The sequence below is a fragment of the Rhineura floridana genome, chromosome 10 (genome assembly GCF_030035675.1).
Source record: "Rhineura floridana isolate rRhiFlo1 chromosome 10, rRhiFlo1.hap2, whole genome shotgun sequence".
NCBI lineage: Eukaryota > Metazoa > Chordata > Lepidosauria > Squamata > Rhineuridae > Rhineura > Rhineura floridana.
In genome coordinates, this window is record NC_084489.1 from 65,201,522 (window position 1) to 65,345,700 (window position 144,179).

Consider the following 144,179-nt stretch of genomic DNA (forward strand, 5'->3'; position numbering starts at 1 on the left):
GGAGTACTGTCATCTGGCAGCATCCCTGCCTACAAAATAGATGTGAATGTATTCAGTCTGAAAACAGTGCAGGAGAGTGTGATCACCTTTCAACTACTTGAAGAGTGCTCTTGTATCACCCAAGTCTTCTCTTCTAAAGGGAACCTGGTTCTTTCAGTCTCTCCTCATGGGGCTTTGTTTCCAGTCCCTGGATCATTTTTGTTACCCTTCTCTGAACCTATTCCAGTTTGTCTGCATTCTTCTTAAAGTGTGGTGTCCAGAACTAGATGCAGGACTCAAAATGGGGCCTAACCAGTACCAAATAGAACTAGTACTTCATACAATTGGAAACTATGCTTCTGTAATGCAGACTAAAATTGCATTTGCCTTTTTTGCAGCCACATCGCACTATTGGCTCATATTCACCTTGAAATCAAGAACAATTCCAAGATCCTTCTGGCATGTAGTATTGCTGAGCCAAGTATTCCCCATCTTATAACTGTATATTTTGTTTCTTTTTCCTATGTGTAGAACTTTGCACTGATCCCTGTTAAATTTAATTCTATTTTCAGCCCAATGCTCCAGCCTATCAAGATCACTTTGAATTTCGTTTCCGTCTTTCAGGGTATTAGCTATCCCTCCCAATTTTGTGTCATCTGCAAATTTGATGAGCATTCCCTACACCTCCTCATCCAAGTCATTAATAAAAAATGTTGAAGAGCACTGGGCCCAGGACCGAGCCCTATGGTACCCCGCCTGTTACCTCTCCCCAGTGTGAGAAGGAACCATTGATAAGCACTCTTATGATTCTGTAGCCAACTATGGAGCCATCCGACAGTTGTTCCATCCAGCCCACATTTAGCTAGCTTGCAAATCAAATATAATGGGGCATTTTATCAAAAGCTTAGCTGGTCAAGATATATTACATCCACAGCATCATTAATAAATAGAAATGTTACATTTTTCAAAATAAAGGATATACCTACACTACACTGGTTTTATACAAAATATTCCAAAAGAAAATGTTTGGTGGGGATACTGAAAATTCCATTAGAGATGCTTAGTTCTCTCACTAAACTAGCTTCTGGAAGTTCTCCAATTAAAGAGAGCAACAATTAAGCCACTTTAAGATATACTGAAACTCAGAAATAAGATCCAGGATGGGCAATGACTTGTACTGCTGTCCCACACAAACAATTTATATAGGACAACAGGAAGCTGGAGAGTGGGATAGCATAGGCCAAGAGTCTGAACCATCACAGCTGCCTCTTCTGTCACTGTGAAATTAACGGTTTGCAGAGAAAGCAACAATTTATTTGGGGTCATATTCAACACCACTACTCAGACTAGATCCATTAACGTTATTGGAGATAACTAACTTAGGTTTATTAATTTCACTGAATCTACTCCGAATAGGACTTATAAACTAGAACCCAAGTGTATACTCCCCAAAATTATTTTTCCTTTCAAAATCACATTAATAGGTATGAGTATTTTTCATATGGAGGATAGCGAAGGAGAGAATTAGCACTATGCTAAGGAATAGGATTAGTTTTCTGCCCTTTTCTGACCCTTCCTCTCCATCACTACAGTAGATGTTATTTTTAAAGCGTGTTTCCCTTACTATGCATTTTGTATAATCTTCACAGTTTAGTTAAACGTGTGAATATACCAATATATTGATAGTGACAAACAAAGCAACCTAAGCAGAAGTGCTATCTTTTACTGTCTTTCCACATTATCACTACATCTATATTGGAATTGGTTTTTTTAAATTTTTGCTTTTAAGGTTTCTTTTTAGAGTTTTATCAGTTGTTGTTTGTTGCCCTGTGCACCCTTTGGGAGAAAGGGCAGGATAAAAATGTAAAATAAATTACCCAAATGAATTAAGGTCATTGATGAGGTATATTAGTACATTTCAAAAAATCAGACAGATATATAAACAAGAAAGTGTTACATAAGTGATTGTATACATCAGTGTTCACTGTTGGGGGCTATAGCTCCCATCAGTGCCAGCCAGCTTGACCAATGGCCAAAGATAATGGAAGTTTTGGGGCACAACAACTGGAGGTCACCATATTAGCAGTTGCTAGTGTACACAGTTGTGAAGTGGTTAAGTAGAAGCTTGCAACAACAAATAAGTGGACAAATTCAGAAAGATTTACCTAACTGTTGTATCCTGAATTCTGCCCACATCACCCAAAGAAACACTACTGGAATCACAAACATTTACACACCAATTCTTCCTCTCAGTTCCAGAAACAGTGGTAGATATTATGCTGTTGCTCTGACACAGCCAGTGGCATGTCAAATCTTAATTACTTTATTTGTTGATCCAGCAGCTGTTGGACTCAGCCCTTGGATTACACAGCAGTAGGATCTAACTCGTAGTGCTGGCAGCATCTACAATAATTTTAGGTTAAGCAACTAGTTTTTAAGAACTTAATTTCAACTTGTGTATTTATTGCTTCCTCAATTTCACAAAAAATACCACTGATACATAGGAAAAACGCTAATAAAATTTGAGATCAAAGGATCAAATATTTCTTGTATAACTTTTCACTAAGCCTAATGTTGGGTTTGTTGGAGCCCAAACATTTGAATGGCTCCAGTCACATTACTGTTTAGCACTACAATTTTGTCTAAATTCCCCATTTCTGTTTTCAAAACATTCAGCAGCATTCTGGAACTTTCCAAGATCTTCTCATAAGCCAACTGTGTTTCAGCAAGGAGTTCATCAAGTTTCTTCTGGGTAGCATTTTTCCATGCTAAGCTTTCACACACACAGTCCAACTGTTTTGTCAGCATTTCAACTTCATCCTGGATCTTATTCTTTTCCTCTTCTGCTTCCACTATCTGCTTGTTCAGCTCTTCCCTTTGCATACACAAGTCTTCTATACATTTCACAAGTTCATTGTTATAGCCTTGTAGGACAGCCCCCTGGTGAGTCATCCTGCTGGCTTCACCCTTTGGAGGAGGAGGAAATGCCCCTTTCTTCCACTGGCTGTTGTCACCATTGACTTCCTGTATTTTGTAATCTAAGAGAGGAAAGAAGGAAACTGCTAACTATCTTTGAGCAACTCTGTAGAACCGGGACATGCATAATGGAGACATCAATAATGGAGGTATAACATCTGTTTAAGGAAATCATTTTAAGACGTTTGCAAGAATCCTATTTTGCCATTACTTGAACTTTTCTTTCTTTCTTTCTATAGTTAGTATTTGGTTTTGTAATGAACCCACCAAGCAAATCAGTTTTCAGACTTGCAACCCGATTCTGAAACATATTATGTGCAAGTTCCATTGCAATCAGTGGCACATTTGAAATTAGTGACACTTATGCACAGGGATGCACTGTAAGCACCAATGAACTCAATGGGATTTATTCCTAAGTAAATGCACATAGGATTGCACTGCTTTAACTGCTTTTCTTAGTAGACCTAAGCTTAATAGACCTTAGTTTAACTGCTTTTCTATCCCTATATTGCAGCAGATCAACGGAAAGTTTTTGAAGGATTCCATGTATAATGCTTACAAAGCACACAGATAATAAATGAAGAGAACTGAACTCATACTCTTAAATGAATAGTCCCTATATTTTTGCGAACAAAGTCAATCTGTGATGACTGAGGACACACACTGAGAAGGCATGCACAACTGCTACAGACTCCCTACCTTTGCCAGAAAAATGGGTCTCAAGACCTCTCCCCAAACATATTATCAGCATTCCTTAACTACCATTTCTAAGCAGAGTTTTCAAGAGTGCCAATTGTAAAGGCCTTTTGGGAAAGAACAGACCAGGAGTTTCCAAACGGTGGTCTGTAAACTTCATTCAGGTGGTCCCTGGCATGTCTGTGGATTTGTGGTTGAAGACAGGAGATGGCACATCAACTGCATGAGACAGTCATATTGATTTTTAATTGGATTTTAATTGCTTCTTTTTGTTGTATTACAATTTGAATAATATGGAATACAATGACATACAGTATATACTGTATATTCTTATATAGAGTATATAAGAAATAAAAGCAATAAAAATAAAAATCATGCCGCATCTAACATGGACACTACAGTTGCTACAACAGACAGAAAAACCATTAAGTAGTCTATCAAGACCCTCAGCAATTTTCAGTAAGTCCATGGGGGAAAAAAGTTTGGGAACTAGTGGAATAGATCATACTTTGGTCTGCACCATTCCTTCCATCCAACACAATTTACAGTGACCATAACAACGTGTGCAAAAGCATATTTAAATGCTTGCATGCAAGAGAATGTGTAGATGCACAATTCCATGTATAAAGGTGCAAATTAGTGGTTTTGCCTGTCTGTTTGCCTGCATGTAAAAGTATGAGTATGTGCATGTGAGCTGTGGCCATGAGCGTGCACAGAAGTGATGTGAACGTGAAACTGTGTGAGAAGAGCACTGAAGAGGAATGGAATAGGCAAAGGGATGGGGGAAAGCTTATTCTCCCCTTTTCCCTTCCCACTTCTGTCAAGAGAGTCATATGTTTCTTTATTACTAATAACAACAACTGAAGCTTCTCTCTTCCTTTGTCCTGTGATAGGGCCATTAAGCTGCTCTGTATCTATATGCTGGCTTGGAATAGTAAATACATCCCCCAACTGTGAACCAGAGAGACCAGGGTTGATTTATTACAGTTTAAGTAAGAGGTTCCTGGGGAGATTTGTGGGTTTTAAGAGCGCTGAAAACTGTAGCACTCTTAATCTTAGGTCTGCCTAAGCATTGGCTTCCCCACCTCTAGGCCTGCTCAGTTTGTCCATTTACAAGTAATAGAAGAGAATGCACCATTAAAGCTACATGTAGTAAGAACTCAGCAGTTTAACTCCTGAATAAACATGCTTCCGCTGCAAGTCTCCAGGGCACTCTAAAGTTCTGCAATGGCTACTTTAGGAGTCCCACCATGGGACGAAAGGGGGGTTACAGAAAAGAGAGACCAGGCGGAGTTTAAGATAAGTTAGCATTATGCCTCCTGACCCAACCATTACACTGTATCTGCAGGGCTCAAGCCCGGTCACCCCAGCAAACGTCTGCATCTCACAAGGGAGGCCTCCTCAAAGCCTTCGCATCCCGCACTTTCAACACAGCAGCCCTCAAGAGAGTAGCCCTCAACCTTTCAGCTCGACTTCAGCCTCGATATGCAGCGGGGGCTCTATTACATTGGTATTATTTTGCTGTAGGGTTTCTCTACACTTGGATAGGAGGGAGTTTGGCTCTTGGCAACCGCATATGCCCGCTCTCTTCCGCGTACCGCGAAAGACAAAGGCTTTCCCCCGCCCCCTTTTTTCCTCTACTTCTCTCTGCCTGTCTCTTCTCAAAACCCTCCGCCAACTCAGCCAAAGAATCATACAGCCGACCCACCAGTTGGGGAGATGCCTCCAAGGCGAAGCGCCCTGCCTTGCCTCCGCGCCGCTGGCAGCTGTTCTTCCCCAGACCGAGAATAGACCTGCGGACGCCCACGTGCCTCCCAGAATAGCTTTGTTGTTACTATCCTCGCAAGACAGCGGCTGCCGCGGATCATTTGGAATTGGGGGCCGGGAGAAGGCGTGTCCCGAACTAGCCACTAGGCACCTTCGGGGTGGAGACGACGGAGGAGGTTCTCCACGGTGATGCCAGGCAGGCTAAGAAGGAGGCGGCTTCCACGCGGCTGCGTACTGCTAAGAGTGACGCCGCAACGCCGGCGCCCCTTCCCTCTTCTTCGTTTCTTCAAGCAAATACCCCGAGAGGACGACGGGTAGCCCCGCCCGAGCCTATCCATTCCGCGGGACATACGGCGTAGGTGCTTGGGAGTGTAAATCGCAAAGGCGTCCCTAGAGCGATTTCTCTCAAATCCTTTCGCACAAGACTGGAGCCTCTGCAGCCCGCTCACATACACATGCTCGCTCGGAAGTAAGCTCCGCTTGAGTTCAACAGACTTTACTCCCCACACAGCAGCGCAATGTTATAATTGCCTGCCTACTCAGAAGGAAATACCATTCAGTCCGATGGCGCGCACTGTCATGCAAGCGAGATAAAACTGCGCCCTAAATCGGCATAATCGGACTCTAGTCAAAGGCTGCAATTACCTGGGAACATGCCTGATTGAAATCCATGAGATTGACTTTAAGGGAGATACATAAAGCGCGCATTCTAGCACCCTTTCTTGGGCTCGCCCCACAGCACTTTCCTAAATAGCCAAACTACACTCAACACGCCAGGCGGAAATGGTTCTCCAGAGGTTTTGTTTTACATTCCCATTCATAAACGTTTTATTAGGTCCCCATCCTCATCTCTGGTTACGCACACTAATGAACCCTCGCTGCCGCAACTTTTAACGCGACTCTCTTCTCGCAGCAGGCAGCTTCAATCAGCTGCTACAGGACCGAAAGAAAAACGTCTTCAGCCAACTAGAGGCCCACTTTACGAGCTGCTTTTAGGAACGGTTACAATAACAAAAAAGTGGGAGGGGCACGGAAACAGCCGATTGTAGCGCGCTTATGCTTCTGCCTGCGGAAATAGCCGAAGTATAGCAAGCGGCTGGTGTCGTCCGAAAGCTGCAGGCCTGACGGAAACTACCGATGTTTTCCGAATGTGGAATCGCTGAACCGAGAGCGAAGAAGGGAGGGACCATAGGCTTAAAAATCCAGGTGAGGGCTTTCCGGGATCCGGCGGAAACCACCGATGTTTCCCGAAAGAGAGCGTCTCAGTATCCGGAACAGAGTAGGCGGGACATTACTCTTAAGAAAGAGGAAGATTAAAAAAATTGGATCGAATGGGAGGAGCTTTGACGGAAAGAGCCGACAACAGCCGACGTTAAGCGAAGGCGGCGGCGTCCGAGTTTCCCGGATGTAGTCGGACGGCGGTAGTGTTGGGAGCAGAGGCTGAGGGTGGGGGGGGCAGGCGGCAGCTGTGGGCGAGTGAAAACGGACAGTGGCAGCAGCAGAGGGAACGTTGTCGTCGTTTTCTTCCTTCGCGCTTCCCTGTGTTCGTTTTGCGGGGGCGTCTCTCCTTCTCGCTGGTGCGGAGAGGAGATGGGCCCGTGAGCGTTGCTTCCCCTCACAGCCGAGCTGCCTGAGCCGCCCCTCCTCCTCCCTCCCTCCCTTCCCTTCCTCCTCCCTGTCCCCGGTCGGGGCGCTGCTTCCCCCTCCCCCCTCGGCGGCGCCCGTGGCCCGGCCGCGCCCTCCTGGTCCCCTCAGTCTCTCACACACAGGCCGGGCATTGATGGTAATGTATGCGAGGAAACAGCAAAGACTCAATGATGGGTAAATAACCCCTTTTCCCGTTCTGCCCTCCCGTCTACTCTCCCCCCTCTCTTTCCTCGTCTCTCTCTTCCACCCCCCGCCATACCAACGGCCAGTAACGGTCGCTCGCTAACGTAACGTCTTTTTCTTCTCTCTTTCCAGCTGTCACGACCGCAAGGGGGACTCGCAGCCCTACCAGGTACCGATTTCTTCGCCCGCCGCAGTCCCACAGTGATAGGCCCTGCGGCGGCAGCGGTGGTAGCAGCAGCAACTAGCGTGTGGGAGGGCGAGCAAAACTACTCGAGCGCAGGCTTCGGCCGCCGCTGTAGGCCGCGGGGGGGAAAGGGAAGCAACAGCTTCCCTTTCCTCTGCCCTGCGCACGGGGGCCCGGGGAGGGAGAAAGGAGGAGAAGTGGGTAGCGGTGGCTTCTGATTCTCCTCCCCGGCCGCGAGAACCTGAATAAGGCAGCGATAGTCGCCTGGCGGTGGTGCAAGGAAGCGAGAGGCCTAGGCCTGATATGGGCCGCGAGGAGTGGGTAGGTGGGAGGTCGGCATTGTTTTTCCGCCTAATGAAACGAGTGGAATGGTAGTGAGCAGCCCGAAGAGCCTACCCGAGTGTTGCTTATCCCCTTCTACCTTTAAGAGGAGACATAAAAGCCAGATAAGTTCTAGGCCTTGGGCTATCGTGAGTGAAGCCCAAAAGGAATTCTAGTTTCTTAAGCCCTTTCTATTGCTGAGAAAATTTTAAATTGGGATTAAGGTGAAGTACCCATGAAGATATTTGGGAAATTACTGGTATACCAAATGGGGAAAAATATTTGAGGTTTGCAGCTTTCCTTTTGTCATCTCCCTAGTGTAAACGGTTTGATAGAAAATAGTAATTTGACTACTGTAGTTCTGTACTTGAATGATCAGCTATAAAGTAAACTTTGACAACTGGAGGCTGCAGTCAGTGACAGTACTTAAGGTAAACATTCATAACATAGAGGCTTGTGTTGTGAAAACGTGCAGATGGAGTGAGCTGCTGACCAAGGTTGCTCAGAGCAGGTTGTACTTAGAGCACAAGGGGCTGTTGGTACTATATACATGAGTAGCTCTTGTAACACATGTAGATGATAATCTACTCAAACTTCTACAAAACTTACCAAACTTTTAAATCCTTTCTGTAGAAAGATATTTTTTCTTTAATTGCGTAACAGCTAGTTTTGCTTCATAAATTATTAGTACCACTGATTAAAATTGAGTTTTTTGGGGTAGATTGGGTGGGACAGGTTATTTAGGGAGGAATTAGGGAAGAGCTATAATTGAAACCAGTATCAAAGGCCTCAGATTTTGCAGTGCTGCTTATGACTTGTGTATTATAATAAATGGGAGTTTAAATTTTGTAAATAGAAGCTGCACTGTGCAAAGGAAAGAACTTAATTGCATTGCCTGTGTAGACCAAGGTGTTTCATTTCATTTTAGCATGTGTTTTTTAAATTGTTTTAAATTATTAAAATTGCGTTTTAAATTGTTTTTAAAAAGATGTGTTTTAAATTTATATATTTGTTTTTAATACTTTTAGTTACTGTAAACTGCTCAGAGAGCTTCGGCTATGGGGCGGTATACAAACACAATAAATAAATAATAAATATTTCATGCCCGCTAAAGCAGCTAGGTCTATATTTAAACTCTTATTTGAGATTAGTCTTCGTTAAACACAGTGTGATAGGCATAGAATTGTGACATAGAACACCACAAAGAAGCTTGAATTGATTGAAGATGAGCATTAGCATTGCTTCAAATAAGTGCTGAAATCAGAAATAGAATGTTCATACTAAAATGAGATTAGGGATGAAAGACCCAGAATTACTTGCGAGTAAATTTGTTAAATGGCAAGATAAAGTGAAACTAGTTCCATGACACAAGAAGATTTCTAGACTTGATATATTTTGGACAGCAGCATCTCCATACTGCGTGGTCAACTGTGTGAGCCCTGTGCATGTTTTTAAGTAGCTCTTTGAATGTCAGCCACTGCTTAGAGCAGCTTTTCCCAACCAGTGTGCCTCCAGATGTTGTTGGACCACAACTTCCATCTTTCCTGACCGTTGGCAATGCTGGCTGAGGCTGATGGGAGTTGTGGTCCAACAACATCTGGAGGCACACTGGTTGGAAAGGCTGGCTTAGAGTTTAACATATGAGTAAAAGTTTGGAGAATAGAATTGTTGGTTGTAAATTCTATCTCTGCTACTAAAACGTATCTTAGGAAATCTGTACTTGTTGTCTTGCAGGCTCTTAAATACTCATCAAAGAGTCACCCCAGTGGTGGTGATCACCGGCATGACAAGATGCGAGACACCACAGATCCTTCACCACCAAATAAAATGTTGCGGCGATCTGATAGCCCTGAAAACAAATACGGTGACAACACTGGACACAGTAAAGCTAAAAGCATGCATGCTCACAGAGTTAGAGAGAGGGATGGTGGTGAGTTAAACTTTAACTGATTTGTATCCAAAATACTGTTAGGAATTGAAATACATCTTGCACCAAAACAAAGCTGGGATGAAAGATTTACTTCAGCATTACTTCAGTCCATTCACATCACTGCCTAAAGGAAAATTATTATTATTATTATTATTTTATTATTATTTTATTATTATTATTATCTTTATTTATACCCCGCCATTTTTCCAAAACTGGAACTCTGATCATTTTTCCCCATTCTATTTTTAGTTTGCATTATAAGTAGATGCTTTGCTTTTAAAATGTTATAAATGTATGGTCTACTAAACTGATGACCAGAAGATTTAAGTGTCATGGTGCTTGCTTTGAATTCTCCTTTCTTCCATTCTTTCTTCCATTCTTTCTTTTTGTATTTAATGTCTGCTGCTTTGCATTCCATTCTGAATTCAGTAGCAGGAGATAACTGTTTCTGTGTAGTTTTTTTAAACAACTCATCAGTTAAAGCAGGATACATGGCATAGACCATTTACAAAATACATTGCTTTTTGAGGGCTGTGTGTTATTTTTTTAAAACTAGTGGAAGGTAATTCCAAAATCATTCTGGTTGCATATTCTTTTTGGGAAGTAAAAAGCTGAGATGTTAACACCTTATGCTCTCCAATCCTCCATCAATAACTTTGCTGCAAACTTCATCAGTAGGCTTTTATGCATGGAAAGCATTGCTGGTTGCCATTTTTGAGGTAAAAACACCACATCCAACACCTGTTGCACTGTATATTGTAATCCTTGCTGATTTGGATCTGATACTGATCCAATTATTTGGAAGGATAATGCTTAGGGATGGAGAAGAGACTGAATTTGACTGCCCTTCCAATTGCTCGCTGTTATTGGACAGCCTTGCTCAACTAGGTGCCCTCCAGATACTGGACTGAACACTTATCGGCTCCAGCCAGCATGATCAGCAGTCAGGAATGATGGGAATTGCACACCAAAACTTGTGGGAACACCAGGTTGTGCAGGGCTGGTGTTTTGTTATGTGCCTCCAAGTTGACTATGACTTACGGTGACCCTATGAATCAGTGATCTCCAAGAGCATCTGTCATGAACCACCCTGTTCAGATCTTGTAAGTTCAGGTCTGTGGCTTTCTTTATGGAATCAATCCATCTCTTGTTTGGCCTTTTTTTCTACTCCCTTCTGTTTCCCCCAGCATTATTACCTTTTCTAATGAATCATGTCTTCTCATTATGTGTCCAGAGTATGATAGCCTCAGTTTCATCATTTTGGCTTCTAGTGACAGTTCTGATTTAATTTGTTCTAACACCCAGTTATTGGTCTTTTTCGCAGTCCATGGTATGCGCACAGCTCTCCTCCAACACCACATTTCAAAGGAGTTGATTTTTCTCTTACCTGCTTTTTTCACTGACCATCTTTCATATCCATACATAGAAATCAGGAATTCCATGGTCTGAATGATCCTGACTTTAGTGTTCAGTGATACATCTTTCCATTTGAGGACCTTTTCTAGTTCTCTCACAGCTGCCCTCCCCAGTCCTAGCCTTCTTCTGATTTCTTGACTATTGTCTCCATTTTGGTTAATGACTGTGCCAAGGTATTGATAATCCTTGTCAAGTTCAATGTCCTCATTGTCAACTGTAAAGTTACATAAATCTTCTGTTGTCGTTACTTTAGTCTTTTTGACGTTCAGAGGGCTGGTGTAGGATGTGTGTATATATTGAATCCAGCAGCTGTATGTAAGGATTTATGAAGTGGGTGTGTGTGTCCCATTCAAGTCATATATGATGTCCAGAAGTCTGAAGATTTTCATGAATTTTTGCAGATGTTCAGAGTTGTACTTGAATCACCATTTCTTAAACACCATATTTCCTGCTTCATTATCTGTGGGACTTTATCTCGAAAGAAACCATTTTCACTTCATCTCTGTGGAGCATTTGGCTGTTAAAATACAACATACTTTGTTCCTTCAGTCAGAAAAGTGATCAAATGTTTTGAGCATATCTTTCATTTTATAATAGTATTATGATTAAGTTAAAAATAAAAAGCATTTGGCCAATCTAAAGAAGGAATTTAGCAATACACTGTCATCACAATTTGGTCAAATTTGGAAGTGGCATTTTACAACTTTTAAAGTGCTTATATCCTGGTTCAGTTCCTAATCCAAATTTTTCTGTAACATAGGACTACTGGAAAAATGCTTCTGCCACCTGTGTTTGGCAGTTGTACTCCTGAAAATGGCAGCTGTTCTCTATGTCATTATGCATTAGAGGACATGGCTATAGTTGAACACTTAATTTGAGGTCAGGTTGCAGGAACAGGTTTAAAGGAGGGCCACAAGGATGATAAGGGGACTGGAAACAAAGCCCTATAAGGAGAAACTGAAAGAACTGGGAATGTTTTGCCTTAAGAGAAGACCGGTGGAGGGGGAATATGATAGCACTCTTCAAGAACCTTAAAGGTTGTCACACAGTAGAGGGCTGGGATATCTTCTTGATCATCCCAGAGTGCAGGACATGGAATAATGGGCTCACGTTACAGAAAGCCAGATTTCAACCGAACAGGAAAAACTTCCTAATTGTTAGAGTGATACAACAGTGGAACCAATTACCTAGGGAAGTGGTGGGCTCTCCAGCTGGAGGCATTCAAGGGGCAGCCAGAGAAACACATGTTGGGTATACTTTAACTTCGATTCCTGCATTGAGCAGGGGGTTGGACTCAGTAGCCTTATAGGCCGCTTCCAACTTTACTATTCTGTGTGAGGCAGGAAGGCAATGTGGAGGAATTTTTGGATCCTCCAAGGCAGTGACTTGAACTGGTTAATTGTTCACCAAGGTAAGGTGAGTCACATTGGATGCATCCCAACTACCCTTTTTCCCCATGAAGAGGGTCCCCTCACCCCCAACAGGCCACTTTGACAGCTAGGTGGCTGATCCCCTGCTGTCACCATGCTGTAAGGTAACTCATATCCCATTTGCGACATTGCTTGAGTTTAAACTGCTGCAAAGGAAGATCGCAGTAGGACTTGTCAGTGATAGTTGTCTGATAGGTGCTGACTCCAAGCTTTGCTTTCAGCAGGGAATAGTGCCACTTGACAGCCCTAATTAGGAGCTCCTAAGTGGAAACAATCCCAGTGGGCCTTGCATGTAGCACCAAATTTTAAAAGTGCTAGATTTAAACTGCAGTTGCTAAGAAAGACCTGGGAGTGCATTTTAAGCTCCTGATAGTTTATTTACTGCTGTTTATTTACTTTACTTGTCCCTTACGTGATGCCAGCTGAGGGCTGGGTGGGCATGGCTTGGGAGGAAAACTCACAGGGCAAATTCGTATCCTTGCTGGGCCTAATTGGGCCTGAGGTTCCCCAATACTGGTGTAAATAGCTGTTTTTTCATAATAAAGAGAAAGAAGAAGAGTGGGAGAAGGATAAGGAAAAGGACGGGTGCATACTGTAAAATAATAGTGTGATCTTATACTATGGGCTAGGATTGAAGGCCTCAGGAACTTGAAGTTTTATTTAAGGGTTGTAAAAATCTTTTTCTATTGAATTTTCCTCTTGAGCATATGTATTTTTGTTATATAGTATTGCGTGTGTGGCACTTTTCAGAGAATCAGAGGACAGGTGTCTACTCTGAAGGGTTTAAAACCTATAATACACAAACCTAAAATACAACTGAGAAAGGGAATAGAAATGGAAGGAGGAATAGATAGGGAAGAATATGAAGTTACACTTTTCAGATCTTTGGACTTAGTTACAGTAGTATATACATGTGACAGAGTATACCAAAGACTTGATGCAGAAAATATCTTAACTGAAATATTTAAGTTTAACATTTGAACTTTTTTACATTTTTATAACAAGTGGTCCCAAATACTCAACACAAATTTACTTAAGCAGGACAGTGAAATAATTAGATTTGGGGTTCATTTGAACTTTTTATGTCTTTACTACACTTGGAGCGCACCATAGGCAACATAATTTAAAAGTACTGATATTTGCCCTATAAGAAGGGATAGTGAAGCAACTCCCCAATCCTATATGTTAGCACAGGAATGGGGAAGCTATAGCCATCTAGACATTGTTGGACTCAATTCTCATCAGCCCAACCAGCTTGCTCAGTGGTCAGGGATGATAGGAACTGTGGTCTAATAATGTCTGGAGGGCCACAGGTTCCATTTCCCCTGTGTTAGGGAATTTAGGGAACCTGGCTGCTTTTGTTAACCAGTCAGGAGGGCTTTGTAAATATTTTGTAGAAACTTAGTGGTATTTGCTGCCCTCCAGTGCAATCTTTCACAGTGTTACTTGAAGGAAATGAAATCATGTTGAGTCTTCTAGAAAAGGATGCCTTCAGATGTCAAATGTAAAACTACAACTTCAGACTTTCCTATAAGTACAGAGGCTCTGTAGTGTAATGAATAGACTATTGGTCTTGTACTGGAGGGATCCAGATACCCTGACTCAGTTTTGAAGCTTGCTAGGTGGTCTTGGGAAGTTACATTTTAGTCAAACCCAGCATTCAGGGCAATTATGAAGATAAGTCAGGTTTACCGTAAATGCACTGCAATGAGTTACATGTCAAAAGAATGGGATACAATTTTGACAAATCAAGTGAGCAATTGGTGAAGTAAACAACATATAAACTCCTATGGAGCGGGTTGTTGATGCAGTTCTTTTGTCTTGATTACTTGAGACTTGCAAATATTTCTATACTATAGTCTTTTCTTCATGCTAAAGCTATTATGAAACCAGCATTTATGTGTCTTGGCACAATGAGAACTTGTGTTTTGACAAATTATCATATTGGGCATACTTATTTAAATGTTCTACAAATACTTGGTTAATGCATCTGTCATATTGACTAGTTATATGCTCTAGTAAATTTGATTATTTTTATAGTAAAGGCTATGTCCGTGCAGTGTAGAAAAAACTATTTTCAGGTTCTGCAGTGTTTTATATTTTGGACTACAGTTTAAAGGTTGTGAGTGACAGCCGTAATCCTGTCATCGTCCCTTCGTCACATCTGTAGCTGTTTTGGTGAAGGGACAACTACAGTGGCATCTTGCATAACTGCTTCTCAAGAAGTCTTTCATTCCGAAAAAAGTTTCATTCTACTGCTCCACTGGAATGCCACATTAATGCTATATGAGTGGGACTGGTTTTGCAACTGTATGGGATTGTGGATACTCCGTGTCTCCACCTTCTCCCTGCCCCTCCCCCTAAGCCTGTTTTGTGTTGTTCCTGGGTTGTGTTGGGAATTTTCCCCCAGTACTGTAATAGCAGTGCTGAGGCCCTTTTTCTGGTAAAGAGAGCATCTACCTACAGGCCTGTGATGCTTTCCTGCCATACTACAGTAGAAGAACGGGTCTTTAGCACTATTCAGCAGTACTTAGTAGTTGTCACTAGAGGTATACCCCTGACATAAGATTCAACATGAATCTGTAGCTTTGGGAAGCAACCCATTTTTTTTTTTTGGAGCTGCTTTCTGTCTTTCCCATTCAACTTGTCATTTGGGACTGAATTAGATTGATAAAAATAAAAATGAAGCTCTGTTCTCGTTATAATGGGGACTCTAAAAACAGCTATAACCCCGTTTACACAAGTGGATGAAATTTGCAGGTATTGCAGCCCCTCCAGAGTGGATTAAGGCTGCCAAATTGGAGGCAGGTACATCCATGAGATTTCATGCAGGCCACTTGAAAAGTTTGTTTTTTAAAAAGGAAGAAAATCTTGTTATCTTCTGCCAGACATAGTTGCATTTTGCAGGCTTGCTTGCCTCTTCTGAAGGGATGGAAGCTGCCAAATTTCAGCTGCAGGGCATATGTTTTACTGTTTTGGGGTTGATACAATCGGAATCATAGGGGTGGGAAAGAGACCATAGGAAAGATTGGGGGGGATGTCACTCTCCTTGGGAAGGACTCTGTTACCCCTTGGGTCATTAGTTGGGAGTGGCAGGGTTCTGCCCCATCAAGGTTTTTTTTGGGATACAGACTTTTCTACCTGGGAGATGTCTCCATTGACTTTCATGGACGGGATGGTGGTGGAAAAATCAGCATAGACCAATATAAATAACAGTTTTTAAATATTTACTTCAACCTTTTAATTAAATCTAAACCTCTCCTTCAAAATGAAATATGCCATCCATCTCTTCACCTCCTCCCCATTTGAGCTCAGGGTGTTTCCCTAGTCAGCTTGCTTTTGCTTTTTTTAAAAAATACTCAATGGTCACTTTAAAAATGCAGTGCTTTGGGGGCACTTGAGACCTTAGGGAGTCCCTCATCTGACTTGAAATGGCTTAGTGGCACAGTTCGATTCAGGAATGAAAAAGGTCACATGAATTGCCCTATTTTTACTCCTAATTCAGGAGGTACACAGAGATAATGCATATTTCTATTATTTACCTTTTAAATATACCTATGTCACAGTTCCATGCTGCTCGGAATTACACATTTAAGGTTTCTATGGATTCTACATCTATAACAATCCGTAATTTGTTTGTCTTTTGTGAAGAAAGGGGTAGTAGGAATGAAATACAATATAGCATATTATATTTGCCAATATCTTAATACCTTGTCACATTGTCTGTACGTCTAAAGTGCTTATGTGATGAGCTTCATTTTTAAAAGATAAATTGTGGTATCCAGTTATAAATTTGCTAGCGTGGGTAGAATGGTGAGGGAGACCATTTTTTTGGCAAACCCCTCTAAGTTTACTCTAAAGAGTTGCAGGGACCCTTTGAAACAGCATTAGGATGATAGTCAAAAAGTGCCTCCCACCCTATTCCGCTAATGGTTTCCTTCATCAACAGATGATCACCATTGTATAGTACCGTTTTGTGAAACTGGGCTAAAATGTCATCTTGTTCCCATAGAGCATATAGAAATAAATGCAAAGCAAATGTGTACCTCTTGACCAATTTGCTTAGAAGTAAATTCAATTGTAGTAAATGTGTGCTTCTCTTTGGAAAAAATAGTGAGTAGAAAAATATAATATTAAGGGTATTTATATCTTCCAGAAAAAAACGTTGGTCTCATATGGAGTTGCTTACAGCTTAAAGTCATAAGTCATAGCCATCTCTGCTATCTTTTCGGCGCCTTTTGAAGACTTTCCTCTTTCAACAAGCCTTTTAAGTTGAGACCTATCCCAGTTTACATCTGTGTTAGAATTGCTTTTAATATGTTTTCTTTAATAATTTTTTTTAAATGTTTTTTTTAAAAATGTTTTTAAAGCTTTTAAAAAAATGTTCTTAACATTGTTTTGTTTTAATGTATTTTAAGGTCTTTTATGATGTTTTAGAGTGTTTTTAGCATTTCTGTTTGCTGCCCTGGGCTCCTGCTGGGAGGAAGGACGGGATGTACATCAAATAATAAATAAATAAATAAAATAAAGTTGCAGTTAAATGTTAGTGTGCTTAACAGGGTTGGCTGCTGTTGTTGAACCTTGTTTTGGAATTGAGGCCAGTTTGTCTCTGAAGCTCTTCCTTGGCATATCTCAAGTCTCTCACGATATGGGTATGCCTTTCCTTTGCAGTGAGCAAGCTGGTTTGGGGGTGGGGGTATCGTGAAAATGTGGGATTTGGGAAAAGATAGAAAAAGCTGTTAAAAAATTATGTTCCCACTCCAGAAGTACATTGATCCATTTTGATGTGTGATAGTACTCTTAGCTGGCTCTTTCATCTTTTAATGATTATAAATTGCCTCAGAAATGAGTGGGGGTTTTGTATGTGACTACATTGGGCATGAAAAAGCAGGACTTGGATGTGACTGCTTTGCATAGACTTTTCTGGGGTTCCTGAAAGTGCTGCATAGTATGAAAACATAAGTGGAACTAATTGAGTGACTGTCTGTGAGAATAAGGTTTGCTAGTGGATCAGGTACTATCTTTAGAGCATGGGTAGTATCAAATCCCCCAACTGGCTGTTCTAGGTGTCAATATCTTAATTGGGGGATCCTTCATGCAAGCATGACACTGGGAATTTAGATAAAGATGTTGATCTCATTTTCTTAGATCAATTTCTAAAGTTTATTATATAAACATACAAAGAAAAAATATTGTCTCCAGCTAAAAATTATTGAACATCATGAAATATTAATACAATATAATATAATCAATAAGCAAACATAGACACATGTATTCAAACTTTATAAATTCATATTAATACCACTAATATCCAATGTGCATTGACCAGACAAAATAGAAAAAGCTAATACTTGTTGGAGTATTTTTATTTGTATTATTTCTCCACGAAATAGATGAAGTAGTTGCCTTCTAGTAAATCAGATCAAATAATTCTGCTGGACAGATTTAGTTTAGTAGCTAATCTTATGTAGAGACTAAAAGTTTTGAATCGTGAAAATTGCTCTTCATTTTTAGCACTGAAAGTTAAACATTTGGAATTCAGGATTCTCAAACTCAAGATTCAGTTGAGACAGCTAATATTCTCAGCCTAGCTGTATTTCCCTTACTGAATAAATTCTTAGAGTGGAAATATTAAACTTCAATGCCTTTTTGTGCCATTGACTTAGCATTTTTGCTTAGTCTTGGAAAATACTGATACAGGCTTATTAAACTATATTTTACTTGATATCTGGCCCTAAGACTTACTTCCCTAAGGCCAGGTTCCAGACTGGCCTCAGTACTGCTCTTGGGAACTTGATAGAACTCATTTGAAGTAGTAGCCACTTGCTCCCTTAAAAAGCCCCCTCTGAAAGTCAGAGGCCAATCCCAGAGCAATAAGTCAAAGTATGAAGGACTGTTATTGGAAGATTTCCCCCCCCCCTCCCTCCATGCATGAGCTGAAGCATTTTCTGCTTGTTCCAAGGTTTGGTGTTGAATCTCATGTTTTGAAACTCTTATTTATTTATTTATTTATTTAAAATATTTATACCCCACCCTTTCTCAAAAGACTCAGGGCGGCTTACAATTAAAACATAATTAGACTAAAAAACCATCAAAACAAGAATACAATTAAACAGTTAAAAGTACATTAAATCCTAAATAGATTAAAAAATGATAAACATATTCATATATTAAAAATGCTTTGTAGCTTTGACTGTGTTAATGTAGAATACTTTTTTATAAGTAACTATGAGCAAAAATGAGCTTCTGTATGCAGACTGTTATTCGTGCTCAGGCAAAAAGATAGGGCAGATCCTGTGTTCGGCATCTGGATGATCCAGCACCTGCTTGCACTAGCTAATGATTAGAACCATTGGAGGCCATAGCTTAGTAGTAGAGCATCTGCCTTGCATGCAGAAGGTCCGAAGTTCAATCCCTAGCATCTCCAGGTAGGGCTGGGAGAGATCTGCCTGAAACTCTGGAGAACCACTGCTAGTCAGTATCAACAGTACTGAACTAGATGAACCAATGGTCTGACTCAGTATAAAGCAGCATCCTGTGTTCCTAAGTTATTGGTCACTTAAAATTTATGGAGAGAAGTGAGTAGGTGTTCTAGGTGCCACCTCCTGCCAAGCCCATCATGAGTACTTTCAGAGCTGATGCTGCTAATTACATTTTAGGTTGTATACATCAGTATAGTAGTGGATATACCGACTGGGAGCAGTATTTTCTTCCATAGGGCAAAAGAATATGAATATTGATTAAGCGTAGTGATTAAATGTCCTTAACAAAGGTTTCCCTAAAAGAAGAGATTATAATTTGTTGCTTTGGCAAAATGTTAGCCTGTACCAGTTCTTTTAACTCCATATGTTACACTGGATAGAATATGGGATGTATCACTTTAAAATAATGACAACTTCCAGAAATTAAATATGCAAAATAGAATTATAACCTACCAGCTGTATCATTAAATGCAAAGTATACAAAATGGGAATCTTGCCAGTAAGTGCTTGCTAGATTTTTTTAAAGGCTTGATTCCAGTGAGTTGCCTGAGGTTCTAAGATGAGAGGTGTCTTATTGTAAAAGGTGGTCCCCTAAGATTTGCTGGACCATCTCATATGGTTCTTCTAAGGCTCTGAACCAAACTGAGCTGAAACTTAATTGGCTTCCTGGGCTGCCCCCATATAATTGAAGTAATAGGGTCACAGCAAACCAGGGCTGTGGAGTCGGTACGCCAAACCTCCGACTCCTCTATTTTTCTACTGTCTGACCCCACCCCAAATTGCTTCGGACTCCACCACCCCAGAAAGCGCTGTAAATGTCTTTTTAAATTGGAATCTCTTGTAGGAGCATTTTTATCGCTGCCTGAATATGTGCTGATCTTGGCATCACAGCATTAGTCTTCATATGGGTCCTGTGTCATACTCTGACACACAAAATGTTTTCCATCTTCAGTTATGGTGAAATGCTCAAATACAGCTGACTTCATGGGAAGCTTCTTTGACGTTGTGAATTTATATTTTAAAAAAATTGTCAATCAAAATTTATTTTGAAGTCGGAATTGGTACATTTCTACCAACTCCAACTCCACCCAAAATTGCTTCCGACTCCACGACTCTGACTCCACAGGCCTGCAGCAAACTATAATGCATGAGGAGGTTTGGTTTATTCTGTTTCTTAGTCTAATTGGTAGTGGAAAGTTTGTGTTGGTTTGTCTGATATTTCAGAAGATGAAGATGGCTGGTTTAATTTTAATATTGAACGGTTAACTTTTCTGTGTTACAGCAATGCTTATCTGTCACTTGAATAATTGAATAATTGAATAATTGAAAATTATTTTTCACATCTCAGATGCAATATGGTTGTGGTAAAATTGTACTGAATACAAGAAATGCCAACATTTAATTAAGTGAAGAACTTTGCCATCTCACAGTTCTTTAGTTGCTGGTGGTATATTAGAAATTATTCAGTGAAATCCCCTTTGTGTCTGGTAAATCTTAGCCTCTGTTTCCAAAACTTCTTTCAGTTCATGTTGACTAACCCAGTATGTTGATATGCCCAGTAAATATTCAATATGGTTCTATTACTGCTCTATTTCTTCTAATATTCCCTTTCATTTATCAGTATGTTTTATTACTCATGGGGTTAGATATTATCTTGCAGTGATCTTTAATGTATATCTCAATATACGGTGAACATATTTAACTAAAATAAAAAGGATATAGTAGTTCATGCCCTGCAAATGGACATCAAGAACCTTTCCGAAAGGTTTGACATAATAGTATTATATTATAGATAGCTATAGAAGTATTTGTTTTGAATTTATTTATTATTTAATTTGTTAGTCACTTTTCTTCACAAAAGTGAACCCAAAGTGGCTTACAATCAATAAACTAGCTGGATAAATTCCTGTAAGACTTAATTTCTACTTGGAGGTGGAAAAGCTACCTCAACTGAAAGTTCAGGACAATATTATTTTTTAAAGCCAGTGCTAGTCAGACACAAAACAACGGGAAACGTATGTTGATAGTTTTGGTGTTGCCGAAATTCTCTGGTAAGGAAAAGAACACAGAACATGAATATATGCCTGGTACAATTACAGAGCTGAAGTGATGCTAAACAAATACACTGCCTCTTTTTTGTTTTGTTTTTTAATAGGGATTTATATAAACTTTTTTTATAAAGCACACTTTGTTTAGTCTTTCTTTGTAATGGTTATAATTTTTTTAACAGCTCAAAATGTGTTCCATATAAAGAAATGGCAAGTTATATAGCTATCAAGATTTTACATGCAAGTTTTCTTACTTTTTTTGTACAACTGCATAAACATGTAAAACCTGTCATTGTTAACAAAACAATAACAGACTTAAGAAACTACTAAAATCTTCAGTATAGTACCACCACCCTTCACAAAAATATAGATTTATTTTCATGTAAACTCTTAGTCTAATCCTTTTGTCATATGAATATTATAAAAACTATGTGGGTACTGGTTGTAAAACACACCTTGTTAACACCTTGTTTTTGGTCATCACAGTCACTGAGATTTCCATTGCTCATCCCAAGTCATCTGCCGTGTGGAAGAGGCTGCCTACATTGTGGCTTCTTGTACTTGGGAAAGAATTGTTGAGCTGTTCCATGACCTCTTTTAACCCTGTGCTTGTGTCTTGGGAGGGACTGAGCAGATCATCCTCACCCATAGGTTCTTAAGGCTGACTGCCAACTACACAGAGAAGCATTGGCTGATTACTGTCTGACCTCTGTAATGAGGTAGGAGAAGACTGAGTTGTGTACCATTCATCAATTCCAGCTGTTTGTTGTGATCCTCCAGGATTTGCATCCTGGCTTCTAGACAGCCTTTCTGCTGACAAAGTAGTTTGGCCTCTGCAATGAGTTCAGCATCTTGTGGACTCTGAGGGGAAATGGGCATCATCTCAGGTAGTGGGAATAGCAGTGGAGACAGTGCTTTATCTACCGACTCCGGTTGCTGCTTCAACCAGTCATATTTTGCCTGAAGGTTTCTGTTTTCTTCCTCCAAGTCTGCTAGGATTCTCTCCAGTTCACCTCTTTCTTCACTTTACAAAGAAATTAGAATATGTGCATGGCTTCGAGGTTGACTGAGTGGGGATTCTTGGTTCAGTAGTGCTGGAATCGTATATTGAACAATAACTTTTCAAAACTTTAAAGGTTTGCCTATTCAGTTTATCCAGTTAAAAATACTTGTGTAATAGGAATCTAGTGCTTCAAATGCTGAACAGCTGTAAAGCAGAATGTTTATGAATTAAATTAACCCAGGTATGACAAGGTGGCGGCGATCATGGGTTTTTGCAATCTTAGTTAGAATGTTCAGCCTGTTCTTGACAGAGCTGCACTCCATCTGAAGCAGAAAGTGCAGATTTGGAATATTCCTTAACCTGGTCCTTTCCTTGGATACACAGTACCAAGACATTGGTTATCAAGGCTTCTTTGGCTAGCTGCAGCTTGTTCACCGGCTGAATTTCCCAAGGAAGACCAGCCTGGTATCAGTTATCCATGCTCTGGTTACATCCAGAGTAGTTTACTGTAATACTCTCTATGTGGGGCTGCCTTTGAAAACAGGAAACATCACTTGGAACAAAAGAATGCTGCCAGACTCTTGTTTAGCATCCAGAGATTGGTGTGTATAACCCTGATCTTGTCTGCATTGGCTGACCATTCATTTCTTGGCTCAAAATGTTGGTGCTCCTTAACATGGGTTCATGAATGGTATTTGACACCACTCAGGCTGGCCCAGATACAAGCTTAGGGAATAATAATCACTGGAGAGGTTGTGAACAGCAAGGCATTTATATTCAGATGGTCTGACAAAGTGGAAAGGTATATAAATATTGGGAGATTTTTTTTTTAGAAATGAGAAAAATAACAAAACGGTATTATGTCCCCTGTATTGGCATTGTTAAATATTTGGGAGTAAAAAATGGTGGGGGTTTTCAACAGGCCTTTGATTGGTTTCATGTTGGCAGGTGCCAGGATAGAGATTGCGAAGAATTGAAAACAGGCTGGTCATTTAACAACAGAAAATTGGGTCACCTGCCTCTGGCATATTGCAATGGCTGAAAAACTGGCTTATAAATTGCAAGTAACAAAGGGAAGATAATCAGCAGTGAACTTTTCTGCCGCATGGGACATGTTTGTATGTAGCATAGACCTGTGACAGGGATCAGTAGGGGCATTCCTCAGGCTCTGGGATAACTAGAATGGGAGACAGAATTGTTGCAGAACTGGAAAATCTGGTTTGCAGGAATTAGTAATGCTGTATATTTTGTTTGTACTTGTAATGCTGTATATTGTTTGTACTTGTCTATATTAATATGTATAGTGCAATCCTATTGTTTTTTAAAATACTTTTTTAAATGAAAAAAAAGTTGGTATTTACCTTTAAAATTTTAAATGGCTTATGATCAGGTCACCTCAGAAATACTTCTTTCAATATAAACCTACCCAGCCTTTTAAGATTGTCATCAGAAACCTTGCAGACCTGTTCTGTCCTTTGTGTGTGATCAGATGGATGGGCAAGGTTATACATTCTTCAAAATACGATAGGCTCCCCCTCCTTCCATTTTTAGGTAGTTGGTGAAGACTATCGCAGCTAGCTTTTAATAGTTCCCTAAGTTGTGGAACTCCCACTCCACAGAGATGCATCTGGCAACTTCACTATACAGTTTTTGGCAAATACGGAAGGCGCACCTTGTTATCCTGGCCTTTGACACCCGAGATAATATGTTTTTATGACCCACCCTACTGTAAGTTGTTTTTAAATTGTTTTTAAGTACAAATTTTAAACTGGGACTTTGGGGTGAAGGGGGGGTAATAAATGATACGATAAGAGTAATAATGTGTGATATTTGAAATAAATAATTTTCCCCTGCTTGCTGCTTCAAAAAAATCTGTAAATTTAAAATATTTTAACTGCTATCTTATTTGTTTCAGTGCTGCCATTTTATTGTTTAGTATCTTGTATTTCCTTGCTTTTTTTAAAAAAAACTGATGTATTTTCATTTATATATAATGTAAAAATGTTATTACTATTTGGAGGAGTGGCAAGCAGGAAGAAGGTGCTTAACACTTTTTTTATCATGTTAGAGCAAATGGTAAGAGGAAGAAGGTTATATGGGAAAGCAATGAGTGAGGGAAGGGTTAAATTCGTACCTGTTGCTTCTCACTTACATGCCAGCAACAAGTAGCTTTTTCAGTCTAAGTTAGAATCCACCAAACTAGATAATGATGCTTTGTGAGGCTTGAAGCCTGATTCCATGGAGAGGTATATACACAAATTTGTATCAAATTTGACATATTGATTTCAGTGGTCTTAGGAATTCTCTGTAGGAATGGACTGTTAGTGCAACAGGTGGCACAGGCTGTTAGTAATGTGTGCATTCGTTTTGGATCAGGAGGGAGAGGGAGATCGTACGCTGTGCTTAACCCAGCAATGACAGCAGGAAACAGACCATTTGCAGCTCACACATTGAATTTGGGGGTAGCAAGGTGGTGCCTGGAATTTAACTGGACAGCAGCAGCAAGAGATAGGATCTCAAAATAAAGACCTGTTTTGGACATAATGCTAAGTCATTATTCAACTTGGCTTCCTGGGCTGCCCCCATATAATTAAAGTAATAGGGTCATAGCGGACTATAACATATGAGGAGGTTATACATGAACTAACCAAAGCAAATTGAGGGCTCACAAATTCTTCCCTCTTCTAACATGGGTGTGCGAAGGAGATTGGAAGCATCTGTTTCCTGTTCTAAACTAAAGGATTAACTCTTTTGTTGTGAACCAGGATCATAAACCACAGTTTGATACTCATATTCCCTTGTTTCAACAAACGATTGTTCAGTGTTGTGTCCAAAACAAGTCACTGTATGTCAATAGCACCTACAGAAATTGTGATGTGCCAACCCCTCCCATCATTCCATCAGAAGCATGTCCCACCGCATGGAGCTGTGGGCTTTCTTGGGTGTTTGGCTGGGAATTGGGGGAATAAAATTTCCAGGAAATCTACAGAGTTGCTGTGCCCTAAATTTGCTTAATTTTCCATTTGAACAAATGAGGTGATGATTAAAATCCCAGGGGCTTTTTTTTTTTGGCTTAGGTTCTGTCCTTCTGCCTTCTTTTCATGTTTGTTTACTGAGAAATAAAACCTGCTGAGTTCAGTGGAATCTACTATCATGTAAATATGCATAGGAGTGCAGATTTAACAGTACAGTGCTGTGTATGTTTATTCTGAAGTAAACCCCACTATTTTGAATGGGCTAACCCATAGGTAAATATGCATGGGATTGATCCTTTGATAGTAGAACAATTGGATATTCTCAATAAAGAGATGAAGAGCTGTATAGATCTATCATGTTTGTCTGGGAGAACTTTTAAAGTAAGTGCCTTTTGTGCTTGGGAAGCTAGAACAGGGATGAGCAAAAGATTTTGGGCAAGGACCTGAGGATGGTTTCCTTGTTATGGAGATAGCTTCTGCAGATTGGCCTGCTCCAGGAGGTTGTTGGATCGGGTTTGTTTCCTGACATCTCTTGGGGTTTTCCTGATGACATGGTCAGTGTTGCTGTTGCTATCCTGGTTGATCTCTGGAATATGGAGAATATTGCTCCTAGATGTCCTCTTTTGTTGTTGTAAAGACAATTCATCTTAATATTCTGAGGATTTGAATGTGAAGAAATGAGCATGATGGCTAGAGTACAAATGATAGAGAGCTCAACAATCTGTTAGACCCTGTTTTAGAATCTAATAAGTGACAGAGAGGGCAAGTGCATGCTATTTTCTCTGCCACCATTGTCTGCTTAATGTTGTCCAGTGGAGCTGTTCTGTGTGATAAATGGTCTGTTGCAATCTTGCCAGCCGGGTTCTGGATGTGACCAGTTTGGAAGAAACTTTACAAATAAATTGGTCATGTCCACTTTGACTTGGATGCTGTGATTATTTCAGAATTGGTGGTCAGAAGGGGGTTCTCTTGTTCTTAGATACTTTTCAGTTTGTGCAACCTGAAGATATGAACAGGTTATCACACATGCTCTGGATCCTTACCCTTCCTAGCTTATTAAATCTGCCAGGCAGCTGGCTCACAGAAGATAATAAATGATGTATTGCAGAAAGAGGAAATTCCAGTGACCATTGTTTGGCAAGGATTTCTGACTCCCACTAGTCTTATCTACTTCAAATCGCCTGCAGATCTACCAGTAGATTCCTATTTACCTTCTGCCCACCCACTATTAAATTTTCTTTATCTGGTTAAGGTAATGGAACAAGGAAACCTTGCACAAAACTGATTATTGGAATCTTTTCCAATATGGTTTCAAGGTGTAGTTTTGAAAATGATACTGCTTGGTTGTCTTATTATTTATTAAACTTTTGTCCTGCCCTTTCTCCTAGAAGGAGCCCAGAGCAGCAAACAAAGAACAAAACACTAAAAGCGTCTTAAAACATCACAGATATTTTAAAAATAAAGCATCTTTTTAAAACATCTTTAAAAAAATCTTAAAAAGCCATTCCAAAACAGATGCAAACTGGGATTAGTTCCCTACTTAAAAGGCTTGTTGAAAGAGGAAGATGTTCAGTAGGCGCCAAAAAGATAACAAGAGATGGCGCCGGTCTAGTATTTAAGGGCAGGGAATTCCAAAGGGTAGGTGCCACTACACTAAAGGTCCGCTTCCTATGTTGTGCGGAATGGATCTTCTGATATGATGGCTTCTGCAGGAGGCCCTCACTTGCAGACTGCATGCTCAATTGGGTATATAGGATAAGACAATCTTTCAAGCATCCTGGTCCCAAGCTGTATAGGGTTTAGTACACCAAAACCAGCACGTTGAACGTGGCCTGGCAGCTTGCAGGCAGCCAGAACAATTCTTTCAGCAGCAGGGTTATGTGTTGGTGATATCCTGCCCTAGTGAACAGTCACGCGGCTGCATTTTGCACCAGCTGCAGTTTCTGGGTCAACCTCAAGGGCAGCCCCACACAGAGCACATTACAGTAATCCAGCCTGAAGTTTACCAGTGCATGGACAACAGTTGTCTATCCCGGTTCAGAAATGACCAAAGCTTATAACAGATACTCTTAGCTACTGAGGTCACCCGGGCCTCTAGTGACAAAGGTGGATCCAGGATTACCCCTAGACTATAAACCTGCTATTTCAGAGGGAGTACAACCCCATCCAAAGCAAGCAGTTGACCAATTATCACTCAGGAACCACCTACCGACAGCATCTCCATCTTGCTAAGATTCAGAGTCAATTTATTGCCCTCATCCAGCCCATCACCAGGTACTGCTTCAGGCCGGTGCGCAGCCTCTCCTGATTCAGATGTTACAGAGAAATAGAGTTGAGTATCATCAGCATGCTACTGGCACTTCACCCCAAATCTCCTGATGACTCCTCCCAAGGGCTTCATATTGATGTTAAACAGCACTGAGGACAAGATAGTACTGTGGCGCCCCAAAGCAGAACTGCCAGGGGGCCAAAAGAGAATCACCCAATGCTGTTCTCTGAAACTGACCCTGCAGATAGGATCAGAACCACTGTAAAACCATCTGCCTTGATGGTGGAGGATGTTTGCTGGGTGAGTGCCGCACTGTTAACTCACCTGGTCCTTTCAATAGTGTTTGACACCATCAACCATGGTATCCTGGATTTTTTCTCCAGGGGAGTACTGTTTGTTTAAGACATTTATAGACCACTTAATTAACATTTCTACTGTTCTGAAATGACTCTGGTTGTACGGGGTGTGTGTGTTCAAGCACATGATGTTTGGAGACTGCTGCCCTACTCTGTAGCCATTAGCACAGGGAAGCTATGGAAGTTCTGGATTTGAGTCGGGCAGTTGCTTTGGACTTGATGAAGGTGAATAAGTTGAAGATTAATCTAGACAAGATGAAAGTATTGTTGGTTGGGGTACTGATCCTGGATTAGGTATTGTATCTGTTCTGGAGGTGGTTGCACTCTCACTGAAGTATCAGGCGTGTCGTTCTAGGAATTATCTTGGACTCAAATCTCCGGCTGGAGACTCCTGCTGGGAGGAAAGGCAGGAGATATATATATATCATTTTCTGGAAAAATCAGACTTGGCCTCAGGCATTCATGCTCTTGACATTGTCAAGTTGGAATACTACAATGCGTTTTACATGGAGCGACCATTGAGCAGTCTGGAAGCCAGAGCTGATTCAGAACATGGCTGCCAGGATTCTGACAAGCTGCCCATTGAGCTCATATTACACCAATCCTCCATCAGTTTCATTGGTTACCAGTTTGCTTCTAGGGTCAATTTAAGGTACTGGCTTTGTTAAATCCCTTTGTAGTTTGGGGCCAGAATATATTGAGAATTGCATCCTTCCATACAAGCCTGCTTGGGACTTTCATCTCATGTGGGTCCTGCTGTTGTTTGAAATAGGCGCATCAGGATCTAGGAGAATGTGGTGTTCTGGATTTGAAAAAACAACCTCACTAGTTCTCTTTCAGTGGGCGATGGAAATTATTTTAAGGGTGGTTGTTTTAGTAAGATTATGAATTTCTCATGTGTTCTGCTGTTTTTTTAACTGCTTGACTGTGGTTTTGCTATAATTTGTTTTGGCTGTCAGTGGTTATATTTTTTATTATGTTGATATCTTTAAACCTTGTATACGTTGGTTAAAAAAAAAGGCAGTGGAGTGTATGACTCAATAATAAGGAATCTCCTGCTTGCTGAAATTCTTGCAAGAAATGCTGTCCTAGGTGTATGTTAATGAAGTCCAGCAAGGCATTTCTTATGCTCTTAATCGTGCATACTCAAGGCATAACTATTGCATGTCTACTGATTCTAACTGTTGGAGCTTCTGAACATGCTTTCCTGCTTTATAAATTTTGGGGCTTTCTCTCCTGCTTTATAAATTTAGCACACATCAGTGAACTATAGGATGACGGTGTTAAAAAGTTAGTGAAGTCATCCCATTCCTGAATTAGAAATTATATAATTTTCTTCTGTTAAGATGAAATACTTAAGCAGATGCTTGAAAGTCGGAACCTGTGATTTGTAATGCTGAAAACCTCTTATTTTTCTGCTTAAACCAGATGTAGCGCTTGGGAATGAAACTTGGACTGCTTGTATTCTTCCATTCTTGTTTTTTAATCTTTAGCTAGAAGGTTCCTGGTAAAATTTCTAGACTTTGCTGTTTTGATTTTGTATGGATCTGTACTGAACATGTTTCTCTTACATTTCAGTGATATTTTGTCTTGCCTGTTGTGTTCAAGCTGACCCCTGGCCATCATCTGCTTCCTATAAGCATGTGTATGTGCACAGGCAGAGGGCAGAACAAGCCCATGCTGCAGTTAGGTGCATTCTTTTTCATCCAGAAAAGCATTACAATGGTAGGGGAGGAACTGCAGCAGCACAACTCTCTCTCATGCTAATTATGATAGCTTTTAAGAGTTTGTGCTCTGACTTCTTCCCATGCTAGTGTCAACTCTTGGGAAACTTGGTTACGGGGGTGGGGAAGAGACCTGCATGTTGTACGACCCAGTAGTGCAGGAAGGCATGGCACTACGGTAGCTCTCACATTACTGGAGCACTGCAAGTACTGAGCCATACAAGTATGACAGAACTGCTGTCGTCATTTGTGGGGATGCTTATTATTATGCTAAGTAACAAAGTATGTGCTATGTTTTATGTTTTGGTTGTTAATGTATGTGAAATATGTAACATATTTGAAAGGAAGCTGAATTTGGTGTCCAACAAGTTTGGAGGGAATGTTCTTATTCGTTTCCCTAGTTCTTGGCATTGACTTCTTGCAAGAAGTAGTCAAGATGCTTTCGTTCTTTTAAACAGAGAGCAAGTGCTTTATAGTGTAAATGCACTTCTACATACAACATAGCATGCTGGGTAAAAATAAAATTAGACTTTTGGATAACATAATGTAGGGGTGGAGAATCTCTGTCCTGCAGGCTTAATTAGGTCCAGCAAAAAAGGGGTGACCCCAGTCAGTGAGTGGGAGTGAGCAGGAAGCAAGGGGTAGAAGAAAAAGTTTAATGTCCAATGTGTTTCAGATGTTTCCGAAAAAATATTTTTACTAGGCCTACCAGGTCTCTCCTGTTGGCCCACTAGGCCATTCTGGCCAAACCACATCTGTCTGCCTTACAACTTATGGCATAAGCGATGCCAGATGTGGGACCCAGTAACAACCTGGCTCAGCCAAAAGAAGGGTTGAAGATGCCTCCTAATCAGCTGATTGGTGGTGCGGACAAAGCCCTGTACAAAGCACTCCACAAAACCTTTGAGCTGATTGTTGGCTCTTGTGAAGCCACTTGCAAGCTCTTCAAGACCCATGTGGGCAAAAAATGGTTGCCTGTGGACATTGTGATATCAGGTGATTGACAGGCAGGCAGCTTTGACTTCCTATCATACTTGGCCCATGAGGGGCTGGTGAAATAACAGTTTCACCCACCAGCCAGATTCAGTTCTCCACCTGTCTTAATTATTGGGGGGCGGGGGTTAGACTGACTGATTTAATAGAGATGTGTCTTGATATGATTACGAGACTACTTTAGTTATTTGAGTAAAAATTATAATGTGATGCAAGTTATGTAGGAGCACAGAGTACATAAAATGCAGATAAGACCTGTGTTCAGTTAATACTCAAGAGCTGAGTGATGATCATGCCTTAGAAGTGTTCTTGCTTTGACTCAACATCAGTTCAGTAACAGTGCTTCAGATCTATCTGCAGTATGATTTTGGTAAATATGTCACTTGTTCTGTTCCTAATTGTGCTGTGATATTTCTTAGCAGGTTCAATATTCACCATGATTATTTTTTAGGTAATTATTGGACACGAATAAGAGCCTACCTATTTGAATTTTTTTTGTTCAGTTTTTGAACATGCTTTAAGCTGTTTAGAGATGCTTGGAGATTTTTAAATACTCAGCAGTTTAGAAATTATTGTAAATATATTTAAAAAATAGCCTTATAAATGTGGCTTGAACCCATCTGATGTATTACTGACCTAGAATATGTGATCCTAAACCAAAAGATTTTGGTAATGCTTGTACCTTTTTCTTGACGTTAGTGGAAATAAAGTTAGATAATAGATCTTATGCTTTCTAAACGTCTGTCTAGTGTTGTCTCCTCTAGTTGCTTCCTTGTTTCATAAAACCATTTTTATTCCTAAATACAAAAGTTGGCACACAAACCTTTTAAGGCAATTTTTAAATAGTTTTTCATGTTTAATTGTTTACATATTGTTGTACATACAGACTTTTTTGAGATGGTGGTGTATAAATACTTTTATAATTCTTTTCACACTTAAGGATAAGGTCATTCAACACAGTTGGATTTACTTCTGAGTAAATATGTATAGGCTTGTGCTGAGAGGCTTCGTTTCTTCATATGAATATTACTCAGAACACCTTATAATTATAGAAACCCTGGTATAGTTCTTCACTGTTGAAAGAAAAAAGTAATTGCACTTAAAATAACTGAACATTCCATCATAGCATCTGTGGTTGAGGGTTTAAATTACAGTAAGAGCTGTGAGAGACAAAAAAAGAGAAAAGAAAGGGAGATTTCCCATTTTTTCCCCAGAGCCTTTTTGTTTTTGTTTCCTGGAAAATTGGGGAAACATTAGAGTATGACATGCGAAAGAGTATAGAAACTTGTTTCAATCCTGGCAATCATTCAGTTTTTTGAGAAGTCCATAATAAATATGATAAGTTGTTATGTGCCTTCAAGTCGATTAAGACTTAATGGTGACCCTATAAATCAGTGACCTCCATTAGCATCTGTTATAAACAACCCTGTTCAGGTCTTGTGAGTTCAGGTCTGTGGCTTCCTTTATGGAATCAATCCATCTCATTACGTGTCCAAAGTATGATAACCTCAGTTTCATCATTTTAGCTTCTAGTGATAGTTCTGGTTTAATTTGTTCTAACACCCAATTATTTGTCTTTTTCACAGTCCATGGTATCCGCAAAACTCTCCTCCAACACATTTCAAATAAGTTGAGTTTTCTCATCCACTTTTTTCACTGTCTAGCTTTCACATCCATACATAGAGATCTGGAAAATACAAAGAAGCAAAAAAAGGATAGGATAGTTCAGAAGATTAGAGAAATCAGATTTCATGTAGTATTGGTTGAGTGTTGGTTCCCCCCTCTTTTTCTCAGCTCTTTTTATGTAAATGAGTGTTTCATGTCTGCTTAACATTGAGGAGGACTGAAAGAGACATAGCTTTTGTTTTTTACTATAATGTTGATGGTTTCTGCTGTTCTTACTGTTTTTTGCCTGCTCCTCATGAACTGACAAAACAAGAGATGCCAGGTTCCTTGCAGTTTGGGAACTTAGCTCCATTTGTAACAAATTTAAAAATGTAAAAAAGTAAACTCTATTTGTAATTATTGTCTGAATAAACTATATTTTTAATATACTAAACATGATAATTTAATGGCAAACTAAATTATACATTATACATTTTATGTTCCTAAAGTGACTTTTGATTTGTAAAGGTGGCTAAAAAAGTACTGTATATTTTTGCAAACTTTTCCTTATTTTTTCTGGGGGTGGGGCAGGGGAATGGGGAGAGGGAATCCCTGCTGTTTTTGCATGGTTTCAAAATTTCCAGAATTTACCTCTCTACTCCTGTTCTGCAGTTGGATTTATTTTAATTATTGGTGTACCCTGCCCTGAAAACTTTGGATAGAGGAAGTACTGTTTACCCATTATTTGTTGTAAACCATGACCTGTAGCACATACTTAATGCTAAGTCAACTTTCTTTGAAAGTGAAAGTACTAAGTTTGCAGAAGATCTCCTTGCAGTCATGCCTGGGTTTGTGGAAGTTTATGTATGCAGTGCTAAACCATGGTTTGGCATCATGCGAACTGGGCCTATATTTTGAATCGGGAGAACCTCAACTTCATAAAAGTCCTTCCCTTTTAAAGTGCTTTTTCTGGACTTACAGTGCTTTTTAGCATTTCTTTTTCAAGCAGTGTTGAATAACTGCCTCAGTTTTAGGAGAGATGAATGCATAATGTATGAATAGAAAAACTGGTTAGGGTTTCTAACAGGAGTTTCTGCCTGAGTAGTGTCTTTAAAATAACTAAGGCTGCAGTCCTATACACACTTGCTAAATTCCACTTGGATATAATGGGATTTTTTCATGCATAGGATTGTGCTGTAATTTCGAGAGTAGAGGGCAGCCAAATATCAGGATACTGTTAACTAGTGCTTTAAAACAACTTTATCAAATGTCTTCAGTTGTGTAACTATATGCAAATTTATCTGACTGCATTTTGACTTCAGAAACAGGCAAATATACAAAGCATTAAAGCCCATGTGGCTCAGCTTTTAAAATATCTGTAGTAGTGAGTTGTATCCCATCCAGTATTTCTTTAAAACGTTATTTGACATAGTTAAAATGTCTGTAAGGGAGTTAAAGGACTAAAGTGTTTTCTTGCCCTCCTTTTTTCAGAGGTAGATAATTTAATAGAGATGGGATTGCACAGTAAAATAAAAGATAAGAAAGAGGAAATGGCAACTTGGGGTTTTTATGTTTTGATTGAGAGTAAAACTGAGTGCAATCCTATACGTCTCAGCCCCAATGAGTTAGGTGGGACTTATGCCAGGTTAATGTACATAGGAGTGTGCCAGACTAGATGAAATAAAAACCTTTCAGCTCTTATTCTCTGTTTGTTTTGATACAAGTTAATGATAATTTGGCTTGGACTGTGGCTTTCCTTCTAAAAGACAAATAGAAAACTGTAGCCTAAATTCAACCCACTAGTTCAGAAAGCACTAATTTACAGAGCAATCCAACTCATGGGAAGCTGGCATAAGTTGTGCTGGAGCAAGAGAAGCCAGCATAAAGTTCCACCGCATCCAGTTGCCATTCAGGAGCCTCTGGCTTGACTGAACACCAGCTCAGAAAGTAAAAAGTCTGCTCTCTCAAATACCTCTACCAGGGAGTAAGCTCTCCATTGACTCCTATTGCAATTATTTTCTTAGACTAACCTTTTTCCTGGTGTAACTTTTGCCTGGATTGGGATCTCCAGGAGTGCTCCAAACATGCAGATGTGGTCTAAGTCCTCTCACCTTGGCCATGACACGCCCCTTTTCCCAGCCTTATGCTGGCTCCACTTGTGCTGGTCTCAGCTAAGGCTAGCTGAGTTACTTACTCTGGTGTAGCATGGCTGAGCTGGGACCCAGCTGGTTCAGCTGAAGATCCACCATATCTAACTCCCCTCAGCCTTGCATAAATGCAAGTTGGATTGCGTCCTTACTTGTAGTTAGGTCCCAAAATGGATTTTTTAAATTATATATTTAAAAATAAGCATATACAGAAACATCTTATAAATAACTAAAAAATTGATAATGCATTTAGAATATTGTTAAATATATATAATAATATTAAACAAATATGTTATGATTTTTCTGATTAACCTGGATTTCCTTTTCTCTCTATTTTATAAATATTGAGAACTTTCAAATAGAAAAAAGATTAAAAAAAATTGCAGTTACTATCACATACAATTTTTTTATCTCTTTCCCTATATTAGTAATGAAACAGATGTATTACTGGTGCTTAAAAGGGGTGTGTTCCAGCTATCAAGTAAACTAGAGTAATGTGCTGGTAATGGGCAGTTAATGCCCTTGTCAGAGTAGAGTTCTGTGAGTGTACTCAAGTACACTAGGGCCCTGCTTTATGGCACTTCGATTTACGGTGCTTTGCTAATGCGGCGGTCTCAATTAGATGCAATTGCACTAAAGCCCAACTCATATGGTGCTTGTTCCGCTCTTATGGTGTTTTTTGGGCGTTGTGTGCCATTCTATTCAATGAGTTCCACTTTTTGGGTGCTGGGGCCCTGGGCAGGCTGGTGCCGACCCTGAGTAGGTAGCTGTAGCTATTCTTAATGCACAAAGAAGCACTGACTTAAATGGATTTTAAGTATCTTAGTAAAAATTTAAGTTGAGTAATAAGTTCTTGCTTGAATCCTTTGTAGAAGTTTGAAGCTTATTACTTTCTTTTCATTGGTTATATATATCAACTTCACAGACTGATCCTACTTCATTGAACTAACAGAGCCATGAATAGTTTTAAAGGCAACAGAGCAAGAATTTGTACAAAATGATACAGATCAGGATTACAATTTCCCATTGTTCTGTTACCTGCTTCATGATAAATTAAGCATATTTACTTTTCTATGAAAACTAATATGAAACTTTAACTATATTTTTTAGGGACCAGTTATTCTCCACAAGAAAATTCTCATAACCACAGTGCTCTTCATAGCTCAAATTCACACTCTTCAAATCCTAGCAATAATCCAAGTAAAACTTCTGATGCAGTAAGTATTGATGGTGAATTATGCAGCTTTGTTTAACCGTACTATATTAATCCATAGACAGTGTCTTCCCTTTTCCACAAATCAAAAGTTGAAAGTTTGGCTAATTTTGTGTTCATATAAATTAGTAGAGCATGACCATGCTGTGCTCCAAGTTTAGTATTTGAGTTCATAACACATTATGTTTGGGATACGTATACGTGTTGTTCTGAACCTTTGTTGTTTTGAATTCATTATAAGTTGGGGAAAACTAGGATTTTTTATATGTGGTATGGCAGCAGGTTCAACTTTCTGGAGAATAGGACATTCCTCAGAACCATGAGGGAAGAATAGTTAGATGCTGTTGCAAATAGTTTTAGCCATTGCAGATGTAACATTAACATGGGTTTTGGGAACGGATGTTGGGATTGCACATATGTGCATATGTCCCTTTACTTGTGTGGCTGAATGTTCAGCTCCAGTTGAAATAAACAGACTATCCCAGATTACTTTTCAGTACATTGATTCAACTCAGTTCTGAAGTGGAATTTGGATTTCCCCCAGACTGAGCTAGAATTATGTTCAGGCTTGGACCTAGAATTGATGGGGAGGTGTGCATATACTCAAGTGCTGGAATCCTAATTAGTCTTGTATTTGCACTGGCCCAAATCTCCTATGAGCACAAGTATTCCTATTACTAAATTGCTCAGTTTATAATTTTAAAGTAGTAATATGATGTTTATTTATTTATGACATTTATATGCCACCCCATAGCTGCAGATCTCTGGGCAGTTTACAGTTTTAGTTGTAGTGTGCTGCATTTTTCCTTAACATAGTATTTTCAGTGAAGTGTACATTAAAAATCAAAATGGGACAACTACGTATAATATATTGAGGTGATTCCACCTTTATTCCCCCTCCCCCAGTCCTACGATTCTGCAGATGACTGGTCTGAGCACATTAGTTCTTCTGGCAAAAAGTACTACTATAACTGCCGAACAGAGGTTTCACAGTGGGAAAAACCAAAAGAATGGCTTGAAAGGTAACTACTAATTCAATAGGTGTTATATAGTGTAGTACACTTGATATTATTTAACTGCTTGCTTTTTCTACTCCAGAGAGCAGAGACAAAAAGAAGCAACCAAAATGTCTGTCAACAGCTTTCCAAAAGACAGAGATTACAGGAGAGAGGTGATGCAGGGGACTGCTAGTAGTGGATTTGCTAGTGGAAGTATGTATGTTTTAATACAATAATATATTTCTGTGCCTGTCAGTTTTGTATGTTTCTCCAGTACTTTCATTTTGAACACATTTTACAGGTATGCCAGGCTTTGTTTAAATGTGTTTCTGCTTCCTGATCGTGGTGTACTTACGCCTGATTCTTATATAGACACTGAAATAATTCCTGTGATCTATTTTATTAGAATGGATTGCATGAGTTGCAGCCCTCACACAAGCCTATTCTTTACATTTTCTTCATCAAAATGAGTAAAAGCTCTCGAGCACATCCAAGTCTTCTGCTTGAGTTGAGAACCAGGATTGCTTTGTGTATTTTGTTTTATTAATTTAAAAATTTGCCAGTGTAGCCATTGTTATAAATATTGCCTATTCTACTTTTTTCATAAATTTCAAGCACAATTGTAATATTGTCAGTATTAAAGTATGCCTAAGACTAAACCTTACCTTTAAAAAATTAAATACTCACATATCCATCAAGGCTGGATTCCTTGCCCCTGGTTTGGAAGCTTCAGCTGGTGAAAAATGTGGCCAGACTGCTGAGGGGGGCACATGGCCGACAATATGTAACACCACTCTTAAAACATCTGCACTGGCTGTCCCTTCACTACTGAGCCAGATTCAAGGCCCTTGTATTATATGAAGCTCAGAATAACTTAGGTCCAGGGTATCTAAGGGACTGCCTGAGCCCTTATATCCTAGCTTGATCACTGAGGGCATTTGCAGGAGCAGCATTGGTCATCTCCCGAGTTGGTGAGGCACATTTAACATCCACATAAAATTGAGCCTTCAGTGTCATCAACACAGTTCTCTGGAATGCCCTGCCAAAAGAGATTCAGCAGGTGCCTTCTGTTTTAGCCTTTAAATGCCTCCTGAAAACCTTTCTGTTCTGCCAGGTGTATGCAGGTAAATAAGATGTCTTTTTACAATAGTTGAGCTTGGTTTTTTGTACTGTATTTTTCATGTTTTGTACTGTATGGTTTTTTATTTGTTGTAAATCGCTTTGATGTTTTTAAAAAAATGAAAAAATGCGGTATACAAATATTTATAAATATTTTGTCCATAGTAGTGATGCAGTACTTTAGGTTTGAATACAAAAGCTACTGATTTTCCAAAGTTGAAGTACTTAATTTTGAGATCCATCATCGGTTTTAAGTGATGTTTTAAACAATAAAACTAAAACTGTAAAAAACAAAATACAGAATTCTTTTGCCAATTAACTCAGCAGTGGCAGAAATTTCCCAGAGTCTGGGAGATGCTTTTTTTTCTTAAATAGATGTTCATATTTATGGAATCTTGTACAAAACATTCAAACCTCTTTGGTGTGGTATTTGTCAATATTATATGAATGTTCAGAAAGTTCATTTTGATAAATGCATCACAGCATTAAGTACTTCATGAATTGTTTATTATTTACAATTGGAGCTAGAATAAGAATGAAGTTCCGTAAATACAGATATTGGCATATTTACTTGGTCAGTATTGGAACTCTAACTTGGTCTTTTCCATTTCCCATTGCAACATTGTGAATGATAAACAAAAGTGGAAGAGAAGCATTCCAGTGATGCCGCTAATATGCTCCCACAGAATATTTTGTCTCAGACAAGCAGACACAACGACAGAGACTACAGACTGCCAAGAACAGAGACTCACAGTAGTTCTACCCCAGTACAACATCCCATCAAAACAGTGGTTCACCCATCTTCTGCCCCAAGTTCTGTTCCTCCTAGTCCATTTTCTCTACAGTCTGACCATCAGCCAAAGAAATCGTTTGATGCAAATGGAGCATCTTCCTTATCAAAACTGCCTACACCCACCTCTTCTATCCCGTCACAGAAAACAGAGAGAAAAGGTTTGCCAGGTAAAAAAAGTTTTACATTCGCTCTTTTAGAACTGTAGACTGCCCTGTACAGAAGAGTTAAAAGTCTATATTAACTGAATTTTATACCAGTACAGTGTAATGGTTAAGGTGTTGGGCTATGACCTGGGAGACCAGGGTTCAGATCCCCACACAGCCATGAAGCCCACTGGGTGACCTTGGGCCAGTCACTACCTCTCAGCCTCATGAAAACCCTATGCATAGGGTCACCATAAGTTGGAATCGACTTGAAGGCAATACATTTACATTTACAAAATCCAGAAGTACAGCTCATGTACTATATTTTAGTGTTGCCTAATAATATTTTCTATTTGGAATTTTATTTTTCTCTTTGACATTGCATTTTCAATAAATCACTCCTTTTTTTGGATCTTAAATTATGTATAAACATGGAATTGATTTAATCTTCTTCACGGCAGCATAGGTATAACTGACTTGTTTGACATACCTGCATTTTTAGTATTCAAACATAGCATCTCTGAAGCCGCTGCGTTAAGAGGTCTTGACATCTGGTATTGAAGCTTTAGAATACTGTGAACTGTATAAGATTGGTGCTGTTGTGCAAATACATGGTCTTTTGATCCAACAGGAGGCATCTGCTAGTAAGGAAAGAGGAGTGAATTTTGTCAAGTCTGCCTTCCACCTGCAATCCCCTGTGCCCCCCTATTTGTTTTGGAGGGTTGGGGGGAACCTTCCAAAATTAAAAAATATTTTTAATTATTTAAAAGTTTTTGGAAAATCTACATCTCTGGTTTTGTACCATAATACTTCAGTCTTGAGGGGAAGTCTTTGAGCCTGTTGGACAACTTGGTGTGGCCTGTTCCTTGCTGATACCATCCAAATTATGTGTGCTTACAATACTGCACTAACCCATACATTAAGGTAAAATTTAGGAAAACCTCTTGCAGGCGCCACCACCATCAAAGTAAGGCTCACTTCTACAGGTAACAGTGGTTGTGGCTCCTTGCTTGTGGAACTGTATATTATTTATTTTCCACAGGAGTCCTGCCATCAAGCGGGTATCATAGCTCCACCCATTGTCCGAAGGCAAGAATGTTCTGAAGTCAAGACTAGGGGCATCAGGCCCCTCCCACTTTCCAGTTCATTCTTGCCTTCGTCTGAGGCAGTTGGATAGAATAGCGATAGCATTTACCTAAGTTTTCTGTGTTTGTATTTTGTGTAAAGGACTGTGTGGAGCTGAGTGTGGTCGTTTACTCCCAATCCCTTCCCTCTGTCATTGCTTGGAAGTGTGTGGGACTGATTGTTTGCCTATTTCTTTCCTTTACTGTGTTTTTATTTTGACTGGTATTTTTGAGGGAGTTGTTGCCTGTTTGGTTTCTCCCTCCTGGTTCCCTTGTTGGGGACTCTGTTCATTAGCTGGGAGACCGCGGCGGCGGCGGCTGGCCTTTTTTCTGTCAGAGGCTTGCGGCCGCAGCCTTCTGTTCAGCGCCAATGCTGCTTTTTTCCATTTTCTTGCCGCCCGTTTCAGCAGCGGTCCACCTTAGTTCCCCGGCCAGGTGCCTGGAGCTGCTCCTCCTTTGTTTCTAGCCTCTGCGGCGGCGTTTAGTTTGGTCTGAATTCAGAAGCTGGATACTGTCCAAATGCTTTAAATGTGCAAGAGATAAATATACTTGGTGACAGCACAGAAAGATTGTACAAAAGTTGCTCTTGAGTGTTGTGCAGAATCTTTCACAAGCACAAGACACCCATTGGATTTGCTGAGAATGGGGCTTCTGCTAGTGGAAAGCCTGCCATAGTTTGATATCACCCTTTGTTTTATATTGTAGTACTGTGTTTTTGTTCTGTTAACTACCTTAGGAATTTTAAAAGTTTTAAAAAACTTTAAACAGGAGAATTTGAGAACCTACCACAAAGTTTTATACTACCTTCTCTAGTTTCTAAATGTATTACTGATTGTAGGACATGTAAAAGAATGAGTGTGGTTGTGTTGGGAATGAAGGAACATAAATACCTCTGTTTCTTCAGAATCTGTGACTATGGACAAGTCTCTGTCCCACTCGTGCACAACTCCTTCCACATCGGCTTCTGGGCTAAATCCAACTTCTGCACCCACTTCATCGGCTTCTGCAGTCCCTGTTTCACCTGTCTCACAATCCCCAATTCCTCCATTACTTCAGGACCCAAACCTCCTTCGACAGTTACTACCTGCTCTTCAAGCCACCTTGCAGCTTAACAATTCTAGTGTAGATATACCCAAAATAAATGAAGGTAAGACAGAGTATTTTTAATAGCTTATCTAGGTACTATATTGCACAAAGTTACATTTCTGCATCAGGCAGACTTAAAGTGTCAGTTTAACTAAATGATTACATTATGTATTCACTTCCAGAATTCACTTCCAATAATTGCTAAGGCGATGGGCATGAAGGAAAGATTTACAGGGATGAATTAGCAAATGGGAGTGGGTTCCTTAACCCGTTACATATTTGCTGATTTCCCTGCAAATACCATATCTGCCTACTCTTACTTTCCATCTTCCCATTCTTACTACCAGTCACAGTCTGGTTGGAGAAAACATGAGTTTAAGACAGCCTGGGAGAGTGGCATTTGTAGGGGGAAATCAAGCAGGTAGTTTCTCCCTGCAGATGCCTGCCCCTGTATTAGTGTTACATGACAGATGGGGTTGGAGACCCCCACGTTGCTTTGCCCCTTGGTCTTGGATGAAACTGACTAGCTGTATTAATGAATTAGCAATTATGTTCTGTAAAATTACTATGTGTTGCTTGCGTTGAGCTTGATGGAAAGTAGGGTCATCAGATAGAACTACTTGCATTTCAGCTAATAGCTGATTAAAATTTTGAAGTTTAAGTTTGTAAAGTGCGTATTAGATTGTAGTACTGTACTCACCTAAACATAAATCCTATTGAACTCCAATGTGGTGTACATCTTAGACACTTAATAGAATTGTAGAACTACAGGTCCCTGTAGGATTCCACTGCTAATAATCCTGTAGTACAAAATAAAATACTACATGTGTGCTACAGCTCCAACTTGACAAAAAAGCTTTGCAGAATTCTAGCTAAATTGAGGGGAAGTGGTTTGGCCTGATTAAGTAGACAGAACTTCTAAAATATGGAACATTAATTTGGAAGATTAAAATTTACTGTGGGCATAAGCCAGTCTTCTCTTGCCACTATGTGGGATTACTGCACTATGGGAAATTAAGGGGTCATCCTGTTCTGAATGGAGTAGCACTCCCCTTGAAAAACCAGGTACTCCTTGATTCCAAGCTGTTCCTCAGAGCACAGGTGGCTTTGATGGTGACGGATGCATATGCCAAGCTCCAGCTAGTTTGTTTGCTGCCGCCATTTCTCAGTGATAGATGCCCTGATAACATCCTTTATAGATTACTGCAGTGCGCTCTACATAGGGCAGCCCTTGAAAATTGTATGGAGGCTGCATCTGGTATAGAATGGGGTGGCAGAGCTGTTAAATGGCCAGAGAAAAGCACATCACTCCAATTCTGAGAGCACAGCACTGGCTACTTGTGAGTTTTTGAGCTCAATTCAAGATGTTAATACTAGTTTTCAAAGCCCTAAATGACTTGGGACCAAAATGCCTTCCTCCATGAGGTCCAGTGTGCAGTTTATTATCTGGGCGGAGGCCCTTCTTGCAGTACCACTGCCATGGATGGTAAGGAAAGTGTGAATGCCAGAGGGCTTTCTCCATGACAGCACCCTGTCTTTGGAACTGCCTCCCAAAGAGATCAGGCAGTCTGCTTCCTGATACGTGTTCAGGTGGAATTCTTATTTGTCCATACCTTCAGAAGCGAATAGAAATATCCAGGCACAGTAGATTTTAAAGCTGTCATTTTTAATTTATTTGGATATGGTCTTATAGGACTTTACAATTGGTTTCCCTGGGCACCATTTAGGGGAGGAAGAGTGGGATATAAATTTCATAAATAAATAATAATGCCCATAAGAGACTGTGTTAGTGGTTGTGAGGAAAGGGACTGAAAATAAAAATCATAATGCTGTTATACAAATCTATGGTGCAACTATACTTGTAGAAATAATTTGTACAGTTCTGTTCACTGCACGTAAAAAGGTAGATCTGCAAAGGGTGCGGAAAAAAGGTAACAAAAAATGATAAAGGGACTGAAGCAACTCCCTTATGAGAAGAAGTTATAATGTTCAGTGCTTGTTAGTTTGGAAAAAAGGCAAGTAAGGGAAGGCATGATAAAGGTGAATGCAAATAAGTGTGACGTGGAGAAAGTGGATAGAGAGAAGTTTTTCTCCCTTTCTTTAATGCCAGAACCTCTGATCATCCGATGAAACTGAATGTTGGAAGATTAAGGAATCACAAAAGAAAGTAGTAGTAGTAGTAGTAGTAGTAGTAGTAGTAGTAGTAGTATACATGACACATAGTTAAACTCTGGGGGGTTAGACAAATTAATGGAGGGTAAGGCTATCAATGTTCACTAGCCATCATGTCTATGATGTCTCTGTTCTACCTCCACTGATGGAGGCAGTACACATTTGAATGCCAGTTGCAAGGGAGATAAATGGGTAGAGGGCTGTTGCTTTCATGGCCCGCTTGTGGGCTTCCCCTAGGCATCTGAGAGAACAGGGCGCTGAACTAGATGGGCCTTTGGCCTGATCCAGCATGGCGGTCTTATGAAAAGCTGCATAAGGAACTTAGTTTGGGAGAATAGTATTTTATTGGTCTTTGAGAGTTTTGGCAGTAGACGTAGACATAGTAAGGCTCCTTCAGTTGAAACCAACTACTATTTGACTCTTTCCAAAGCAGAAACTATTAGCGGTCAGCCACACTGAAGCTGGCAGTACAAGGAGAAATGAGCAGTTATATTTTGTAGTATTTGTTTCTTATTTCCTTTCAAAAATAGGTAGATACAATGTTGCTTTGGTTCAGGGAACAAAATTGATCATCTTAATTTCTGTGTTAGTTCTTACAGCTGCGGTGACACAAGCCTCTCTACAATCTATACTCCATAAAATTCTCACTGCTGGACCATCTGCTTTTAATATAACTTCCCTGATTTCTCAAGCAGCACAACTTTCCACACAAGGTATTTTAGAAGCTTCTTGTTATCTCCATGTAAAATTGCCTTGTACACTGTGAACTTGCTTTATTTTGCTATAATGAGATTAAGTTAGAAATGATTGTATCTAGTGTTTGTCCTACTCAGAGTAGGTCCATTAACAATAATTGGCTTAATTAACTTACTTGGATATAACCTTTAAAGTCAGATTCCTGGAAGCTGTTACAGTGACAATTAAAGGCTTTTGCAAACAACAATCTTGAACAACATATTTATAGGACTGCGGTGCAGAGGGGGGTAGCTTTTCATTATCTGGTGAATCAAGTCTAAATGCTTCCAGTCTAGCATAATAACTTTGCTGATTTTTTTTTACTGAAGTCAACAAAAGTGGCACTACATACATTCTGTTGGACTAAGCTGCTTGTGTGAAGATACTGTTGTTTCTCTTAACATGTTTTATTGCTCATATTCAGTTTCCAGAAGGTGATACCAAATATATTGAAATTATAATAAACCTAAGAGTAATGTAGCTAAAGTTCTGTGATGTTTACTATGAATACCTAAAATAGGATATCTAGAAAACTTATGTGCTACAGTATTTTAAGCTTAGTGGAGACATTAGAAGTTCCATTAGTTCTGTTAAAACTAATAATAATCATAAGTAGAATGTCATTCTGACTAAAATTACCTTTATTTTGATTTTTCTGATCTTCTGGGTCTATTTGGTAACAAGATGCCCTCATTGAAACAACTTGGAATTGAAATTAGAACTTCTTAAAAGGGCTTTGTGGCCATTGATAGGTGTCACAGTAGTGATTAGTACATCATCTAGAAGCTGCAGCAGTAAGTGGCTAAAAAATGTAATAATCACCAATATATATTGGAAAACAAAGTATACTTTTGCAGACATAGAGACATGTTGGCTGCCATTTGAAAGGCTTTTAGTCCCTAAATCCAAGGCTTGTTCAATGTGTGAAGTGGGAATTCTCACATCCATACATTTTATTTATTTGCCACTTGACTGTCCGGCTGCTATTTTAAAGTAAGCTTTTAGGTATATTTGCACATAATAGGCATTATGTTTTCAGACTCTTCTGGCAATATATTGGATTGTGGCCTGGTTTGCTAGTCACAGTAAACCAAACTATGGCTTATTGGGACTGTGCAGATGTGCAGGCTCCCAGAGAAGAGTTCACAACTGTTTTGCACTTCAGTCTTTTTTTTACTCCTGTGCCTGAGCTAAATGAAGGGTTAGGGTTAACATGTCAGCCAAAGGCTTGTGGTTAAGCTCTCTCTTTGCTAACCACAAACTGTAGCCAAGGTTTGTTTAGTGGCTAAACTCAATGCGGTGCAGGAATAAAAAAGAACAAGGCTAATGTGTGCTTAAATTGCATTTTTATTAGATATTGCTAGGAAGTCAGTCTGAGGCTGAAACATCTATGTATATATATAAATGATGCATATATATGAGGATAGGATTTACACTGATTATATAAATTGGTGTGCCAGACCTTTTGTAAAACCATTGCAACAGTAAAGAATTCCATACAGATATAGCTCCCTTAGCAGCTAAAGATAGTCCAAAGCTTTTAACCCCTTCAGCACCTAAGTTCTTCAGGCAATAAAGTGATATTGTCTGGAAATGACTTGTATAGTGGTGTAATTAGCTGCTGACTACTTGCCTCTTCAGTTGTAATTTTTAGTCCCTCATAAAATATCTACAGTGCCTTGCAAAATTAATCAAACCCTAACCAATGCTCAAATATTACTGAATTACAAATGGTACATTGTAATTTCGTTCTGTATGATATTTTATATTGAAACACAAACTCAAAACATCAATTATTGTAAGGTGGCATTGGTTTTTGTGTTGGGAAATGTTTGTAAGAAACATAAAAAACTGAAACATGTTGCTTGCATAAGTATTCAACCCCTGTGCTGTGGAAGCTCCCAGTTTACATAGATGAAAGAAATTGCCCTCTTGAGGACACAATCGCCTTGCCATTGGCCTCCACCTGTGAACAATTAAAGTTGCTGTGACATTGTCAGAATAAAAACCCCACTGTTGAAGGATCCTTGGTCAGGCTGTGGATCTGAAGGAAAATGAAGACCAAAGAGCATTCTACAGAAGTGAGAGACAATGTAATACTAATGCATAGATTAGGAAAAGGGTACAAAATAATATCCAAGTGTTTGGATATCCCAGTGAGCACAGTTGGATCAATAATCGGGAAGTGAAAGCTGCATCACACCACCCAGGCACTGCCAAAAAGGCCATTTTCCTCAGGTAGCCTGCCATCACTTATATCTTCGTTTAGGATAGCATTTATAGCTTTTATTGCAGCCTTGTCAGCTGCTCGTTTTTTCCGGCCGTTCGGAGTCAGTGGTGGTGCCCCCCCCGGCTCGCTACTGCGGCTGTAAGGAGGACGCGGCAGTAGCGCGTTGTTTTTTCTGGCGGCGGATTACTTTGCTTGTTTTTTTATTAAATGCAGGCGTTTTTCCTTACCTGTTCCATTGGGGTTCTCTGGCTCGTACGGCCGCCATTGCCCCTTCCTTCAGTGACCTGGCCGCCATTTTGTTTTTGAATTTTCCTGCTCTTTTTCAGCAGACGCCATTTTCTCTGTTATCTTTTCCCGTTCTTTTACTTGCTTGTAATGTTTGTGACTGGTCTCCTCTTTTCTCTCAGACCTTCACCTTTTCCTGATGTATGCTTGTCTTCTGTGAGGGAATATTTAGAGCAGAGGCTCTGAAGACAGGCTTCTGCATATTACCTACACAACAGCAGTATTGCACCTCTCCTGCATGTGTACTGCAGTGCATTTAGGGTTGTACATTCTCCCCCACCTGTGGGCATGTACTAAAAGCCTCTCCACACCGCACCCCCACCTGCATTGGGGTTGTACATTCTCCCCCACCTGTGGGTGTGTACAGAAGTGTGTGTTGGCGATATATATACTCTACATTCACCCCCACCTGTGGGCGTGTACAGAAGCGTGTGTTAGTGATATATACCACACTTCCCACCTGTGGGCGTGTATATGATGGCGGATTAACAGCCAGAGGCAGCTCATGCTACAGGGCACAACAATCGTGTAAGGCCCCAGTGCGTCACAAGTCTGCTAAGCACAAGCAACCAAGTCTTCATTCCAAGGCTGTCGCTAAAACCAAACACTTGTCTAGCCACACCGCTGCCAAGAGAGCACGATACATGTCTGTCCCGGCTTTAGAGGCTGCTGGCCAAGAGTGATTAACAGCCCTCTTTCATTCATCTGCTGGGTCGTCTGAGGACAAATTTGAGGGGTTCCCTAGCCAACCAGCTGGGAACTGTTCTTCTCAACCCATGTCATCAACTGGGGCTCATACATCTCACCAGTCTGATGAGACCCCTGCTAATTTGCCTCAACAAGGGCACCAGCCTCTGCTCCGCCAAGTGCAGTCAGTGACCTTGGATCCTCAGATTGCCGCTCTTGCCCCTCATCTGGGATTTCAGTTGTCTCCTGAGTTTCTCCCACAGTTGCAGGATTTACTGAGCTTCTTCTCACAAGCGTAGTCACGGTCACAGACCAATCCATTTCCTCAGCAAAATGCGCTAAGACAATCTGGCGCCATGAGACATTCTGGCTGCAGTGAGGTAAATCCACCACCCTCACCAGATCCATTTGATGTTGCTAGAGGCAGGATTGGCGATGAGATTACCGGTTTAGAGAATCCCTCGTATTCTTTTCAAGCCGAGGAAGATGAGTGGAGTGATGACGTAGAACAGGAGGAGGATACATCCTATCGCCTTTTTGATACGACCGACTATCTTCCCCTCGCTCGTAGAGTTCTGGACTCCTTAGGCCTCCAGCCTTTACAACCTGAATCTGCCACGTCTCCTGTGAAGGGGGCCACGGTCCTCAAGTCTCCCAGATCGGCAGATCACTGCCTTCCTGTGCCAGACCCCATCGACAAACTGGCCAAGGAAGAATGGGATCACCTGCTGCAGGCACGCCATTTCTTTAGGCTTGCCAACAGACTTTATACATTGGCCCTGGAGTTCATGAGTCGCCTGAACGTCCCAGGGATAGACGAGCCGATCTCTAGTTTGGTTTCAAGGTCCTTCCTGCCAAAACAAGGGAACTCACAGCTAAAGGATCCTTCTGAGCGATGGATGGACTACACTTTGCGTAAAAATTATGAGGCTACCGCTTTCACTATTCGGGCATCTGCTGCAGCTTCCATCTTTTCAAGAGCAGCTATGATGTGGCTGGGCGAACTTTTAGATTATCCTAATCCTGATCCAGTCAGGCTCAGGAAGGACCTGATGAAGTTGCATAAGACTGCAGCACTTGTGGCCGATGCCACCTTAGATGCAACTCAGCTGGTAGTGTGGGCCCTAGCAGCTCAGGTGGTTGCCAGGCGCACACTTTGGCTCAGACATTGGGATGCTGATTTTCCATATGAGGCCGGCCATCACTGCGGGTGTTAGCTCCACCTATCGTGCGAAGGCAAGAATGTTTTTTGAAGTCAAGACTAGGGGCGTCAGGCCCCTCCCACTCCCCAGTTCATTCTTGCCTTCGTAGCGAACAAGTTTGATATTGCAGATAGCGTAGCTTTTAGCTAAGTTTTGTGTGTCTTTTCTGTGTTTGTCTGACGGGTGGAGGTTGTTTCATGTGTATTCCACGTTCTCCCTTCCCTCTGTCTGGTATTTAATCGTTTGTCTCGTGCTTCCTGGGGAATTTTGAGAGGATCCTTCCTGGCCCTGCCCGTTCTTTTTCCCAGCTTCTGAGCCCAACGGCTCTTGTAGAGACCGCAGCTGCGGTTCTCTCTCTTCTCTGGCGGGAGCTTGCGGCTGCAGCTCCCTGCTTTACTCGCCGCTTCTTTCGTGCCTTTCCGAGTTCACGACTCGCTTGTTTTGTCCCTGGCCGTTTGGGGTTGCTCCCTTCCCGCTGCTGGGAGACCGCGGCTGCGGCTCTCCTTCCTTTGCAGGCGGCCGCAGATTTAACCTGAGAGTTTGCGGCTGCAGCTCTCTTCCTCAAGCCGCCTCTCGCCTTTTTCACGGCAGCTCCAGAGCCTGCGGCTGCAGCTCTTTCTAATTCAGTGCTCCTTTGTTTGGACTGCCCTACCTCCAAAGAGCTCTGAGAAGAGCGATCGAGGCTAGACAGCGAGCTAGATCGCTATAGCCGGGCAGGGAAAAGGCACGGAGCCGCAGCTCCCTTAGCTGCTACAGCCCCCTTAGCTGCTACGGTGCCAGACTAGTGGCCTTAAGTTCTTGCCGCGAAAGCCTCCGTAGTCGGCGGCGGCGGCTGCTGACACTACAGCTCCCTTAGCTGCTACGGTGCTCGCTATTACGAGCCGTGATTGCGCCCTTCAGAACGGCCATCACACGTTTCTTGACACTGTGTTAGGCAGTTTATTTTTTTTATTATTTTTTTCGGTCAGTTAGATGTTGCCTCAGCCCCCCCACCATTACTGCCTCTCCCTCCGCCATTTTTAGTGTTCTTTTTTCCGTCCCCTTTACGGGCGCCGTTTTGTTTGTCCCGTTTTCCCCTGCCCTTTTGGTTTCATCTGTCCTGAACTAAATAAAGGGGGCTTCTTACCTTGAGCAGGCTTGCTTGTATGTGAGTTTTCAGATAGGACTAGTTAGCCCTACAAGAGTTCCCCTCTCACTAACTCATACTGCTGCCTATTGCAACACTGGCCCTCTGCAGCCTCTGATCATACCTCAACTCGTGGCCGTCGCCCAGCCGGTTCCTACTGCACTAAAAACAACTTATTTGAACTGTACATCCTGCTCCCTCCGTGGCCGTATACCAGGGCGGTCTATACTGTACATTCTGCCCCCTCTGTGGCCGTGTACCAAGCCTGAAGTCTAGTCTGCATTACATTGATGCTGTTACCATCGTACATTCTGCCCCCTCTGTGGCCGTGTACTTAGCCATCTGCCAGTGCATTCTACCCCCTCTGTGGTCGTGTACTGTGCCTGTTCAGGTCTCTACATTCTGCCCCCGCTGTGGCTTACTGCACCCATAGTGAATATAAGATGGCGGAACAACCAGACATGTCTCAGACAGCCAAGCCACAACCAGCTAAGGCAACTAAGCCTAAGCATGCCAAAGCACTGGCTAAGACTAAACATATTTCCAGCCACAGCAAGCCCAAGCGTCCATGCTATGCCTCTGCTCCGAATCCCACTGCAGCAGCCCAGGAACAGCTAACGAATATCTTTCATTCCCCCGCTGCGTCTTCTGACGAGGAGGACTTTGCTGGTTTTCCTACTCAGCCAACACTTAGCCAGCCTCCTCCCGTGTTGCCGCCCAGGGCTTACCCTCCGACTCAGCCCACTGAGCCATCTACTCAGGCACAACCATCTGTTTCAACGGGGCTGCAGCTGTCTCATGATTTTCTTTCACAACTTCAGGGCATGCTGTCATTTTTCACTCAAATGCAGTCACCACCACAAGTCCCCGCCATACCTCAACGCACTATGGACCCACATGTTTGTCATGAGGCAAATCCTTCCTGCTCCCTAAATCCCTTTGATGTAAGCTAGAGGCAGATGTATTGAGGACGCTTCGTATGGGGAGGGCTCAACCTTTGCTGATCAGGCTGAAGGAGATGAATGGAACACGATGAATGGACTATTCGGAACACGAGGAGGATACTTCGTATCGCTTGTTTAATACTGCAGATTATCAGCCCCTAGCTCGCAGGGTCGTTAACACCCTTGGTCTCCAAGCTGCGCCCTCAATGGCTACTGCTCCAGCTATTAAAGGGGCCAGGGTTCTCAAATCCCCTGCACCAACTGAGCATTACATCCCGGTGCCGGATCCCATCGCTAAACTGGCCACCGAAGAATGGTCTCATCCATTCCAAACTCGCCACTTCAAGAACCTGTCTGACAAACTTTACTCCCTAGCTCCTGACTTTGCCAACAAGCTGGCTGTCCCTGGCATAGACGAGCCGATCGCTAGCCTAGTTTCGCGATCTCTTTTGCCTAGGGAAGGAGAATCCCAACTAAAGGATGCTACCAAGCGAAGATTAGACTTCGCTCTCCGCAAAAATCATGAGGCCACCGCCTTCTCCATGCGAGCCTCCGCATCAGCTTCCATCTTCTCCAGAGCAGCAATGATGTGGATAGATGATCTTCTAGAGGACCCTACCCCTGATCCTGTTTCTCTCAGAAGGTCATTGATAAAGTTGTGCAAGACGGCAGCGTTTGTAGCTGATGCCACTTTGGATGCCACTCAACTGGGGGCACGAGCCATGACGGCTCAGATAGTCGCTCGACGGACCCTCTGGCTGCACCACTGGCAAGCTGACTCTATGGCCAGAGTGAATCTTTCTAGGGCTCCTTACTCCGGCTCTTTGCTCTTCAGCGAGGAAGCTCTAAAGGCAGTGCTGGTTGATCCCAAAGACACTCACAAACCAGTGTTGGCCACTGTCAAGAACATCGATCATAGGCCTTTCAGGCGATTTCCCTCCTTCCGCACTAACCAGACCTTTCGAGGAACGCGGCCAGGAGGACGAGGCCGCGGCTCCCTATCCTATGACTCCAATTCCTTCAGGGGAACCTGGAACCGACGTTTCCAGGGCAGAGGTCAGTACTAAGGGCGCAGAGGTACCTCATCGTCCTCATATAGGGGAGGGTCTCGCCAGCGCAAACAGTATTAATGCACTTCCTGTTGGTGGCAGACTACTTATGTTTGGAGACCAGTGGCTGCGTCTAACCTTTTGGACATAGCGGCGATAGAGCCAGTCCCTACAACAGAGAGGTCGGAAGGGTTGTACTCTCTCCTACTTGCTGTGCCCAAACGAGATTTGTCATGGAGGGCGGTATTGGACCTCCAAGTTCATCAACCGTTTTGTAACATACCGCAGATTCAAAATGGAATCCCTCCACTCCATCACTGAAAGCCTGCAAGAAGGAGACTTCCTGGTTTCTATCGACCTAAAGGAAGCGTATCTCCATGTGCCCATTTGCATAGCCCACAGAAAGTTTCTTCGGTTTGCTTTTGGCCCCCAGCGTTTTCAATATAGAGCGATGCTGTTCGGCCTCTCCTCTGCTCCACGAGTATTTAAAAGTGCTTCTCACCTTAGTGGCTTACCTCCGGATTCAAGGGGTCCATCCCTACCCATATCTGGATGATATTTTAATACGGGCAAGCTCTGAGAAGCTGGCTCATCGTCATTTAACGCTCACCCTCAATGTTTTGCAGGCCTACGGCTGGCTTGTCATCTTCGACAAAAGCTATCTTCAACTGACCCAATGCCTACTACATCTAGGGGCAATGTTGGACACCCTGCAGGCGATGGTGTTTCTGTCTCCAGATCGCATAACTGCCATCACAAACATCGCGAGGTCCTTGATGCGACAAACTACTGCAGACGTCATGCTTCTAGCCAGGGCGCTCGGAATGTTCATCTCTACCATCCACATTGTGCCATGGGCTCGAGCCCACTCTCGCCACCTTCAGTGGGCTTTGTTGCCCTTTCAACAGGACATTGCCAATTCCAATCATCGCACAGTTCCTCTGAGCTCCGCACTGCGCCTTTCATTCCGCTGGTGGACGAGGGTCCAACATCTTTCCAGAGGCACTCCATTCAGAGAACCTTGCAGGACTGTTGTCACCACGGATGCCAGTCTCATCGGCTGGGGAGCACACTGCAACTCCCAGTATGTTCAAGGGGTTTGGTCCACAGCAGAGCAGGCTCAGAACATCAATTGGCTGGAGCTCAAGGCGGTCCACTTAGCTCTGCTTCATTTTCAGTCTGTGTTCCCTTTGGACCATGTCCTCATTCGAACGGACAACACGTGTGTAAAATCACATTTGAACAGACAAGGGGGCACCAGGTCCCGTCCTCTGCAGGACCTAGCTTTCCTCATCTTCGTCTGGGCAGAACAACAAATACAATCCCTAAAAGCAGAGCATCTCAGAGGGATTTGGAATGTGACAGCAGACTGGCTCAGCAGACAACAGGTCGTTCCGGGAGAATGGAAACTTCATCCGACCATATTCCAGCGTCGGTTCGGCGTCTTCTCGATCGACCTGTTTGCTTCCAGTCGCAATTACCAGCTTCCTAGATACTTGGCCAGACGGTCTTTTGTATGCCTTCCCTCCTATACCGCTGTTAGCCAAAACTTTGCAGAAGGCGCGGAGCAAGAGGGCACAGTTGGTTCTGATAGCACCATATTGGCCACGCTGACCGTGGTTCTCGGATCTTCTTGCAGTGTCGGTGATGGATCCTTGGACACTTCCAGTCAGGCCAGATCTTCTATCCCAGGGTCCAGTATGGCATCAGGACCCCACTTGGCTCAATCTAACAGCGTGGCTTTTGAACGGGGACATTTGAGGTCGGCTGGACTGTCTGACGCTGTTATTGATATTATCTTAGCCTCGAGATGACCATCTACCACCCGTATTTATCAACATGCTTGGGTGGCTTTCTCCAAGTGGTGCCAGTCTCACCACTGCGACCCATCCCAGGCGACTGTGCATCAGGTGCTGCAATATCTCCATAGCGGTTTCATGATGGGACTCAGACCCAACACTCTACGTCGACATGCATCCACTCTGTCATCCATCCTTTCAGTCTCCTCCACTGGTGCCGCTATTTCCTCACATCCGTTCATTAAACGCTTCCTCAGAGGCACTGCTTTACGTTCACCGGCTGTAGTACATCGTTTTCCTTCATGGAGTCTGTCCAAGGTCCTACAAGCTTTACAACGCCCTCCGTTTGAACCCCTTAGGACTGTGCCTTTACGTCTACTGTCTTTCAAGGTCTTGTTCCTGGTCGCCATCACTTCTGCCAGACGAGTTTCGGAACTGGGCGCATTGTCTTCTGCTCGCCATCTCTGTGTCTTTCACAAGGACTCTGTTGTGCTGAAAACTGACCCTTCCTTCCGTCCCAAGGTCAATTCAGTTTTCCATTGCAATCAGGACATTGTACTCCCTTCATTTTGCCCGAACCCTACTCATCCTCTAGAGAAGGCTTGGCATTCGTTGGATGTTCGGAGGGCTCTCAAGACCTACCTGTCTAGGACCCAGGAGATTCGACGAACGGAGTCTCTATTTGTATCCTTTAATCCAAGGTCTATGGGGCATAAAGTAACTAATTCTACATTATCCCGCTGGTTGCGAGCCTGTATTGCTTTAGCTTATGAAGCTCTTCAGCTCCAAGTTCCTGATAGTATCACGGCTCATTCCACCAGGTCAGCGGCTACTTCTGCTGCCTTTGCTACCAACGCCCCTGTTGCTGATATTTGCAGAGCAGTTGTTTGGTTTACTCCACACTCGTTTATAAGGCATTATAAAATAGATCGTTATGCCTCTGCCGATGCTTCTTTTGGCAGACGAGTGTTGCAACAGGTTCTTAATGATAATTAGCATATGGGTGATCCCTCCCTATTATGGGCTGCTTTGGTACATCCCGCAGTGATGGCCGGCCTCATATGGAAAATGGACCGTTGGTCTCACCTGAAGGGTGATTTTCATATGAGGATGGCCATCACGGCCCTCCCAGTTGGAGGATGTATAAATATTTTATTGAACCGTTATATATTACTGTTACGCTATTGCATTTAAAGTTACTAGTGAAGTCAAGACTGCTAGTTCTGTTATATCGCATGTTAGAGTCATGTTACTATGCATGTTGTTTTCCTGTTGGCAGGCCTGTCGGCCCTGTTTCTCTATTTTTAGATATTTTTCTATAGACTCGCTGCGAATGAACTGGAGAGTGGGAGGGGCCTGACGCCCCTAGTCTTGACTTCAAAAAACATTCTTGCCTTCGCACGATAGGTGGAGCTAACACCCGCAGTAATGGCCGTCCTCATATGAAAATCACCCTTCAGGTGAGACCAATGGTCCATTCTATGGCCAGGGTCAACTTGTCAAGGGTTCCTTTTTCAGGTTCATTACTTTTCGGAGAGGAAGCTCTCAAAGCGGTCTTGGTGGACCCCAAAGATAGTCGAAGGTCAGTATTGGCCACATCCAAGAGGGATGACCATAGGCCATTCAGACGCTTCACTCCATACCGCTCCTTTCAGCCCTTTTGAGGAGCGCGGCCTGGGAGATGGGGCCGCAATTATTGATCTACCGAATTCCATTCCTCCAGGGGATCATAGAACAAACAACGTTTTCAAGGCAGAGTCCAGAGTCAGTGAAGTCAAGGGGCCTCAACTTCCTCATATGGCAGGGGAGCTCATCAGCGCAGACAGTACTGATGCTTTCCCTGTCGGGGGCAGATTGCTTCTGTTTGCAAATCACTGGCTGCGTCTGACACGGGTCACTTAGGTCAGAGACCTCTTCTCTCATGGTTACTAACTGGAGTTTTGGCTGATTCCTCCAGACAGATTTCTTCCCTCCCTTCTTCCCAGAGCACGAGACAGGTGCCGGATCATGCGGGACGCCATACTTCATCTTCTCGACATAGCTGCAATAGAACCAGTACCATTGGCAGAGAGGTCGGAAGGGCTTTACTCTCTCCAGTTTGCAGTTCCCAAGCGAGGAAAAAACGCCTGCGTTTAGTCAAAAAACAAGCGAAGTAAGTTGCTGCCAGAAAAGACAAAGCGCAGCTGCTGCGTCCTCCTTACGGCCGCAGTAGCAAGCCGGGGTGTGTGCTGCCACAGACTCCAAACGGCTGGGGGGGGGGGAAGCCGCTGACAAGGCTGCAATAAAAGCTATAAATGCTATCCTAAATGTAGATATAAGTGATGGCAGTCTACCTGAGAAAATCACCCTTCAGATGAGACCAATGGTCCATTCCTCAAAACTTAGCACTCAAACAAGAAGGAGACTTGTGAGAGAAGCCACAGAGAGGCCAACAATCACTTTGAAGGAGCTACAGAGGTGGTGGCTGGGAGTGGAGTAATGGTGCACTAGTCAACCATATCAAGAGCTCTGCGTAACACTGGCCTGTATGGTAGGGTGGCAAGAAAGAAGCTATTACTCAAAAAGTACCATCTGAAAACCCCTCTGGAGTTTGCCAGAAAGCATGAGAGTGCCTCTGCTGCAATGTGGAAAACATTTTGTGGTCAGATGAGACCAAGATAGCGAAAGTACCATGTGTGGCACTGCCCATGCCTCAGGACACACCATCCCTACAGTGAAGTGTGGTGATGGCAGCATCATGCTGTGGGAATGCTTCTCATCAGCAGGGATTGGGCATCTTGTTAAAACAAGAGCAAAATACAGGGAAATACTGCAAGAGAACCTGCTTCAGTTCACTAAAAAACAAGCTTGGGAGGAATTTCACTTTTCAGCAGGACAGCGATCCCAAGCACAAGGCCAAAGCAATGTTGGAGTGGCTCAACAACAAAAAGGTGAGTGTCCTCCAGTCGCCCAGTCAAAGTCCTGATCTCAATCCCTTTGAGAATCTGTGACGCTCTTTGAAAATTGTGGTCCATAAGAGACGTCCAGCCAACCTGAACAAAGCGGAGCGAATATGCCAAGAAGAATGGGCCAAAATCTCTCCAACACTGCATGCAAAGCTGGTACATACCTACCCCAAAAGACCTAACACTGTTATTGCAGCGAATAGTAGCTCTACCAAATATTAATGTGTGGGGATTGAATACTTATGCCAGCAACATGTTTCAGTTTTCTATGTTTATTACAAACGTTTCCCAACATAAAACCAATGTCACCTTACAATAATTGATTTTGAGTTTCAGTGTTTCAAAATAAAATATAATACAGAACAAAATTACAATGTACAATTTGTAATTCAGCAATATGAGAGCATTGGTCAGAGGGATCTTACTTTTGCAAGGCACTGTATTTAGTGCCCTTTTATCCATTTCTGAGTCTTCCAACTTCCTTCCCTAAGAATGCTATTCTTAAAACTATTCTAGATACAGTCAGTAGGATTTTACAAAACTGCCATGGTCTTATTCACAGCTCAGCCATCTAATCAGTCCCCAATGTCTTTAACATCTGATGCCTCGTCACCAAGGTCATACGTATCTCCAAGGATAAGCACGCCTCAGACAAACACAGTTCCTCTGAAACCTTTGATAAGTACACCCCCTGTATCATCACAGCCAAAGGTAAGATTTAAATGAATTGTGATGGGAAGTAAATCTCTGATACTTGTGGTTCAGACAAGACTCCAGCATTTTAAGGATTTAAATATAATTAAATAAGAGTCCAAAAGCATAAGAATCTGTGTTTAGTATTTCAACAGTTAACACTAAATGGCCTTAAACGCATGCTCTAGTTTCTGGTGGAATAAAATCAGTGTCTGTAATTATTATTTTTTAGTTTTCAACTATCATTGGTTGGACTTTTGTTACAAAATGGCTCAGAGTGAGCCAGGAATTCCCTCTACAGATCTTGCTTAGCCATGAACTTAATAAGCAGCCTTCAGCAAGCCACTCTCTTGTCTCTCACTCCTCCCTTCAACTGGGGTATAATAATACTTTAAATGGTTGTTAGAATTATTTCTCTTACAGAAGAAATTATTATTCCTTAAGAAAATTTCCCTGAACTCAAAGTGTTAAACAACTTTTAGAATATCCCCTTTTTGGGCAAGGTATTTGAGAGGGTTGTCACAGTCTAGTTTCAGGCATGCTTGGAGAAAATGGATTGCTTGGATCCCTTCCAGTTTGGCTGGAATGGCACTGAAAACTGCCTTGGTTGATGACATTTGTCAGGAAAGAGATGTGAGGGGGGGCAATGCAACCCTGCTCATTCTCCTTAATCTCTTGGTGCCACTACTGATCACAGTATCTTTCTGGAGCATTTCAGGGAGTTGGGGGCACGGTACTTCAGTGGTTCTGTTCCTATCTCCAGGGTGGTTTCCAGAAAGTAGTTATGGGAGCCTACTGTTGAGCGCCTTGGCAATTGTCCTGTGGTGTCTCTCAGGGTTCCATCTTGTCCGGCATCCTATTTAACATATATATGAAGCCACTGGGAGCTGTTGGGAGATTTGGAGTGAGAGGTTACCAGTATGCAGGTAATACCCAGTTCCATCTGAATTGGAGAGGAGTTAGATTGGTGCCTGGAAGTGATGGGCTAGATGTGGGCCAATAAATTGAAACTAAATCATGTAAAGTCAGATCTTACATATCCCAAGTTCTTGAATCCCAGAGGTGGGGACATAGCCTATGCTGGACAGGGTTGCACTCACCTGGAAGGAACAGATACGTAGCTTGGGGGTGTTCCAGGATTCAGTCTTGTCACTTGAAGCTTGGGTGGCTAGGAGTGTCCTTTTCCAGGTCTGGTTGGTCTGTCTTTCCAGGTCTGTCCTTGGGACAGAGTTGTCTTGGCCACAGTACTCTATACTCTGGTAACTTCCAGACTGAATTATTGCAAAGAACCATATATGAGGCTGCCCTTGAAGATGACTGTGACGCCCTTCCCTGGCTCTCCCTGTCAGGTTCCTACCTGCTCGTGGTTACTGCCTGTCTCTAGGCGCCACCAGGGACTCCACCAGTCCGGACTGTCCTTTTATATGGTTTCTCTCCCCGCTCTAGCACAGATCTCAACAGATCCCCCTGCTAGGCAGCACCACCAGTCACGTCCTATAACCAGTAGTCCCAGAGACTCTGCCTGAGTCTCTCTATCTGGTTACCTCTGTGACTGAGTGCTAAAGCTGTCCCAATCCCTTTGATTTACTCAGACTGCTTATAATTCTGGTTTGCTCTGAATACTTGTGGTGTTATTCTACCCTTCACCCTCTGCCACCATTTGTCACTCTTCAGCCTTGGTTATTTACCTCACCCTCCCTTCTGGTCTGTGAAACCCCAGCCAAGGATCAGGCCTTTGGTAAACCAAATAAGTATTTTATTATATAACAGAGATAACAAGATTTTTTTAAAAGGCACTTAAGCATATGGTTACATCTATTCCTGAGGTACTGGTCTTAGTATTAATCCGAACTCCACCCTCTCCTCACATCCACCAACTCTCCACACAATCTCCTCTCAAAACCCACCAAAACAACCCTCTCAAGTCTACCAACGTCCACCCACGTCCACACCACATCCACCCAGATTTACCTGACATTCTTCCTTTTATACTGTCAGCCATTTTAAACATTCAGCCAACCATCCAGCATTCTACTGCCCATTCACTCCCCCTTCCTCTTTCACTCCACTTACCATGTATCTTCTAAACAAACAGCATTTACCCTATTTACACTAATACAGGATCATCACAATGACTCAGAAACTTGAACTAGTCCAAATGCAGTGGCCAGATTACATTTAGATCTCATATAACCCCTATTTTTAAAAAGCTGCATTGGTTGTTAGTTCTAAAGTGTTTAAAGCCCTAAACAACTTGGGCTCCAGATAGCTCAAAGACCACCTTCTTACCTTCCGACCCCTCTTGAAAGTTAAGATCAACAGATGGGGGCCTCTTGGTAGTTCCTCTACCCTCAGAAGCTCAGGGAGTGGTGACCCATGAGAGGACATTATCTGTGGCAGCTTAGGTTGAAGAATATTTTCCCCACAGAAATGCACATAGCACCTTTATTATACAGTTTTTGTTGATGCTGAAAACACAACTCTTTTACCTTGCCTTTGACACTTGAGATACATATTTTCTTCTTGGATGATAGTCCATCAAGTGGGCAGTTATTGCCACCTAGTGTCCAAAGTCAGGAAATGCAAATGAAGTAGAAGTAGGCATTTCCTCTTGGCTCAACTCCAGTCTATTTCCTGTCTTTATCCCAGGCAGTTCTTCAATTTTAGCTTTTCCTATTTGTTTGTTGTTCATCTATGGTCTGGTTTACCAAATGGAGTGTGGATTGTTTCTGTTCAGGGTTCCAATGACTCCATCCCACCTCCCTCAAGATTAGTTGTCACTTCATGGCCACGGGGGGGGGGGGGCACGCTGGTGTCCACTCATTAAACACTTGTTTTTTTCCATTGATTTCTGTAGGCAGCTCTCACTTCTGTCCCTGGGGACATTTTAAAACTAGCTTTAAAATAGCCAGGAAATGACCTGTCCAAATGTATGTGTATTTATTGACTACATTTCCATACTGCCCAGAAACCAAAGTTCTCTGAGAAGTTTGAATGACAAAGCACTGACATGAAATGGTATCAGCCAGTCCCAGTGTACAACTAGCTGACCCATTTTGAACTAATTGAAGTCTGTGCAGTGTTCTCATAGGTAGACCCATGTAAAATGCATTGCAGTAATCCAGGACCCACCAACATGGTTCCTCCATCCCCCTGAAATTGAAATACGTTTTCTGTTGTATCCAATAGAATAGGCTTCTGTGTGTGAGCAGTTATGGTGTGTGTGGTGCCCACAACAGTTTCTTGGGTTTGCAAATGTGCTTACTGGCCAAAAAAAGTTGGTGATCCCGGCAGTAATTCAGCTAGGAGGAGTCCAGAGCATGGGTAACAGTAGCAGTGTTTTCTCTGTTGTTTTTATATCACTTCCTCTGTCCTCCTTTTCAAGCAGTTCCATTCCTTCTCCCACCCAGTTTTCAGGGGTTTCCTCTCAACCATCAGCCTTTCATCATTACTGAACATGTTTAGTCCTCACTGAACTGTTGCTGAGACCTCTGCCTGCTTTTTTCCCCCTAAAGATTTGTTTTGTACCACAAACATTAGGAATCATCTCAATCTGCTGATACTTTCTGTGTGTGTAGTTTTGGCTACATAAGTGCATGCACTCTTAAGTTTAAATAGAAGGGGGGAGTAACATTTATTAAATACTCTGAAGACCGAATGGTGCATATATGCTAAGTGTTGGTTCTAATCTTTTTCTTATTCCTGGCATCATGAAGTACAATACCTGAAATAAATTACAGGAAATAGCTCAGTTCTGATCCTCATCTATAGCTTTTCAGTTATTTAAGGTTGGCTGAAGTAATAAAGATATGTGATCAAATTTTGAACTTTCAGGTAACTGCTTCAGGTGTTAAGCAAGGACCAGTTTCACAGTCAGCATCTCAGCAGCCAGTGATTGCTGACAAACAACAAGGTCATGAACCTGCTTCTCCTCGAAGTCTTCAGCGTTCAAGGTATATGTTAAATTGGTTTTAACTTTTGACTTCACCATATTCTATTCGAGCAAATGTTGCTTCTTGAAGACTTGCTTCGAACTGCATGCTCTCATCTGCAAATATACCCTGTCCAGGATTCTTGCATTTGAACGGGCGAGAACACTGCAATCTCAGTGCAGTGGCAGGATAGATTATATGTACATGGTTAGTTATTAGAAGTAGTGGGCTATTATCTGTAGTGTTTAGAATTCATTTTTATGTTTGTCTTTAGTGAGCTGACATCTCTACATACTGGAATTTTGTTGCCTTAAGTTTATGCACGAAGAGCAGAACAGACTTCACAAGCTGTTTCTTCACCCCAAGTTTGTGTGTCCCGTGTCGAGACAGGATTTGAAATCATGGAACTTTTTGTGTATTGTCTATGAAGCCAGTATAAGCTGTTAATGTTAACAAAACAGATACAGATGAGGCAGTGCTTAAACACCTTCATGCTGTCAGAGAATGTAAAGATAAATTGTTAGCACCAGTATTAGTTACAACTACAAGGTGGTATGGTGACAGAATTTCTGTATTAAATTCCTAACATTGTTTTAAAACATGTATGTTACCATTTGTACTAAACAGTTTGAATATGTCTTTACCCATGGCATTTCAGAAATATGCCTACTGCTATTTAAGGTTAAATGGTTGTGGCCCTCTTGGTTATGGTAACAGCAGATAAGCTGTGAAATATAACTTGGATGTGAAGGCATACTAAATTTTGAATTAAAGGAAATATGTGTTGTTAAGCCCTCTTTTTTAAGTGTTGTATGATTTCATTGGCATGGATCTGCTCAAATATTTAAGTGTGAACATCTTAAGTCTGTTTACCTTTAAAACTGATAGTACTGAATTCTTTAGGTAGCTTTGATCTTCAAATTTGAGTAACATTTTGTCAAGGATGCATCATACCTTTAAAAAATGTTTTTAAAAAATCAAGCTTTGCCATGAAAAGTAAGAGTTCACATGACATAAAGATCATGTAAATTAAAATATGGAAGAAATTCTTATCTTTGTTGGTTAAAACTAAGGCAATTAATCTCTAAATGTGCTTTTCTTCAGAGTTGTTTGGTTTCTAGGTGGTGCATTTTTTTCAGTGGTAGGGTTGCCAAATAAATATTAGGAGCAAAACAATTTTTTTGTGTATGCCTGCTTAATCAGAACAAGGTTTTGATCAGGTCAGGAAGTGCTTAATACCTATAAAAGTGCACTCATGCACAAATACACTGACTGACAAAAATAACTAATTTATGTATATATGGATGATATACATTATATTGGTCTAGTATACCAGTTTTAAGCGCTGGTCTGAATTAAGGCTCTTTAGTTATGTGTAACATCAGCTCCTAACTTTCTACAAGTGGCTTGTCTGGATTATTTTGTACTCTTTGCATTCTTACTTTGTACTCATTTCTGTGTATTGAACCCAGCTGGGCTGTAGTTGTGTCAGATGTATTGTTTTGCCAACAAAAAGCTCTGCATAGTCCTAAGCATAGTTTTCCATATGAAGCAATCCATTTGTGCCACCTTTTTTGCAACAGTAAGAATTGTCCACTGAGCACTCGTGCCATTTTACTTTCTTTTGTATCTAAGGGAGGGCTATATCAGTCTTTTCAGATAAAGAAAATGTGATGTTTTGAACTATAATGCTCCTTTAAAAGAAAAGATGGCACTCAAACATTCTTTATTTCCTGCTATGTACAGAGGAAATCAGAACTGTAAAACCAAGATCTGAGCTCATACATTGAACCATAGTGATAGTCCCAACTTAAGTTATATAATGAATGCAGAATGGGCTTTTCAAGTCTGGACAGTTGATATTTCTTAAGAATGATAAAATAGCACTTTTAAAGTGCTGTGGGACATCTGCATGAGTGTCTGTGCTATAGTTGTCCAATGTAAAAATGCCTCTTTGTGCTATCAAACCTCATGGGGACTTGTCACAACTACTCCGTAGGGCAGATATGAAGAACCTTTGGCCCTTCAGATGTTGCTGAATTACAATTTCCGTCATCCCTGACCATTGGCCATGCTTGCTGAGGTTGATGGGAGTAGTAATTCAGCAACATCTGGAAGGCCAAAGGTTCTCCACTCGTGATATAGTGTCTCATTCTTTGTGCCAAGAAGGTGTTGGTGTTGCTTATAAACAGTTTAAGATAAAGATCTGCACAAGGAAGAACTATTCATCTATGGATTTCATAGTAGATTCTATTGCAAACAGAATTTACTTATAATTTAACAGGAGAAAATGTAGGTTTGCCCACTTACCAATAAGCACAAAGCTGCAGTGCTCAGTAGCGGCCCATGCAGAGAGGCGGAGCTACCCTCCTGATACTAGTGTTGTTGCAGCATACCTGGATTGGGGTGGGGTGGGGCAGGGCAGCAGTGAGGCTGGAAGTGTTGGTGTTACGTGCACCAGTGTGTCTGTGTAGCCCTGACTCAATGTGGCTCTGCTTCCATCCAGGTAAGGTAAACAGAAAACTGTTACAAGAATAATGTAAAGTCGGAATGAATTGTGGTGTTAAATCTGTCCTTGGCTGCTGTTTTTGTCTCTTTGGTTCAAAATGATATTTCTATGTTTTCCACTTAGGTCAGTGATTTTCTTTTGGTTGCTGCCATACACTCATTTCTGCACAAACATGCCTTATGAATTGTCATATTTTGAAAACTTAGATAAATAGTTTTGCAATCCTTGCCAGAATTTAAAGCAGAGGCTTAGTCTGCCACATCCAGCGTCTTTAATAGCTTGCCCACTTCTCACTGCACAAGTGCCATCAACAATTTCCTGCAGCTTAGACAGAATGAAACTGGTATTAGTAACTTTACTTACTTGAAATACAGCTTCTTACATGTTAACCTTAACACTAAATGACAGTATTCCTTATATGCTGTAGCAGGGCCTCTCAAATTTTCTACACTTAGGACCACTTGGGAAGGCTGAAAATTCCTGAGGCCCACCAGTCACAAAAGAGTGGTGCAGGGGCAGATCTAGGCACAGAATGGTGGCAGACTTTGGCATGACCAGCTGGCATTTGTTCGCATAATTTTCTGTTGCTATCTCATCCCTCTTTGGGGATTGCCACATTCTTTGCCACAGTGCTTTTGCTGCCCTGGGCTCCTGCCGGAAGGAAGGGCAGGATATAAATCAAATAATTAATTAAATAAATAAAAATCTGTAATTTACGTTTCTTGAAGCTAAGTACAGACACTGGCTCTGGTAGTGTCATGACTTAGCCTCTCAATTTTGGTGGTGAAGGCTGTTTTTTTTTAATATATATTTTCACTTCCCCACCCTCGTCCTTTTACTCATCTCATCTTTTACCCATCTCCTCTTTTTTTTCCTTTCATACCACATGGAGTCACTGACGCTGGCAGGGAGTGGGATGGGTAAGTGAGGAAGCACTGGATAGGCACTGAAGCCTACCTGAAAATGCCTGAGGTCCACTAGTGGTCCCCAGCTCACCATCTGAGATGCTGTGCTACAGGACATGTGTTACTGGACGCTGCTCTTGCATACAGTAATCAGAATCTGTTACATATGGTCAGTATGGTCCAAAGTGTGCTCATACTCTTCTGGATTGAACTTCTGGGAGAAAGGGCAAGATATACATAAAATAAACTCTCTTACGCTAGAAAAGCAGTTCAGAGAGATGCATATTGGGATGGTCTTAAGTGACTCTGCTCAAGCTTGGCCCTCTGAAATGTTGTTTTCCTCCACCCACATAGTACATTTTTAAAAAAGTAAAATGTAGTTTGTGCATTTAATTTGTTGTAGACACATACTTCATATGAGAATAGATTTCTCTTGTTAATTTTATTCTACATTTACTCAAAATTCTGAAGTGTGTCTCATAGTTGACAGCAAGTGTGCTTAGGATCTAAATATTTAAACAGTCTTGCACAGGATTTGGGATAGTGGTGGAAGAGGTCATAATCCCTAGTATTGAATCTTGTGCGAGTGCCCAAGTTATATGAAAAACAGTTAAGAATTCCATGTTTTTGCTTTAATGTAAGAAGTGTGTCAAGTTTGGTTTTACATTTACCAAAACATGTTGATTTATAGTCCTTTAAGTCAAAATGAGATGTTGGTATTAACTCCTGACGTATGTTCATTACTGGTCCTTTTCTGTATGCATTATCGAAAAAATCTCAATTTTCTTTAAATGCTTAATTACATGCTAATATAGTCAAAAAACGTTGGTATAGCACAGTGGGAACAAATCCCCGCTCGTGTCTCCTGGGTGTCAAGGGCCAGCTAAAGATCACCCCACAGTGAGTGGCTTAGGGGTTACATGCCCTGCCACCTGTGCAGCCGTGGGCAAGCTGCATAGTCCCAAGGAGCCCAGTTGTGGACAAGGAAGGGGCTGGCTTGTGCAGCTGTGGCAAGCTGAGCAGGCCCTAGCCACCTGGGGAGGACTAGCCTCGGAGGCAATGGTAAACCCTCTCTGTATGCCACTTACCATGAAATCCCTATTCATAGGTCGGAATTGACTTGAAGGCAGTCCATTTCCATTTTCAATGTAGTTAAAATACTTGTATAAAGATTGGAAGTGTAATATAACATTAATTGTATGCTAATGTGATGAAAACCAACATTACTAGAGAGGTTTCAGTTATATAAACCCCTAGATTGACAACACAGTTCTGGGACAACAGATTTGATTAATGTTGTGAAATTGAAGGAAGATAAAATATGTTCAAGAGGCTGAATTTCTGAAATGCGACATTCTCACTTAATAAAATGTCCTTAGATTAATATTTTTGCAAAATTTAGCAATCTAAACAATCTCACTAAATTTAAAATACAGATGTAAATGGAACAGTGCAATTCTAAGCATATGTAAGAAGCAGTCCTTCTGAGATCAGTGGGACTTAAACTCTAGTAAGACTGGAATTGTAGACACACTAGCAATGCAATCCTAACAGTGTCTATTCAGAAGTAAGTCCTACTGAATTCAGTGTAGCTTACTCCCAGATATGTGGGATTAAGTTTGCAGCCTCCTCAGTTCAACCTAGATTTTGCACATTCTTTGGTATTAATGAAATAATCAAGGCTGATCTGTTGTAAAACTGACTTGCTAGAATTATTAATGAAGTCATTACATTTTAGCTAAATCTAATTTTGCATTTTGTATAATTTAATACTCATTTCTGAATCTTTGATTTTTTGCATTAGTGTATGTATGCTACAAAACAGATTTTTACAGGAACCTTAAATTTATTCTCAGGTTCTTCAGCATTTTGTAAAGTGCAGTGAATCTATTTTTGTATAGAACGTGGAGAGAGCTTGACATTTTAACGCAGCACCAGAGTAACACATTTCACCAATAGGGAGGGCGTTCTGAAACAAGGAAAAAGGATAATACTTCACTGGCCTTTAAAACACATGCGCTGTTTCTATATCATGTTAAAATGTCTCTTAGGATTTGTTTCGCATGTTTTCCTAGTAAAAACATGTATTCTGGAAGCAGAGATGCAAACTTGCCAGTGAAAATCAGATGGTTGTTAAAGCATGTGAAGGACGTGAACTTGCACACTCATTTCTTTTGTCACCAAATACAGCTTTCCCTGTTGTCAGCCTTGTATTCTTGATTACTCTTAGAAGTCTCCTTTTCCTCATTCTGAACCTGGTTTAGATGAGAATATATGCCCTTCTATATGGTTCAGCTTGTCTTCTGCTAACTCTTACTAATGAGGGTTATCAGAATATCGTTAATTTCAGGGGAGAGATAAAAATGCTTAGTTTTGTCTAGAGATATGAAGACCCACAACAAACAAACCAGATAAATGTGGGGGAGGGGAGCAGTTTTCCCAGAGTTTATTTTTAGGACTTCAATTTTTTCATTGGAAAATTGGGAATCCTTTTTGAAGATGATTTAATGTAAAAAAAATTGCAGCATTAGAGAATTATAATTCTTACATATACAGTAATAAATCCAAATCATGAGAGGCATATGCAAGGCTTTCATTCCTTGAATTGCCACTTGCCTTCTACCGTTCAAGTTTGGAGATACAAAAAGGAAGTGTTTTGCTTCTGTTGTTCTTCTGACCTGATTCCTCCCTTGAGGCTGGCATTTTCACCACTCCCCTCAGCTACCCTACTGAAGCAAACAAGCAGCTTGTTCCCTATCTTGCTGGAAGATAAAAAGCTAAGAAACTACACAAAATTGCTGTTGTTGCCACTGCCACCAAAGTGTCAGAGGAAAAATCTGAAAGTATGGGTGAGGACTGTAACCTACCCACAGAGGAAAGTGGATTCCAGTATATGCACAATTTTGCTTATACAAAACTAAGGCATTTATAGTTTTAGATATAAATATGCCAACTACAATTTTATATTCAAACTAAATAAATACATTTTATGGTAAAGCTGTAAAATAAGTTTAGATTTGACAAGAAAAAAGTATTGCATATGTTTCAATTTTGTTCTCCAGGGCTTTAAAATTTCCAGAATTTTACATCTCTTATTGGATCTAGCCTGTGTTAGTTGCACTTGGGTCACATTCAAATATAAATTGAAAAATTATGTCCCAGTTCAATTCAATGTAAATCTAAGTACAACTAAATCTGGAACAAATCTCCTGTTTTGGGCCTTCACCAGTTATCAGAACATCTTATTGAGGTGTAAGGGGAAATTTATATACACCAGTATCTTAAGGTTTTTAAACCCAGCACTAGCTACCACAGCTGCATACATTACTTGCAGTCTTTACTCCTGTAAGCCCCTTCCCACTTTTAATGCTAGAGGAACAGGAGATCGATGCAGGGGCTAGGGATGGAGAGAATTCCATATACAGCCTCTATTATGCAGCTCTATATATGAACTAGGCCAGCACGAGGGCCTGAGTAACACATCATGCTAAGCCAGTCCATAACTTAGCACAAAAGTGGAGGCTCACAGGGAGGAGATTTGGGCCGCTTTGCACCTCCCCAGTCATTTCACAGTTGCACTGAGCTAAGCCGTGGCTTAGCATGTCGTCAAAACCTGGGCTCACAGTTTAGCATTCTGTAGACTGAGTACAACAGCAAAATGACTAGGGAGAAGTGAAGCAGCCATGATTTTCCCTTCCCACACATTTGTGCTATGCATGACATGTAAACCAGCCACTGACTGCATATGTAACTGTCCTGAATTGAAGAGCTTACCCAATTGCCTGGAGCAATAGTTATTTGCAGAGGTGATTTAGACATGTGTATAACTATAAAAATGCTCAACCACTGAGCACTGGAGAAGCATAGATACTAGGCATGGTGCCCTTTCATTTCTCTTTAAGGGCTTCCCGACTTTTAAAAACTTTTTTCTGCTTTGCCCTTGCAGCAGCAGTAGAGCTTTGCTGCTGCCACTATTCTATTTTCCCAGAATGTCTCTGGGAAGGATGCTTATGTGTGGACATGCTAGCACTTTTCCCAGAGGAGAGAATGGTGGCAGCAGCCAAAGCTACTGCTGGGTTAAGGTGTTTTCTAAAGTTAATTAAACATGTAAAGCCTCCTTCCCACTGAAATGGAAATGAAACATTTTCCCCAATTTGCTTCCTGCGATTGGGTGATGAAATACTGCCAGTGGAAATTTGAAGGTTGTTTTAAAGCATGTGAAAGGAGGAAAACGCTGTAGTGGTCTATTTAGACTTCATAGATATAATGCTGTGCTATGGTTTAGTGTTATTTGGACAAGCAGCTATAAGCCTTCGCCCCATGCACCACGGTCAGAAGCTTCTATTATTTATTTATTTATTATATTTATACCCCGCCTTTCTTTTCATCATGGAAACCCAAGGCAGCTTATATATGGTTCCCAGGTAGTCTCCCATCCAGACACTGACCCTGCTTAGCTTCAGCAGGGTGCTGGCCTCATGTGCCTTCCGACTATAGGCAGCAAAATCATAACCGGCCATTTCATATGAATCTGGGAAACTGGGTTGTGCAAACCAGGAAAATAACGTAGTTTGGGATCTAGTTTTACAGGTGAAAAGTGGTTTGTGTAAACCACACTTGCAGAGTTTAGTGGCAAAACATGGCTTAACATTAATCATGATTAGAAACTTCCAGTCATAGTGTCCATAAGCCCTTCTGTGTGTGTAATGCTAAACCATGTATAGCATTATGTCTGAATAGTTCCATTCTATACAAAGGGACGGTTCAGAAGAAAAGTAGAATTGAAATTAAATATGACAAAAAAGTAAATAGCCACCTGCTGTTAAGAATAGGAAAATGGCAATTGTCAGATACTTTAAAAGAGACTAGTGCTATTAAATATGTAATGGAGTGTAGCTATAATGAACAGCAACCAGGAGATTGTCCCCACTGTACTTTGTATCCTCAAAACACCTATTTTGTGAAAACATACCTTTGGCATAACTCCTTTGGAAATTTGTCTATAACTTACCCTAGGTGAATCTAACTGAAAAACATTGGCGTATTGTTTCTCTGTTCTACCCCGTCTCCACTTTCTCTGTTTCTCCTTTTGTCAAATGTTTAGATTGTAAACTCTTTGGGGCAGGAATATGTCATCTTATATGCTGCAGAGCACCAGATACATTGAAGGTGCCATAAATAATATATAGGTTATCTGGGTGCAGAAAGTTGAATGCTTGGGGCTGTGCTACTGGGAGAATTAGGGGAACAAATCCAATTGGAAGTCTGTTTATCTAAACATGGGCTAGTGGAATAAAGCAATTATGGTGAAAGGTTTTGCCATTGTTAAAATCACTTTCAGTGTTTGCTGTTCCTATTTGCCACTCTAGCCAATATGAAGAAAATGCCTCTATTTATGGTGTGTAGGTTCTGCAATCAAAACTAATGCAGGTGATGTCACTATGCATGTTCTTAGAGCATAATATCCTGATGTACAGAGCTATTAGGATGCTTTTTGTGGAATTGACAGTTGGTGTGCTGTAGGATTGTGTTTTAACTGAATTAACAGGCATTTGGCTCTCTTTGTTATTTTGGTAGTCTGAAAGACAAGGCTATTCACATAGAGTTAATATGTGGGTGTGTGAAAGTTGTTAATAAAGCCAGCGGCATTTGATTTTCATAGTAAGAAAGTTACTGGTGGGATCTTACAGAATGTTGGGGTTACCTGCTGTTGGTCCTTGTAACAACAGGGAGTTGCACTCTTCTGACATGCACGTAGCAGACATAGTGTGCCTGCTTAAATACATTTCAAGGGAGTTCATTCCTCCCTGCCCCTGGTCATTTGAAAAAGAATTAGTTTGAAACCAATTGAATCAACGAAGAAAACACTCCTCACTCACTAAGCACTGAGTTACTGTCCAGTCACAGCCAATTTGCAAATCAATCATCTCATGATCTGCAACTTTCAGGCATTTTCCCATGAAAAAGAGAAACTATTCTGTGTAGTCTTCATAGAAGAGACCTTGGAGATAATCTAGTCCAATCCAATGCAGAATCTACAGTGCAGGATGCAACTATAGCATCCTAGACAAGTTAGTCCAACAAACAGCACTTTTCATTCTTTCTTTTTCTTACAGTAGTCAGAGAAGTCCATCTCCTGGTCCAAATCATACCTCCAATACAAGTGCTTCAAATACAACAGCACCACAGAATGCGTCTACACGACCTACGTGTTCATTAACACCCACGTTAGCGGCACATTTCAATGAAAATCTTATAAAGCATGTCCAAGGGTGGCCTGCAGATCATGCAGAAAAGCAGGTGAGTGAACATTCTGTAGTGTTAGGGCAGAATCCAACATTGAGCTTACGCACTGGAATTTCACCTTGCTCTCCTACCCATTCCACACCCTCAAAATCTGCTTTGGAGGGTCTTTAGGCAAGTTTTGAGAGCACATGGGAGACTGCAGAGGGGAGGGGAGGAAGGTGAAATCCCTCTCTGTTTGCATGCAGACAGCTTTTGATACAACCTTTCCTTTTGAATATGTTCTAAATTGCATCTATCTTGTGAATCCCTGTGATCTTTAAAGCAAATTATTTAATGCTCGTGAATATTTTTCAGCTTGTTATTTGCATTTCCATGGGGATGCGAAAAAACTGAATTATTTTTGTGCATGTATAATAGGGTTGTAGGTAATGGGGGACAGGTTGTAGAAATAGTATAGTTTTTTTTAATATACTGGAAAATCAGTTATCTAATTGCCAGCAACAGTTGACCTTGATGATGGAGGGCTGTCTTGAAATCCAGTGGCACTTTAACATCTTCGTTAAAGGATTACTGGCCTTTTAAGGCAGAAATGGGGGAGGGACAGGAGAGTTCTGTGTACCAGAACTGTACACTGGTACACTGTGCACTGTAAATTACTGTGCACTGTAATTTCCAGGTTCATGGTTCCCTTCTGTTTCTGGGAGGGTGGATGAGGAGCACAGCATGGGACTACTTCTACATCCTTTGAAGCTGGGAACCTTCCTGCCCACAGTGAGAAATAAGCAACCAGAGCAGGCAAAGAGTGAGTGTCTTTGCAAGACATATTTGCAGGGCTGCAATATATACCTCTGTTATCCTCTCAGCAGCCCTGTGAGGGAGGTTTTAGTTGAGACTGATATGGACATGGCCACACTTGTTTTATGACTTAATAAGCTTTGAGCTAGTCTTGCCTGTCCAAATTCAGCCATTAAGCTAGCTGAAGCTGTGAGGATTATATTGATGTTAGAAAAGATTGTTAAAGCTTAGACTTATGGAAAAAATATTTTCTATTTGTACAGTATTGGGTTGAAAAGTAAAGTTAAAACTTATTTCTTTAATTCTAATATCAGTATTCTCTTTATATATGTCAGTTGTACAGTGATGAATGAAAAAGTCAGTTATCTATAGAAGAAGATATATAAAAGAAATTACTTTTTAGTTGTGGTTTTCAAGTTTTAACTAACTGGGCCTTTTGGCTTTGACTTTTCAGAGTTTGTAGTAATTTGTGGTAATTTTGTAAGATAAAGCATTGTAACACAAATGCTTGCAGCTTATCATGACATTTCTAAATACACAGGTTTTTTTTATTATGCTTCTTTATTCAAAAGCTAAAATAAACAGTTATAACATGAATTTCAATCACTGTAACAAGCTCTAACAGAGAGAAGGGCTGAAGTTTCTTTATCGTATAATGCTGTACTATTAGGTTGCCATTTGTCCTGGTTGGACAAAAAATCTTACCAGAGCCCATGAACTCCACAAAACAGCTATATAGACCTGACATTAATGTCTGTGTAGATCAGGAATGGGGAACCTCTGGCCCTCCCAGATGTTGTTGGACTCCAACTCCCATCGCCCCATCCAGCATGCAAATAGTCAAGGGCGAAGGGAGTTATCGTTCAACAACATCTGGAGGGTTACAGGTTCCCCATCTTTGATCTAGACGCTTTGGGCAAAGGTCAATATGAAACATAATGAATTACATGTTTGTTTTGGCCACATACATGCAACCTGAGATCTTCCAGGATGGAGGCATAATTTGAATACACACAAATGTAATCCTTGGAAATATTGTTGGGCTTTATCAGTCTTAAAATGATGCCATTAGGAGCAGTGAGCATTGTAATGTTCTAAAAAGTAGGTCCTCCAACACAATATTGCAGTGTAGAATGCTCCTATTTGGGGTTCTAGACAACTATGCCCTTCTCCAGGGCATTCTGTTCCACTCCCCTTCCTTCTGGCTTACCACCTATCAGTTAGCATTCCATGGCTACTGAGCACTAGGCTGTTTTTCTAAAGAAAACTCTAAAGACTATTTGTCTTTCAAGTCTTAACAGTTTTCCCAACCCAGCCAATACCTCTCTGTTTGCCTATATATGCTACTGGTATATAGGACAGTATGCTCATTTTCTAAGTGTGGATCCTTATGCAGCCAAAACATCTTCATCCACCAGGGAGGTATTAGCTGGGTCAGGAAAACCAGAAAGTTTGCAAAAGTGCAACAAATGGTTTGGGGAGGAAACACCCTAAGGGATGGGGGAAGAGCCCAAAAAAATAGTCCAGTGAGGACTGAGCATGCTCAGTGGGTGCAGAATGATAACTGATCATGTGGTTTTTGGGGTGTGTGCTGGGATCTTGAACACAGGTGTACTCAACGCTGTACTGTTTATTTGCAGGTTCTACTTTCTTCTGACTTCAATTTCCTAGTTTCCCTGTCCAGTTAAAAATGCTTGTACAAATCCTTGATTTTTCAGTCTTTTTACAGTCCCAGAATCTACTTCAGTCAGTGAACTCTGTTAAATCTTAGTAGGATAGTAGCACTTCACATTGCCTAACCTAATAATTTATGGCTATCTTGTTCAATCATATACTTTTCAGGTACCAATCCTCACCCATCTTTTGCAGTTGCAACCAGTACAGAAGAAGTGCTTTATGTACTCTGATGGAAGGGAGCTCAACTTCCACATGCAACATCTCCCCTTCTGGGAGGAAGGGCAGGATATAAATCAAGTAGCAGTAGTAGTAATAATAATAATAATACATTACAACCAGTGTACCATTAGGTAGGCACAGATGGACTATTAAGAACTGGTTTTGGATTACCTCCAAGGCATTTTAACTTCAAATTACTACCCCATACAGTATTTGGGCAGTGATCGTACAAATTAAAAATTTGAATGGTTGGGGCCAGTAAATTTTCACCCTTTCCGTGTGAGAAATTCAAAATGGCATGTACAGTGTTTGAAGTAACAGTTTGTATAGTTACTGTGTCTAGATAGATATTCATTAAAGATAATACCTTGGTATTAAAACAGTTCTCTCATATCAAAGACCATCCAACTATACCAGTTGCTGGAAATCGCAGGTGGGGACAGTCCTGTTGTGCTCAGGTCCTGCCTGCGGGCTTCCCTTGTGCATCTGGTTAGCCACTGTGAGAACAGAGTGCTGGACTACATGGGCCATTGGCCTTATCCAGCAGGTTCCTCCTATGTTCATAGTCTACTTGTTGTAATTGACAGTTCAATGTTACTGTTGACAGAAAGGGTTTAGATACCTATTTGAATAAGTTGCTGACTTGTAAAGACTTGGATTTTTCCATTTTGAATGAGTGGCAAGAAAATTGTGGTTCCAATTTCCTCTACAATGTTGTGAAATTTAAAATATTTTGTCATTAATACTGTACTTTGGTCAGTGTTTATGTCCAGCAAGTGCTCTAAAAGCTGTAACAAACTTTCCAACTCTTGCTTTTAATCTTTTAGGCATCAAGATTACGTGAAGAAGCTCATAACATGGGAAGTGTCCACATGTCAGAAATTTGTACTGAATTAAAAAACTTAAGATCTTTAGTTCGAGTATGTGAAATTCAAGCAACTTTGCGTGAGCAAAGGTAAGAATTTATTCTGGGTTTGCCATCTTGATTTCCCAAATCTATTTCTTCTATTTTTCTGTTTTATAACTTTGTACAAGCTTAAGAACTACTGAGCTACAGTGCCATGCAAAAGTAATCAGATCCCTGACCAATGCTGTCATACTACTGAATTACAAATGGTACGTTGTAATTTTGTTCTGTATGATATTTTATTTTGAAACACAAACTCAACATCAATTATTGTAAGGTGACATTGGTTTTATGTTGGGAAATGTTTGTAAGAAACATAAAAAACTGCAACATTTTGCTTGCATAAGTATTCAGCCCCTGTGCTAGCTCCCAGTTTACCCTATCGAGGACACAATCGCCTTACCATTGGCCTCCACCTGTGAACAATTAAAGTTGCTGTGACATTGTCAGAATAAAAACCCCACTGTTAAAGGATCCTTGGTCAGGCTGTGGATCTGAAGGAAAATGAAGACCAAAGAGCATTCTACAGAAGTGAGAGACAAAGTAATACTAATGCACAGATTAGGAAAAGGGTACAAAATAATATCCAAGTGTTTGGATATCCCAGTGAGCACAGTTGGATCAGTAATCAGGAAGTGGAAACTGCATCACACCGCCCAGGCATTGCCAAAAAGGCCATTCCTCAAAACTCAGTGCTCAAACAAGGAGAAGCCACAGAGAGGCCAACAATCACTTTGAAGGAGCTACAGAGTTCAGTGGTTGGGAGTGGAGTTTGCCAGGAAGCATGAGAGTGCCCCAAGCTGTGATGTGGAAAAAGATTTTGTGGTCAGATGAGACCAAGTAGAGCTTTTTGGCCGAACACAAAGCGCTATGTGTGGCGCAAACCTAACACTGCCCATGTCTCAAGACATACCATCCCTAGAGTGAAGTATGGTGGTGGCAGTATCATGCTGTGGGGATGCTTCTCATCAGCAGGGACCGGGCATCTAGTTAAAATTGAAGGATCCCAAGCACAAGGCCAAAGCAACATTGGAGTGGCTCCAGAAAAAAAAGTGAATGTCTTACAGTGGCCCAGTCAAAGTCCTGATCTCAATCCCTTTGAGAATCTGTGACGCTCTTTGAAAATTGCGGTCCACATACGACATCCAACCAACCTGGAGCGAATCTGCCAAGAAGAATGGGCCAAAATCCCTCCGACACTGTGTGGAAAGCTGGTACCTACCCCAAAAGACTTAAAGCTGTTATTGTAGCGAAATATTACCAAATATTAATGTGTGGGGGTTGACTACTTATGCAAGCAACATGCTTCAGTTTCTTATGTTTCTTACAAACATTTCCCAACATAAAACCAATGGTCCCTTACAGTAATTGATTTTGAGTTTCAGTGTTTCAAAATAAAATACACAAAACGAAGTTACAATGTACCATTTGTAATTCAGTAATATGAGAGCATTGGTCAGGGGTCTGATTACTTTTGCAAGGCACTATATATTCCCTAGGGTACAGTCGGGCTAGAAACTGTAATAGCCTAACATATAGGATGATATTGACTTAAACAGGAATAATACCTCCCTCCACAGCCATTGAACTACTGAAGGTGCCCTTGTGTGTTCCTGGATCTTGAACAATTATTTAGTCCAATATGTGTACCGTTAAGGTAGGTCAACCATTTCTAGGCCCAACAATTTTGTCCTTTTTTTAAAAGCTTTAAAGAAAATACAAAACTCTTTATCACAGTACTATCCCTCAACCTGTTGTAGATTGAATAACTAACTTTAAGAATGTGCATGTCTTTATTAAAGTACTAATTCTTTGAGTAAATTACTCATCTAAGAATAGATTTGAATGCCAGTACTAATTGTTTTCTTTTCCCTTTGTAGGATACTATTTTTGAGACAACAAATTAAAGAACTTGAAAAACTAAAGAATCAGAATTCCTTCATGGTGTGAAAAAGTTGTGAATAATTGCACATGGGTTTTGAGTACAGGAACTGATTGCCCAGTCTTAACATTTTTGAGCTGCATTTGAGTAGACTTTGGACCGTTGAGTTGGGCTAAACAAAACAAAATATGGGAAAGGGGACAGGAGGGCTGTCATTCAGGGGAAGGATACAAGGATGATTTGTAAAACCCTTGAAATGTAGATTTCTTGTAGATGTATTCTTCACGTTGTAAATATGTTTTGTAGAGTGAAGCCATGGGAAGCCATGTGTATCAGAGCTTAGACATCCAAAACTAATCAATGCTGAGGTGGCTAAATACCTAGCCTTTTACATGTAAACCTGACTGCAAAATTAGCTCTTTTTTTAGTTAATTTATCATTCAGAAATCTTGCATTTCGTAAAATTCAATGCAAGCGCCAGGCGATCTGTGTCTCAAGGCTGCAACAGTTTGAAACAGTTTGGGTAATGTACAAAATATCATGAAACAACTGTTTCCACACTTGCACCAAATCAAGAGCAGTGCTTCTCCATTTATGTTTTACAGAGCAGTGTTTTTCATTTTCTGTGTTCATTTCCCCCTAAAATCCTGATCTGATTTTATCAGTTTTTTAATTCTTCTAATTTCCTCCTTTCCTAAGGCACTGTTGCTATGGCACTTTTCTATAATCTTTTCATTCCTGTGTACAGTAGCTTAAAATTGCAGTGATTGAGCATAACCCACTTGTTTGTATAAATTATTGAAATGTATTTCCATTTGCACCCTGTAAGAATGGACTAGTAGTATTGCTGGGCATGTGTGCTAAAAGTACATCCCTTTTTCAAATTACAAGGAAACAGCCCAATGAACCTGTCAACATGGTTGTGGGAGAGAAAGAAGGAAGAAAAACTAGTCAGATGTGAATTGTATCTGTTGTAATAAACATGTTTAAAACAAAGAAATACTGGTTTTCATTTCCTTTGGTCACTACATATTAGAATTTGGCCTCTTTGGGGATTGTTTATCGGAGCTATTCTTGTTGAATACTTTTGTACTTAACTGAAAATAAGTCCTCAAGGGAGGCTTTATTTTAAAAAATGTAAACAGGGAATTGTGTATAAAATATTTAATGACATTCAGCAACCACCATTGACACCTCCCCAACAGTTGTCATATGTTAACGCCTGGTTTTACCTGTCTTGCTATTATGACATTTCATTTCGAAGGATGTTTGTGTTGTAGCTAACCGTTCAAGTCTGGTGCTGACTGCTGTTCTTAGCCATCACAAAACGCTGACTTTGTGTAATTGGAGTGTCTCACTGTTTGAAAATGGTGGGAAGGCTCAGCTTTGTATATTGTTTCCTAAAGTATATTAAAAATAAAAAAGAAACTATTGCTACTACAACATAAACTTGGTTTTTCTTTGCAAAAAAAATAGTCATAACATCCTGCTGGAGATCTTCGTACATTCCAAAACTTGCCAGTTGAGAATTCTAGATAATGCTGAAAAATGGTTGACAGCTCTGCTTTGCGGATGTTTGTATGAACTCATTCAAATGTGCTGAAACTTCATAGATTCCCTAGAATATTGGCTTTGGTGTGTGCCTCCTAATTTCTCTGTGATACAATTCCATTTGTAGTAATCTGTGTTTTGCCATTTTAGTTTTGCCATTTTATAGCAAATTTCCATTGCAGTGGTCTTTGGACAAGCTGGGAACTGCCCATTCTCAGAGGCAGCCATTTTTATTTCCCTAAGTTCTAGAATTGCATAGTAAAGATGATACACCAGTATTGTATAGTAAGATTACAAGATTAGCATAGTCTTGTGAAGAAGTTAATGACGTTGAATAGTTTGTGGCACATTGAAGACCTGAAAAAGAGAGAAGCAGTTCTGACAAATTATTTCTTGGCTTGCCAGCTGAAGAAGAATTTTACTTGCCATGGGCAACTGGTTAGTGACTATACAAAGTATGTTTGCTTGCCTATATCAAAAGTTTTGTATTGAACAGGAATATCTAATTCGTGTATTCCTTTATTTGTGGATAAAGCGCTCTTCCAAGCCCTGCATCTACTCAACTTCCTTGCATTTCATAGGAACTGAAGGTGGACGACCTACTTATTTCAGTAGATGGTGGCTACACATCCAGAGGCCTTGATGGCTCATACTAATTTCACCAACTTGTTCTGTTCCTCCAAACATACTTAATTTTCTAGGTGAGAAATATTTTTTAAAAGTCGCCAGCATTCAAAATATGCAATTTCCATACTCAAGAATTACTGTCTGGTTTGACTTACTGGCTCTCATGGGCAAGATTGTTGGTCTCCAAACTCCCCACATGCACACACAAACTATTTGAAAATTGTTGAAGGCCTTGGACCACAGTTGCTGACTATTGTAACAATTGTAATGCACTGTGTTAGGTGTTGTGTGATTTTTTAAATTGTATTTTTACACACATGTTATGGACCACCTGAGTGAAGCTCCGCAGTTTGGGAACCTCTAGGCTAGATGTTTCTTTGGCATGACATGAATAATGTATTAAAAAGCTTCGGAGCTCAGTATTTCATCTGTTTTGATACGTTGAATGAGCTTTGTCAAATTAGCGGGTTAACATAATGGAGCTTTTTATGTAGTGTTGGGAAGAAATTAACACAATGTGGTGTGTGAGCGCAGCTACATGCATGTCAAGTCTAGTCAGCTGAGCTGAGTATGCTGTGCTTCTGTAACATGTTTGCTGATTCTGTGTATATGTGAATTTGCTGTGCAAGCACCAGATCATCATTTTGAGTCCTGATTACCTATTTGAATATGTTTAGGTGGAACACCAAGCATTTTAGACTTGCGTAGAAACTCCTGGGAATATCTTCATGCTTTTCTCTTGACTGGAAGGAAAAAAATAAGTTTAATATAACGTTGCTGCTCCCAGAGAATAAGGGCTAAGGAGGTAGGGGAGGGAAAAAGTCTAATCAGCACATTTGTGATTTTTAAAGTTTCCATTACTCTTTTTCCTAGGTGCAGAGAACACACTACTTGACCAGGCAACAACTGTAATACAATAAGCTACCAATGTTCTATTATAATTGTTACGTTGGCCAAGCTAGTCATTCTTTGAACCAAACTAAAATTGGTGCATCTGTTTTAATGAGCCAAATCTGGATCATCCTTTTCATGTAACATTTGTAAGTTTTGTATGTCTCTTCCTGGATATTTTGCAAGCCCAGACAGTGGAAGTACCATAGTGGTGTATAAGGAAAAAGGTTTCTCTGTTTTCATTTTATAAGCTTTTTAGTTTTTCATTTGTTTGAATTGCATTCGTTTCATTTGTTTGCATGTTTCAACAAGAGATCCAGCCAATACCTTGCTGCCTATAACGGGTGGGTGGGGTTCCATCCAAAATAGCATGCCATTTTCAGGTATCTTACTCCCACAAGATGTTAGACTTGCCAAATACCAAACAAATTCAAAATCCATTTTACAGGCCAATTATAAAGGGTGCACACCCTATAAGCATCCCATTCACTCCAGTGGAATGCATAGCTTTGTTTTTCCTGCTTAAGTTCTGTGTAGTATGCAGTCGGCATGAGATTTTCAGGTATTCTACTATTCCTTCAAATTATCACTCTTGCCAAATTTCAGACAGATGGGAGGGGAGGACCCCTTTTCTACAGGCAAGAAAAAAAACGTAACAGGCAGCCACTACTCAGTTGAGCTTTCCTGTCTGTTTCGCTGTATGCTTCTCCCACTACATAATCATCATCATCATCATTTTATTTGTATGCCGCCTTTCCACATAAAATTGTGCTCAAGGCGGCTTACAACAAGGTGAACAAAAATACATGTCAAAAACAATTGCAAAAACAATTTCCTAATAACAAAAAATAATAAAACAGTGACATAACAAATATAATAACCAAAAACAACTTTTCAACATTATGAACATAATAAAACAATTATTTAAAAACAAAAAGTAACCATTAACACCCCAAACCCCTAAAGAAAACCATTTACTGTATCTCCTACAAAACTTCATTATTCAGAGGGGAGGCTTGTTTTGTATCAGCACATGTCTACTCAGAAGTACTTCTCACTGAGTTCGCTGGGGCTTACTCCCAATAAATTGGTGGTAGGATTGCAGTAATCCTATCCCCTTATTTGAGAGTAAGCCCCATTAAACTCAATGAGACTTATTGTTGAGTAGACAGCATATAGGATTGCACTGTAACTCTTCTATTTGTTCCAGAGTCCTTCAGTGGCTCATTCCAATAGAAATTAATGGAGATTCATTCCCCATGCTTGATAGCATGATGATTAAAAACCCATGGACCAAGGTGTTGGTGACATGGTGCTGTTCATTCAAAGGTTGCCAAATAATCAGCTGGCCTGCATCTAAAGCCATAAGCATTGCAAGCTTCTCTCTGGTGATCTTCCTTATTCAGAAAACATGAAGACCGCTTAAGCCAGGGAAGTACAAAGTGCTATTATGTCAGTGAGAAGCACGTGAAGGATTCCATGAAAGACACTAAATGGCAAGAAAAAGAGCTTCAGACCCTATTCTCTGATGGTGCCAGAAGGTAGCACCACCTAGAGTCCCCTTACCTAGTAAACGGGGTTTGTGGAAGCTTCTAACTGATTTTGAGAAAGCAAAATCCTGTTATTTTTACTCTCTTGCCCTTTCCTTAGTACCAAGGAAGAGAAATTATGCGCAGCTAAAAATCAAATTTTCTACACAGCACACATGCATGCACCCCACCCACCCCCCATGGCTAGTTAAGGTGCAGTCCTGAGGCATGTGCCAGGATGGCTTCCTCAGCCCTCCAACCCTTGGTGGCAAGAAACAAGGCAGCCTTAGTTCAAATTAACTGACAGGCTCCTGTTCTGATCAGGGGAAGAGCAGACCTGAAAACAGGAGAGTTTTCTGTTTTACTGCACTAAAGGGATCTCGGACAATATCAGATCAGCGGGTACAAAGAGCTCTCTTCTGCAGTTGCTGCTCTACTCAGATAATATTGTTGTGTTTCCTTGAATGAGATCTCTAAGTAGCAGCAGATCATGTTAGCAATGGGACATCTGCTTCACAGCAAGATACCCATGAGCACACAATGGCCAATTAAATGGAATCCCAAAGCATGGTGGCATTTGAGCAATTTAATCCTGAAGTGATTCAAGCAATGTAAGAAAATATTGCAGAGTTTTCCATGCTGGGGTGATAGAAGCGAGATTTGGATCCCTGTGGCATGTGTATATCTTAGTATATTAGTTAGCCTTTAAGTGTGCCAAAAGACTCATTGTAGTTCTTAAGTAAGGAACCTGCCTGCAGGAGTGTGCTTTTTTCTTTCTGAGGATCTGTTCTATAGGTGTAGCCAAGGAAACATCATCTAGCTGCAACTGAAGGAAATTTGATTAGAGTCATAGGCCCTCCAAGATTGTCTCACGGGACTTGTATCTCATTTTGGGCAACGTGGGCCGGGCCTATACTGACTGCCCCAAGGGCAGGAGAGCTTTCATTCTCCATTAGGAAACCAGCAAGGTGGAGATTCATTCAGTTGTCTTTTCACCCATTGATCTCACAGAAATGAGCTTATCGGGAGGATTCTACAGTAGTCTACCTCATAGTGTAGACTAGGGTAGCCAATGTGATGCTATCCAGATGTTAGCGACTACAACTCCCATCATCCTTGGCCATTGGCTGCCTGGTGCTGATGAGAGTTGTGGACAGCAGTTGCAGAGCTCCACATTGGCTATCCCTTAGCCAATCAGAGTGGATGCTCCATCCCTATCTGTATGTATATCTAACTAAAGTTTAATACTACCTATTTGAATACATAGGGATGGAGCGTTTACTCTGATTGGCTAAGGGGTAGCCAATGTGGATTTCTCCAGCTGCTGTGCACAACTCTCATCAGCCCCAGGCAGCATGGCCAATGGTCAAGGATGATGGGATTTACAGTCCAAAACATCTGGAGGACACCAAGTCTTCTGTTTTAAACACTGTAATTCAAATTGATCCACAGGTTAACCTACCCCATCCCAACCTGCCCTGGGGTTTAAATGTTCCATGCACCTGATGGCTCTTGGTGCTCCAGTCCTGCTTGCTATGTTTGCTTATGCTGTGTAGTGTTTGTGGATGGGGGAAATGAGAGGAAAAATAGTTGTTTTCTGTGGACTTGACATGGAACAGGGCCTTGTATCGGCCAGACTATTCTGATGGGCAGTGGCTTTTTATGGCCTCATGCAATGGTCCTGCTACTTGCTTTCTTTTAAAAAACTAAACTAAACTGGAGATGCCAGGAGTAGATTCTGGGACTTTTGTGCTCCACCCTTGAACTATGGCCCCTGTAAGGTTATGGCTGTAAAGAAACCATCTCCTTGTATTTGTCAATCACAGACTTGTTCCAGTACAGGACTTCATATTGTCTTTCCCCTTCTCTACAATGGGCAGTACCAATTTTCTTTCATAAGGGGTATAGATGCAGGTCGCAATCCCAAGAGAGTGACGGAGGGAATAAGACTTGCACCTTCACAAACTTAGCAGCAAGAGGGAAATATTGCTGTTACTTCTGTGAGAAATATCAGAACCCACTAGATGGCAGCAGCATACTGAAGATTCTCATTAGACTGCGGTTGGAGAGAAACTTTTCTTCATGCATTAAATTTGCTTTTGTTCCTGCAGCTTTCAACTTCTTACTAGGTTTTTCTTCCCATCTCTTCTTAACAAGTTTGAGCCCCTGGATAAGTGTTCTGTCCGCCAAAAATCCAAGCATTCTGTAACCTAAAATCTGCACAATCTGTATCTGTATTATAATCTGCGTAATCTGTATAATCTGATAGCAAAAGAACAATTGCGGGAAGTGTGTCTGTAAGAGAGAGAGCGGGAGAATGTGTGTGAGAGAGACATTTCAAACCCCTGGTTTCAGTGAGGGCCAGCTGGGGAATTGGGCGAAGTTAGTCCCATTCCTGAAGTAGCAGAATGTTCCACAGTGCCCCCTCCTGCAAATTGCTGCCCTTTGGTGCCAGGGACAAAGTGGCCCTAGACAGTAGCATGTAAGGTCAGCTGGCCAGCAAAAGCTCCCGCAATGGGTATAGAGGGGAAGAGGGAGAGCTAGTGCATCCTACAGCCTTAAACTAATAATCAAGCTAGTGCTTCTGGCGACTCAGGATATGAACCCTAAACCACCTCCTGCAGGGCACTGAGGGAACCAGATGAGAAGGTGCTGACCTCCCAAGGTCACTAGGCCTGCCAGTGTCGGACCTTGGCCCTGGGGCAGCCAGCAGTCAAGGCCAAAGAGCAAGTCAGGGCTGGAGAGTAATCGAAGAGGCAGTGAACTGATGAGCAAGCCAGAAACTAGGGTGCAGGCAGCAGAGGCTTGTCCCTCAGGGCAAATGGGGTACTCTCCCACCAACCTCTACCCTCAGCCAGCTCCTGCCACCTGCCCTCTGAGTTACAGCCAGTTCAGGGAATGTCATTGCCTGTCAGTTTCTTCCTCAGTGTCGGTGCAATTCTTGTAGAACTCAGCAAGGGAGAGGATGGGGCCAAAACTAGAATCTGTTGGCTCTGTCTCAGGCTCCTATGTGGGCTCCCTGCGTTCTGCCTCACATGCAGGATGAAGCAGTCAGAAGAACCAAAGAACAACCAACAATACATGAACATACCATAACCTCCAGGAAGACCTGGTTGCTCAGCTGAAACAGGAAGCCTTTTATACTTCCTACTTAGGAAGATCCAATAGCCACCTTTGATGGGCAAAGTCAGGCCAGTGCTGAAAGGTCTTCACTGAGAAGGCTGCCATCTGTAGTGGCAGTATATGAAAAACAAAGTTAAAGGGAAGCATCCAGCAAAGGTATTTCCATGCACACAAGGACCTTGGCTTGCACGGTTGAACTTTCCCTCCCTGTCTTCTTCCTGTGTCTCCCCAATCTGTTGCGGGTTTCTCCCAACCTTCTAGAACAGATGGAGGACTAGGAGAGGAGAGGGAAGTTCTCTTCTGTTGCATTAAGCAGAAATCTTTGTATAATTGAGTACCTTTGATACAACCCAAAGTGTGGACCTTCAAATTGTGCAATTTTTATCATTTTATTACTTTGTATTTGTACAAAGGTATTTGTACTCCAATCATGATAAAAGTGCCACAACTGGCAGCAAAAAATAACTGCAGCAAAAACAGAGGTACCAGTGAGTACCATCACAAAAAAGCACTGCATAAAACTGATTACAAAGGGTTGCAATCATAACTGGATTGAGAAATATAAAAACTTTTTTGCAATTTTGAAGGGAAATAGGTCCCTTCAAGAAAAATGCCCAAGAGGGCCTCTAAAGACCCAGCCTGAAAACAGACTTATGAGAGGTGTGTGCGTTCAAGTTGATTATGACTTATGGCAGCCCTATGAATCAGCGACCTCCAATAGCATCTGCTATAAACCACCCTGTTCAGATCTTGTAAGTTCAGGTCTATGGTTTCCTTTATGGAATCAATCCATCTCTTGTTTGGCCTTCCTCTTTTTCTACTCTCTTCTCTTTTTTCCAGCATTATTGTCTTTTCTAGTGAATCATGTCTTCTCATTATATGTCCAAAGTATGATAACCTCAGTTTCATCATTTTAGCTTCTAATGATAGTTCCGGTTTAATTTGTTTGAGCACCCAATTATTTGTCTTTTTCGTGGAATCTGCCATTTTCAGAATGTCACACTGCCTTTTCAGAAACACAGAATGTAGCAGATTGTACAAAAATTTCTGTGCACCATCTTCTGTTACTTACAAATGGCCATCTGCCTTCAGCAAGTGTAGCATTAAGCAGAAAGTGAAGATATAAAGTACCTCTTGGTTCCCCACCTCTGGTGTAAATAAAATAAACAGGAAAGATTCCACTTTAACATGAAAAGGTTCTATGACGGTCAGACTGCTGGCCCATCTTGCTTAGTGTTGCCTACTCTGACCAGCAGAGCTCGCCAAGATTTCAGATTTTAGTCTCAAAGCCACACCAGGAGATGCTGGGGATCGAGTGTGAATAACATTGGACATTTTGCACACAAACCAAGTGTGTGTACTTGTGCTGATCTAAGTCCCCTTCCATTTTTCCCTTCTGCTGCTGATGCTCTCTTCTCTGGTCACATCACTTCATTTAGTATCTGGGATGGTTTGTTTTGTTTTATTTATTTATATCTATATCGCACCTTTCTGGCATCTGCAACAGGAAAAAACAGCTCTTTTTTCTATTCCTCTTGCACACTCAGTCCCACATTAGCAATGTGCACCTGTGGCACTCATGGAGTCTAGCCCATTAGGGCAAAATTGGGCCCCACCCCCACCAACCTCAATCTGCCCTCAGCCAACCCCCGCCCTCACCTGCCTATCTTTTTACTTCCATGTGGTCCAGGGCTGGCCCTGGCTGTCAGCTTCCTGCTCTTTAGACTCAGGGTCTCCCTTGTAGAACTCAGCAGGGAGGAGGGTGGGGACAAACACAGAATTAGTTGGCTCTGGCTCCACCTACTGTGGGCCTCCCTACCTTCTGCCCCACCAGTCCCAATGGGCACCAGCCATCACTGTGTGGCACAAATATCAGGAGGTGCAGGTAAGAAAACACCCTCAAAAGAACTTCACACTGAAATATCTCCATGCTCCACTCAGATGTGCACATTGTGCAGTAACTGCAAACACCATCCCTGTGTAGATGCCTTCCCATCACCATCCATGGAAAGACTGGTCCTGTGTTGTGGTCCTAACACTTTTTCATTTAAATAAATAAATAAAAATGTAACTGCTCAACCATCAACAGATGGCACCCATGACAAAGAAATGTACCTGTCTCAAATTAACATTTTGAAATGAGGCTTATTTGGTTGCTTTTTGTTGTTACTGATGTTTGTACTTAAGATAAAACACTGGCCTTTAGAAAGCATCTGGGGCTTTTGCAAGTCTTTTGTATCACCTTGTAGGACAGGTTCTTTTTTGTGTGTGTGGAACAGATTAGGAAATCATACTTTGGAAAGCTAACAACTGCAAATTCTAGTTTATGAAAAGATTGATGCCAAGAAGAAAATAAATGATTTTGACATGTAGATGTCACAGATCTAAATGTTTGGTGTCATACAAATCTAGCTCCCAAAGACTAGACTTTTTAAGAATTTCAGAATTCAGCATGGGGAGATGTAATTTTTTTAATTTATCTGTTGTGTTAGCCATAGCCATTGCAATAACAAAGATTACAAGTACAAAAAATACAGGGAAATTGCCACTTCTTGAATAAGCAGTTCAGAACATTAAATTACAGTCATTATTTTTTAAAAAGAGAGGTTTAAACAGTTTAAATATTAAATATTAAATATTAAATATTAAGAACAAACATTTTTTTTAAAAAAAATACCACCAGTGCATATGGGGTGACAGCCTTAAGTAATTCCAGATGACTTGTCACTTCATCAAGGAAGCTAATGTAATGTAAAAGGAAAGACCAAAATGGTATAGCATCTAGACTGAGGCCTAAACTTTGATCTAAATGCTTAGATCTAAATGCTTAGAAATTCAGCATGTAAAGTAAATGTGCACGAAATTTACATTTCTATCACCTTGGAAGAGCAGAGAATATGTTTCACTCTTACCTACAAAATATGCCATTTCACTTACATAATGGTAAATGAATAAATACTTGACTAAAGTGCCCTGTGGAACTCCCTACCGATAGAGATTCGGCAGGAATCATCCCTTCTTTCTTTTCTCTTGAAAACCAAATTTTTTGGGAAAGGCCTTTTCACATGATTCCCTCCCCCAACCAGTGCAGTATTTGTTGATGATTTTATTATTCTTTTTAATTATGTTTTAATTGGTTTTTAATTTTATAATGTCTTTGTATGTTGTAAGCGGCCTTGAAGTACTTTTATGAAAAGTGCAGCTTATAAATAATTTAATAAATGAAAAGGAACAGTTGAAATATATGGCAAAGATTGCAATAACCAGCTGGTATCCTGTACGGATTGTGAATTGGAAAGTCATGATTTCCAGTTCTGAGACTTTAGGCATGTCACTGTTCTCTCAGCCTTAACACACATACCCACCTGCAGTCTATAATAAGAGTGGCCTACTTTGGAAACCTGTTGTTTTACTATTCTGTGAAATGGTCTTAGCAGTTGCCATGTGCTATTGAAATATTAAGCACTGTTATACTTAATCATAATCCTGCAGGGCTGAGTGCTGACATCACAGAACAAATTTGCCAAGGAGCCTGGGAAAAATGTTCAAGTTCCGTAGCACCTCTAAAAATGTCAGTTCTTAGCTCTTTTAGTGGTATGTTTTCACAAATTCCAAATAAATTTACACTATTTATTTGTTTCTTTTCTTTTATTTAACAAAATTTATATACTGCTTGATTGAGCCAGTGTGGTATAGTGGTTAAGGTGTTGGACTACGATCTGGGAGACCAAGGTTCAAATCCCCACACAGCCATGAAGCTCACTGGGTGACCTTGGACCAGTCACTGCCTCTCAGCCTCAGAGGAAGGCAATGGTGAACCACCTCTGAATACCGCTTACCATGAAAACCCTATTCATAGGGTTGCCATAAGTTGGGATCGACTTGAAGGCAGTCCATTTCCATTTTGATTGTGAGAAACATCTAAGCAGTTTTCAAAACACAGTCTGTGTCTGTGTTAGAATTGCTTTTAATATGTTTTCTTTAATAATATGTTTTTAACCCTTTTTAAAAGTTGTTTTTTAACCTTTTTTTAAAGTGTTTTTGAAATTGTTTTGTTTTGATGTATTTTAGGGTCTTTTTATGATGTGTTAAAGTGTTTTTAGCATTTCTGTTTGCCGCCCTGGGATCCTGCTGGGAGGAAGGGCAGGATATAAATCCAATAATAAATAAATAAAAATATTAAAATAATCAATAAAAAGAGTTAAAAACAAGTAATTAAAAACATTTTAAATGATTAAAAACAACAGTAGACTAAAACGAGATTCAAACACATCAGCATCTATGTGTCTGAACAGGTTTGCCTAAATAAAAATGTTTTAAACAAGCATCAAAAACAGTACAGCAAAGGCACCTGCCTGCCTGATGTCAGACACTAAGGGATTTTTTTGGTAAATATGCTGAACATACACGTGTGTACATTTATACATATGAAAATATAAATGGTAAATGCAAGCATATGCATCAGACAGGTACACTCATCCAGGGCATATGGAATGTGCATGTGATGACAACCTGGATTTGCCGACCCAGGTTTTGCCACCACTCAACATGTGAAACTAAATATTGTATTTACAATATTTCTATTGTAAACCACTTTGAGATCTTTTAGACAGTAAGCTGTCTAGAAATGGTTTATAATAATAATAATAATAATAATAATAATAATAATAATAATAATTCTCAATTGTGCTTGGTAGCTCCAGTTTAGAGTTAAGGTCAAACAATGTGTGACTTGGGAGATCAGTGATTGGATTTCCCAAAGTTTTAATAGAATTGGGGAGGGACGTGTACCCCTTCTGGTTCCACCCCGTGCTCGATGCAGCAAATCTGGAGGTGGAACATCTCCAGCAGATGACTGTCTAGTCTCTGCTTGAAGACTTCCAGCCCTCGATGTAACTGGAGCACTGTCCATCAAATTGCTCTTACCTTCAGTAAGTTACTGCTAGTGTTCCACCACAGTCTCCTCTCCTGTGATGTAATCCCACCAGATCCAGTCCTGTCCTCAGGAGCAGCAGAGAACAACTCTTGGCGTTCTTCTGCTTGACTCCCCTTCAGGTGTTCAGAGAAGGCTTATCATGTCTCTGCAAGTCTTTTTTTTACTTTGAAGCAACCACTAGGGTAGCCTTTCCCAACTAGTGGGCCACCAGATGTTGTTGGACCACAATTCCCATCTTTCCTGACCATTGGCAGTGCTGGCTGAGGCTGATGGGAGTTGTCCAACAACATCTGGTGGCCCACTAGTTGGGAAAGGCTGCACTAGGGGCTCTGAATTTGAGTGGGTCAATGGCAACAGTGGCCAAAAGGGTGCTTCACCCTTTCACTGTGCAGTTTCCCAATCTAAATAGCAACCTCTACCTATATCCCACCCCCACCCATCCCCTTCCCTGTGGGCAGGATAATACAATGTACAAGGGGTCAGAATTAGATTGGGGGGGGATCGTGTAAGAGGAAAAGGCTAAATCACCCTTCTGCCATGATGCTCGCTAGATAACTCTGGGCCAGGCACGGATCTCTCCACCCAACGTGTCTCACAGGGCTGTTGTGAGGATAATAGGGGGACTATCTCCTGCTCTTAGCTTGGAGGAAAGGTGGGTGATTTGGGGCTCTCCCTGCAGCTACTTTAAAGCAAGAAATGAAACTCCTGTGTCAGGTGTAGTCTAGTCTTAAACCAATGCAAATATATTGTAAGCCCTGCCCTGGGACTGACTGAGCAGGTGGCTGGGATTCAACTGGAGGGCAAATGGGATCGGAGATGGACTGGGCTGGGCTGGGAGCAGTAAGGTGAGCTTGGGCTGGATCTGCACAGCCACCTTTTTGCATGTCTCCCTCTGCTGATGTTAAGCAGACCTGTAACTGGCGCCTCAGCCTCATTACTTCCAATTACCATAACAGTTGCTTCTCTCCAGCGCGGCGTGTGCATTTCTCCCTTCTCTTGCATTTCTCCCTGGGGGTGAATCTCTGCCTCTTTCCCACCTTGACTTACTCTATCGATTCCCCCTGGCACAGATCCCAGCAGCAAATGCAAAGGTGCATCTCTCTCTCATTGGCAGGTCAGAGATATAAGCGGTGGTGCTTGGGCTGGGTTGGGCTGTTACTGACCACGTGCTCAAGGCACATTGATGGGCACTTAGAGCTACTTTGGCATCTGCAGGGGGGAGAGCTTTTCCCCTGCTTACTGCAATATTTGGGGACTCTGCATACCAAGCTCCATGAAAATGCAAGACAATTAGGGTGCATCTCCAACATATTAGTTCTTAGTAACTTATTAATATTGACATTAATTTTGCTAGTAGGACAATTATGCACTATTTGTATTGCATTTCTATCTCCCTCCTCCTCTGTGGAGGTTAGGGCGGAGTGCATGGTCTCCCCCATCATTCCATTTAGCTTCACAACCAGGGCTCAGAGTGGGAGGGGGGATGCCATCCCATTTCTTTTCAGGTGGGCATAAATGAGTCTGCTCTAACCATCCCAAATCCTCTGGGCCTGGCTCAACCCGACAAGGAAGGTGAGGCCAGTCACCCCGTGAGCATCATAGCAGAGTCCAAGACGCTAACTTGCCCCATTGGCTGTCCAGAGAGTTTTTCAGTGACACCATTAGCGTGCCATGGCTGAGTGCCAGGATCAGCTGCTCCTTGAATGGGACATTTCCTGGCTGGCTTACTGGGGCCACTTGAGGCCACTTCAGTTCCCTATCTCACAAAAGGATCAGTGTCTTTGGACTAGAACTAGAGACACATGGAAACAAATGGCAGCTTTGATCTCTTTTCAGGGGGACAACAGCCATTGTTTCCTTGTTCCAGTGGCCCTGAAATCCATTTTGCATCCTGCACAATCTAACCTGGTTTCCTGCTGAGTGCCTCCTCTCCTCTGTCTTAAGACAATTGCAACCTGCAGGGCTCTCTTGTCATTCACAGCATTCCTCCCCTGCCCCATTCCACGTTTGCTTTGCAGTCACATTTGAGGTGGTCCAAATAAAATGTATGACATTCGTGTTTGACTGTGTGCACAGCTTACACACCATACATTTAAAGCCCATGATGTCCCCCCAAAGAATTCTGGGTTCTGTAGTTTGTTAAGGGTGCTGGGGATATTAGCTCTGTGAACTAACGTTCCCAAGATTTGTTGGGGGAAGTCATATGCTTTAAATATATTGTGTGTATGCAGCCTATGTATATTTCACTGACAAAAGCAGAAGGGAATTGAGTTAGTGGTATGGATAGTTAATGTCAAACAGTAGTGTAGTGGCAAATTCAGAAGTACAGGGTCCCTTTGTGATAGTCATGCCATGCCCCCTCACAGCCATGTCCCTCACTCATTTATTTGCTGCCCATTGTGATCTTCACACTCCTCAGTCCTTCCTTCACTCTGATGGGCTCCAATCAGCAGGAAAGGACAAGGAAGCATGTTAGAAGATTCTTCTCAGTGGCTAACACACTCCCCTTTCATGCTGGTTGGCTGGTAGGACACTGGAGACATAGGGACCTGGCTGGGACCCTGCTCTCAAAACATTAAGGGGTGTAAGACCCCCCCAAGACCCTGGGCAGTTACATCCCTGAGTCAGACTCTGAACAGAATGGTCTTGTGTGTGTCCCCCTTTTTTTTAGATGGTAATTTTTTTTTACTAACTTCAAAATATGGAAGTCCAGCCCTGCTGCATTGAGGGAGGGCAGGTATCCTGATCATTCTGCTGAGTGGGGCCCTGGACCTCTGGTGCAAAGCCTTCCCTTACAGCACCACTGAACAGAGCGGTATGTTCCTTTGCAGTCACTAGTTCCCGACACACTGAGGAAGAGATACCATTAGCCATAGCTGGACTTGTGATGCTGCAGTGTCAGGAAGCTGGGAACTATCTCAGCGAGGATCAGTTCGCCATTATCGACATAAAAGCCTTTCACTCTACTGGATACTACAAGAATGTTAGAATCCTCAGATTGAAAGGCTGAAGTTCTTCTTGGGTCTCTAGAGCAGGAGGAGGAATCTGTGGCCTTCCAGATGTTTTTGAACTCTAACTCCCATCAGCATGGCCAATGGTCAGGGATAATGTTCTGCAGCATCTAGAGGGCACCAGCTGTCCCATCTCAGCTATGCACATGAGCCCCTGTAAGTGAAAATGCAAAGGATCAGGCAGTGGAGTCTGCGCAATTTGGGCGAATGGGGCCGTGCCCCACCAATCTCAGTCTGCCCTCAGCCAGCCCCTGCCTGCTTGCCTTCTTAACTACAGCTAGTCCAGAGGGTGGCCCTGGCTTTCCGCTTCCCCTTCCTTCATCTCAGTGCTGCCCCTTGTAGAACTCAGCAGCAGTAGCATAGTGGCAAATTCCGTAGTGCACGGTCCCTTCATGATAGTCATGGCCACACCCTCCTTTTTTTTCTCTTTTCTTTTCTTTTCTTTCTTTTGGTAAATGCCTTTTCTCACAACAACAGACAGTCATAGGAGCCAATAAGCATGAAACAGGAGAGGGTTAGCTACTGAAAAGAGTCTTCTCCGTGGCTGACTCACCTCCTTTCACTCTGATTGGCTCCAATCAGCAGGAAAGGGCAAGGAAACATGCTAGAAGACTCTTCTCAGTGGCTAACACACTCCCCTTTCATGCTGATTTGTTTGTAGGATGCTGGAGACATTCGAACCCTGCTCCCAAAAAAGCAAGTGGTCTAAGACACCCTGAGACCCCAGACGACTACACCCCTGCTCAGCAGGGCAGAGGATGGGGGCAAAACTAGAATGAGTTGGCTCCACCAGTCATTGGCTCTGGCTCCACTTACTGCTGGCCAGATGTTACTAGATTACAACTCCCATCATCCTTGACCACTGACCATGCTGGCGAGGGCGGATGGGAGTTACAGCTTCAACATCTGGAGGGCACCACATTGGCAACCACTGCTTTAACACCAAAGCTACACTCTGTGGGTGCTCTCAGTATGGACCAGCCAGCATCAGGGCAGTAGTACCTAAGGCAGCAAAAAGGCATAATTCAAACGAGAACTGTCTGGTGGATCTTTAAACATTTCCTAGATTCTCACCTAGTGGAGGGATTTCCACCTCCGGAAAATCATTTCAGGGTGGGGAATGGAAAGGATGCCATTTGCTGAGTGATTGCTTGTCCAGGCTAATTTGAATCAGCTGATACAATAGCAATAATCAGTGCTTGCTGATAAAAATCTAAGCATTATGTTGCAATACAGGCAAATGCTGCTGAGGCACAGGGAGATATGCAGGGGAAATGCCATATTTGCATTGGCAGGAATGCAGCTGACTCCTTGGCAGTGTGGCAAAAGTAAACAAATGAGTAAAGGTGAGGATGACACAAGGTGTATGTACATTCTTCTATGACTGTGAGCAGTCTTCCTTAGAACTATGAAGGGGAGAACAGTATTTGTATAAGGCTTATAAGGAGTAATATAATACAGCAGCCTTTGCCAACCCGGTGCCCTCCAGATGTTTTGGACTACAACTGGCTGGGGCTGATGAATGAGAGCTGTAGTCCAAAAGGAAGGCACCAGGTTGGCAAAGGCTGCTGTACAGAGTAGGAATCTGGAAGTGGAAGTCCTGTAGCCAAATCCAGCCTCTCAGTAATTCTGGCTGGATCTGCAACTGCCAACCCAGAAGCAAGAAGGAGGGAGGGAGGTGTGGAGGGAGTGGTGTTCATGATGGTAGAATTTAGCTAGCCGTCCACTTTCGTGGTGTTATAGAGCCCAGCCCACAATCTTCCATCCCCTTCTCAAAGTGACTGTCCCATAAAACTGGTTGCTGACCAGGGGTCTTGCCCCCAGAAGATGTAGTTGGATGGCTTTAAATTGGGTTGAGACAAATTAATGGAGGGTAAATGCCTCTGGCTGGAAAACACTCATGGGGAGACAACTGTTAGACTCATGCCCTGTTTGCAGCCTTCCCATAGGCATCTGGCTGCCCATTGTGAGAACGGGATGCTGGACTAGTTGGGCCTTTGGCCTGATCAAGGAGGACTCTTCTTGTGTTTTTAATATAGATGTTGTCATTGGGTAACTCATAGGAATGACCCACAGGGTTGTTGTGAAGGTAAAAGGGGAGGCTATCTTGCAGTATCTTAAAGGTAGTGGTTGTTGCTTCACAGACATGAAGCAATAGGTCCAATTCTAGGATTGTGACAGTCGGTTCCCGAGCCCTGTTGGTGTGTGGTCCCCTTAATTGGCGAAGGGGAGAGAGGGGCAATGTCTGTTTCAAACACTCATCAGATCCTCTATTCCCACACTGGGAATCTGTGTGTTGAAGGCAACCTGGGGGCAGGGGATGCAATCCCTCATTTTGTGCAGGACACCTTGAAAAGTCAGAAGGGGAAGTAGTATAAATCTGACTACTTCTGCTTTGACCCAGGGGTCCCATACAAAGTGACAATGCCCATTTGTAACATACAAAGGACACTAGAGGTGGAAGGCTGGATATCTTCAGATACCGCCCTTTAGGGGCACAGTTGGATGTGAAGCAGGGCCTTCTCTGTTGCACCATTCAGCCTGTGGAACTCCCTCCCTAGAGAGATTCAATCGGTTGGCTCCCTGCCTTTCAAGCATTGAGCGTTCTTTCACAAAATGTTTTCCATTTTGCCTAACTTACAGTCATTTTAAAAAAATATTATCTTCTTTCTTATTATGTCTGTGTTTTGTTCCCTCTTCACATTTGGTTCTGCTTTAAATGTTTTTATTGTACCCTCCCATCCCTATTTTTATGTGGGTTACTTTGGGAGACCTTCTTAAGACCTAAAAACAGCATCTTGAAAACACCACAAATGAATAAATCTTACTTCTTGTACACCAAGTTCCAACAGGTCTTGAGTAGTGTAGTGCACAGAAGAGATGAACAAACCCTTGTGGTCCATACCCAGCTAAGACAAATTTTGGAAACGGCCATTTTGGCATTTATTTTCCCTGCCATTGATTAAAAAACATACTTTTAAAAAATCTGAACTCTGGAACAGTGTATAACGTTCTGCATGTTATTCAACTCTAGCACCAGGTACAGTAATACGTCAGCTAACAAAGTAGATGCGTTCCTGGACATTACTTCTTTAATAGAAACTTTAGTACCAGAGGTAGGACTAACATGGAAAGAATAGGGATAGGTTCCTACACCACAAAAAAGAAGAGCAGTTCAACAGCAGAACGGTATGCAATATTCCATAGGTGGCTGCACCATAGATTTGTATAATGATATTAATAGTAAATGATCTTTAATAGTTGTAAAGCGGTAGAGGCAACAGCGACGGGCGATGGAGCCCCACCGCCGATGGCTTTTATAGGGTAATAATCTTCCCTGGGTTGATGGTTACAAAGCATGGGAATGCACAGAAAACACAGGGGAACCCCCCTCCTTTTTATTATGCTGCCTCCCTTGTTATTTGACTGGGACTTGGATGCCAGTTATCGATGTGACCCAGGGACCTACGTACATCAGGCCGCCGCCCCCACCGCCTCTTGTGGTGGAAAGCGCCGGGGCAGCTGGAACCGGGGAGGAACTGAGGCCTCTCAGCGGGCCCGTTGTTGTGGCCTATCCTGGAGGACGTCGGTTCCTGTGATGATCTTTTGGCATTTTCGGAGGCGGTTTGGAGGCCCAGGAAGCGCCCCTGCAGCGGCCGCCACCCTTCCATACAACCTTCATCCACTTGCCTGATATCGGTGGCGTTTACGCTCTGGCCGCTTTGCCAAAGGCTTCTCTAAGAAGAACTGCTGTTAGTTTCATTTTTGAGACGCTGGTTGTTCCGTCCCTCTCCTCGCTGGAACTGCTGGATGCTGGGGTTGGGGGAGATGCCTGGTTTTGATCTTGTAAATGGACTATCTCCCACACTGGTTTTATCCCAGGGTGGGAAGACTTACACCAGTAACTCCTATCTCTAGCTACACCTCGGACCATACAGGCGAGAAGCCTATTAGTGAAACTGAGAGTTGCCTCTACCTTGTTGTTTAGTTATCATGTATTGTTACAGTTCTTATTGTTTGCTTTCTGATATTCTCTTGTTTTATATGTTTTGTTATGTACATCGTTCAGAGTGGCTGGTAAATCCAGCCAGATGGGTGATTAATAAATCGAATTAAAAAAAAAAATCTTTCAGCAAACGTTTTATTCAAAGCTAACAATACTTATGTCTGAAATGAGACAACCAGGTCAGGTAAGTCTTGCATACAGTCCACCTGAAGGCTTCTTCCAAAATGCATCCAGGGATGCCTGCCTTGCCTTTTTTCTTTTATCATGTAGCATCTTGCTATAGCAATCTAAAGCTTTGAGCACAGTTCTCCTCTCCGTACACTCGAGCAGACAGGCAAGGGGCAGCTGCCACCACCACCCTGTGCTTGGTCTGTCTTTCTCTTTCTGCCATCCTCCCCTACGCTTGAGCAGGCATGTCTACAGTAAACGGTGCTTCCAGGGCACTGAAGCACTGTTTACTGCAGAGGTGTCTTCGCCACCTGGCAAGGAGCGCCTACCAGCCATGCGTGAGAGAGTTGCCTGAAGCTGTTGCAATCCAGTAGACACGGAGCCACATTCTGACTATGACAGAGTGTGTGCCCCAACACACACACCTAAAAAAGACTTTGTTGAAAAGAGCTTCTCTCCTGGAGGATTTGTTAAAGGAGGTACTATAATATCCTGTATTTTAGAACTCAGTATTTGTCAGCAAAATTGTTTAATTCTCTACCCGTAGAAAAAAGCTAGCAATTTGGAAGCCATATCTTACCTTTATTAGTTAAAATAACTTACCTAAGGTACATTATCTGTGAACCTCAAATTTCTATGTGGAATAACTGAACTTTATTACTAGGTATATTGTCTCGCACATATAGGGAGGGAACTTGCATTGTGCTTATGAAATAGGTGCCAAATTTATTTATTTCCCTTTATACTACATCTGGCTAGAAAATTCGGTTGGCAGGTACAGGTCCATGTTGTCAGATCTGTCAAACCATAGAGCGATGCAAATTATAGCTTGTGTTTACTTTCCTGTTGAACAAGGGTAATCTCTCCCCCCCCCATCCTTCACTGTAATTTCTGTGTGAATGTGTGTGACTGTGTCTAAAGTTTAGGGTGGGATTCCTTTAGACTGCATTCTTAACACAAGTCTAGGAGAGATTTGGAGGGCCAGATAGCTTTCCTATTTGACCTGGAGGGGTGCTACAGGCTCCTTTGGATGACTTGCACTTCTCTCCTAACTATTTACTGCTGCTTTGAATTTGGGTTTGTTGATGGGAAAGACAGAGAGTGACAGGTCCTTGGATGCATTCACCCTCGGCAGCACAGTCATTACAAGTTAAGTCTCCAGGCTGCTCTCTTAGCAGTTGGAACAGACGCATGATGATGCCTCAGGCCTCTGCCTGTTGCTGCCTTGTCCTTGGAGTTATTATCTTGCATTCCTTTGGGCTGCAGAACATGTCATTAGTGTTGCTTTGTGCAGGCCTTGCCTTCTGCCCTCTTTTTTTGGCTTCTGTTGCAAAACCTTTTTGCCTCTTTTTGATTTTGCCTCACATACAAGTACTCATTTGTGCCTTGACAGCTGAATGACTGGTTAACAGCCTGCACAATGTATTATGTTGAAGGTTGTTTGTGGTAGCAGGATGCGAGTGGCAGATGCAAGGGTGGTGGTTCTCAAGTACTCACATGACCACTTTGGTCACAATGCAGAATAGGCAATCGGACACACGCTCGAGAATAATTGGAGCTGGCCTGAGATCATAGGACTGGTGTACACAGATGGCACACCAAACATTTCCCAGAAAGGTGGAAAGGTTCTGAAGGCAAGCAGGCAGTGGCACTTCAGGTGTATGATGAAAACTGTCTCTGGGCAAGACAGATCACAGAAATGCCAACCTTCATTTTATTGAGCCAAAAGTTGTTTCCAAAGCTTTTATACAATTTGGGGAGTATTTATGTATTAGATTTATATTCCTGGTTTTCCTTCCAGGAACTCAAAGCAACATACATAGTCCCCCACATCCCCATTTCATCCTGACAACAACCCTGTGAGGTGGGGTATGCTGAAAGTTGGTGACTGGTGCAAGGTCAGCCAATGAGTTGCATGACTGTGTGGGAATTTGAACCTGACTCTCCCCAGTCCAAGTCTGACAATCTAGTTTAACCATGGCACTAGGAGTAGCCAATCTGGTGTCCTTCAGAAGCTGTTGGACTACAGATCCCATCAGCTCTTGCCATTGGCCATGGTGGCTGGAGCTGATGGGAGTTATAATTCAACAATGTCTGGAAGGCACCACATTGACTACCTCAGCATTACACCATGTTGGCTAAGTGTTATGTATGCTATCTTAGTAGTATGCCTTCCAATCTATGCAAGGTTTGATTAACAGAGAAGAGGCATACAAAGGATGAAAAAGTCAAGCATTGTCATAATACTGCTTTTCGGTATACGTTACACTGAAAGCAGTTCATGACAAAGAATAACAAGGCAGCAAATAAAAAACCCCTTATAAAGTACAATAATTCAAAACAGTTTCATATTGTACAAAATAGTAGCATCTCCTATAAAGTACAATGCAAATATAGGTTATCTGCAGGTGAGGGCTATCTTACCAAGAGGTCCATTCCGCACAACATAGGAAATGGACCTTTAGTGTAGTGGCACCTACCCTTTGGAATTCTCTCCCCTTAAATATTAGACAGGCACCATCTCTGTTATCTTTTCAGTGCCTACTGAAGATCTTCCTCTTTCAACAAGCCTTTTAAGTAGATACCTTATTCCAGTCTGTGTTCGTGTTGGAATTGCTTTTCAAGATGTGTTTAATGCTTTTTTAAAAAATATATATTTTTAAAGATGTTTTGTTTTAATATGTTTTAAAAGATGTTTTGTTTTAATGTATTTCAGAGTCTGTTTTTGTGGTATTTTAGAGTGTTTTTAGTGTTTTTGTTTGCTGTTCTGGGCCCCTACTGGGAGGAAGGGCGGGATATAAAATAAAGTAAATGCAAATATAGGTTATCAAACAATGGAAAACAGACGGGGAGGGGATGAGAGGAATATGAAATGGAGTATCATGAAAGAAGGCATTGCTGGCTGACTGACTGGCTGGCTTGCTGGAATCAGGAGCACTCCATGATGGAACATTTTATAGCCTAGACCCAGAGGTAGACACATAATGAAAGCACCTGCACATCAAAACATTAAAACAATTGATTTGTAATTCATTTAGTAACAGGAAGAGAGTGAGACACTGAAGCAGCAAGATGAGCCCTTTTAAAGAGCTGCAAAGGGAAGACAGGGCCAATCCCCAGTCAGTCCCAAGTGTTAGCTGGAATAGAATCAAACACCCTCTGGCAAAAGTGCTCTCCTCTGCCCTGCTGTACCATGCCTCTTCCACACTTGCTTCCTTTAGCAGATGCCTATTGCAACCACCTTAGCACAAAAATCCAGGATTCAGCTTTTGATTTCACTTTGTATTACATTAAGAAGACAGATGTTATTCAGTTTTCTGAATCATGTCACCAGATGTGTTTGCTTGGTAAGGTACACCCTGCTCTGCACATTCCCACATTCCCATTATTCCAGCAAAGATGACGTCTAGACTAGTCTAGTCATAAACGTAAATCTGACCAGATAACAACTAGTCAATATTTGCAGATGAATCCTCAAAAGGTAAGATGATTGCATGCTTCATATTTATATCCTAAGTCTGGGACTGCAGAGTTGTAGGGCAGCACGTTCGGCTTCTGTCCTTGACCAGGGGACTGGGAAGCTGTTCCTTCTGTTTCCTAGGAAGAGGGGAGACCAACCTGGCCCCATCCAGTAACCAGACAGGGAGCAGCTGTAGGGAGCTTGCTTTGCCTCTCTTTGCTGGAAAAAAAATAAGAACTTCACAACTAAGAGCTAGAACCTGAGTTTGCTTTCCCCCCCTCCTACCTCCCCATCCCTTTTTCTTTGTGTGTTGTGTCTTTTAGACAGTAAGCCTCAGGGCAGAGACTGTCTAGTTTTTTAACTGAGCTGGGAGCCTTTTTCGGCTGAAGAGTGGGAAAAATACTTCAGATAAATGTGTGTTTGGGTGGTGATTACAGCTACTTGCTCTTTGGATTGCAGTAGTTTTTATGAAACTCTTTTTTCCCCCCTTTGGACAAGAAAACCAAGCTTTAGAAAGAAAGAAGTACAACTCTTTTTAAAAAAATCTGTACAATGGCAATAACTTAATTTTAAGTAAGACAATGACTGGGCTTCCAAGAGCAGCTTCTCTGGGTCACCCACAGGACTTGTGTGAGCTCAGTGGAAATTCAACTTTCCCCCACCTTTGAACAGCACAACTGACACCCCCTCCACATCACAAACTACTTTTGAACCCTACTCACCCTGCATTTCAAAACTAATTTGCCATGTAGCCTGGAGGGTTACCATTTATTTATTTTATTAATTACATTTCTAAACCGCCCTATAGCAACAGCTCTCATTGATCCCATTCTAGGAAACAAACCTAAAGTCCTGTTGGGCTCACAGAACCCGTTCCACCGTTCTTTGGATCATGGACAATGTCTTCTTTCTAGCCTAGCACGTGACCCTCTGAACAATAAGAGCAACACAGTGGCCCCAAAGCAGCACCCAGAATGGTATGTCGGGGAAGGAGCGTAGCTCAGCGGTAGAGAGCGTCTGTCTTGCATGCAGAAGGTCCCAGGTTCAAACCCCGCATTTCCAGGTAGGCCTATGAGAGACTTCCTCTCTGAACCCCTGGAGAGCCACTGCCAGTCAGTATAGACAATACTGAGCTAGATGGACCATTGGTCTGACTCAGTATAAGGTGGCTTCTGATGCTCCTTTACACATCTGAGTGCCTGACAACCACTGAGAAAGCCTCTGCCCTTGCAGACTCCTTGCTTCTTCAGCCACGGCTGGTGAGCCCATTATGACACTTCTCCACTGGATGTGCTTAGTCTGAAACCTTCTTTGCAAGTGGTTTGAGGAGGGACCTAACTGCAGCATATGGTGCTGGGAGTGCATGAGTGGCTCACCATGAGCTGAAGCAGCTGGGGCGAATTACGGGAGCTTTATCCCATTGCAATTATGTGGCCAGATGGTCATCTACAGTAGGCTGAGGCGTATTGGTCAGCTGCTATTCTGAGTGGCAAAGGCAGTCATGTGGATGCTGGGACCTGGCTCAGCACTGATGCATCCATGCAGCCGTCAGCACTGATTCTTCCCGTCACAGCTGCGTAACACACAAGGGTCTTGTGCTGTGCGTGCTGCAAAGAGGGAGGACTGAGCATGTCCTCTTATGCAGCATCCCACCTATGGGGCTGTGTAAAAAAAAAAGTACATCCCGTCTAATTTTCAGAAGAAACTCAAGGCAGCTGAGAAATCCAAACATCACAACGATATTAAAATAAGTAACAGTCCCCATTCAGAATATGATCATACCCCCCCCGTAACTGCAGCCATCAGAACTAATCAACAATAAATCAGAAGAAGAAAAATAATATGCTGAACACCTTTTCAAATGGCCACAGTTTTACAGCAGTGTTGGGGTCTGACACACCTCACTTGGCAAGAAACTCCACAGGGCAGGTGCCACTACAGAAAAGGCTGTGAGCCTGGTTACCTGCTGGCATAGAAACATTTCACTAAGGAATCTCCTTTGGTGATTTTGAAAATAAACACGTTTCCTATCAAGTATGCTTTTGGTATGGAATCTCATGTTTCACAGGAAGGATTTAGACTAGGTCAGGGATAGCTAACATGGTGTCCTCCAGACATTATTGGACTGCAAATCCCAACAACCTTGACCATTAGCTATGCTGGCCAGGACTGATGGGAGTTGGGGGTCCACCAATATCTGGAGGGCACCAGATTGGCTACCCCTGGACAAGGTGGTGTGGTGTATGGTTAGAATTACTGTTGTGTCTTGGTTAGAGTGTTGGACTAGAACTGAAAAGATCCAGGTTAAAAAACCCAGTTATCTATGAAGCTCACTGGGTGACCTTGGACCAGTCATTATTTTTCAGCCTAACCTACCTCACATGTTTGTTGTGAAGATAAAATGGGGAGGGGATCGTGTACACTGCCTTGAACGTCTTGGAGGGAAAGGTAGAATATAAGTGTAGTGTAATAAAATAAACTGTGATTTTAACAGCCTGAGCCTAATCATGAAGCGAGTCCCCCTGAACGTAATGAGACTTTGCAGTCCAAGGCTGCAGTCTGTGCCTGCTTACTTGGAATAGGCCTATTGAACACTGTGAGATTTACTTGGGAATCAGGCTCTATGATGCTATGATTTTGTGCCCAGGGTACACAAAAGCACCAAGTATTACACACCCTAAATGCATCATACGGTTTGACATTTGCACCGTGATATTGAAATAAAAAGATCCACTGTCCATTTACAGACATTGCAAAACTGCTTTTTTGTGCCTCTGTGCATATAATTTCCTAGTAAATTCAGAGCTGTAATGAAACAAACTGTGGAAAGAAAGAAAGGCTTTCTTGGTTGATGAGAGAGTGCCCTAATAAATGAATTAGCATCTCAGTAAGGAGATCGCTTTGGGGCTGATATTGATCAGGCAGAGCCTGTGTGTTTGCCGGGGATTGTTTGAGGGATAATTGAGTGTCAGTCTCTGTCTGTGTCGTCTCGCTGGCGCCTGGTGCTTTCGCCTTTGCTCATTCTCACTAAATGTCTTCTCTTGGTACATCTATATCCCAGCCGAGCAGCCAGGGTCTTGCTGGTCAAGTCGTCCGTCTGACTCTGCTTTATTGATTATTGGGACGGGAGGAGGCTGAAGTACATTGAGGAGAAAGTGAGAAGTGCTTCTGTCTCACCACCGGGAAAGAAATTCGCTGCGGTTCTTAAGCTGTCTCCCCGATGACTCTGTTTTACAGTCTCGCTCCTTAGCAAACTTTCCAGGTCCAGGTCCACTCCCTTGCCTGCGCTTCCCCACAGTCGACTTCACGGTCTCCTGCAGACACTGCAGGCTTCCTAGCTATTGAGATTTGGGGCCAACCCCTTCCTTGCCCCAGCTGTATCGTGCTTTCTGGGTAGGAAGTTGGTGGTAAGATTTTATTTATTTATTTTTTCCTCAACAAGAGTTTGGAAGATAGCTGCCAAAAAGAAAAGAAAGAAAACTATTCAGAACTCGCCCCTCCCGGATCCCCGGCAGTTCATTTAGCTTAATTACATGTCCCATGTTTGCCCTGCTAATTACACCGCTCAAGCCCGGGAGAAAGTAAATGAAGATCGCACTCGGTGATACGTCCTATGTGCCCCGGTTTGCTGCCAATTCCCGCTGGTTTGAGTGACGGGTAGGCGCCGCCTATGAAAACAGTTCTGGAAGAGAGCGAGGGCGGAGCGAGGCGGGTCAGGCTGCGGGGCGGTCGCATTATTTACAGAGCTAGAGAGAGAAGAGTCCAGCCAGTTGCTTGTCATGCGCGGTGAACGGAGCACTCTCAGTAGCCGGGGCCGGGCGTAACGCTGCTGCTCCGACGGCGATCGATCGGTTGCAAGGTTTTCGGTGTACCAGATGTGGCTGCAGCTGGAGCCGGACTCTCCTCCAGTGTGAGCGGCGTCCATCGCCAAGGACCCATCAGGCGAGACCGGGATCTGAGCCAGCAGCCCTCGAGAGGGTCAATGCTCTGCCCGGGCAGGGCATTTCCTTGCAGCGTTGCAAGGTGAAGAGAGCCCTGGAGGGAGCTCGGAGACTCCGGCGGCGCGAAAAGGCCAAGCGGGAGGCTTAAATGGATCGCCACTCCAGCTTCATCTTCATCTGGCTGCAACTGGAGCTGTGCGCCATGGCCATCCTGCTAACCAAAGGTGAGAGCCCAAACTGGCGCGCTTGAAGAGCAAGGCTTACAAAAAGGGGTTCCTTCTCACTCTTCCTCAGGGTGACGGTATGGAGCCTTTGTGGCGGGTTAGTTGAAGGAGCAGCAGATACCATCTCAGGCAGAGGGAATGAGAGAAGGGCCAGAGCGAAAGAGAAGGAAACGTGCAACATACGATGGCCCTGTCCCACCAGTGCCTGGGATAGCATGCCGCTGTTCTGACAGGCGTGCGATCCGGTCCCATTGATGTCACGGGCGTGCAACCCGATCGTTTGCATGCAAGCTGCACTGAGTTTAATGGGTCTTATTCCCAAAGAAAAGGGCATGGTGTTGGCCTCTTCACGTAAATTAAACGCCAATTAAAAGATGGCAACATGCGTGCTAACCGGGGAACAACAGCGCAACCCTATGCGTGGTGATTCAGAAGCAACCCCTATTTGTATTCAGGAAGGCTTACTCCCAGGAAAGTATGAATGGGAGCTACAATCCAGTACACACTTACTTGGGAGTCAGTCCCATGGAACCCAGTGGAGCTTACTTCTGAGTCGACATGTATTGGATTGCAGCCTTAAGTCTGGTTGAACTTAATGGCACTTCCGAGTCAACATGCATAAGGCGAAGCTAACTCCGCATCCTCAGATAATAAAAACTTGTCCCGGTCTGAGAAGTGGTTTTGTGCGCTTCTACCCCGCCTTCCAGGCCACTTGGCCCTCACAAAACGGCCAAGACTGTTCTGTTTTTAATTTTTAAAAAAACAAAACACAATAATACTACAAATTCCTACAAAAAAGATAAAGAAAGCCGGAGATCCTGCCAAAGCCCCTTGAATTAAGACAACTCCTTGAGAAGGGTGGGAGGAGGATGGGGAGGGCCTCCGTGTTTTGTCGAGCGGTGTGGTGGCTGGCGAGGACGACTGCTTGCGTGTGTGTTGACAACTGTACAAAGGCTTAAGGCCTTTGTCGACCCGGGGAGAATTTTTTAAAGAGCTGCTGCGAGACTTTTTGTATTGTGAGGGGCGAGCTGGTTGGGAGGAGACGTGAGACGGGGCAGGTACTTCGAGCTCCCGGAGGCTTTTCCTCTCAAGACAGGCGGCTGGGTGAAAGCTGCAGGCATGGAGGAGCTGCGGAAGAGGGCACTACTGTAGGGCTCCGGAGCTGCTGGATAGCCAGAGACGCTGGGAGCTGGCAGGGTTCCGGAGATCTCTCCGTCTCCTGTTCTAATCAAAACCGAGCGGGGCTTTAAACATCTGAGTGGGCGCGTTTCAGGCTCGGCCACTTCGGTAGTGTTAGCCTGTGTGTGGCTGGAGGCGGGCGAAGACCGTCTGTCCGATCCTGATTGGGTTCGCCAGGAAGTAAGCCTGACTGTGGGCCGCTGCAAATTCAGAATCGCAGTTGGGTTTACTTCCGAGGAAACGCCGTCGAGGGTAGGACGCCAGGTCGGATGCGGCGCCAGGCAACTTGGCGAAATGCAAGAGGTGGCGAGTGGGTGTTGGGCGTGACAGAGGGTGTGTGTGTGGTAACTGAAGGGGATTTGCATGAGGCGGGGGAGCTGCCTAGTGCAGTCTAAAATAAAACCCGGGCCCGGTTTTCTTTCCTGTGCAACCTAAGGCTGGGGACGTGGGGTGTGTGTGTGAAACCTGGGGTGACGACGGGACAGGATTCTGCCGGGCTGGGCTATCTAGCGGTGCACCTCGCGGCGAGGCCTCAGGGGACGACCCCTTTTCATACTCCTTCTAGCCTCTCTCCCTTTACTCAGCCAGAAGCAAGACAGGGCCTAGCTTCTTGTTGCTGCCCTTCGTAGTTCCTGAAGGGGCCCTGTGGAGGTTGGTTGGTGTGGCCGCGGCGGTAGCAGCGGCCGTCTGTGGCTCCCACCCAAGCGAGGCAAGCTCAGTAGCTGCCCGCCGTGCCCCTCCGCAAGTCCCCCCATTCCCGGGGCAACTCCTTTCTTTGCTCAGGTTTTTCTTTTTCTTCTTCTCCCCCCCCCCGCCGTGGCTGGCGAGCTCCGTGCGCCGAGCCCGGCGCAGCCTTTGAAGCCCTCTGCCAAGGCTTTGTGAGCGTGTCATGTTTCCTCCTGGGCTGAGCCTCGCAGGCCAGAACAAGCTCGCCCGTTCTTGGAAGTGGCGCGGCTTGGGTTTCCTTCCCCTTTCTCTCCCCGCCCCCTGCGCCTCTTGCTCCAGCCTTGGCCGGCTTCATTGATGGAAGTCAGACCTTAGGGGCAAGCGGTTGTCAAAATGTTTTTGTTAGGCTGTCTTTAATGAACTTCTGAACGTTTCCAGCCCTGGCCCTCTTGAACACGTGCACTCCCCCCTACCTCCATTCTCTTGCTCCCCCCTCCCCAATCTCCAAAAATCAGCTTTAGCGAGGTATGCCTGTTGCTAAGGTAGAATTGGAAAGAGACCCAGTCCCCCCTTTTGTCTTTCTTCAGTGACATGACAGAGCATGAGGACATATCTGTCCCATGCAAGTAACCAAATGAAAGAAGTTCCTTACAAAGCTAAAGCAACAATAATAACAGATCTTGTTCAGGCTGCGATCCTGTGCGCGTTTGCTTGGCTTGAATTTAGTGATGGGGTTTCTGAGTAAACATTCACAGGATTGGGTTGTACAACTCAATCTTGAGAGATGAGTAACTGTCTCTCCCCGGCCCTGCTAATATTAAATATGAACTGTTAAGACTCCTGTTGCAAATGTTAAACCTGCCTTTGTGTGTGTGTTGTCAACTTTGCACAACCCACACAGGACAGACTCGCTCCCCCCCCATTAAAGAATAAAATACAACTTTTAAAAAGGTGAGGGGAGAAGAGGGGGATGAGAGAGTTGATGTCTCCCCATAATTGCCACGTTTTGTGGAGAGGAGGTTAAAGGATAAGCTAGCACAGTGCTGATGTGCTACAGTATTTATTTATTTTGGAAAGAAGGGTGTAATTAACCCCAAATAACAGCCCTTGAAGCAAGGGGAGGGAAATCTTCTGGCCCCATCAAAGAGGGGCAGAGAAGGGAGTGACGGAGAGTAATGTGCAGTTGCAGATACTGAAACTATGTGCCTGATAATGATATAATTAGGGGATCACAGACTTCTGGCTGCTGTCGACTTCAAAAGCTTTAGGAGAAGCCTGCAGTCTCTCCTGTAGCCACCTTGACTAAAAGCAGACATTTTTCTTTAATAGCTACATACAGTAACAAGAAAGAGGAGGGGAACAGAAGGGCATTGTTCCGCTGTTTGAAAATACTAAATACCCTCTCTGGCCTTTTGCATAGCTCAGGAACAAACTTTATGAATTGACCGAAATAAAGTCCCCCCCCCTTCAAAAATGCAATAATACAAAAACACCATTCTGTTCTATGGGGTGTGTGGGTGGAATGTACCTCTAATTAAAATGGAGTGGTAATAACCCAATGTCTAGTCCATCATGCTTTGTTTATTAAACTGTCTTGGGTCAGGAAAGAGAATTTTAAATAGGGGCATATAAATTATTGAAACAGAAACATAATTTAATGGTTTGTTTCTTTGGCTTGTTGCTCTCTGACTGGGGAAGGACTAACTTGTAGGTCCCCCCCCCAGTGTTTTCCTTTTTATCCATAACTTATTCTAAGTGCAAGGTGCTCGGCTGTCAGTATTAATGTGCCTGGTGATACTGCTTTCAAAAAGGGGAATTTGGAAATTACATGATGAAGGTGGGTAGAAAAAAACTTCCAAGGGAAGAGAAGCTACTTCTGTGAATCTAAGAAAATTGGATTTCTAGGCTCAGCATCTTGAATAAGAAGGGTGTCCAAAATGTTAATGTCACCTGTTTGGTGTCTTAATCAACCTGGGAGTATAAAAGATCCCATTTTATCCATTTTGTGGGAAAACTCATGGGATTAACAATAAATGAAAATACTATTTTGAAAAACTTCAGGTGACACAGTAAGTGAAACATTTTCTGTCAAACTAGCTCTCTGAATGTTTAGCAGGCTTTTGAACTGCATGAATTCTTCAGCAGGCTTCAGATCTTGCTTCATATATATACACAAGTGAGGGGCAAGCATGCATACATACAGGCACTGGGTCATTTGGCTTTGATTAAGCAGTGTATTAAAATGTAACAGCATTATAGGTAAGGGTAAACTTAAGATAGTCCTGAAAAGTGAGTCTTGCTGAATTGTCTTTTCTCCCACCATCCAGAGTTGTGTAATCACATGTGTGCGATTCATATCCTAAGCTTAAGCTGAAACGTATATGGTGCAGTACAGCCTAAATGCTGTTGCACACCATAAAAATTGTACGCCAGCCACCTATGTACCTAAGTATAGATGTAAGCACTCTTAACTTGCCATGGGAGGGTATGAGTCTGAGGGCCTTTTTTTACTTCAAAGAGTAACTCTTGTGGCTGAATTCCCCCTCCCCCCTTAAAAAAATCAAGTGCTTTCCATTACTGTGGTTGGTAGCACACTTCCTCCAGTGACAGTCCTTTCTGAAGTTGAGAGAGATCCAGCTGCCTCCCAGCTTCCTTCCTTTCAGGCTTGGAACAGATCTGAGCTGAAACATCTAGAAAAGAGTATGCTTTCCTTGTATAGTAAAATGAATACATTTTTGAAGGTTGTAAAATGAAGATGTTTTTATGAAAGGAACTTTTTTAGCACTTTCTTCAGGAATTTTTGAGGTTTCCTGTGCGTTTTTTGTTTCATACAAACAGCAGAGGATTTTCAGTCTAAATGTTTACCCTTTTTGACCACATGATGGATTGGGTGGAGGGGAGCAGGGGTGGTGAGGGAAGGAGGTTCAGTCTTGCCATTCTCCCCCACCCCATTTATGAGCCTTCGTATAAGTTGAAAGAAGTTGATTTTGGCAGGCAGACACTCTGATTATAAGCTACAGAGTTCCTGCTTTATAATAAAGGCTAAAAAGATATTTTGCATGAGAAGCTCCTTCTTGGAAAGAAGATGCTGCAGAAAGCCATATGCTTGGCACAAATGGGATGTATGACTATTGTCATTGTGTCCTGCTTTGTTTCCCGGGGCTACCTTTGGAAACAGAATGGTAGATTACGTGGATCCAACAAAGCAATCCTTGTGTTACAGAGTTAACCATTTTTAATTTTTTTTTTTAAATAAGCAACATTTAAGTTCATAATATTGCATGGTGTTGGCTAAAGCTCTTAAATATTGGCACTGTGCCTAAAGTAGTAAACACTTCAACCGCTTTAATTGTGCCTGGCATAAATATTGAAAGTGTTTTCTTTTACTTTGCTATATGCTGGTGTTTAGTAGGAAGTGATGCAATGTAAGTTTTACTTTAGAGCAGGGGATGGAGATGGCCAGCGGTCAGGCATGATGGGAATTATTTATTTATTACATTTATATACCGCCCCATAGCCAAAGCTCTCTGGGCAGTTTACAGCAATTAAAATTGTAGTGGGAATTGTAGTCAAGGTGGCTACTTTTGACTTGTAGTGACTTGGATCCAGTAGCGTAGTGCCAAATTCAAAAGTGCAGGGTCCCTTAATAATAGTCATAGCCATGCCTCCTTCTAACGTTGTATCTGGCCAGGCTTAAGTACTGCTTTCTGCTTATCTCACTGTCACCTTTTGTCTGTCCTTTCTCAGTGTCAGAAATATTGCTTGAATTACTGAATACAGCATCGGCATGTTTATCTCCTGCTACTAACAAACTGCTTGATGATGTAGATGGGATGCTATTATCAGGATTCATTGTCTCTTTGGCAATGACAGAATCTCACTCTCCACAACTTTGCTTTTTGAAGTAGGAACTAATAGGAATTCCTTTCACTCTGATTGGTTTCAATTAGCAGGAAACTACAAGGAAGCAAGTTAGAAGACTCTTCTCAGTGGCTAACGCTCCCCTTGCATGCTGATTAGCTCAAAGGAGGCTGGAGATGTAGGACCCTACTGGGACCTGGCTCCCAAAAAAGTAAAGGCTCTAAAACCCCCTCAAGACCCTGGGCAGCTATACTGTTGCTCAGTTCTGTACTTGTGTATGAAGGTTAATCCAATGTATGGCTTGCGGGATGAAATAACTGCTTCTGCCTCATGAGCCACCATTCTCATCTGGCTTTAGTTGGTGGACCTTTGGGATTCTAGTGAACATAAGAACATAAGAAGAGCCTGCTGGATCAGGCCAGCGGCCCATCTAGTCCAGCATCCTGTTCTCACAGTGGCCAACCAGGTGCCTGGGGGAAGCCCGCAAGCAGGACCCGAGTGAAACAGATCCTAGAAGCCTGAGGTCTGTGTACACCTGGTGGCAGTTGTCACAGATAGCTTTCACATCATGCAGAGGATTCCTGGTGCTGCTGCCAAATGGAAGCACTTTTCAGCATGACTGAAGTCGCAACCATGGCTGGCTGCCAGTGCTGTCGCTGTACCATGAATGTAATCGCTATGGGAGAGACACAGTAAGCTGTTAGACGTAAGCATGGTAGTGTGGGTCCTCTGACATTTTCTCTCTGCTTATCCCATCTGTATCAGGTGTGGGGAACCTATGGGTCTCTAGATGCACTTGGACTCTAGCTCCCATCAGCTGCAGCCAGCATGGCTGGTGGTCACAAATGATGGGAGCTGTAGCTCAACAAGCATCAGGAGGGCCACAGGGTGCCCATCACTGCTCAAGAGCTTTAAAAAGGGACACCGTGCTATTTTGTTCCTCACCGGTAGTACATGCCCTGGTCACCTCTCGCCTAGACTACTGTAATGCGCTCTACGTGGGGTTACCCTTGAAAACGGTCCGGAAGCTGCAACTGGTACAGAATGCGGCGGCTCGTCTGATTAAAGGCAGCCGCCGGCAAGATCACATCACTCCAGTGCTGAAGGAGTTGCACTGGCTACCGGTTGTTTACCGGGCCCAATTCAAGGTGTTGGTTTTGACCTTTAAAACCCTATACGGTTTTAGCCCAGTCTATCTGAAGGAGCGCCTCCAGCATCGTCAAGATCAGCCTCAGAAGACCTTCTCTCGATCCCACCGGTTAAAACAGCTAGACTGGTGAGGACTAGAGAGAGGACTTTTTCAATAGTGGCCCCCACCCTCTGGAACTCTCTCCCAAATGATCTCCGCCATGCCCCTTCTATGATAAGCTTCCGCCGGGCCTTGAAGACCTGGCTCTTCAGGCAGGCTTTTGGGGTGGGTTAGGTTTCTTACTGTTATGGTTTTAAATTTTAATGTTTTAATGTATTGTTTTGTCTTGTACGTCGCCCAGAGTGGCTGGACAACCAGCCAGATGGGCGACTAATAAAATAAATAAATAAATAATCATATACCACCTTAATGCCAATAGGTGCTGGTGGCTCTGCACTGAGGATACTGCACATCTGAATCACTATTTACTGTGAACACCCAGGTCTAACATGCCTGACCCTTTTCTTTTGTTGCAGGTGAAATTAGATGCTACTGTGATGCTGCACACTGTGTTGCAACAGGCTATATGTGCAAATCTGAGCTCAATGCTTGCTTCTCTAGACTGCTTGACCCACAGAACAGCCATTCCCCGCTTACTCATGGCTGCTTGGACTCTCTTGCAAGCACATCAGACATATGTCAAGCGAAACAGAACCGAAACCACTCTGGTGCTACCATACCCACGCTGGAGTGTTGTCATGAAGATATGTGCAATTACAGAGGGCTGTATGATGTTCTCTCTCCTTCCAGAGGGGAGCCTTCGGGTAGGTAGAGCTCTTGTCTGATACATAGGCGGGCTTACTTGCAACAGGCAAGACCTTGTCTGTCTGCTAATGATTTTGGTCTTGAATATAACTAGGCACACTGGGGGTGGGGGGAGGCGGGGAAGGCATGTGGCTAGACGTATCTCTGCCAAATAGCTTTTGTATCTGCATTAGCATGAGACGCAAAGCTTGCTCCTTCTTTTCTAACAACAGCTCTGGCGTCTTGCCTGGGAAAACTTGTTTAGGGAGGGGCACTAGTTTAAAAAAAACAATTTGGTCCAACTTAGTCAGGGAAAAATAAAATAATTAGAATGTGCAAATGAAATTTATTGAAGCCTATTTTTAATGAAAACGTGCACACACACACACACACACACACACACACACACCTTTTAATTTAAATCTGCTGTTTGTTACTTTGCATTCACCAAGGTGAAATCCTTAAGGCAAAGACAAGAAAAGCTAGAGTCTTTTCCCATAGTGTTGTGTAGTTAGGTATTTAAAAGCATGCAGATAATTAATCTGACCACAAACGTGGTGGTGCAATTTTACTGATGCCCTGCAGGATCAAGGAAATATAGAAAATGCCTCTCCGTCACTGGGTGCATCCATTTCATTGAATGGATGGCCTTGATGTATTCATAATATCAAGGTTGATGTTCCATTCTATGGAATGATGTCTCTGTGGGTGATCTGTGACTCCACAGGGTGCTTCTGGCTTGTTGAAGCATTTTAAGTCTGGAACTCTTGCCTGTTCTTTTTCATCCTATCATGTGCTCTCACTTAGCATTACTAGCAATTCATGTCGCAAGGCTTTTGATTTTCGCTTAATAGAGGAATGGCTAACTTGTGGTCCTCCAGATATTGTTGGATTACAAATCCCATTGACCTCAACCTCAGCCAGATGGCAATTGGTCAGAGATTATTGTGGGAGTTACAGTCCAAGAAAGTGTGCAGGACCACAGATTCCCCATCCCTGTTGTAAAACTTGTCGTAAGGCCCAACCCAATAATGTTGGGAGTTCCTGGCTTTTTTGCTTACATGGATTGCAAGATCTGTTTTGTATTTACTTCTGTAATGACATTTAAAATGAGCAAAACTAAACACCCCGTTAAATAGTCCTTTTAAAACATATTTTTGTATCACTTTGTCATTTGCCAAAGTACTTCACAATTTATCATCACAATTCTCATTTAGCTTTGCAGTCTTGTGAAAAGGGTTAAGGTGAGATAGCAATTTGCCCAGGGCTCACTATGTAAACTACATTATTTCACACATTATGCTCTGGAGTAAACTTGAGTCTGCCTCTGCATGCACAGAACAAGTAGTTTCAGTTTGTCATATCTCCTTGATGTGTGTGTGTGTGTGTGTGTGTTACATACATGTATTATAATGGGGACCAGTGTGGTGTAATGGTTACTTTGTTGGACAATGACCTGGGAGACCAGGGTTAAAAACTCCACTTGGCCATGATGCTCACTGGGTGACCTTGGGTCAGTCACTGTCTTTCAGCTTAGTCTACCTCACAGGGTTGGGGAGAAAAGAACCATGCATACCACCTCAAGCTCCTTGGAGGAAAGGTGATATATACATGTAAGAAATAAATAATATTTCATTAGGATTTTTGTGTGTGCGTGCCATGTGTACCTGAATGTGCCTAGAACTGCTGAATTGGAAGCTGGGTTTCTAGTGTCTGTATCAGGTGTGGGGAACCTTTGGCCTTCCAGATGTTGCCAAACAAGTGCTTCCATCATCCCTGGACATTGGTGATGCTTGCTGGGGCTGATGGGAGTTGTAATTCAGCAATATTTGGAGGGCAAAAGGTTCCCCACACCTGGCCTATATATTGCACTGCGCTGATCTTACATTTTTCCTTGGTGATATGTGAGCATCTCTGACCATGGGAATGCCCTCTATTTGCCACATGCAAGTACCTAGTACAGAGGTGTGTTTTTGTGTAAATCTACAACTTGTTCTTACGGTGGCCAGCCAGATGCCCATGGGAAGCCCGCAAGCAGGACCTGAGCACAAAAACACTCTCCTCTCTAGTGACTCTCATCAACTGGTATACAGAGACATACTGTGCCCAGTAATGGAGGCGCAACATAGTCACAGAGAGCTTTACCTTCCATGATTTTGTTTGATCCTCTTTTAAAGCCATCCAGTTTAATGGTCATCATTACATCCTGTGGCAGCAAGCAAATTCCACACTTTTACTATGTGTTCAAGAGGCAGCTGGACAGCCATCTGTCGGGTGTGCTTTAATTTGGATTCTTGCATTGAGCAGGGGGTTGGACTCGATGGCCTTATAGGCCCCTTCCAAATCTACTGTTCTATGAAAGTACTTTCTATATGTAAATCTAGTCATGTAGTATTGGTGGACAGCCCAGGGCAGAGGAATGTAGCCTTCCATCACATTTGACCATTGACCATGCTGGCTGGAGCTGATGGGAGTTCAATAACATCTAGAAGGCTATTGATTCCCCAGATCCAGCACAGCTGAATTTCTTTAGGATCAGCAAACTGATAGTGCTCAGATTATGGAGGGAAGGGGAAATGTTTGTTTGTTCCGTAAAGAGTCCCTTTCCTCTCACTTTTAGTTGAAGGTTAGTCTCAAAAGAGAACTGGGGGAGATGCCCTTCTTGCAGTTGAAGCACTGGCTTCTAAGTGGGATACTGCGTTAAGGGACCTTTTCAAAATTATTCTTCTTTCTTTCAGGACAAGGGAGCAGATACCAGCATGAGAACAGCAGAAACCTCATTACTAAGGTTCAGGAGCTGACTTCCTCAAAAGAACTGTGGTTCAGGGCAGCTGTCATTGCTGTCCCCATAGCTGGTGGGCTGATATTGGTGCTTCTCATCATGCTAGCTCTGCGCATGCTCAGGAGTGAGAACAAAAGACTGCAAGACCAGCGGCAGCAAATGCTCTCCCGATTGCACTACAGCTTCCATGGGCATCATTCCAAAAAGGGACAGGTTGCCAAGCTAGACTTGGAATGCATGGTGCCAGTAACAGGCCATGAGAACTGCTGCATGACCTGTGACAAGATGAGGCAGCCGGACCTCAGTAATGACAAAATCCTTTCACTAGTCCACTGGGGAATGTATGGAGGGCATGGAAAGTTGGAATTTGTGTGATCACGCCATTTTTTTTTTTTACATACATATGTTTTAAAAAATTGTTCTTAAAATTACTAGGAAAACTTTGCGAGGCCTTTGGGTTCTGCTGGACAGGAGCACTTTATATGGGGAAAGCCTACAGTCATTAATCATTTTTAAGAAAACAAAGGACCTCTGCATAATGAACCTTGGATATGTCTTCTGAAGGATTCAAAAGTTTTTGCACAGAGTAAACACATTCACATGTATTTTTTTGCTTTAAACTTATGAAAGCAAAACTGAGAAGTTATACACACTGTTACCAGGGTTGTCTGAGCTGTAGGGAAGTGGAAATTTGAGTTATACTATTAAACTGTATGCAAGTTCTGATGTAAAGATTTTTAAAATATATATAATTATATATATATATATTTTGTCTGAAACCTATTTTGTGATTTTGTATATGAAACACTACACTTATAGTAGAAGCACTATGAAAAAAGTGTTGACAGACTACTTCACGTGTTCAGGATGGTTCACTCAGGAGTTCATCCAAGTAAATGCATATAACCTGAACCTGCAGCCTTCCCTTGCTAGCTTTTTCTTTGCTTAAACTGTCCAAATAGTTTTCTTCTAAGTTGTGTGTTTTACTCTAAAGGCAAATAGCTACTTCATTCTGCCATTGTATTGTAGCAGGTATAATTTGCTGCATCTGATATTTGCGGTCTATCTATAGCTTCTGTATAATCCTGAATATGCAGATTCTCATCTTTTGTTAGGCAGTATGGAATTGAACAAGGCTGATCAACTTTGGTATGCTCAGAGGCCAAATATTCTTCAGACACCAGTCCAGGGCCACTAACACTGGCCATTTATGGATGGTCAGGCTCCATAATAAAGCTGGTATCCCTTAACAAAGGTGTGGGGAATCTTTGGTTCTTCGTATGTTGCTGAACTACAACTCCCATAATCTTTGGCCATTGGCCATGCTTGCTAGGGCTGATGGGAGTTGTAGTTCAGCAACATCTCAAGGGTCAAAAGTTTCCCACTTCTGCCTCGACAGTAAGGGCTGTACAGGTAAGGAGCTCATCCACTTGGATGACAAGAGGTCACTAATTGCAGGATTGAGAAATATGTGCTATAGTGCAGGGTTTATTCTAAGCTTTTTTTTCTGCTGCAGAAACAACCAGCACACTGCCAAACTAGTCAAGCAATTTGTCCCATAATATACTATCAGCAGTGCTTTTTTATAACCTCATCAGTACGGAGCACCTGCATCTCTTTTTTTTTTTTTTTTTTGCTGCCTGCGCCAGCCATTTTGTGTTGCTACCCACAGTATTTTTATCAATATGAGTACTGGCACCTCTTTTTTTTACAGAAAAAGCACTGACTAGTAGTATGTTAAGATTCATTTTCTAATTTTATCTTTTCTCAGCTATTTCTTGTTTAGAAATTCCTGGCTTCTTATTAAATCCCATATGATCAACTGCACAAAAATTAATTTTACATTGCACAATTTTTTTTGACACTGAACAAAATGTGTCAAGCTGCACGTTAGAATCAACCTTGGTATAGCGGTTAGAGAAGGGCGAAGTAGACCTAGTTTCAAATGAAGCTCACTGGGTGACCTTTGAGCCAGGCACTTTTTTCTTGGCCTAATCTCCCTCATAGGCTTGTGAGGTTGAAAGGGGACAGGGAAGAGAACCGTGTATGTAAACTGAACCATCTTGGAGGAAAGAGAGGACACAAAGAAATTATAATTCTAGAGGCGGATGGGCAACAGACCTTTTTGCCTTTCCCCAACATGTGTGGCACAGTAATATAACATTAAGGCAAAATATGCATAGGTACTCACTGCAACCTTTCCCTTACAAATGCAACTAGGAGTGCCTTTTACCAGCTTCGGCTGGTAAGACTGCTGCAGCCGTTTCTAGACCAGGATAGCCTGACCACTGTTGTCCATAGAATCATAGAATCATAGAGTTGGAAGGGGCCTTGTAGGCCATCGAGTCCAACCCCCTGCTCACAGCAGGAAATCCACAGCTAGAGCATATCCCGCAGATAGCTGTCCAGCCTCTGCTTGAAGACATCCAGTGAAGGGGATCCCACCACCTCCCTAGGCAGTCGGTTCCATTGCCGAACCGCCCTTACTGTCAAGAAGTTCCTTCTAATATCCAATCTGAATCTACGCTCCTGCAACTTAAAACCATTAGACCTAGTCCTACCCTCTGGGGCAGCAGAGAACAAATCTGTACCCTCCTCTATGTGACAGCCCTTCAGGTACTTAAAGAGTGCAATCATATCACCCCTCAGCCTTCTCTTCACCAGACTGAACATGCCAAGTTCCTTCAACCTTTCCTCATAAGACTTGTTACCAGTCCATGCACTGGTAACCTCCAGGCTGGATCACTGTAATGTGCTCTATGTGGGGCTGCCCTTGAGGTTGGTCCTGAAACTGCAGCTGGTGCAAAATGTGACGGCGAGACTGCTCACTGGGGCAGGGTATTGCCAACATGTCACCCCGCTGCTGGATGAATTACACTGGCTGCCTATCAGCTACCAGGTTAAGTTCAAGGTCCAGGTTTTGGTGTACAAAGCCCTATACAGTTTGGAACCAGGATACCTGAAAGACTGTCTTGCCCCTTGTATACCCAGTTGATTACTGTGCTCTGCAGGTGAGGCTCTCCTGCAGATACCATCTTATCAGGCGGTCCGTTCCACACAATATAGGAAGCAGGTTTTTAATTCCTTCCCCTTAAATATTAGACAGTTGCCATCTCTTATCTTTTTGGCACCTACTGAAGACCTTCCTCTTTAAATGTAAATGTACTGCCTTCAAGTCGATTCCGACTTACGGCGACCCTATGAAAAGGGTTTTCATGAGGCTGAGAGGCAGTGACTCGCCGAAGGTCACCCAATGAGCTTCATGGCTACGTGGCGATTTGAACCCTGGTCTCTCAGGTCATAGTCCAACACCTTAACCACTACACCACACTGGCTCCTTCCTTTTTAAACAAACCTTTTAAGTAGAGACCTTATCCCAGTCTGGGTCTGTGTTGGAATTGCTTTTTAATATGTTTTAAAATATGTTTTTAAAGATGTTTAGTTTTAATGTTTTTAAGGATGATTTGTTTTAACCTATTTTATAGTTTGTTTTTATGATGTTTTAGAATGTTTTTAGTGCTTTTGTTTGCTGCCCTGGGCTCCTACTGGGAGGAAGGCTGGGATACAATAATAATAATAACTGTGATATAAAAGATTTACCCACTTTGATTATGTTCCGTTGGGGCCACTATGGTGGCCAGATAAAGGAGCTGCAGAGGCAGGATGTTTTATTGTCTACCAATCAGAACGTATCCCTGTATGCTGAAAACTAGCAGGTATGGCGAAAGTGTTCACCTTAGCTTATTTCCTGATACGCTGTTTTGCTTCTGTGGGGATTCCCCTCCCCCAGTGAGGAATCTATTGCCCAAAGTGGTACAGTCCATGGCCAGCCTTATCGCTTCATTCTGCTCTATGTAAAGTAAAGTAGCCCTGCTTGCCTGGCTTGGAAGTAAGTCTCACTGATTTCAATGGGACATACTCCCAGGTAAGTGTACATAAGATTGCAGTCATGGTCTCTTCCTCTGATGCCAGTGCTGTTCCACCATTAACATCAGTGGAATAGTAAATATGGGATGGGATACAAAAACAATCCTGACTAACCGAAGATGTAAAATAGGCTGGGGAAACGAAGCCTTCCTTTAGCGAAACTACTTCCAGTTCTACAGGGAATTTTTATGGTAGGCCTGGATGCATAAACATGACTGTAGGATAAACAGGAAGGCTGTTTTTACATGCTGCAGTATAAAGTTTTCTATTCCCTGGTGAATGGACATGATCCAGAGAATTGCACTTATTGCACTGAAATTGGTAGGACTTAAAGCAGGGGATGTGGGGGGGGGCTTACCACCCCAACTATATTTTGCAAGCATTCAGCAGCTGTAATAGCTCCACAGTTTTTATCTACCTTGACATGGTATTTTTGTAATGTGCTCACAGGCTGCCTGCCATAACGAGGTAGAAATGTGAATAGGTCAGATCTCTGATTCAGCAAGGAAACTTGCAATTGCATTACTGCAACAGAGGAAAATGCCTCATCCTGGGTCAGGCTGCTTGACCTTCTAGCCTAGCATTGCCTCTTCCCCTGATCACCTGCTACCTCAGGGATGGGGAACCTCCAGCCCATGGGCCAGACTTGGCCTCCTTATTTGGCCTGTGAGGCTGTTTTGGGGAAGCCATGCCGTCTGCCCTGTGCCTGATACATGATATCAGGTGTGGGGCAGGTAAGGGTTGGGCTTCAAAGGAACAACTGGGAGCTTACAGTAGACTTCCAACTGTTCCTTTGCTGCAGCAAGGCGTGCCCCCAAATGCCCATCAGCTGATGGGCAGCAGGATCGCACCTTGCTCAAGGAGGGAAAAGCTGTTTGAGTTCAATGGGAGCCACTTCTCCCACTCAATGCTGCTCTCTGAAGACCTTTCCAAGCCTCCCTGTGCTTCTGTTGTGCACCTCTGAGATCAGGGGTGGAAAGGAGAAGTGGGGGAAGGATCACAAAGGGCTTGGTGAGCCTAGCCTCCCCGTGCTTCTCTTTTGGACCTCTGACACTAGAGGTAGGAAGGAGAAGCTCAAGTAAGATAGCAAAGGAGCTACCTGATTCCTTTTAACTCAAGATGCCCAGGATTAAAGCTGGTATATAAAGTGTGTGCTGTGACATGGAACTATCTCTCTGCTCCTATTCCACTTATATGCCAGTCTCTGCATAGGGCTGGTCCAAGGCATGTTGCTACCCAAGTGGTTGCATTACACATGCTTGGCAAAATGGCAAAGGATGCTCTTGCATTTGTACTCTCAAATCTTGCTGCCCTAAGAGTCCATGTGGGTTGTTTGTGCAGTTGCTTGTGCCAGCCCCATTGAACCTGTGTATCCTGCATACTACTATGGTAGAGTGAGCTATTTATATATTTTAACTCCTACCATAGGAAATACTAAAAAGACAAATAGCATTCCCAATAATGTTGCAAAATATCTGTTGAAGCAGATATTTGAACAGCCACTCAAAATACCTATTTGGCTATACACAGAAAAGCTTCTGTCTTGTGGCAACATGTTTCTTAAAGCAGCTTGGAATCCCCTGATTATGTGGGCTGCTGCAATCCTAAATATGCAAATCAAGGAGTAAGCTCCATGGAACACAGTGGGGCTTATTTCTGGGTAAACGTACATGGGATTGTGCTGGTAGATTATTTCATGGCACTAACTAGTTGAAGTGATGGCTGGGTGACTATGCTCCAATGCAACGAATGTATTTTCATATCCATAAGTAGAGGCGGGGGGGAACCAGGATAGGAAAAACCAAAATTTGGTGTCTGACAGGTCTTAGGCTACAATTCTCTGCATGTTTACTTGGACAAAAGCTCTATTGAGATCAGTGGACCTGACTTCAATATAAACATATAGGATTGGGCTGCCTGTCTCCTTTGCGTCCCTTCCTTGTTTCTGTCTCTGATTTCCCCCTCCCCCATTCCAGCAATAATGGTTGTGGTTTTTCTTGTGTCTGCTGATCCCAGCCTCATTGTATGTCTCTCAATTCGTGCTTTAACTGATCCTTTTAAAAAGCCCTTACACCACAGGGAGGTTGACCTTCTTCTGAAATACCAAATGTGTCTGCTTTGGAAATTGCAGAGCTCCCCTCCTCAAAAGAGTCTGTAAATCTGGTTTCAATATTGGGTGATTACAGGCTGAGCAAGGAGCTTGAAAGTAACCAGCCTCCTCTGATAGCTAGGGCACTGGGCAGACTTATCTGGGTGGCAAATCTGGGGCTTGCTAGCTATCTTACTTATTCCCCTGTTTACATCTGCCAAAGGCAATAAATCCAGTCCAGATTAATTCACATGTCACTGACATCAGAATTCAGCTCATGAAGCTCACCAGTAGTGAAGTTTTTGCTTTAGGGCAAATAAAGATCTCCCCCAAACCCCTTTGACTTTCCTTCCCGTTTGAGCCTCCTTTTAGAGGCTTCCGGAAGCAAACATTTTGTTCCCCAAAGCACAAACCACAGATAAATTTTATTAGAAAGATGGAACATGTCATCATCACACCACCAAATTCTTTTTTAAAAAATTAGTTGTATACTGTTTGAAAAACTTTTCCGCCATAGTGGTTGCAACACTATTTCCCCCCTTCCCTCTCTCTCAGAATTGGAGACCAATAATATCTGGAGGGCCACAGATTCCCTGTCTCTGCACTACATTAACATTGTCTGCATCTGTCCAAACAATGGATCCCGGAAGAATGCTGTCAAAGACTAAATAATATATAAAAATAAGTGAATGGACAAACAGATTCAACACTTTCGCTTCTGCTTTACTCAGTAATATAACTGGGATTTCAAATGAACACTGAGAGCCAAGCCAACACTGTTTTTCAAACATTCAGGATGGAAAAATTCTAGGGAGTGACATGTGCAAAAGATTTAAGAAAAAGAAAGAAAATGAAAAGACATTCGATTAAGTCCATGGGGTGCTAGGGTCTTGAACCCAGACCCAGAAGGATTCTCTTCCTTCTAATATCCCCAGATTTGATGGTTGCTTAGGAGGAAACATTAATATGTCAGAGGCTCAGAGTACATGGATCTGCCTTCCTCACTGACCATTGGCTCGCCCTTAACTGGCCTGGCTACAAATGATTCCAGACTAGATCTTTTGCCTGGACAATAGTCTGATTTAGGCCTTGTGTCCCTTTCTGAGACAGCCCCTGAGGTTTGCCTTTGCTTCCTTGTTGACCTCAATGTGCTCATGGCGCCCCTCACCTCTGTTTTGCATTGTGCACTATTCCTTGGTTAATAAGAATGAATATGAACACTGAAGTATTAAAAATGCATGACAAGTGGAGAGATACATTTACTGGATCAGAAAATGTTCAAAATGCCGGTTACTCTCTTTCAAAGTTCATGGAGCTTAGAAACTTACTGAGGACTAGCCATGCTTTATTTAATGGTGAAAGAGAGAGACTTCTGCACATGCTCACAGTCACTACCTTAACTATCATGCCACATATTCCATTGCTGAGCCTTGGTCAGGAAAGCCACGGAGAGTTGCGGTGCTGTCAGAGTAGGACTTTTGGGCAGATGTCCAGGGCCCACCTTGGCAGAATGAGCAACAGGGCCCCAATCAGAGCAGGGCTGGCTTATCACATTTTGAAATAGTACACATTGCCACCTAAAGAGGTTAGATGCTCCCCCTGCCCATTATGCCATTAAGTTCAGAAGCTGATGAAAAGATCTTGGGTGCCATGTCTGGGACAGGAAAAGGAATCAACATAGTCCTGAATCTGATCAAGCCTGCATACACACTATACATTTAACACCCCTGACTTCCCCCCAAGAATCCTGGAAACTGTAGTTTATCTTTCACAGAACTACAATTCCCAGCACCCATAACAAACTACAGTTCCCAGGATTCTTTAAGGGAAGCCATGTGCTTTAAGCAAGCTTTAAATGTATAGTGTGCGCAGAGCAAAAGAATTGCATGGTGCTACTGTTGAGCCCAGAGTCCCACCGAAGACCCCAGTGTGTTCTTAGAGAGACTGACTACTTTTGCAACACTACCATTTGCCCAGGATTGGATTCAGAGGGTCCTTGAGCCTAAGAGTATTTCTGTCTTCTTCTGCTTCACCCATTTAGTGCCACTTCACCCTTCCTCTAACCTAGCCATTTGTCCTACTCCTTCCTCCACAAAAGCCATAATGTGCCACAATGAATTTGTTAGCCTTTAACAGACAAATGTTAACAGGATTCTTGGTCATTTTATCACACTGGCATCTCATCCCACCTCTTCACTCAGGTGCACATTTTTGCATATGCTTACAGATCCTCTGCTGCCTAACAGGACTATCCCACAGATACGTAAGGCCCTTGCAGATCAAACACAATTAACCCCTCAAAACCAGAAAGTGGGAACTCAAAAAGCAACAGAGAAAACAGGTCAAGTCTCACCTATGCATTATATATGGTCAAATAATTAAGTATGTGGAAGACATTCTAGAAAACAAGCCCAGTGGTTTTGCATTCTAAAGCATCATCCCTATCAATTTCCCTCCTTGTTTGTTTCTAGAGTCAGCGCCAAAACTGCACATGAGGTGAGAAACCTGAAGTTGGATCTCCTAACATTTTTATTCTTTGACACTAGGACCTGGGAGGCCAGGGTTCGAATTCCCGCTCTGCCACAAAGCTCACTGGGTGATCTTGGGCCAGTCACTCATATCCATGCCATACAGTTGTAGCTTCTGCCAAAGAATCCTAGAAACTGTAGTTTGTTAAGGGTGCTGGGAAATGTAGGAAACTGTGAGGGGTCTCCTAACAACTCTGAGTACTCTAAATAAATGATAGCTCCCAGGATTCTTTGGGGGAAGCCATGACTGTTAAAGTGAAATAAAGAGTGCTATAAATGTACAGTATGGTGTGGGTGTGACTGAGCCTAACCTGCCTCACAGGGTTGTTGTGCGGAAAAATGGGGATGAGGAGAACCATGTATGAGCTCTTTGGAGGAAAGATGGGATATAAATGTGGTTTGTTAAGGGTGCTGAGAGTTGTTGAGAGATCCTCTTCCCCTCACAAACAATTCCCAGAGTTCCCTGGGAAGAGTGAGAATGGTTAACAACCTACAGTTCCCAAGATTCTTTGGGGGAAGCCATGACTGTTAAAGTGATATAATAGTGCTTTAAATGTAAGGTGCAGACATGGCCTTGATCTCTCATCAGCTATGAAACTCACTGGGTGACATCTGGCCAGTTTCTCTCTGTCAACCTAACCTACCTCACAGGATTATTGGAAGGTAAAAGTGGGATAATCCTTTGTCTCTGACTCCTTATAGCAAGGGTTCTTACCCTGTCCAATGCAATAAAATAAATTGTGTACAAAATTTTGTACGTGCTTATGTGCATTTTTCTGGGGAGAGAGTCTATAGCTTTTCATTAGATTCTCAAAGGGGTCTATGTCCCCCCCCCAAAAAAAAGTTGAGAACCACTGCCTTAGAGGAATGCAGAAGTCCTGCTTGTTGCTGGAAACTGCAGGAGGGGAGAGTGCTCTTGTGCTCAGGTCCTGCTTGCAGGCTTTCCATGGGCATCTGGTTGGCCACTGTGAGAATCAGATGCTGGACTAGATGGGCCACCAGCCTGATCCAGAAGGGTTCTTCTTATGTTCTTAAGGGGTATAAATGTGATAGATATGAACAAAATATAATGTAATGTGTATTTAACAGTGTAATAAGTTAAAGTAAGTGCTTAGAAAATTTAAAGTGCTGACAGAGTGATAAAATGGGCCATTTATAGAAAAGTCCAAATGGGTTTTGTGGTGTTTAAATGAAGGCAGAATTTGGCCCTCAGACTTGAAGGGCGGTATAAGAAGATTAACTCCCAAAGAACAAAGAGCGCTTGTCACAAAGAGGCCTTAGTAATGAAAGCCATCCCAAGAGAATGGATGTGTCTGAGGTAAGCAGAATTCTCACATTATTGAATTTTTCAAATAGTTTCCCTTGAGGCATCAGGGGCTTCTATTTTTGTCAGTGCGCCAGTTCATATATTGTAAGCAGTGGGACTCTACTTGCTTTTGGCTATAGGATTTCGTTACTCACAGGGTAGGTTGAATCAATCATTTTATGAGATCACCAGATCGCCATAAAAATATCGACTGCGCTTCCCCCCCAAACAAAATGAGGGGGAGAGGGGAAGGAGCCAGCAGATTAAACTTATCTCTCTTGGGGAGTCTGATATCTCCAACAATATGAATCCAGGCTCCCTCCAAATAAACAAACACTGTCCTTTCTTTTGTTTTACTCCTAGACTTTGTTTCCATCTCTCATAATCCCTGTGGGGAAAGCCTGAAGTAAAACAAACAGCAAATAAAGGAGGAAAGACACGGAGGTGCACACTTAAACACACAAACAGGAGAGAGAGAAACTGCAATTGCCCAGCCAACCTTGAAGAGAAGGTGCAGTTCCTAGGGGGTGAAAACACCTTTGCCTCAACTTTTCAGAAGCAGCTAATAATGCTGTGTGCCTCCATTTTTAGCTGTGCAGTTTATGACATCTTAGAAGCATTTTAGTACTTTAAGGAAAATGCCAGAGCATACAGGCCAAGATCCAAAGGAGCAAATAATTGGCTGTGCTGGTATAGCCCAAGAAAGGGTTGCTAACTTTGATTTCTGCAATCTGGACAGGGCCAGGTGGGTCATGGATGGATCCGAGTGGACTACACTGGGGCTGTGTATACATCATACATTTAAAGCATATTTAAAGTATGTTCCTCCTCCACAATAATTTGCTTGTTAAGGGTGCTGGGTATGGTAGGTCTGTGAGGGGCAAACTACAGTTCTCAGGATTCTGGGGGGAGGCAATGTACTTTAAATGTATGGTGTGCATGTAGTCTGGGCCACTGGGTAGAGTTCAGCTGGTTTCGGAATGTGCTGTGACTAAAGCTTCATCTGCAGTATTTGACTTTAAACAGTCATGCCTTCCCCCCCAAGAATCCCGGGGAGTGTAGTTTATTAAGGGTATTGAGAGTTGTTAGGAAACCCCTGTTTCCTTCACAGATCTGCAATTCCCAGAGTGGTTTAACAATCAATCTATCTTCCCAGAAAACTCTGGGAATTGTAGCTCTGTGAGATGAATAGAGGTCTCCCTAATCATTTTCAGTACCCTTACCAAACTACAGTTCCCCAGGATTCTTTGGGACAAACCATGATTGTTCACAGTGGTATAATATTGCTTTAAAACAGTGTTATACTACAGTATTAAAACACAAACAGGAGAGAGAGAATTGCAATTGTCCAGCCAACCTTGAAAAGAAGGTAGAGTTCCTAGGGGGTGAAAACATCCTTGCCTCAACTTTTCAGAAGCAGCTAATAATGATGTGTGTAATGATGTGTGCAGATGAGACCAGAATGTGAATGCAGTTTCTAGTGTAAAGGAGAGATAAACCCTACAGGGTGGGAAGTGGGTATGAGAGATATCCCCACAGCCAGTGCTGGCCCAAGACATTTTGCTGCCTGAGATTTTATTTATTTATTTATTCAATTTATATCCCACCCTTCCTTCCCGCCCTTGTCCAGAGATGAAGGACAAGATGGCACCTGGATAATATGGTATCCCCCCTTCCTTCCATGTATAGAAGCCTGAAGTGGCAATTGAATATTAATTCAAAACTGGTGACAGGGCAGCATCTATCTATCTATCTATCTATCTATCTATCTATCTATCTATCTATCTATCTATCTATCTATCTATCTATCTATCTATCTATCTATCTATCTATCTAAATGCATTGCATTTTTTCACTTCAAAGAAGGGACACCAAAGCAAGCAACTTACAATAAAATAATAATAAAAACACAATAAACCAATTTAAACCGAGTAAACACGAGGAGCAGAATAACCAGAACATAATCAACAGGAGAGAGAAGAGATGCTTCAAACCAAAATCTATAGTCCTATCAGTGAACACAGTGAAACCAATTTACATTTATAGAGTAGGTATGCCTTAAATATAAACCATGATATTGCTTTTAGGAGGATCCAAATCCTATTGCTTCTTCAAACCCTTACATCAGCGTTATGTTGTCGGAACTTAAGTTATTTTTGTACTGATACCTTGAGATCTTGGGAGACACATATCACATGGCCTTTTGAGGGAGAGGCTTGGAAGTGTCAAGAAACTGCAGTTTAATACCATTTACTGATGAACAGTTGAGGGCATTATCTGCAAAATGCAGATGCTCCAAAGTTCATACAAACACAAGTGCTGTTTACATAAGGCTTACATTGGCACAAAGTAACAAGGTGGGGTGGATAGTGGCTTTGGCCAGCAGAGGCTGGGGTAATGGGTTTTACAAGAGATACCATTTTCCTGAGCAGGAAGGAAGAGGAATGGAATGAATGATGCAAAAATGTAAGAGTCTAACAGGTATTCCTTGGGTTGTTGATATTTGATGTAAAATAAATAGTTGCTCATTCAAGGGAAATGCACGATGTTCTGCTCCACTTACATGTCGGTCCCAATCCCCTCTCGGAGCACAAAGGATCTGTCACAGGGTGCAACTGGAGGTCCTTTCAGTGGAGGCTGGAAAAATGGGTCACTGCCCTACCAACCTGAGTCTGCCTTAAGCCAGCTCCTACCTGCCTTCTTAGTTACAACCAGCCCAGGGGATGCCTCTTCTTAGTCTGTATTATCCTGGCAGAACTCAGCAGGGAGGAGGATGGGGACAAAACCAGAATTAGTTGGCTTTGCTTCTCATTGGCTCTGGCTCCACCTCTCTGCCTTCTGCCCTACCAGTCCCAATGGGCACCAGCCACCACTTGGTCCTTGCATCAGAGCCAGATCCTCTCCCCAATCTGCAAACTCCTGTGAAGCAGCTATCTGTGGGTGCTTTTTGCTGTCTCAAAAACATGCCTCCCAGGGATACTTGAGGTGCTCTAGTGCCCAGAGTTTGCTGGTTTTATTGCTATCAAGTTTTAACAATCCTTTTTACACTGCCTGATCAATATCCTGCATCTTTCAATTCTTCTCATCCCCAAACTAGTAGGTGGGTATGACTGAACATGTGCACGACTTGGGTGTAGCCTTTCCCATTCCCTTGGAACTCTCTCTCTGTTTACAATTTTATACACAAAAAGGACAAGTTTTTATAAACGGGGGTGGGGTGGGTAGGAGGAGGCGATCATTCTTTCCCTTGCCATCTCTTTCCCACTTTGGGATGACTTTTCTCGCACACTTCTCTCCTCCTCTTGCAACCACAGTATACTCACCAATCTTGAAGGTAACATCCCATGCAACACGCCCAAGCGGATCAGCCCTGTTTCACTGAGTGGACTGGACTGGGGCAGCACACTGAAAAACCACACCCACTGCAAAAGCAACATGTCAAGCGGGCAGGGTGTGATATCTGAAACTTCAGGCAATTTACACCAGTAAATCTGTGTGAACGTTGCTTTTCCTGGGGCTGAAAATGATTTTTTTTTCTTTCCAGAGACATGCAACTGAATGCTAAACTTGCACTAAAATTCTGGACTGAATGTTACATCATCTGAAAGCTCAAAGAGGAGGCAAGGAACAGGGGAGAAAAATTAAGAAAGATGGAATAAACCACTGTCTAGAAGCACCCCTCACAGAATAGTCAGAGATAGGGAAAGGCCAGGATCCTCATTCCCCTCTCACATCTACAAATCCTACAAGGGGAATTTTAGGCCCATCAATTGAGATCATTATCTGAGGCCCACACCTCTGGAGGTAGTTATTGTGCAGAGGGCCACTCAGGAAGGGCTGGCATCATCTTTACTATCTTATTGATCAGGGATGGGCAAGCTGTGGCCCCAGGGTTGCATGCAAGCCTCGGCTAAATTTTATATAGCTGTAGACCTCGTTTCATGTGGATGATGTTGTGCCAGGGGGCAGGGAGAAAACAAGGCATACGTAGGCTTTCAAACATAACCTTATTTTATTGCAGCATAACTAGATTGAGGGAAAAGCTCTATCCAGCAGCTAGAATTGGAAGAGAACTACAAGAGTCCAGTCAGGCCGAAAAGCACTAACTTAACTCATTAGCAGACACAACCGGTGGAATGGAGCAGGAAGGAAACAGGGAAAGGGGATGAGAGGGGGGGTAGCAGAGACAGAGTGACAGAGAAGATATAGGGTGGCAGAGAGGGAAGATTTATGTACTGCCTTCAAGTCGATTCCGACTTATGGCGACCCTAAGGTTTTCATGAGGCTGAGAGGCAGTGACTGGCCCAAGGTCACCCAGTGTGCTTTATGGCTGTGTGGGGATTCAAACCCTGGTCTCCCAGGTCGTAGTCAAACACCTTAACCACTACGCCACACTGGCTCTCAGAAGATTTAAACACCACTTGATCAACAAAAAACCTCTATATTGTTTATATAAAACAATATAAAATATTCATATAAAATCAAACTATAAAAACAAGTAGACAGAAAATTCATCAAAATATAGATAAAATCAGTTGTTTTAAAACAAATATGCACAATATATATAAACAAATGGATAAATTACTTTTTAAAAGGTTAAGATATACTTGTTTTACCAGATTTTGTAATCAAGGCAAAGAAATTAAAATATTCATTTTTATGTCAAATCCAACTTTGATCTTTACTGATCAAGACCATAGATTCCCAAGAAACCATAACTTTGATAGCTATGTTAATATTTGCTTGCGTTTTGGTATGCCTATGGCATATGTGATTGTGCCAGTTCCAGTCAGTATTTAGAAATAATTTTAGAACATGTACATTTACTTTAAGAATGCAAACCTGTGAGGCCTAAATGTGACAATAGTCACATCTCTAGGTTGTAATGAAATACATGTTTTGCAGTAAATACTGAAAAAATTATTTGGCTGGAATCCAATCGCAAGAAAGTAGTTTGACCTCCTTGGTGCCATACTATGAATCTCTTATTCGCTTCATATAGAAACATACTAATTTTTATTTGTCAGGTGCTGGAGAAAGCGTGTGAGGAAACAATTTGCATGCTCAGTCTTTTCACTGACCGTCCCTGGTAATAACAATGGACACACAACATAGCTAGGTGGGCTCAACCATCTTTTTAACAATGAGTGGCAAGAGGCTGCTTTTATTTGCATGCAAATCAAGCCATGCGCTAAACAGCCTCCTTTGAAAAATCCAGTTTGCTAGGTAGCCTGCCCCTTTCACTAGTGCCACAAGATATATGCAGCTATTTTTCATGGCTATCAACAATGAATTAACTTCATTCATCAGGCTGCTTAGGATTTTTATTAACCAAAACATATTTCAGAAATAGAGGTGCCATATGCTACTTGTCCAATGCTTGATCAGTCCTTTGACCCTGATTTTATGCCTTCTACGTTAAATTTTACCCTTGTCGTCCCCTTTAGTGCCACTCCCTATATATATGTATATATGTGTGTGTGTGTGTGTGTGTATTGTATGTTATGTATTTTAATTGTATTTTATGTATTTTAATTTATTTTAATGTTTTTGTGATTTTATTGTTTACAATTTTATTATGTACGTGTTTGATTTTATTTTTGTAAGCTGCACTTTAGTATGAGTGACGACAATGGCTGCTTCTGCCAGAAGGTCAAGTAACAGGAAGAAGGCTCAGCAAACAGGCCTGGGTTGGGGCCTGTGCAGGGTGTGACTTGACAACTATAGCTTTATAGCACTGTGGTCACATCCAAACGATACATTTCAAATACAGTTAAAGCACACAGCTTTCCCCAGAGAATCCTGGGAACTATAGTTTACCCTTCACAGAACTACATTTCCCAGCACCCTTAACAAACTAAAGTTCCCAGGATTCTTTGGGAGAAGCCATGTGCTTTAAGCTAGCTTTAGATGTGCTTTAAATGTATAGTGTTGCACAGAGCAGAAGAAGCTTCAACTATGTGGTGTTGCCATTTTCCCGGGAATATATTGAGCCTCAGATTATCTCTGTCTTCTTTTGCTTCACCCATTTATTACTACCTCACTCTGGTGTGGATGTGACATGTGTCTGGTATATGCTGTGACGCTGTCCACTGACAATACCAAGTGAAGGCCCTAGTTCTCCCTTCATTGGGTCCTATTTCACAGAGGATAGTCCTCTCTTCCAAGGGCTGTCAGAGGACAGTTCTCTATTTGAAGGGTTGTCCAGGCCAAGTTCAGTTTAAGGATAAAGAGCCATAAGAAGGGAGACCAGGGGTGCTGAACAACAAGCACCTGGATAGCAGACAGAGCAAACTCACAGGTCACCCAGTCAGTCTTCCCTGTGATGGTAGATGTATTGATTGCTGTAAACCGCCCAGAGAGCTTCGGCTATGGGGCGGTATACAAGTGCAATAAATAAATAAATATTGTACTTCTATTTAAATGTATAGTGATTATTTCCAAATGTGCATTTATACATATAATCATATGCAAATGTTATGTGACCTCTTTTTAAATGACGCATATGTGGCCACCCTGTATTTCACAGGCAGGCAAGCCCTGCAGCTCAGCTCATCCTTTTGTCTCCTTTGAGTGGTTCCCTATTGGTCTGTGTGATGCTGGCTTATAAGAAGATGACCGGGTTCCAGCTGGTACTTAAGACAAGGTGTCTTTGGGCTGGTGAGAGAAGATATTCCCTGGGGAGGACCTGTAGCTCAGTGGTAGAGGCTCATGTGCTTTGCATGCAGAAGGTCCCAAGTTCAATCCTTGGCATCTCCAGGTAGGGCTGGGAGAGATCCCTCCCTGAAATCTTGGAGAGTTGCTGCCAGTCAGTGTAGACAATACTGAGCTAGATGCACCGATAGTCTGACTCATCATAAGGCAGCTTCCTATGTTCCTACTCCAGGGTCCCACATGGCATCCTCTGCTCTGGCTTAAAGTTGTGTCAAAAGCTTCCTGGCAATGTACATAAATGCTGATGCCTGCCAAACTCTAGAAAACTTGTAAAACTCGCTTCGTCTAGCAAACTTGAGTGTTAATTTATGGCTCCTAGATATTGATGGTGACAGGTCAGGGAGCCAGCAAAGGGAGGAGAGGCTGAGGCAACTACACCTTGAAGGGCTGCCTTCTCTAATATAAATCTGCCCATTCATAGAGATCTTAATTTGAGGCTCTGCTCTAAGCACCCTATCTTCTGAAATTATGCTATGGGTGACCAGGGATAGGGCCTTTTCTGTGGTGGCCCTCCCCAGGAGTATTTGTGTACCAGTGGCCAACAAATTTGTTTATTTTCCTGAGCTTTTGGCAGATGACAATAACATGTCTGTAATTTTCTTGCTGCTACTAATTCTGTACTTTGTGTGAGAGTTTCTTGTTCTGAGCATGCTTTTTTTTTTTTTAAAGTGGGTTACTATTGTAAATGGCTTTATCTTGCACAGTCAACTGCCTTGGCGGCCTTTTGGCGGCAAGGTAGTGGGGCATAAATCTTTCAAAAGAAATAAAATTTCATAAACATGTGCAGCCCCGCCATGCATGCTGAGGCTCCATTTCACCTGCAGGAAAGGTCCATGGCACTTTTCCAGCTCTATGAAGTCTCCTGGCCTGCCTAACTTCTGGTATTGGAGCTTTCCTGGGGGAGACAATGGGTAAAAGCAATGGAGGACTTTGAGGTAAAGTGAGGGAGTGGTGAGCTTCTCTTCCTACTCTTGCCTGCTCTATTTCAGGTAAAGCAAGGGTGGGGAACCTTAGGCTTAGGGGCCAAAAGTGGCCCTTCAAAGCCTCTCTAGCTGGTCTTTGGAACTCTCCCCAGGCTACATTTCCTGTCCAGATACACTCCCTACTGGCCTTGCTTCATGCTCTCCCTGAGTATTTTTTTTTCTGGCTGGAAGGTTGAGCTCTGATAACACTTCTTGGTTGTCTGGATGGAGAATAGAGAGGGGTGTGTGAGTATGTGTGTAGAAAGTAGCCTGGTGTACAAAGATAAAATGTGTTGCCCTGCCCACTTTTGCCTCTGGCTCCGCCCACCACTGGCTTGTGGCCTCTGGAAGGTTGCCCAGTAGGGAATGTGGCCCTCCAGCTGAATACCTCCCCCTCCCACAGATTTTCTGCGGTAGGGGGACAGATACAAGGACAGCTGACCCACTGGCCATGACTGTGAGCTGGAAGTGGAGAGACTTCTCTTGTTTCTGCACTCTGGAGTGATATCCGGCAGAAGGAACAATTTGATCTTAGGAAAGTAAAGCTATGTGCCTTTAATTTTGGTTTTAGCTGCTCCTGGTGCTTTATGATGCCTTGACAAGTGTGCTTTGTATTTCCCGTGCCATTAAAAAATAAATAAAAAGAAGAAAGTAGGGCATTTTCCCATCAATTTTCATAAAGATTTTTTTCTTAGCTCCATATGGCATTTGCCCTCAAGATGTAATTAGTAATTACATAATCTGGTGGAATGGCTTTGAAGAAGCATTTCCAGTCTGTTGCTTATAAAACAAACTTTTAAAGAGCTGTTTAAGCTGGAGACTGTACAGCTCTTAAATAGATGTCTTATTGGAGACTTTACCACCTAATGAACGTGCAGAGCTATCATGTGAATGCCTCTTGAACTCTCTGATTTGCCTGCTCTGGTCCCTGCAAGGCACACAGATGAGCATTTAATCCTCTTCTTCCACCTGCTCCTGACTGTGAAGGTAGGACCAAAGAGAGCCCAAAGATTAAAAAATCACACACACACCCGGCATTCCTAGGCCTTCTAGGTAATTGTTATGGGTCTGTAGCAAGGAGAACTAAAAGAAGCTAACAGAGCTAAAGGTAACTCTTATTTGGATGTTCAAAGAACACATGGAGAAGATAAAGGGCCTATCTGTACCATACATTTAAAGCAGTATTTTTCCATTTTAAATAGACACGACTTTCCCCAAAGAGTCCTGGAAACTGTAGTTTCTAAAGGGTGCTGAGAGTTGTTAGGAGATCCCTAAAGAGCTACAGTTTCCCAAATTCCCTGGGAAGAGGTATTGATTGTTAAACCACTCTAAGTTTTTTGTAGCCCTGTGAGGGGGAATAGAGGTCTCCTAACCAGAATAATGCTCTTCAGTACAAGAGAATAACCCCCCACTCAAATTGCTGTTCAATATAACACAGGCTTATGTTGTTTTACATGATATTGGCACTGGAAATTAATTTGCCTCTTTGATAACGGTTCACTTTATCTTTACTTGGAAGATCCATGTGGTGTTTCATATGACAGTATTTATGAATGGGTTTCCAGAGGAATTGTGTCTGATATTGCCATGAGCTGAAAGATTCAGAAAATCAGGCTGTGTTATACCTTGAGATGGGCCTCTCTTTAATAGCATCCAAAGGCTTGCACTTTCCACCATTTTTAATGAATTCAGGCCTTTTCTCACAAGTGTTCTCTTGATGGGGACAATAAACTCATGCAATTTGAAGTCAGAAGCATTCAGACCTTGCCTGTAGTAAACATAAACACATGTTTAGTGCTAGACGCAAACTACCATAGCTAAAGCAGGCAAGTGTTGTCAATTTCAAACACGAAACAGATGCAAGTTAATTAGCGGAGTGAGAGTGATGACAACAGAAGAAGTGAAACTGTTTCAGCGAAGTGAGCAGTTAGTTCAGGCAGAAATCACTGTAGTTTTAACTTTCACACTAAACTTCCCATTTCTATAACCACTGCATTAATATAACTTTACAACCATATGCATCTGCTTCTGTTGTATAAGCATAAATGATGCTTAAATTTATTTTTTTTGTATTTCCTGCATCTGTAAATTGAATTAATTTGCTACATTGTCTAGAATCCATTTTCATATACAGGCGGGTCCCGCTTATACGGCAGGTTCCGTTCTGGACTGCCGCCAAAAAGCGGAACCCATAGACAATAGTGGTGCACGTTGCGCGAAAATGATGTCAAAATGGCGCGTGACAAGAAGAACCACCATAAAAGCGGAACACGTGCCTTAAAGCGGGGACTTTCTGCATTTGCGCAATGCCGCATTAGTGGAACACCGAAAAGTGAAGCGCCATAAAGTAGGGCCCGCCTGTAGTTCTCTTTCTATACTCTGTTAACAAGGTTCAGAAACAACACAGTCCAAATTCAACGACAGCCTAACAGTGAATCTACACTTGCCACAGAATTGTGTGGTATAGATTTTTTCTCCACGATTACCACTTTGGTATACATGTTTGAACATTTCTCCATATAAACAAAACAAAACATCTCCACTGTTCTACCCAGAGATGCAGAGGCCTGGAAAAAACCTGAAGAAATTAAGGAAAATAATTTCCCGTTTTCCCATGCCCAATTTTTTTGAAAAAACAAAACAAAAACGGCTTTGGGGAAAAACTTGACCCCCCCCCTACTATTCTCCCCCAAATGTTTTTGGTTTTTCCCCAGGCTTTCACATCTCTAGTTCTACCTGCACTGTTGGAGGCAGCATGCTTGTGAGTACCAGTTGCTGGAAACCGCAAGAGGGGAGAGTGGCTGGCCACTGCGAGAACAGGATGCTGGACTAGAAAGGCTTTTGGTTTGATCCTGCATGGCCCTTTTAAATTCTTTTGTTTCTTTGCCTGTGGAAAGCTAATGATTTAGGCTTCAGGACTGCACTACTGCCTAGCTGTCTCTCCAATGTGTAGTTTTCTATCTTCAAGGAGATTCCCCCCCCCTCAGTGGAAAAGCATTCAGATATCCTGATGAATAAGGGGAGACACAAAAGCTGTCTTCAAATATCTGAAGGGCTGTAACACACTAGATGGAGCAAACTTTTTCCTGTTGCTCCCGAGGACAGGATTAGAACCAATGGGCGGAAATGGCAGGAAAGCAGATTTTGGCTGAACATTAGGAGAAAACAGCCTAGCTGAAAGCAGTAAGAGCTGCTTTAATTTAATTTCATTGACAGTGGAATGGACTACCTCGGGAGGTGGTGGGTTCTCCCAAACTGGACGTATTCAAGCAGAGGCTTGATGGCCACCTGTCAAGGATGGTGTAAGTTCCTGCACTGAGCAAGAGGTTGGTCTAGATGACCTCCAAGGTACTTTCCAACTCTAAAATTCTCAGATTCTATGAACGCTGTGCAACACTCTACCTACAATCTAATGTTTGCAAAATTGGCTGTGGATGTCAGTTTGATGGGTTTAAAACAGCCAACCTGGTTCCCTCTAGTCATGTTGGCCTACAACTCCCATCAGCCCAAGCTAGCACTCTGCTTTGAGAGCCAGTCTTTGAGGCTCACATCCTTCCTCACTTCAAGAAACAGGTTGCCTCTATTAAGTCACTGTCTCAGCCTATTTCCCATCTGTGGAATGGACATAATAGTGGTCTACCACAGGTTGGCTCAGTTCACACATCTTAACAAACTATGATTGGTACTAACCATCATTTAGAACCTAATCCATGGTACGGTTTAGAGCTGCTTGTTTTGTGTTCATTTTCCAACCTATCGGCAATGAGTATCGTAAGCTTACTCCTGCTTCTGCAGCAGCCTCTGGATGTGGAGCAGTGGCTGTAACTCTGCTTGTTACTTCAGTCATCACACCAAAGCACAGTGAACAGAAAGCATGGTTTGCAAACCTACTCGAGGACATAGTTTCTGGTTCTGGTTTGTGAACTTAACTGCAAACCAGGGTTTGCAATTCAGAGGGCACACCAAACTTTAACTAAGCTTTCTTAACTATGATTTGGCATGATTGATGTCTGACTTGAGCCAGTGTTATTATTGGCAACATAGGTTTTGTAAAGCAATTTCCTTTTAGTAGTGGTTTATCAGTGATTGATGGTTGATGTTTGGTTATTATACATTTGCATGATTTTTATACATACAGGAACAAAGGGCAGAGGGCAGTATGGTGTTCAACACAGTGCTATCTGCACTGTGGACAAACTAGCACTGCACAGTACTTGCTTGGGAATTTCTGTTTTACTAGCCACAGTCAGAGGCTGAATTCAGGGTTAGCTACACCCACAGGATATGCTCCATAGGGGTACTTTTTGAATCATAGGAGTCTGGCTAAAGTACAACCACTGAACTGTATCAGTATAATCTTGGGGTTTGACAGTACTGTTTAATTGTTGCAGCTCCAGATAGCAAGTTAACTTCTCTCCCATAAGCAAAGATCGTTAGAAATTTCAGTACTGAATGTCTGGGCTGTGGTTCCTAAGTGGATGAGTACACAGGTAAAGCATTTATGATTGCCACCCAGATTGGAAGAGATCGTCCTAGTGAAATAAAGCTTGAATCAACAGACACAGCTACTAATTCTGTACCAAATTACCCATGATTAGGAATATAATAACATAAAACTATTGTTTTTCTGACATTGTGGGATTCTTTGATTGGAAATGTACATTCAAGAGGCTGAGTGGGGGAGAGGTTACAAACCTATCATCTTTGGGAGGTGGTAAACTGAATATATATATATATATATATCTTAAAAGAGATATAATTGTAATTACTGTACAAAGCTATTCATTTAATGAAATCACACACCAGCTTAGTGTTAATAGGGGGTCTGAAAGGATCCATGGGCACCAATTAAAATGAGAATATGCAGCCTTTCTTGACATCTTTACATTGGGTTTGTTGTGTTTTCTCCCTTTAATTACTGCAGTCAAGCTAATTTTTTCCATGGCCAGCTAGGACTAACTGAGTTAAAATGGAAAGGACACTAGTAGTGGCATGATAATGGGAATGCTCTCCCATAGGGTTGCCAACAGTTTTGAAGGCAGAGCTCTTGATCTGTGGCAGAGCACATCTTGGCATGTCTAAGGCTGCAATCATACACCCACTTACCTGGGAGTAAGCTCCACTGAACTTTTTTCTGAGTAGACGGATTGCACAGCAAGGTCACAAGTTCAGTCCACAATGACTCTAGTGAAAAGATCTTGGACAGGAGGGCTGGTGTTGGTTCTTGGAGAGCTGCTGATGCCAGTCAAGGTAACCAGGACTAGGCTAGATGGCATAATGTATCTGATTCAGTGAGGTAGTTCGTTGTATCTTAGCTATTGGGTCTTCTTGCTCCACTGCAACTGTCCAAATAAAAATTGGGGACTTTGTTGAATGGGTGGTATATAAATGCCAAAAATAAATAATATAATATAATAAACCAAAAAAATAACGGGGCTGACAGCATGCCGTTCTTAATGGGCAAATTCATTAATCATAGGTTAAAACGATAGATTTTAAACCAGAACCACCCTAAACAGAATTTAGTTCTAATGTTATTTTCTAAAAAGCAAGTCTTGGCTGTTTGAGGCTACATGGAGGCTATACAAAGAGCCTTTTTTCTCTGAAGTGTTTTTAAGATGTGTACATCTGTGTGTGTGTGTGTGTGTGTGTGTGTGTGTTGGGAGGGCTCAAGATGGCCCAATACTGAATTCACAATTAAATGCAAAACAGATCCCAGCTGTCTTGAAAAGACACAGCTCCTCAATATGATCAAACAAATGGGATCTGCAACAAAAAGTTGCAGTGTATCCTTGCCCCCTTGCAGGAGATGTTCTGTTTAGCCATGATGCTCTCCTCCACAATACTAATAGCTCTAATGAGCTCAAGCAGGGTATTCTACTTTTCATTCCTTGTCCACGCTCACCACCTGAGTTTGCCATTAGAGAGAGCAAAGACAGAGGGAACTGTCATGGAGGATCCTGGGGACTGCAGTTTGTTAACAGTGCTGGGAATTGTAGGTCTATGAGGTCGGCGCTATTAATAAACTTCATTTCCCAGGATTCTTTGGAGGAAGCCATAGTTGTTAAAGTACTATAAGAATGTATTAAATGGTGTGGCATGTGGATATGACCCTAGGTGCTTACTGTTCAGGGCACAGCTTCTTGGACTTGATGGCCTTATAGGCCCCTTCCAACTCTACTATTCTATGATTCTATGATTCTTCACTCTCAACCTCAACTCCCTCTCCCTCCCCACACATACGTTCTTAGCTCAGCTCTTTCCTCCAAAAGAAAGCTCTGTTTCCAAAGCACAGATAGAAGCAAGGTGTAGCCAGTTGCTGGGATCCTAATAAATAAGTTGCACTTGACCTCTCCCACTTCTCTGACTGCATGCCCAAAATACCTTTAAAGCACATTCAAAAGCACATCCCACCCAAAGAATCCTGGGAACAGTAGTTTACCCAGCACAGAGCTACAGTTCCCAGCACCCTTAACAAACTACTGTTCCCAAAATTCTTTCAAGGTGTGTGTGTGTGTGTGTGTGCTTTGAATATGCTTTAAAGGCATGGTGTGTACACAGCCTTGACTACAGCAGCAGATTTTTTTGCCTGAACACACACACACACACACACACACACACACAGAGAGAGAGAGAGAGAGAGAGAGAGAGGCAAACGGCCCTTCTGGCCAATCTTAGGAGAGCTCTAACCCCTTCTGTCCTGTCCTTGCTAGAGGAAGAAAGAATGAGACGTGATGGAACTAAATTCCCAACCCCCGCTTTTGAGAGCGTTCTTCAAGGGCAGCACATGGGAGACATACCTTTCCTTTCCCAACCCCTTTTTTGATGCCTTCTGACACTTTTGAATTGACAGAACTCCCTGGGGGAGGAAGCCTGGCTCACATAAGTAAGACCACTGCAGCCAACGATCCTTGCTCATTCTGCGCAAACAGTATGAGGTCAGTCTTAATTTCCTTCTTATTTTTTTCTCCCTGGGAGGCTGCCGGCAACTAGACCAAAGAACAGCTCTCTATAGAAATCGCGTTATTAAAAATTGCTCCTCTCTCTTAGCAAGACACATGTATCTTTGAGACTGTTCAAGGAAAATTAAAGTGTTTTTTGCTTTGGGTCCTTTTTTTTTTTTAATTAAAAAAATGCCCATGGTCTATCCTCATCCTCTCAACCCAGGAGAGATGACCTTTTAATTCTTTCTTTTTGGAGAAAGTTCCTTTGTAGGGACCTGGCAATACCTTAGAATTCACTTCTGTCTTCTACTAGTCTTGTTAGAAATGTAGCAAACACTATTGGATTTTCACAGTTGAGGTTCCATAAAAGGTTTGCACACAAGTCACTTAATTGTCCTTTGAATCTCTCTCCCACTCTCTCTCCACTATTTATGTTAATACATGGCTATTTGGAGGCGAAAGAAGCATTTGTTATACAAATGAGCGTTCTAGTAAGTTTTACATTTGGATTACAAGCCTGATTGAAAAAAGAGTCCTTTTTAATCCTCATGGGTGAAGATGCACTTACTTGGTTCTCTGGTGATGGTTTGGGTTGGATGGGGAGATAACCAAATCCTACAGATTAGCTTTTGCTTCAGTGACACAAATCCCAACTAGCAGGTTTAGGACAAACACCTTAGACCTGTGAGACTCATTGCCACAGGATGTTTTGATTATTCTTTTGTAAAAAATGGGATTTATAGAGGGTTAGATGAAAACAAGGCAGTGAAGGCGACTTGCTATCAAAGTCCAAAGCCCAGCTGCTGTTTTCTTGATACCAAATGCTTAGTATTGGTATGTTGTGCCGGTAGCCATTGCTGAGTACTTAAACTTGTCCTTGCCATTACATCTGTTGTTAGGAACTACAAAGATCTTTACTTCAGCACAGCCAGAATGTTATACTTGGTTATAAAACAAAATGTGAGAAGGATCTGCAAGTTCTTGATCTAATGTTTGACTACAAGATAACTCAGCAGCATCTTCCAGCACATTCTGGCTCTATTATCTTTTATTTTATCATCATCTCAGCATCACGGCGGAAAACATTAGCTATTGTTTTGCCAAAGCAGCTTTGAGAGACTTACAGGCTCCAGTGGCTGCTGTAGACTTTTACAGGAAAAGTCAAAAATTTAAAAGCAAGGGTCATTCTATAGGATCATTCTTCATTTGGGGACAGCTTAAGAATTATTTAATAAGATTAACTTCTGAAAGAAACACTCTGATGTCCTCCTGAGAAATATGCCAACCTCATTGCCAGAGTTTATAGCTAGGATTCCTCCTGTACTGGAGAAGTAATTACTGCAGCTGTTTTGGAAAAGATTCTCCATATAAAGCAGCTCTCTTATGAGCCACAGAGCTCACAGAATCCTAAATCCACAAGGAAAGAGGCTCAAATCTTAGGCTGATTGAAGTTAAGTAAATCCCGGGCTAGTGTCCACATTTCCCAATTCCTAATTCCTCCTTACCTTTTTGAGTGAAGCGTTATGAATGGAGTGCAATGTTAAGCCCCATCTGAACTCTGTCACTGATTTGTTAAAATGGAAAGAAAGTCTGGCCTGTATAGCCTGGTAAAAGTCTACAAAGGGGAAGGGGGAACTTTGACATTAAGGGGCATTTAGTAAGGACAACAATGAAGACTTGGCTTGTAAAAGTCAATGACCCAGGTCAAGTTGCCCCAGCCAACTTGTCTTCTCTGCTTGTCCTGGAACAGATCTGGGTCAATTGCAGCCCTACAAGATGATGCAAGCTGGAAAATGGGATTCCCGTCCCCCCCCAGCAATTACCATGTGAAAGTGGAGCCTCTCTTGGCCTGAGTTGGGCTTCTGCTAGTTGTCTGGAAAGTAGGCTCCTCAGGAACAGTCCATAAGATGGTTTTACAGTTTGAGTTCTTAGTATAGAAGAAAATATGTCTCCCTTCTTTCCTGCACTTAGAGCGTGGTGGCAACTCGTTCCTCACATGAGGAAAGCAGTTGTCACTGGTGGCTGGTCTCCATTGGAACTGGTAGGGAGAAAGATGGAGAGATCAACCATAGGCAGAGCCAGAGCCAACAACAGACGGAGCCAACTAACTCTAGTTCTGCCCCCATCCTCCTCCCTGCTGGGTTCTACAAGGCCAAGACTGAGGCTACAGAAGGAAGCTGAAAGGCTGAGCCAGCCCTTGGACTGGTTGTAAGTAAAAAGGCAGGCAGGTAGGGGCTGGCTGATGGCAGGCTGAGGTTGGTGAGGCAGTGCCCCATTTGTCCTAATTGGTCAGCCTCCACTGGCAGTTATCCGCTTCTCAGCTGGACAGAAAACAGTTCTTGGTGGCTGCAAAACTGGCTAAATACTCTGGGAAGGACATGGCTTTTTTGTGTGCAAGGAGGCGACCTAATCTGGGTGCTGGAAGTATGAATCATGGAAATCTTGGAGGTCCATCTTCCTAAAGTATTAGGGAACAAGATCCCATACAGCAGGGCTCAGTTGACATGCTTTGAATAGACGGGATGAGACTGGGAATGGGTTCCCCAAGCAGATGATGGGAGAAGAGCTCTTAAGGTTGAAGGTTCTACAGAGAGGTGGAGAACCCCAGACCTGTATACTAGATACGTCTGGCAGCTCAGCCTTCTGGGTCCCTTCCTTCTTGTCAGATGTTCAGCACCTTCCTCCTCAAGCAGATCTCCTGCAGGAGGTTCAAAGCTGAGAGGAAAATGTCTCAGTAGATAGGCAGACTTGTGTTCCTTGCACTGTGCAAAAAGTGCCCATGCATTTTGAAACTGCCTGCCTGCAATTTTTGGGATGCAATTACATTATGAAGTTTGAGACTTTGAACAGCTGTAATGCAGGGCTTGCAATTCAACTGTGCATTCTTTCTCTGTGATTACTGAGTTATTTTTGCCTTTTGCACAGTCAACACAGATAAAGGGTATTACAGAGCTTTTTTTATCTTTGTAAAAAAAGAAGTCATGGAGAAAATGGAAGGTGAAACTGGAGCGGAGTTACTAGTTAATTACATGCCGCTGTTTCCTTAGGAAACATCTCTCTCTCTGATTCTGTGTTAAGGGCGTGTGATTGTGTATAGGTTTCATCCTGCCCACTAGTGCAATGTGCCCCTGACAACTTTCCTCTGGATGAATGCAGCCCTAGTGCTGCTCCACAGCATTGCACTGTGACATCTGGGAGTAGGAAAGGGCACTGATTTTCACAGAAAAGGTCCTGACTGAGGGTTTCTCATGGGCATCTGGTTGGCCATCATGAGAACAGAGTGCTGCATTAGATGGGCCTTTGGCCGGATCCAACCCTGATCCAGGGTTCAGTGAGAACCCTGAGAGTAGGAATTGAGGGGTGTGTGTGTTTGAAGTGCAGTTTTCAGAGGGATTCACAGAAGTATGGTGCTAGTTGAAAGGAACCTGCTCTTCCATTAACATTCCTTGTGATGGAATTGCAGCGACAGCCACACCAACAGTACTATAATACTACCCCACATTTGGGGGTAGTAGGTAACCAAAGAATGGGAGCAGCGCTTACTTTCTTGAAAAAGAGGTGCCAGGACTCAAGTCCATGTGGAGATACCATTCTCTGTTCAGGAAGGTCTTTACATAGGTTGCACTGACATTTTTGGAGTTTCTTATTGGTGAAGGAAAAGTTCAGGAGCACTACATGCTTAGGGGCACTTTATCAACTACTCTTATTTTGTACTGAAATTCATATAAAGTAAGGATGGAATGTGGCATTGACAAAAGATGCTATGACTGCTGAGCCTTGGCAACAATGATGCTGTGCACAAGAGAGGAATCAGGGTCTCCAATTCCTGACATGCCATAATCACACCCAGTCTTCATGTTGAAAACCTGAGCATCTTTTGGCACAAATGTTCGAATCCTGCGAAAGTCAACAGCAAATTTCACTCTTGAGTTCACCAAAAGCAGATTTGTAAAATTCTAAATTTCTGCAGGAGGTTTACTATACTAATGTTGTACATACACTCTCCATCCTCCTCCCTGTTGGTTCCAGAATCCTCTAGCAAACACATGTCATAGTAGTATATCTAACTATATAAATTTTTGTAAGTGTCATGCTTGCTGTCAACACTTCAGCGCAGGCACACGGTGGCCGTGGTAGTGGCTGAAGAGTGTGAAGCAAGTGGAGTGGGCAGGCAATGATACTACTTAATTACCTGCTTTCCAGGATTGTCGTAAGCATGCTATAATGCATGGAAAGTGCTTTGAAGATGCAAAAGCACAATATAAATGTGAAATATTGTTACCAAAGTGGTTATTGAAATTGTGGTATAGTTATAGGTATCATATTGTTTTCAGTAATTAAAAAATGGCATTGGGGAGCAGGCCACTAATGTCTAATGTTATTAGCTCCTTATAATCCTGCAGTTCTAGAGTTGATATGACAGACAAGAAAGGATAGAGGAGAAATTAAATTCAGCTCACATTTAAAAGTGAGCTGACCTAATTTGTACTTTCTAAAAACAATATGTGAATCAAAACACAGCTATGCATTGAAATTCACATTTCTCTGAATTTTGCAATGCACTTCTCCTGCCAAGTAATGTGTTAAAAAATACATACACTGGGGGAAAATGTGCATAGAAATGAGTATTTTACTGAAAATAACATACAAAAATGCATTATATTAGGAAAAATGACTTTGCAAATATGTGTAGATTAGGCAGAATTGCATACAAAAAAGTGCATGTTAAGAGAAATTCACACTAAAATGCTGATGAATTTTCATGAGGATTTAAATCCTTCCCCACCCCCTGCACAAACTGATGTGGAAATGTGAAGAGCTGAACTTGAGACTGGGAAAAATGGGAAACTGAGAGAAACCAAAATGATCACATTTGCCCACCTCTACAAATAAGATAGCAATACGTTGTAATGTGAACTTATTCATTCTTCTTCTTCTTTGCATATTAGTTCTTCCAAGAGAGAGCTCTTGTTGTCCCCCAAATACAGAATTGATGGCTAGCTTGGCCCTACCATTAGGCAGAGTGAGGCAGCTGCCTCAGGCAGCAAATGCTGGGGGTGGGGAGGATGCCAGCAAGGTGCTGGGGAGGACAGAATTAATGTGCCATAATGTGCACCTCCTAAGTACTGCTGCTCTCAGGCACAGTGGAGGATGCTGCCCCCTTTATCAGTGCTGAAGTAAGATTTAACTGCCAGTCCAGTCCAGCCTGCATGTACAGTTGAGTATGTGTGTGGCAGGTGACATGTGTCCTTTCCCTAAGACCAGTGGAGACTGGTGGCTCCATCATCAGTGGAGCAGTGAACCTGCTCTGCGTTTGAATCTGAACTTTCAAAGAGCTTTGCAAGGTGCTGAAAGCACCTTGGACAGCTCCTTCAAAGTTGGTTAAAACCTGGAGCAGATTCACTGCCCCGCTGTCATTGGAGCCACCAGGCTCCACTGCCTAAGGTGGCAAAATGATTTGGGCCAGCCATGGCTTAAGGTGGTTTGCAAGAGGGATCCCTGTCATGGAGAATTCACTCATCCTACTTTTGTCCCTAGAAAATCAGCTTCGCAGATACTGTTTTAAAAACTTGCCAGATCTGTTTGTCCGAGGGCAACAGTGGGCTAAAAGAAATGCATGCATGTGTCATGGGAAACGAAACCTCTCTCAAGCTACTTTCAGCTCTCTGAAGAACAACCGTTTGCCTACAAACCTCAGACACACAATGCTGCCTTTGCAGAAAAAAAATATGGACCAAACTCTGTTTGAAGTGACGTTTTCTACCTTCTGTGGGGTGACTTCCCAATGTATGAACAGTGCATAAAAAATATGAATGGGTGGTAAGGTAATCCTACCCTGTAATTACACTCTAGTGCCAGCATTTTAAATCTCTTGATTTTTTTTGCCAAAATAGATATGTTTCTACTATGGGAGATCTGCTTCGTGGCTCTTCACAATGGCATTAAGCCTCCATCCCCCCAAAAAATCTGATGAGACGTAAATTCCCTGTATTGGGCCTGCTTCCAAACCAAGCCCTCCCCAATCCTGCAAGTCCTAACATGGACCCATACGCCCTCCATGTGCAGGCCCGATGGTTGACCTCCATGTGCAGGCCCAATGGTTGGAGTGGGCACACTTCCCTGCCCCATCTACAGGCTTTATTGGCTCCCATGTTAACTACTTGGAAAGAAAGTTCTTCCAAGCCCTTCCTAGCTTCAAACTAGCCCATCTTTCTTTGCATTTCCTGGCATACGCATACTGGGAGCTTTCATATTATTTTCCGTTTCCTCCTTCT

At 42.3% G+C, this 144,179-nt stretch overlaps 3 protein-coding genes across 8 annotated transcripts; 2 read left to right on the forward strand and 1 right to left on the reverse strand.

Annotated features, from left to right (window-relative positions):
• Positions 1-1,865: 1,865 nt before the first annotated feature.
• Positions 1,866-5,724, reverse strand: LOC133365639 (microtubule nucleation factor SSNA1-like). Its single transcript, XM_061587897.1, has 2 exons — positions 5,360-5,724; positions 1,866-3,017 (listed from the first exon to the last, which is right to left on the reverse strand). Exons 1-2 carry the CDS (start codon positions 5,517-5,519, stop codon positions 2,548-2,550), a joined length of 630 nt encoding a protein of 209 aa, XP_061443881.1. The 5' UTR covers positions 5,520-5,724; the 3' UTR covers positions 1,866-2,547.
• Positions 5,725-6,845: 1,121 nt separating this feature from the next.
• Positions 6,846-76,995, forward strand: WAC (WW domain containing adaptor with coiled-coil). 3 transcript variants are annotated; one of them, XM_061587893.1, is made up of 14 exons: positions 6,846-7,239; positions 7,381-7,417; positions 9,488-9,683; positions 35,242-35,348; positions 36,251-36,366; positions 36,443-36,555; positions 38,104-38,421; positions 40,426-40,668; positions 43,370-43,492; positions 56,344-56,492; positions 60,309-60,427; positions 69,937-70,120; positions 73,585-73,712; positions 75,545-76,995. In XM_061587893.1, the coding sequence occupies exons 1-14, from the start codon at positions 7,199-7,201 to the stop codon at positions 75,612-75,614; spliced, it is 1,944 nt and encodes a 647-aa protein (XP_061443877.1). In that variant the 5' UTR covers positions 6,846-7,198; the 3' UTR covers positions 75,615-76,995. The 3 variants fall into 3 exon arrangements, with proteins under 3 accessions (XP_061443877.1, XP_061443878.1, XP_061443880.1); XM_061587894.1 differs by having other exon boundaries at positions 69,940-70,120; XM_061587896.1 differs by lacking the exons at positions 69,937-70,120; positions 73,585-73,712; positions 75,545-76,995 and adding an exon at positions 60,681-61,197.
• Positions 76,996-102,587: 25,592 nt separating this feature from the next.
• BAMBI (BMP and activin membrane bound inhibitor) lies at positions 102,588-114,213 on the forward strand. Of its 4 annotated transcripts, none has more exons than XM_061586983.1 (3): positions 102,588-103,013; positions 110,385-110,672; positions 113,391-114,213. In XM_061586983.1, exons 1-3 carry the CDS (start codon positions 102,938-102,940, stop codon positions 113,807-113,809), a joined length of 783 nt encoding a protein of 260 aa, XP_061442967.1. In that variant the 5' UTR covers positions 102,588-102,937; the 3' UTR covers positions 113,810-114,213. The 4 variants fall into 4 exon arrangements, with proteins under 4 accessions (XP_061442967.1, XP_061442969.1, XP_061442970.1 ...); XM_061586985.1 differs by lacking the exon at positions 102,588-103,013 and adding an exon at positions 103,964-104,525; XM_061586986.1 differs by lacking the exon at positions 102,588-103,013 and adding an exon at positions 103,968-104,495.
• The last annotated feature ends 29,966 nt before the right edge of the window (positions 114,214-144,179 follow it).

Bases quoted from the DNA above. Each gene is read 5' to 3' on its own strand.
- LOC133365639 (XM_061587897.1), bottom strand. From the start codon at position 5,519: ATGATCCGCGGCAGCCGCTGTCTTGCGAGGATAGTAACAACAAAGCTA. The intron at 3,018-5,359 runs GTGGGTCGGCTG...TTCCTCTCTTAG, and splicing joins TGGAGGCATCTCCCCAACTG to ATTACAAAATACAGGAAGTC.
- WAC (XM_061587893.1), top strand. From the start codon at position 7,199: ATGGTAATGTATGCGAGGAAACAGCAAAGACTCAATGATGG. The intron at 38,422-40,425 runs GTAAAAAAAGTT...CTGTTTCTTCAG, and splicing joins AGAGAGAAAAGGTTTGCCAG to AATCTGTGACTATGGACAAG. The intron at 43,493-56,343 runs GTATTTTAGAAG...TCTTATTCACAG, and splicing joins AGCACAACTTTCCACACAAG to CTCAGCCATCTAATCAGTCC.
- BAMBI (XM_061586983.1), top strand. From the start codon at position 102,938: ATGGATCGCCACTCCAGCTTCATCTTCATCTGGCTGCAACTGGAGCTG. The intron at 103,014-110,384 runs GTGAGAGCCCAA...CTTTTGTTGCAG, and splicing joins GGCCATCCTGCTAACCAAAG to GTGAAATTAGATGCTACTGT. The intron at 110,673-113,390 runs GTAGGTAGAGCT...TCTTTCTTTCAG, and splicing joins TTCCAGAGGGGAGCCTTCGG to GACAAGGGAGCAGATACCAG.